General features: G+C 27.9%; 5 long non-coding RNA genes across 6 annotated transcripts; 1 reads left to right on the forward strand and 4 right to left on the reverse strand.

Moving 5' to 3' along the window:
• Positions 1 to 10,682: 10,682 nt before the first annotated feature.
• Positions 10,683 to 24,972, reverse strand: LOC126301656 (uncharacterized). Its single transcript, XR_007553088.1, has 2 exons — positions 24,281 to 24,972; positions 10,683 to 10,812 (listed from the first exon to the last, which is right to left on the reverse strand). It is a non-coding gene; the product is annotated as an uncharacterized LOC126301656 (long non-coding RNA).
• On the forward strand, positions 23,684 to 91,472 carry LOC126301657 (uncharacterized). Of its 2 annotated transcripts, none has more exons than XR_007553090.1 (2): positions 23,684 to 24,083; positions 90,578 to 91,472. It is a non-coding gene; the product is annotated as an uncharacterized LOC126301657 (long non-coding RNA). The 2 variants fall into 2 exon arrangements; XR_007553089.1 differs by lacking the exon at positions 23,684 to 24,083 and adding an exon at positions 53,539 to 53,869.
• LOC126301653 (uncharacterized) lies at positions 44,967 to 54,759 on the reverse strand. Its single transcript, XR_007553086.1, has 2 exons — positions 53,879 to 54,759; positions 44,967 to 45,749 (listed from the first exon to the last, which is right to left on the reverse strand). It is a non-coding gene; the product is annotated as an uncharacterized LOC126301653 (long non-coding RNA).
• LOC126301658 (uncharacterized) lies at positions 63,171 to 79,543 on the reverse strand. The gene is made up of 2 exons (XR_007553091.1): positions 79,343 to 79,543; positions 63,171 to 63,774 (listed from the first exon to the last, which is right to left on the reverse strand). It is a non-coding gene; the product is annotated as an uncharacterized LOC126301658 (long non-coding RNA).
• Positions 80,905 to 90,646, reverse strand: LOC126301655 (uncharacterized). Its single transcript, XR_007553087.1, has 2 exons — positions 90,586 to 90,646; positions 80,905 to 81,687 (listed from the first exon to the last, which is right to left on the reverse strand). It is a non-coding gene; the product is annotated as an uncharacterized LOC126301655 (long non-coding RNA).
• Positions 91,473 to 144,179: the final 52,707 nt, after the last annotated feature.

Here is a 144,179-nt window from a genome sequence, read left to right on the forward strand (position 1 = left end):
GCATCGGGATTAAATACAACAGGCACGATGCTTACTTTTCTCCATGGGAGAAATGTCTCTAAGTGCCTACGTATTTTGTTCGATTCCTCGAAGACCAGTAGTAGTTTCCAAGCACATCTAAAGGCACTCTGTAATCTGTGGGCCTTCCGAGTGTTGATGAAACACAGAAATTGCATCGGGATAGAATACAATAGGCACCATGCGGACTTTTCTCCATGTGAGTAATGTCTCAAACTAACTACGATTCAATCGTTCAGTGGAAGTCCAGTAACAGTTTCCGAAGCACATCTGGAGGCATTCCGTAATCTGTGGACCTTCAGAATGTTGAAGAATCACAGAAATTGCATCGGGATTGAATACAACAGGCACCATGCGGACTTTCTCCATGGGAGTAATGTCTCAAACTGTCTACATTTTCATCGTTCCCTGGAAGACAAGTAGTAGATTAAGAAGCACATCTGGAGGCATTCGGTAATCTGTGGAGCTTCAGAGTGTTGATTTAATACAAAAATTGAATCGGGATTGCATACAACAGGCACCATGAGGACTTTTCTCCATGGGAGATATGTCTCAAACTGTCTACGCTTTCATCATTCCCTGGTAGACCTGTAGTAGTTTCCGAAGCGATCTAGACGCTTTATGTAATCGGTGGATCTTCAGAGTGTTAACGAAACACAGAAATGCATCGGGATTGAATACAACAGGCACCATGCGGACTTTTCTCCATGGGAGTAATGACTCAAACTGTCTACGCTTTGATCGTTCTCTGGGAGACCAGTAGTAGTTTCCGAAGCACATCTTGAGGCATTCTGTGATCTGTGGACCTTCAGAGTGTTTATGAAACACAGAAATTGCATCGGGATTGAATACAACAGGCACCATGCAGTTTTTTCTCAATGGGAGTAATGTCTCAAACTGTCTACACTTTGACAGATTCCTGGGAGACCTGTAGAAGTAACCGAATCTCATCTGGAGAAATTCTGTAATCTGTGGGCCTTCTGAGTGTTGATGAAACACAGAAATTGCATCGGGCTTGAATTCAACAGGCACCATGCCGTTTTTTCTCAATGGGAGTAATGTCTCAAACTGTCTACACTTTACCGATTCCTGGGAGACCTGTAGAAGTAACCGAAGCTCATCTGGAGTCATTCTGTAATCTGTTGGCATTCAGAGTGTTGATGAAACACAGAAATTACATTGGGCTTGAATACAACAGGCAATATGCGGACTTTTCTCCATCTGAGTAATGTCTCAAATTGTCTACGCTTTAATCTTCCATGGAAGACCAGTAGTAGTTTCAGAAGTACATCTGGAGGCATTCGGTAATCTGTAGTACTTCCGCGTGTTGATGAAACACAGAAATTGCATCGGGATTGAATACAACAGGCACCATTATGTTTTTTCTTCATGGGAGTAATTTTTCAAACTGTCTCCGATGTGATTGTTCCCTAGAAGACCAGTAGTTCCCGAAGCACATCTATAGGAATTCTGAAATCTGCGGACCTTCAGAGTGTTGATAAAATACGGAAACTGCATCGGGATTGAATACAACAGGCACCATGCGGACTTTCCTCCATGGCGGTAATGTCTCAAACTGTAAACGGTTTGATCGTTCCATGGAAGACCAGTAGCAGTTGCCGAATCACATCCAGAGGCATTCTGAAATCTGTGGTCCTTCAGAGTGTAGATGAAACACAGAAATTGCATCGGGCTTGAATACAACAGGCACCATGCCGTTTTTTCTCAATGGGAGTAATGTCTCAAACTGTCTACACTTTACCGATTCCTGGGAGACCTGTAGAAGTAACCGAAGCTCATCTGGAGGCATTCTGTAATCTGTGGGCATTCAGAGTGTTGATGAAACACAGAATTTGCATTGGGCTTGAATACAACAGGCAATATGCGGACTTTTCTCCATCTGAGTAATGTCTCAAATTGTCTACGCTTTAATCTTCCATGGAAGACCAGTAGTAGTTTCCGAAGTACATCTGGATGCATTCGGTAATCTGTAGACCTTCCGAGTGTTGATGAAACACAGAAATTGCATTGGGAATGAATACAACAGGCACCATGCGGACTATTCTCCGTGGGAATAATGTCTCAAACTGTCTTCATTTTGATCGTTCCCTGGAAGACCAGTAGTGGATTAAGGACCACATCTGGAGGCATTCCGTAATCTGTGGAGCTTCAGATTGTTGATGGAACACTAAAATTGAATCGGCATTGAATACAACATCCACGATGCGGACTTTTCTCCATGGGAGTAATGTCTCAAACTGTATACGCTTAATCATTCCCTGGAAGACCAGTAGTAGTTTCCGAAGCACATCTGGAGGCATTCCGTAATCTGTGGAGCTTCAGAGTGTTGTTGAAACACAGAAATTGTTACAGGATTGAATACAACAGGCACCATGCGGACTTTTCTCCACGGGAGAAATGTCTCAAACTGTGTACGCTTTAATCGATTCCAGGAACACCATTAGTAATTTCCGACGCACATGTGGAGGCATTCTGTAATCGGTGGACCTTCAGAGTGTTGACGAAACACAGAAATTGCAAAGGGATTTAATACACCAAGCACCATGCGGACTTTTCTCAATGGCGGTAATGTCTCAAACTGTCTACGCTTTAATCATTCCCTGGAAGACCAGTAGTAGTTTCCGAAGCACATCTGGAGGCTTTCTGTAATCGGTATATCTTCAGAGTGTTCACGAAACACAGAAATTGCATCGGGATTGAATACAACAGGCACCACGCAGTTTTTCCTAAATGGGAGTAATGTCTCAAACTGTCTACACTTTGACCGATTCCTGGGAGACCTGTAGAAGTAACCGAAGCTCATCTGGAGGCATTCTGTAATCTGTGGACCTTCAGAATGTTAAAGAAACACAGAAATTGCATCGGGAAAAATACAACAGGCCCCATGCGAACTTTCTCCATGGGAGTAATGTCTCAAACTGTCTACATTTTGATCGTTCCCTGGAAGACAAGTAGTAGATTAAGAAGCACATCTGGAGGCATTCCGTAATCCATGGAGCTTCAGAGTGTTGAAGAAACACAGAAATTGCATCGGGATTGAATACAACAGGCACCATGAGGACTTTTCACCATGGGAGCAATGTCTCATACTGTGTACGCTTTAATCGGTTCCAGGAAGACCAGGAGTAGTTTCCGACGCCTATCTGGAGGCATTCTGTAATCGGTGGACCTTCAGAGTCTTGATGACACACGGAAATTGCATCGGGAATAAATACAACAGGCACGATGCTTAATTTTCTCCATGTGACAAATGTCTCTAACTGCCTACGAATTTTGATAGATTCCTCGAAGACCAGTAGTAGTTTCCAAGCACATCTGGAGGCACTCTGTAATCTGTGGGCCTTCAGAGTGTTGATGAAACACAGAAATTGCATTTTGATAGAATACAATAGGCACCATGCGGACTTTTCTCCATATGAGTAATGTCTCAAACTGTCTACGCTTCAATCGTTCAGTGGAAGTCCAGTAAGAGTTTCCGAAGCACGTCTGGAGGCATTCCGTAATCTCTGGACCTTCAGAATGTTGAAGAAACACAGAAATTGCATCGGGATTGAATACAACAGGCACCATGCGGACTTTCTCCATGGGAGTAATGTCTCAAACTTTCTACATTTTCATCGTTCCCTGGAAGACAAGTAGTAGATTAAGAGCACCTCTGGAGGCATTCGGTAATCTGTGGAGCTTCAGAGTGTTGATGGAACACAAAAATTGAATCGGGATTGCATACAACAGGCACCACGAATACTTTTCTCCATGGGAGTTATGTCTGAAACTGTCTACGCTTTAATCATTCCCTGGAAGACCTGTAGTAGTTTCCGAAGCACATCTGGAGGCATTCTGTAATCTGTGGACCTTCAGAGTGTTTATGAAACACAGGAACTGCATGGGGATTGAATACAACAGGCACCATGCAGTTTTTTCTCAATGGGAGTAAGGTCTCAAACTGTCTACACTTTGACCGATTCCTGGGAGACCTGTAGAAGTAACCGAGGCTCATCTGGAGAAATTCTTTAATCTGTGGGCCTTCAGAGTGTTGATGAAACACAGAAATTGCATCGGGCTTGAATACAACAGGCACCATGCAGTTTTTTCTCAATGGTAGTAATGTCTCAAACTGTCTACACTTTGACCGATTCCTGGGAGACCTGTAGAAGTAACCGAAGCTCATCTGGAGGCATTCTGTAATCTGTGGGCCTTCAGAGTGTTGATGAAACACAGAAATTGCATCGGGATTGAATACAACAGGCGCCATGCAGTTTTTTCTCAATGGGAGTAATGTCACAAACTGTCTACACTTTGACCGATTCCTGGGAGACCTGTAGAAGTAACCGAAGCTCATCTGGAGAAATTCGTTAATCTGTGGGCCTTCAGAGTGTTGATGAAACACAGAAATTGCATCGGGCTTGAATACAACAGGCACCATGCAGTTTTTTCTCAATGGGAGTAATGTCTCAAACTGTCTACACTTTGACCGATTCCTGGGAGACCTGTAGAAGTAACCGAAGCTCATCTGGAGGCATTCTGTAATCTGTGGGCCTTCAGAGTGTTGATGTAACACAGAAATTGCATCGGGATTGAATATAACAGGCACCATGCAGTTTTTTCTCAATGGGAGTAATGTCTCAAACTGTCTACACTTTGACCGATTCCTGGGAGACCTGTAGAAGTAACCGAAGCTCATCTGGAGAAATTCTTTAATCTGTGGGCCTTCAGAGTGTTGATGAAACACAGAAATTGCATCGGGCTTGAATACAACAGGCACCATGCAGTTTTTTCTCAATGGGAGTAATGTCTCAAACTGTCTACACTTTGACCGATTCCTGGGAGACCTGTAGAAGTAACAGAAGCTCATCTGGAGGCATTCTGTAATCTGTGGGCCTTCAGAGTGTTGATGTAACACAGAAATTGCATCGGAATTGAATACAACAGACACCATGCGGACTTTTCTCAATGAGAGTAATGTCTCAAATTGTCTACGCTTTGATCTTCCATGGAAGACCAGTAGTAGTTTCCGAAGTACATCTGGATGAATTCGGTAATCTGTAGACCTTCCGAGTGTTGATGAAACACAGAAATTGCATTGGGATTGAATACAACAGGCACCATGCGGACTATTCTCCGTGGGAATAATGTCTCAAACTGTCTTCATTTTGATCGTTCCCTGGAAGACCAGTGGTAGATTAAGAAGCACATCTGGAGGCATTCCATAATCTGTGGGGCTTCAGATTGTTGATGGAACACTAAAATTGAATCGGCATTGAATACAACATTCACCATGCTGACTTTTCTCCATGGGAGTAAAGTCTCAAACTGTATACGCTTAATCATTCCCTGGAAGACCAGTAGTAGTTTCCGAAGCACATCTGGAGGCATTCTGTAATCAGTGTTCCTTCAGCGTGTTGTTGAGACACAGAAAATGCATCGGGATTGAATATAACAGGCACCATGCGGACTTTTCTCCATGGGAATAATGTCTCAAACTGTCTACGCTTTGATCCTTCCCTGGAAGACCAGTAGTAGTTTCCGAAGCACATCTGGAGGCATTCTGTAATCTGTGGACCATCAGAGTATTGAGAAACACAGAAATTGCATCGGGATTAAATACAACAGGCACTTTGCTGACTTTTCTCCGTGGGAATAATGTCTCAAATTGTCTACGCTTTTATCGTTCCCTGAAAGACAAGTAGTAGTTTCCGAAACTATTCAGGATTCATTCTCTAATCTGTGTAAATTCAGAGTGTTGCTGAAACAGAGAAATTGCATCGGGATTGAATACAAAAGGTACCATGCGGTCTTTTCTCCAAGGGAGTAATGTCTCATACAGTTTACCTTTGATCGTTCCCTGGAAGACCAGTAATGGTTACCAAGGCACATCTGGTGGCATTCTGTAATCTGTGGGGCTCCAGAGTGTTAATGAAACACAGAAATTGCATCGGGATGTAATACAACAGGCACCATAGGGACTTTTCACCATGGGAGTAATTTCTCATACTGTGTACGCTTTAATCGGTTCCAGGAAGACCAGGAGTAGTTTCCAACGCCTATCTGGAACCATTCTGTAATCGGTGGACCTTCAGAGTCTTGATGAAACACAGAAATTGCATCGGGATTAAATACAACAGGCACGATGCTTACTTTTCTCCATGGGAGAAATGTCTCTAAGTGCCTACGTATTTTGTTCGATTCCTCGAAGACCAGTAGTAGTTTCCAAGCACATCTAAAGGCACTCTGTAATCTGTGGGCCTTCCGAGTGTTGATGAAACACAGAAATTGCATCGGGATAGAATACAATAGGCACCATGCGGACTTTTCTCCATGTGAGTAATGTCTCAAACTAACTACGATTCAATCGTTCAGTGGAAGTCCTGTAACAGTTTCCGAAGCACATCTGGAGGCATTCCGTAATCTGTGGACCTTCAGAATGTTGAAGAATCACAGAAATTGCATCGGGATTGAATACAACAGGCACCATGCGGACTTTCTCCATGGGAGTAATGTCTCAAACTGTCTACATATTCATCGTTCCCTGGAAGACAAGTAGTAGATTAAGAAGTACATCTGGAGGCATTCGGTAATATGTGGAGCTTCAGAGTGTTGATTTAATACAAAAATTGAATCGGGATTGCATACAACAGGCACCATGAGGACTTTTCTCCATGGGAGATATGTCTCAAACTGTCTACGCTTTCATCATTCCCTGGTAGACCTGTAGTAGTTTCCGAAGCGATCTAGACGCTTTATGTAATCGGTGGATCTTCAGAGTGTTAACGAAACACAGAAATGCATCGGGATTGAATACAACAGGCACCATGCGGACTTTTCTCCATGGGAGTAATGACTCAAACTGTCTACGCTTTGATCGTTCTCTGGGAGACCAGTAGTAGTTTCCGAAGCACATCTTGAGGCATTCTGTGATCTGTGGACCTTCAGAGTGTTTATGAAACACAGAAATTGCATCGGGATTGAATACAACAGGCACCATGCAGTTTTTTCTCAATGGGAGTAATGTCTCAAACTGTCTACACTTTGACAGATTCCTGGGAGACCTGTAGAAGTAACCGAATCTCATCTGGAGAAATTCTGTAATCTGTGGGCCTTCAGAGTGTTGATGAAACACAGAAATTGCATCGGGCTTGAATTCAACAGGCACCATGCCGTTTTTTCTCAATGGGAGTAATGTCTCAAACTGTCTACACTTTACCGATTCCTGGGAGACCTGTAGAAGTAACCGAAGCTCATCTGGAGTCATTCTGTAATCTGTGGGCATTCAGAGTGTTGATGAAACACAGAAATTACATTGGGCTTGAATACAACAGGCAATATGCGGACTTTTCTCCATCTGAGTAATGTCTCAAATTGTCTACGCTTTAATCTTCCATGGAAGACCAGTAGTAGTTTCAGAAGTACATCTGGAGGCATTCGGTAATCTGTAGTACTTCCGCGTGTTGATGAAACACAGAAATTGCATCGGGATTGAATACAACAGGCACCATTATGTTTTTTCTCCATGGGAGTAATTTTTCAAACTGTCTCCGATGTGATTGTTCCCTAGAAGACCAGTAGTTCCCGAAGCACATCTATAGGAATTCTGAAATCTGCGGACCTTCAGAGTGTTGATAAAATACGGAAACTGCATCGGGATTGAATACAACAGGCACCATGCGGACTTTCCTCCATGGCGGTAATGTCTCAAACTGTAAACGGTTTGATCGTTCCATGGAAGACCAGTAGCAGTTGCCGAATCACATCCAGAGGCATTCTGAAATCTGTGGTCCTTCAGAGTGTAGATGAAACACAGAAATTGCATCGGGCTTGAATACAACAGGCACCATGCCGTTTTTTCTCAATGGGAGTAATGTCTCAAACTGTCTACACTTTTCCGATTCCTGGGAGACCTGTAGAAGTAACAGAAGCTCATCTGGAGGCATTCTGTAATCTGTGGGCATTTAGAGTGTTGATGAAACACAGAATTTGCATTGGGCTTGAATACAACAGGCAATATGCGGACTTTTCTCCATCTGAGTAATGTCTCGAATTGTCTACGCTTTAATCTTCCATGGAAGACCAGTAGTAGTTTCCGAAGTACATCTGGATGCATTCGGTAATCTGTAGACCTTCCGAGTGTTGATGAAACACAGAAATTGCATTGGGATTGAATACAACAGGCACCATGCGGACTATTCTCCGTGGGAATAATGTCTCAAACTGTCTTCATTTTGATCGTTCCCTGGAAGACCAGTAGTGGATTAAGGGCCACATCTGGAGGCATTCCGTAATCTGTGGAGCTTCAGATTGTTGATGGAACACTAAAATTGAATCGGCATTGAATACAACATCCACGATGCGGACTTTTCTCCATGGGAGTAATGTCTCAAACTGTATACGCTTAATCATTCCCTGGAAGACCAGTAGTAGTTTCCGAAGCACATCTGGAGGCATTCCGTAATCTGTGGAGCTTCAGAGTGTTGTTGAAGCACAGAAATTGTTACAGGATTGAATACAACAGGCACCATGCGGACTTTTCTCCACGGGAGAAATGTCTCAAACTGTGTACGCTTTAATCGATTCCAGGAACACCATTAGTAATTTCCGACGCACATGTGGAGGCATTCTGTAATCGGTGGACCTTCAGAGTGTTGACGAAACACAGAAATTGCAAAGGGATTTAATACACCAAGCACCATGCGGACTTTTCTCAATGGCGGTAATGTCTCAAACTGTCTACGCTTTAATCATTCCCTGGAAGACCAGTAGTAGTTTCCGAAGCACATCTGGAGGCTTTCTGTAATCGGTATATCTTCAGAGTGTTCACGAAACACAGAAATTGCATCGGGATTGAATACAACAGGCACCATGCAGTTTTTCCTAAATGGGAGTAATGTCTCAAACTGTCTACACTTTGACCGATTCCTGGGAGACCTGTAGAAGTAACCGAAGCTCATCTGGAGGCATTCTGTAATCTGTGGACCTTCAGAATGTTAAAGAAACACAGAAATTGCATCGGGAAGAATACAACAGGCCCCATGCGGACTTTCTCCATGGGAGTAGTGTCTCAAACTTTCTACATTTTGATCGTTCCCTGGAAGACAAGTAGTAGATTAAGAGCACCTCTGGAGGCATTCGGTAATCTGTGGAGCTTCAGAGTGTTGATGGAACACAAAAATTGAATCGGGATTGCATACAACAGGCACCATGAGGACTTTTCTCCATGGGAGTTATGTCTAAAACTGTCTACGCTTTATTCATTCCCTGGAAGACCTGTAGTAGTTTCCGAAGCACATCTGGAGGCATTCTGTAATCTGTGGACCTTCAGAGTGTTTATGAAACACAGGAACTGCATGGGGATTGAATACAACAGGCACCATGCAGTTTTTTCTCAATGGGAGTAATGTCTCAAACAGTCTACACTTTGACCGATTCCTGGGAGACCTGTAGAAGTAACCGAAGCTCATCTGGAGAAATTCTTTAATCTGTGGGCCTTCAGAGTGTTGATGAAACACAGAAATTGCATCGGGCTTGAATACAACAGGCACCATGCAGTTTTTTCTCAATGGGAGTAATGTCTCAAACTGTCTACACTTTGACCGATTCCTGGGAGAGCTGTAGAAGTAATCGAAGCTCATCTGGAGGCATTCTGTAATCTGTGGGCCTTCAGAGTGTTGATGTAACACAGAAATTGCATCGGGATTGAATACAACAGGCACCATGCAGTTTTTTCTCAATGGGAGTAATGTCTCTAACTGTCTACACTTTCACCGATTCCTGGGAGACCTGTAGAAGTAACCGAAGCTCATCTGGAGGCATTCTGTAATCTGTGGGCCTTCAGAGTGTTGATGTAACACAGAAATTGCATCGGGATTGAATACAACAGGCACCATGCAGTTTTTTCTCAATGGGAGTAATGTCTCAAACTGTCTACACTTTGACCGATTCCTGGGAGACCTGTAGAAGTAACCGAAGCTCATCTGGAGGCATTCTGTAATCTGTGGGCATTCAGAGTGTTGATGAAACACAGAAATTGCATTGGGCTTGAATACAACAGGCAATATGCGGACTTTTCTCCATCTGAGTAATGTCTCAAATTGTCTACGCTTTAATCTTCCATGGAAGACCAGTAGTAGTTTCAGAAGTACATCTGGAGGCATTCGGTAATCTGTAGTCCTTCCGCGTGTTGATGAAACACAGAAATTGCATCGGGATTAAATACAACAGGCACCATTATTTTTTTTCTCCATGGGAGTAATTTTTCAAACTGTCTCCGATGTGATTGTTCCCTAAAGGACCAGTAGTTCCCGAAGCACATCTGGAGGAATTCTGTAATATGCGGACCTTCAGAGTGTTGATAAAATACGGAAACTGCATCGGGATTGAATACAACAGGCACCATGCGGACTTTCCTCCATTGCGGTAATGTCTCAAACTGTAAACGGTTTGATCGTTCCATGGAAGACCAGTAGCAGTTGCCGAATCACATCCAGAGGCATTCTGAAATCTGTGGTCCTTCAGAGTGTAGATGAAACACAGAAATAGCATCGGAATTGAATACAACAGACACCATGCGGACTATTTTCAATGAGAGTAATGTCTCAAATTTAATTTATAGAAATATAATAGTAAGCTTTAAACCAGCTATCTTTAAGATTACGTTTTAGTTCATTATTTTTTATTTTGATTTTATAAATATTTTAGGTTTTTTATTAAGATTATTAATTTAATTTTAAAATTTTTGTTATAATGATAGAATTAGTATATTTATTTGTATGAAATTTTTACCTTGTGAACTTATTATAAGGAACTAGGCAAAATTGATTTCCGGCTGTTTATCAAAAACATGTCCTCTTGTTTATATTTTGAGGTCTGGCCTGCTCACTGAGCGTATTTTTAAAGAGCCGCGGTATTTTGACCGTGCAAAGGTAGCATAATCATTAGTCTCTTAATTAGTGGCTGGAATGAATGGCTTGACGAGAAATCAACTGTCTCTTAATAAATTTTTGAAATCTAACTTTTGAGTCAAAAGGCTTAAATTCTTCTTTAGGACGAGAAGACCCTATAGAGCTTGACATTTTACTTTTATATAGTTTTTTGTTTGTCTTTCTATATTTAATGATGATGTTTTGTTGGGGTGACATGAAGAATAGATAAACTCTTCATTATTATATCATTTATTTATGTTTGTTATTTTGATCCATAATTTATGATCATAAGATTAAGTTACCTTAGGGATAACAGCGTAATTGTTTTTGAGAGCTCATATCGACAAAGCAGATTGCGACCTCGATGTTGGATTAAGAAAAATTTTGGGTGCAGGAGCCCAATGATTAGGTCTGTTCGACCTTTAAATTCTTACATGATCTGAGTTCAGACCGGCGTGAGCCAGGTCGGTTTCTATCCTAAGATTGTTAATCCATATTAGTACGAAAGGACCATATGGTTAAAATATTTTTTGTTATATTGATTAATATTAATTTATTTACTATTTTGACAGATTAATGTGTTGAATTTAGAATTCATTTAAGTAGATTCTTTCTACAAATAGTATTGATACTTTATGATTTATTTATATTTATTTTGAATTTTCTTTTATTGGTTATTTGTGTTTTAATTAGTGTTGCCTTTTTAACTTTATTAGAGCGTAAGGTTTTAGGTTATATTCAGATTCGAAAGGGTCCAAATAAGGTAGGTTTTGTTGGAATTCCTCAGCCATTTAGAGATGCTATTAAGTTAATTTGTAAGGAGCAGCCAATTCCTATTATATCTAATTACCTACTTTATTATTTTTCCCCTGTTTTTAATTTAATGATTTCTTTAGCCGTTTGAGTAATTTTTCCTTATTTAACTTATATGTGTTCTTTTTCTTATGGATTTTTATTTTTATTATGTTGTACTAGATTAGGTGTTTATACTGTTATAATTGCTGGTTGATCTTCTAATTCAAATTATTCATTATTAGGTTCTCTTCGTTCTGTTGCTCAAACAATTTCTTATGAAGTTAGTTTAGCTTTAATTTTATTGTCTTTAATTATTTTAATTGGTAGTTTTAATATGTTTGATTTTATAAACTATCAGCTTTATTGTTGATTTATTATTATTTCTTTTCCTTTAGCTTTAGCTTGTTTTGCTTCTTGCTTAGCTGAAACTAATCGTACTCCTTTTGATTTTGCTGAAGGGGAATCTGATTTAGTTTCAGGATTTAATATTGAGTATGGTGAGGGTGGTTTTACTTTAATTTTTTTAGCTGAATATACTAGAATTGTCTTCATAAGAATGTTATTGGCTTTAATTTTTTTGGGCGGTGATTTTTATTCTTTTATATTTTTTATTAAGCTTGCTATTATATCTTTTGGTTTTATTTGGGTTCGTGGAACATTACCACGGTTCCGTTATGATAAATTAATGTACTTAGCTTGAAAAAGTTTTTTACCTTTATCTTTGAATTTTTTTATTTTCTTTGTTGGTTTAAAGATTTTATTTATCTCATTTGTTTAGTGAAATTTTTTGAGAAAAGTTAATAGAAGAGTTAAACTTCTAATTTTATGTTTTCAAAACATATGCTTTTCCTAAGCTAATTAACTTTATTCCTTAATTAATTTATCTCATGCGTTTGCGACATGGACATTAATTAAGAAATATGTGAAGTAAATAATTGTTAAGATTTGACCTGTTATAATATAAGGTTCTTCAACAGGTCGTTTACCAATTCACGTTAGTAAGCATACAACAACTACTATAATTCAGAATAAAATTTGATTAATAGGGTAAAATTGAATGCCTCGGAATGGTGTTTTATTATAAAATGGTAAAATTATTAAGATTCTAATTGATAAAAATAATGCAATAACACCTCCTAACTTATTAGGGATAGATCGTAGAATGGCATATGCAAATAGGAAATATCATTGTGGTTGAATGTGAACTGGTGTTACTAATGGGTTGGCAGGTACAAAGTTATCTGGATCTCCTAATAGGTAAGGATTAATTAAACATTGTATAATTAATAATGATGTTATTATTACAAATGTAATAGAATCCTTAAAGGTAAAGTATGGATGGAATGGAATTTTTTCAATATCTCCATTTAGTCCAAGAGGATTATTAGATCCTGTTTGGTGAAGAAAAAATAAATGAATTGCTGCTATAGCAGCAATAATAAATGGTAATACAAAATGGAATGTGAGGAATCGATTTAATGTTGCATTATCAACAGCGAATCCTCCTCATACTCATTGGACTAAATCTGTTCCTAAGTATGGGATTGCTGATAATAAATTAGTAATTACTGTTGCACCTCAAAAAGATATTTGGCCTCAGGGTAAGACATATCCTATAAATGCAGTTGCTATAACTAAAAATAAAATCACTGTACCAATTATTCAGGTATGTATATGTATATATATATATATAAGATCCATAGTAAATTCCCCGTCCTACATGTAAGTAAATACAAATAAAAAATATAGATGCTCCATTTGCGTGTAAGGTTCGGATAATTCAACCATTATTTACGTCTCGGCAGATGTGTACTACACTACTGAATGCTATTTCAATATTTGATGTATAATGTATAGCTAAAAGTAGTCCAGTTACGATTTGAATTACCAAACATAACCCTAATAGGGATCCAAAATTTCATCAAAATGAAATATTTGTTGGGGCAGGTAAGTCAATTAAAGAGTTATTAATAATTTTAATTAAAGGATGTCTTAATCGTAAGGGTTTATTCATTAGTAATTATCTTATTTTACGAATAGGTCCCTGATTAATATTGGTGATTTTAACAACTGCTAGTAGTGCTAAAAATAAATAAATTATTATTATTATTGTAATAATGAATGTTGGTCTATTATATAATTTTTCTAAAGATATTGTTATTTCTTGATAATTGATTGAATTATCAATATTTATAGTTTCGGTGTTTTTGAAAAAGTCTATAAATATAGATATATCTAGAATAATTAATATTAATATGATAAATACTCACATTATTAATGTAATAATTGTAGTGATTGATTTAGGCTGAAATATTTCGTTTGATGCAATTCTTGTAATGTAAATAAATAATACTAGTATACCACCAAGAAATGTTAAAAATAAAATATATGATAATCAATATCTTCCTATTATTGTTCCTGTTATTAATCCAACTAGGAAGGTTTGAAGGATAATAAAAAGCATTATTGATATTGGGTGTCTTAATGTAATAAAATTAATATTTATTACATTTGATAATGATATAATTAATATTTTGATCATTTCAGGGGTTAGTTTATTTAAAATACCGGTTTTGGGGACCGATGATGGAAGCTTTTCCACCTCTGAAGTTTTAAAAGTGGGGGCTGGACTTATTTCCGGTTTACAAGACCGGCGTTTTTTTTAAACTATTAAAACTAATGTTTATATTCTCTATTTTTACTTCTTTATTGATTTATTTTGCTGGTGTTTATGTTTTTTCTTCTAAACGTAAACATTTATTAATGGTTCTTTTGAGATTAGAATATATTGTTCTTTCTTTATTTATGTTAGTTATTGTTTTTCTTATTGAGTTTGATTATGATTATTTTTTTCCTGTTATTTTTTTAGTTTTTTCTGTTTGTGAGGGTGCTTTAGGTCTTTCTATTTTAGTTTCAATAATTCGTTCTCATGGTAATGATTTTTTTAATTCTTTTGGTTTATCTTTATGTTAAAGTATTTATTTATAACTATTTTTTTGATCCCTCTTTGTTTATTAAATAATTGTTGATGGTTGGTTCATTCTTTAATGTTTCTGTCGGGTTTTGTTTTTATAATTTGTGTTTATTCATATGCTGATTTGAATATAATTAGATATTATTTTGGTATTGATTATTTTTCTTTTAGTTTAATTTTACTTAGTTTTTGGATTTGTTCTTTAATAATCACTGCTAGAGGTTCAGTTTATTTAAGTTCATATCATTCTAATTTTTTTGTTTCTATGGTTTTGATTTTAATAATTATGCTTTATTGTTCATTTGCTAGATTAAGTCTTCTTTCTTTTTATATTTTTTTGAGGCTAGATTAGTTCCTACTTTACTTTTAATTTTGGGTTGGGGTTATCAAACTGAGCGTTTGCAGGCTGGTGTTTATTTAATTTTTTATACTTTGGTTGCTAGATTACCTTTATTATTAGTTTTATTTAAGGTTTATGATTTTTCTAATACTTTATATTTTCCTTTATTGGTTGATTTTGGTTCTTATTATTTTATGTTTTATGTATTTATAATTTTGGCTTTTTTAGTTAAGATACCTATGTTTTTGGTTCATTTATGACTTCCTAAGGCTCATGTAGAGGCCCCTATTTCAGGTAGAATAATTCTTGCTGGTGTTTTATTAAAGTTAGGTGGTTATGGTATTTTTCGTGTTATAAAGGTTATTTCTTATTTGGGTTTAAAGTTTAATTATTTTTGATTGTCTTTAGGTTTATCTGGGGGTGTTATTGTAAGATTTATTTGTTTTCGTCAGGTTGATTTAAAGTCTTTAATTGCATATTCTTCTGTTGCTCATATAAGAATGGTTATTGGTGGATTGATGACTATGAATTGATGAGGTTGTGTAGGTTCTCTTTCTCTAATGGTTGGTCATGGTTTATGTTCTTCTGGTTTATTTTGTTTATCTAATATTATTTATGAACGTTTAGGTAGACGAAGATTATTAATTAACAAGGGTATAATTAATTTGCTGCCAAGAATGGCTTTATGATGATTTCTTTTAAGATCATCAAATATGGCTGCTCCTCCTTCTTTAAATTTGGTAGGTGAAATTAGATTATTAAATAGAATTATATCTTGATCTTCTTTTAGATTCTTTGCTTTGATTTTTTTATCTTTTTTTAGAGCTGTTTATACTTTGTATATATATTCTTATTCTCAGCATGGGAATTATTATTCTGGTGTTTATACTTGTTCTCTTGGTTATTTTCGTGAATATCATCTTTTACTTTTACATTGATTGCCTTTAAATATTCTCTGTTTAAAGGATGAATATTTCTTTGTTTAGTTTGCTTAAGTATTTTAATTAAAAATATTGTTTTGTGGAATCAATGATATGAAGTTTTTCATCTTAGGCCGTGAATTTATTTTCTATTTGTTCTTTGAGTTTTTTTTCTTTGTTTATTTCGAGAACTATAATTTTTATTTTAGGTATTTATTATTTAATAATTGATTATAGAGTTTTTGTTGAGTGAGAGCTTTTCAATTTAAATGGTTCTATAGTTGTTATAACTTTAATTTTGGATTGAATATCTCTTATTTTTATATCTTTTGTTATATATATTTCTTCTTTGGTTATTTATTATAGAGAGGATTATATATCTGGTGAAAAGAATATTATTGTTTTAATATTTATTCTTTCTATAGGTTTTTTAATTATTAGTCCTAATTTAATTAGAATTTTATTAGGTTGAGATGGTTTAGGTTTAGTTTCTTATTGTTTAGTTATTTATTATCAAAATGTAAAATCTTATAGTGCTGGTATATTAACTGCACTTTCTAATCGTATTGGTGATGTTGCTATTTTAATTTCTATTGCATGAATGTTAAATTTTGGTGGTTGAAATTATATTTATTATTATGATTTTATTTCTAATTCTTTTGAAATAAAGCTCATTACTATATTAATTGTTTTAGCAGCTATAACTAAGAGAGCTCAGATTCCTTTCTCTTCATGACTTCCTGCTGCTATAGCAGCTCCTACTCCTGTTTCTGCTTTAGTTCATTCTTCTACTCTTGTTACTGCTGGTGTTTATTTATTAATTCGTTTTAGACCAATATTGGATACTTATAATTGTGGTTGATTTTTACTTTTAATTGGTTGTATAACTATATTTATGGCTGGATTGGGCGCTAATTTTGAGTTTGATTTAAAGAAGATTATTGCTCTTTCTACTTTAAGACAACTTGGTTTAATAATAAGAATTTTGGCTATAGGTTATCCAAAGCTTGCATTTTTTCATTTATTGGCTCATGCTTTATTTAAGGCATTATTATTTATATGTGCAGGTTCAATAATTCATAATTTGAAGGATTCTCAGGATATTCGTTTTATAGGATCAATTGTTAATTTCATACCTTTAACTTCAGTTTGTTTTAATGTTTCTAGTTTATCTTTGTGTGGAATACCTTTTTAGCGGGATTTTATTCAAAGGATTTAATTCTTGAGATGGTTTGTTTAAGATGAATTAATTGTTTAATTTTTTTTCTTTATTTTTTTTCTACTGGTTGAACTGCTTCTTATTCTTTTCGTTTGTTTTATTATTCAATATCTGGTGATAATAATTTTTATTCTAGATTTTCTTTTGCTGATAAGGGTTATTATATTTCATTTGGAATAATTGGTCTATTGTTTGTTGCTGTTTTTGGTGGTAGTCTTTTATCTTGATTAATTTTTCCAATTCCTCATGTGATTGCTTTACCTTATTATTTAAAGTTTTTAACTATTACAGTTGTTATTTTAGGTGCTTATTTAGGTTATCTTATTTCTAATTTTGATTTTTCTCATAATTTATTTTCTTTAAGTATACTTTCTTTTGTTAGATTTGCTGGTTCTATATGATTTATACCTTTTCTTTCAACTAAGTTTATTAGATATATTCCTTTAAAAATAGGTTATTATTCATCTAAGTCATTTGATTATGGTTGAGGTGTATTACTTGGTGGTCAAGGTTTATATAGATTATTTATTTATTTAATTGGTTATATTCAAGGTTGATATGATTCTAATTTCAAGATTTATCTTTTAACTTTTATTTTTTGAATATTTATTTTGGTAATATTGTTTTTCGTTTACTTAAATAGCTTATAATTAGAGCGTGACACTGAAGATGTTAAGGAAGTATTTTTACTTTTAAGTATTTATAAATATAGATATATTATTTTTACAGTGAAAATGTAATGTTTTATTTAAACTATATAAATTTTAGAAATGTTAACGGAGTTTAACCGCTAATATAAAAAGTTAGCAGCTTTCATATTGGCTTTACATTTCCTTAATTGGAACTATTATAGTTCAATTATATTATTAACAGTAATACGCCTCTTTTTTGCTTCAATTAATAAGAATAAGGGTAGTACATACCAATCTTCCAGGTCGAAACTGACTGCAATATTTCGCTTCTTATTCTATTTAAGGTTGATTGATAATATCAATACTTTTTGAATGCAACCCAAATGTTATATTTAACTACAACCCTTTATTCTGCTCATTGTAATGCTCCTTGGTTTCATTCATGGTATAGTCCTCGTAATAGAACTAGAATAAAAAATATTGTTGATACTGTTCAGATTATAATGTCTGAAGTTTTAAAAATAGTTACAATTGGTAGAATTAGTGCAATTTCTACATCAAAAATTAAAAAGATTACTGCGATTAGGAAGAATCGTATTGAGAATGGTATTCGTGCTGATCTTTTTGGATCAAACCCACATTCAAATGGTGATCTTTTTTCTCGATCATTAATTAATTTTTTTGATAGTGTTGTTGCCAGGATTATAACAATTATTGGAATAATTAATCTAATGAAAACTCTTGTTGATAGAATTAGAATTGTTTTTCTTGATTTATATCAAGCTTTCTGATTGGAAGTCAAATGTACTATTTATACTAGAAAAACAATTATCTACCTCATCAATAAATAGAGATATATAAGAATAATCATACTACGTCTACGAAGTGTCAGTATCATGCTGCTGCTTCAAATCCAAAGTGATGTCTTGGTGAAAATTGATTTATTGAGTGTCGAAGTAGACATGTTGATAAAAAGATTGTTCCAATAATTACGTGTAAACCATGGAATCCTGTTGCAACAAAGAATGTTGATCCATAAACTGCATCTGCAATGGTAAAAGGTGCTTCTCAATATTCATATGCTTGAAGTATTGTAAAGTATAGTCCTAATAACACTGTGAAGAATAATCCTTGTAGTGCTTGAGTATGATTAGATTCCATTAAACTATGATGTGCTCATGTTACTGTTACTCCTGATGCTAAAAGAATAGCTGTATTAAGTAATGGAATTTGTATAGGGTTAAAGGGTTGAATTCCTATTGGAGGTCATAGTATTCCTAGTTCAATTGTTGGTGCTAATCTTCTTCTAAAGAATGCTCAAAAAAAAGAAACGAAAAATAATACCTCTGATGCAATAAATAAAATTATTCCTCATCGTAACCCAATTGATACAAATCCTGTATGTAATCCTTGATATGTTCCTTCTCGTACTACATCTCGTCATCATTGAATTATAGTTAGTAGGGTAATTCCAAATCCAATTATGAATAAGTTAATATTAAATAGGTGGAAACATTTTGCTAGTCCTGATACTAGGACTATTGCTCCAATTGCTCCTGTTAATGGTCAAGGTCTATAGTCTACTAAGTGGAATGGGTGGTTTGAGTGAGTTGTTAACATAGGTTTAATATACTTCACTAGAATATAGAGTTCTTAGAATTGAGAAAACATAGGCTTGAATTATTGCTACTGCTGATTCTAGAATTAATAGAAGTATTTGTCCAATAATTAGTAATGAGATTAAGTTTATTGCTATAGATGGTCCTGTGTTTCCTAATAAGGTTAATAATAAGTGTCCTGCAATTATATTTGCTGCCAACCGTACTGCTAATGTACCTGGTCGAATAACATTACTAATTGTTTCAATTAGTACTATAAATGATATTAATGCAGGCGGTGTACCTTGTGGTACAAGGTGTGTAAATATATGATTAGTATGGTTAATTCATCCAAATAATATAAATCTTAGCCATATAGGTAGGGCAATTGCAAATGTTAATGCTAAATGTCTTGTTCTAGTAAAAATATAAGGGAATAATCCTATGAAATTGTTAAATAATATTATAATAAAAATTGAGATGAAAATGAATGTTGTTCCATTAAATGATTTTGGTCCAAGAAGTGTTTTAAATTCATTATGTAAGGTTAAATTTAGTTTATTTCAGATAATGTTAATTCGTGATGGTGTAAGTCAAAATAGTGATGGGATTAATAATAGTCCTAGAAATGTTCTAGTTCAATTTAATGATAAATTAAAGATGTTAGTTGATGGGTCAAATGTTGAGAATAGATTTGTTATCATTTTCAATTTAAGTTTTTTATTTCAATTGTTCCTTTTTCTGCTCTTTTAATAAGGTTAGGTTTAAATGAGAAGAAGTTTATTTGATTAAACAAGATTAATGTAGCTGAAAATATAATGAATAGTGAGAATCATATAAGAGGGGATATTTGAGGGATTTGGATATAATTTCCCCATCAGAAGTAGTCGTTAATTTACTATTATTTGGTTTAAGAGACCATTACTTACTTTCAGTCATCTGATGAATTTCAAGGTGTACTAATTTTTTTTAGTTACTTTAGACTGACACTCTAATGTTATTTATTTTAACTAACTCCTTAAATTATCTTAGATAATCACTTAATAAATAAATTTACTGAAGTTCTTTCAATTACAATTGGTATAAATCTGTGGTTTGCTCCACAGATTTCTGAGCATTGTCCAAAGAATAATCCAGGTCGATTTATTGTGAATGTTCCTTGATTTAACCGACCTGGCGTTGCATCAATTTTAACCCCTAATGCAGGAACTGCTCATGAGTGTAGAACATCTGATGCTCTTGTTAATACTCGTACTTCTGTATTTATTGGTAGGATTGTTCGGTTATCTACATCTAGTAGTCGGAATCCATCATTTTCTAGGTCTTGTTCTGGTGTTATATAAGTGTCAAATTCTACGTCTAATGTCCTTAGTATAATGAAATTAAGGTTGATGTTGAAATCAATCCTATTGTTGAAATTATTACTGTTATAGGAAGAATGATTCTTGATTTTTGGGACTTTATCTTTATAGATCACGAATTTTCTGTGTATGATATAATTAGAGCTGAGAATCTAATACGTATATAGTAGTAGAGTGTAATTGTAGTTAATACAACTATAATAGTTATAATAGTTGTTATATTGTTTTCTATTAATGATTGTATTACAATTCATTTTGGTAAGAATCCAAGGAATGGTGGTAGTCCACCTAAAGATAATAAAGATAAGAATATTATGAATTTAATTTCGGTTTTTATATTTCTGGCTGAATAAATTTGATTTATGAAAAATAAATTTATTTGCTTAAATAATAAAGCTATAATTAATCTTAATAGTGAGTAAATAATGAAGTATAGTTCTCAGATGTTTTCTCTGACTGTTAATGATCTAATTATTCAACCTAGATGTCTGATTGATGAATATGCTAAAAGTTGTCGTAAGGATGTTTGATTTAAACCTCCTATTGCCCCAATAACGATTCTTAAGATAATAATTGTTCAAATAAAAGTTCTTAATTGAATACAATAAGATAAGACCATTATTGGGGCGATTTTTTGTCATGTTATTAATGTTAAACAATTATTTCATCTTGATGCTCCTATAACTTCTGGAAATCAGAAATGGAAAGGTGCAGCTCCAATCTTTAATAATAGTCTAGAACTAATTATTATTGATGGGATAAATTCTGTTTCCCATCCCATGGGATATTTTATTTGAATCAGCAAAATTGAAAATAATAATATTGTCGATGCTATTGCTTGGACAATAAAATATTTAATTGATGATTCATTTATTATTATATTTTTATTTCTTGTTAGGAGTGGAATAAATGAAAGTAAGTTGATCTCAAGTCCTATTCAAACCCCAAATCAGGAATTTGATGAAATGGACAGGATCGTTCCTATCATTAATGTTGATTGGAAGAGAAGTTTTGTAGAGTTGTTGGTCATTAAAAAGGAGAGGATTGATACCTCTATAAATGGGGTATGAACCCATTAGCTTGTTTAGCTTACCTTTTTACATTAAGGTGTATGATGCACGTTAGTTTTTGATACTAAAGGAGGTAGTTTAATTCCATCTTATGTAATTTTAATGAAGGTAATTTTATTTACTTTATTTACCCTATCAAGGTAACCCTTTAATCAGGCACTTCATTTATTTAATATATAAATCGAAAGTTTTTTTTGAAATTCTTTTATGTATTATTTTGTTTAATTAGGATTAATTTATCCTGCTCATTTTATTTTTTTATATATATATATATAATAAACAATTTATATTAATATATTACATTTAATTGAAATTAAAGTATTATAAGTTCATCTTACCATTATCAATTGATTATTTTAATGCAATTTTTTACCTAGGATTATAGCTACTTATGTTTTTAGCTTAAAATAGGTTATTATAATATAATATATATAATAATATGTAATTTAATATTTAATATTATTATAATTGGATATAATAAATAAAATTATTAATTTATATATAAAATATTATAATTAATATAAATAATTATATTAATTATAATAATATAATTATGTAAATTATTTATAATTAGATTATTTAACTAATATATATGAAAGTTAACTTAATATAAAAAAAAGAATTCATATTAATAACATATTATATTAAATTACATAATTGTATAAAATATATTTATTATATTATTTAATCTTTCTTTATTTATTAGTGAAAAGAAAGATTAAATAAGAAAGAACATAATACATTTATTGCTATACATGTTCCATATTAATCTTTAATCATATATAATAGAGAAGTTGTTGTGGTCATACATAGGGGTGTTTCTTTTTTTTTGTTAATGTTTGTGGTTTTTTTCTTTTTTTTTCTTTAAATATTTGAATCTTTTATTTTTTCCTGAATTAATAGATTTAAAATTTTCTTATTTTTTATTTTTAAAAGTTTTATTCTTGCTTGTTTATTCACTTTTTCGTTGTATTATATGTAAGTTTTGTTAGACTAAATGTTCTTTTTGCAGTAATTTGATTTAATTTTCAAGTGATTTTGGATTTAGCAATTGATTTAGTATCGGCATAATTCGTGCCAGCAGCCGCGGTTATACGATTGATACAAGTGAATATTATTGGTTAAAACAGTTGTTTATATTATTAGGGTTGAAATATAAATTTGTAAGGTGAAATGTTAAACTTTATTTGTGGCCCTTTTTATGAATCTGTGAAATTTAAATATTAAACTAGGATTAGATACCCTATTATTTTAAATGTTAATTATATTTACCAGGGTACTATTAGTTAAGGTCTTTAAACCCAAAGAATTTGGCGGTATCTCATTCCATTCAGAGGAACCTACCCCATGAGTGATAATACACGATTTACTCTACTTAATTTATTTGTTTGTATATCTCCGTTATCAGAGAATCTTTTTAGAGTTATAATTCTCAGGATTTATAATTATAAAATATTTCAGGTCAAGGTGCAGCTTATAGTTAAGAGGAGGTGGGTTACAATAGATTTTTGTTTATAACGGATTTGATAGTGAAATACTGTTAATGAAGGTGGATTTGATAGTAATTTAATTTATTTAATTTAACTGATATTGGCTCTGAGATGTGTACACATCGCCCGTCGCTCTCATTATTGATTATTCTATTTTATTTTAAAGTAGCTTCAATTTAGATGAGATAAGTCGTAACATAGTAGATGTACTGGAAAGTGTATCTAGGAAGAGTTTCAAGATATAACTTATTACTAAAGTGTTTCATTTACACTGAAAATTTTTCTGTGCAAATCAGGATATCTTGATTATTTATTTTATTATATTTATTTTTTGTTTATTTAATTATTTAATATAAATAATTTTATTGTATTTTTGTCTTAGTATATTTTATAGAATTGATTTTTTAAATTATAGTTTATTGGTAATGTAAGTGTTTTATGAAATATTATTTAAATTTTTTTAAGTAGATTTTATTTATTGTACCTTTTGTATCAGGGTTTATCAAAATTTTAGTATTTATTTTACTTGTCTCGATTTGGGTTGATTTATAAATAATTTATAGTTAATGTATCATAATTATTATTAAATTATTTATAGAAATGAGATGTTAATCGTTTCCCAAGATATCTAGTTTCTTCAGAAAAAATTTAATTTTTTAAAGTTATTTGTTTTTATTTAATTTTTTAAGTAAAAATATTAACTTATTTATTCTTTAAGGGATAAGCTTTGAAGTAAATAACCTATAATTTATTTTATAGAAATATAATAGTAAGCTTTAAACCAGCTATCTTTAAGATTAAGTTTTAGTTCATTATTTTTTATTTTGATTTTATAAATATTTTAGGTTTTTTATTAAGATTATTAATTTAATTTTAAAATTTTTGTAATAATGATAGAATTAGTATATTTATTTGTATGAAATTCTTACCTTGTGAACTTATTATAAGGAACTAGGCAAAATTGATTTCCGCCTGTTTATCAAAAACATGTCCTCTTGTTTATATTTTGAGGTCTGGCCTGCTCACTGAGCGTATTTTTAAAGAGCCGCGGTATTTTGACCGTGCAAAGGTAGCATAATCATTAGTCTCTTAATTAGTGGCTGGAATGAATGGCTTGACGAGAAATCAACTGTCTCTTAATAAAGTTTTGAATTTAACTTTTGAGTCAAAAGGCTTAAATTCTTCTTTAGGACGAGAAGACCCTATAGAGCTTGACATTTTACTTTTATATAGTTTTTTGTTTGTCTTTCTATATTTAATGATGATGTTTTGTTGGGGTGACATGAAGAATAGATAAACTCTTCATTATTATATCATTTATTTATGTTTGTTATTTTGATCCATAATTTATGATCATAAGATTAAGTTACCTTAGGGATAACAGCGTAATTGTTTTTGAGAGCTCATATCGACAAAGCAGATTGCGACCTCGATGTTGGATTAAGAAAAATTTTGGGTGCAGGAGCCCAATGATTAGGTCTGTTCGACCTTTAAATTCTTACATGATCTGAGTTCAGACCGGCGTGAGCCAGGTCGGTTTCTATCCTAAGATTGTTAATCCATATTAGTACGAAAGGACCATATGGTTAAAATATTTTTTGTTATATTGATTAATATTAATTTATTTACTATTTTGACAGATTAATGTGTTGAATTTAGAATTCATTTATGTAGATTTTTTCTACAAATAGTATTGATACTTTATGATTTATTTATATTTATTTTGAATTTTCTTTTATTGGTTATTTGTGTTTTAATTAGTGTTGCCTTTTGAACTTTATTAGAGCGTAAGGTTTTAGGTTATATTCAGATTCGAAAGGGTCCAAATAAGGTAGGTTTTATTGGAATTCCTCAGCCATTTAGAGATGCTATTAAGTTAATTTGTAAGGAGCAGCCAATTCCTATTATATCTAATTACCTACTTTATTATTTTTCCCCTGTTTTTAATTTAATGATTTCTTTAGCCGTTTGAGTAATTTTTCCTTATTTAACTTATATGTGTTCTTTTTCTTATGGATTTTTATTTTTTTTATGTTGTACTAGATTAGGTGTTTATACTGTTATAATTGCTGGTTGATCTCCTAATTCAAATTATTCATTATTAGGTTCTCTTCGTTCTGTTGCTCAAACAATTTCTTATGAAGTTAGTTTAGCTTTAATTTTATTGTCTTTAATTATTTTAATTGGTAGTTTTAATATGTTTGATTTTATAAACTATCAGCTTCATTGTTGATTTATTATTATTTCTTTTCCCTTAGCTTTAGCTTGTTTTGCTTCTTGCTTAGCTGAAACTAATCGTACTCCTTTTGATTTTGCTGAAGGGGAATCTGAGTTAGTTTCAGGATTTAATATTGAGTATGGTGCGGGTGGTTTTACTTTAATTTTTTTAGCTGAATATACTAGAATTGTCTTCATAAGAATGTTATTGGCTTTAATTTTTTTGGGCAGTGATTTTTATTCTTTTATATTTTTTATTAAGCTTGCTATTATATCTTTTGGTTTTATTTGGGTTCGTGGAACATTACCACGGTTCCGTTATGATAAATTAATGTACTTAGCTTGAAAAAGTTTTTTACCTTTATCTTTGAATTTTTTTATTTTTTTTGTTGGTTTAAAGATTTTATTTATCTCATTTGTTTAGTGAAATTTTTTGAGAAAAGTTAATAGAAGAGTTAAACTTCTAATTTTATGTTTTCAAAACATATGCTTTTCCTAAGCTAATTAACTTTATTCCTTAATTAATTTATCTCATGCGTTTGCGACATGGACATTAATTAAGAAATATGTGAAGTAAATAATTGTTAAGATTTGACCTGTTATAATATAAGGTTCTTCAACAGGTCGTTTACCAATTCACGTTAGTAAGCATACAACAACTACTATAATTCAGAATAAAATTTGATTAATAGGGTAAAATTGAATGCCTCGGAATGGTGTTTTATTATAAAATGGTAAAATTATTAAGATTCTAATTGATAAAAATAATGCAATAACACCTCCTAACTTATTAGGGATAGATCGTAGAATTGCATATGCAAATAGGAAATATCATTCTGGTTGAATGTGAACTGGTGTTACTAATGGGTTGGCAGGTACAAAGTTATCTGGATCTCCTAATAGGTAAGGATTAATTAAACATAGTATAATTAATAATGATGTTATTATTACAAATGTAATAGAATCCTTAAAGGTAAAGTATGGATGGAATGGAATTTTTTCAATATCTCCATTTAGTCCAAGAGGATTATTAGATCCTGTTTGGTGAAGAAAAAATAAATGAATTGCTGCTATAGCAGCAATAATAAATGGTAATACAAAATGGAATGTGAAGAATCGATTTAATGTTGCATTATCAACAGCGAATCCTCCTCATACTCATTGGACTAAATCTGTTCCTAAGTATGGGATTGCTGATAATAAATTAGTAATTACTGTTGCACCTCAAAAAGATATTTGGCCTCAGGGTAAGACATATCCTATAAATGCAGTTGCTATAACTAAAAATAAAATCACTGTACCAATTATTCAGGTATGTATATATATATAAGATCCATAGTAAATTCCCCGTCCTACATGTAAGTAAATACAAATAAAAAATATAGATGCTCCATTTGCGTGTAAGGTTCGGATAATTCAACCATTATTTACGTCTCGGCAGATGTGTACTACACTACTGAATGCTATTTCAATATTTGATGTATAATGTATAGCTAAAAATAGTCCAGTTACGATTTGAATTACCAAACATAACCCTAATAGGGATCCAAAATTTCATCAAAATGAAATATTTGTTGGGGCAGGTAAGTCAATTAAAGAGTTATTAATAATTTTAATTAAAGGATGTCGTAATCGTAAGGGTTTATTCATTAGTAATTATCTTATTTTACGAATAGGTCCCTGATTAATATTGGTGATTTTAACAACTGCTAGTAGTGCTAAAAATAAATAAATTATTATTATTATTGTAATAATGAATGTTGGTCTATTATATAATTTTTCTAAAGATATTGTTATTTCTTGATAATTGATTGAATTATCAATATTTATAGTTTCGGTGTTTTTGAAAAAGTCTATAAATATAGATATATCTAGAATAATTAATATTAATATGATAAATACTCACATTATTAATGTAATAATTGTAGTGATTGATTTAGGCTGAAATATTTCGTTTGATGCAATTCTTGTAATGTAAATAAATAATACTAGTATACCACCAAGAAATGTTAAAAATAAAATATATGATAATCAATATCTTTCTATTATTGTTCCTGTTATTAATCCAACTAGGAAGGTTTGAAGGATAATAAAAAGCATTATTGATATTGGGTGTCTTAATTTAATAAAATTAATATTTATTACATTTGATAATGATATAATTATTATTTTGATCATTTCAGGGGTTAGTTTATTTAAAATACCGGTTTTGGGGACCGATGATGGAAGCTTTTCCACCTCTGAAGTTTTAAAAGTGGGGGCTGGACTTATTTCCGGTTTACAAAACCGGCGTTTTTTTAAACTATTAAAACTAATGTTTATATTCTCTATTTTTACTTCTTTATTGATTTATTTTGCTGGTGTTTATGTTTTTTCTTCTAAACATAAACATTTATTAATGGTTCTTTTGAGATTAGAATATATTGTTCTTTCTTTATTTATGTTAGTTATTGTTTTTCTTATTGAGTTTGATTATGATTATTTTTTTCCTGTTATTTTTTTAGTTTTTTCTGTTTGTGAGGGTGCTTTAGGTCTTTCTATTTTAGTTTCAATAATTCGTTCTCATGGTAATGATTTTTTTAATTCTTTTGGTTTATCTTTATGTTAAAGTATTTATTTATAACTATTTTTTTGATCCCTCTTTGTTTATTAAATAATTGTTGATGGTTGGTTCATTCTTTAATGTTTCTGTCAGGTTTTGTTTTTATAATTTGTGTTCATTCATATGCTGATTTGAATATAATTAGATATTATTTTGGTATTGATTATTTTTCTTTTAGTTTAATTTTACTTAGTTTTTGGATTTGTTCTTTAATAATCACTGCTAGAGGTTCAGTTTATTTAAGTTCATATCATTCTAATTTTTTTGTTTCTATGGTTTTGATTTTAATAATTATGCTTTATTGTTCATTTGCTAGATTAAGTCTTCTTTCTTTTTATATTTTTTTTGAGGCTAGATTAGTTCCTACTTTACTTTTAATTTTGGGTTGGGGTTATCAACCTGAGCGTTTGCAGGCTGGTGTTTATTTAATTTTTTATACTTTGGTTGCTAGATTACCTTTATTATTAGTTTTATTTAAGGTTTATGATTTTTCTAATACTTTATATTTTCCTTTATTGGTTGATTTTGGTTCTTATTATTTTATGTTTTATGTATTTATAATTTTGGCTTTTTTAGTAAAGATACCTATGTTTTTGGTTCATTTATGACTTCCTAAGGCTCATGTAGAGGCCCCTATTTCAGGTAGAATAATTCTTGCTGGTGTTTTATTAAAGTTAGGTGGTTATGGTATTTTTCGTGTTATAAAGGTTATTTCTTATTTGGGTTTAAAGTTTAGTTATTTTTGATTGTCTTTAGGTTTATCTGGGGGTGTTATTGTAAGATTTATTTGTTTTCGTCAGGTTGATTTAAAGTCTTTAATTGCATATTCTTCTGTTGCTCATATAAGAATGGTTATTGGTGGATTGATGACTATGAATTGATGAGGTTGTGTAGGTTCTCTTTCTCTAATGGTTGGTCATGGTTTATGTTCTTCTGGTTTATTTTGTTTATCTAATATTATTTATGAACGTTTAGGTAGACGAAGATTATTAATTAACAAGGGTATAATTAATTTGATGCCAAGAATGGCTTTATGATGATTTCTTTTAAGATCATCAAATATGGCTGCTCCTCCTTCTTTAAATTTGGTAGGTGAAATTAGATTATTAAATAGAATTATATCTTGATCTTCTTTTAGATTCTTTGCTTTGATTTTTTTATCTTTTTTTAGAGCTGTTTATACTTTGTATATATATTTTTATTCTCAGCATGGGAATTATTATTCTGGTGTTTATACTTGTTCTCTTGGTTATTTTCGTGAATATCATCTTTTACTTTTACATTGATTGCCTTTAAATATTCTCTGTTTAAAGGGTGAATATTTCTTTGTTTAGTTTGCTTAAGTATTTTAATTAAAAATATTGTTTTGTGGAATCAATGATATGAAGTTTTTCATCTTAGGCCGTGAATTTATTTTCTATTTGTTCTTTGAGTTTTTTTCTTTGTTTATTTCGAGAACTATAATTTTTATTTTAGGTATTTATTATTTAATAATTGATTATAAAGTTTTTGTTGAGTGAGAGCTTTTCAATTTAAATGGTTCTATAGTTGTTATAACTTTAATTTTGGATTGAATATCTCTTATTTTTATATCTTTTGTTATATATATTTCTTCTTTGGTTATTTATTATAGAGAGGATTATATATCTGGTGAAAAGAATATAAATCGTTTTATTATTATTGTTTTAATATTTATTCTTTCTATAGGTTTTTTAATTATTAGTCCTAATTTAATTAGAATTTTATTAGGTTGAGATGGTTTAGGTTTAGTTTCTTATTGTTTAGTTATTTATCAATTGTTAATTTCATACCTTTAACTTCAGTTTGTTTTAATGTTTCTAGTTTATCTTTGTGTGGAATACCTTTTTTAGCGGGATTTTATTCAAAGGATTTAATTCTTGAGATGGTTTGTTTAAGATGAATTAATTGTTTAACTTTTTTTCTTTATTTTTTTTCTACTGGTTTAACTGCTTCTTATTCTTTTCGTTTGTTTTTATTATTCAATATCTGGTGATAATAATTTTTATTCTAGATTTTCTTTTGATGATAAGGGTTATTATATTTCATTTGGAATAATTGGTCTATTGTTTGTTGCTGTTTTTGGTGGTAGTCTTTTATCTTGATTAATTTTTCCTATTCCTCATGTGATTGCTTTACCTTATTATTTAAAGTTTTTAACTATTACAGTTGTTATTTTAGGTGCTTATTTAGGTTATCTTATTTCTAATTTTGATTTTTCTCATAATTTATTTTCTTTAAGTATACTTTCTTTTGTTAGATTTGCTGGTTCTATATGATTTATACATTTTCTTTCAACTATGTTTATAAGATATATTCCTTTAAAAATAGGTTATTATTCATCTAAGTCATTTGATTATGGTTGAGGTGAATTACTTGGTGGTCAAGGTTTATATAGATTATTTATTTATTTAATTGGTTATATTCAAGGTTGATATGATTCTAATTTCAAGATTTATCTTTTAACTTTTATTTTTTGAATATTTATTTTGGTAATATTGTTTTTCGTTTACTTAAATAGCTTATAATTAGAGCGTGACACTGAAGATGTTAAGGAAGTATTTTTACTTTTAAGTATTTATAAATATAGATATATTATTTTTACAGTGAAAATGTAATGTTTTATTTAAACTATATAAATTTTAGAAATGTTAACGGAGTTTAACCGCTAATATAAAAAGTTAGCAGCTTTCATATTGGCTTTACATTTCCTTAATTGGAACTATTATAGTTCAATTATATTATTAACAGTAATACGCCTCTTTTTGGCTTCAATTAATAAGAATAAGGGTAGTACATACCAATCTTCCAGGTCGAAACTGACTGCAATATTTCGCTTCTTATTCTATTTAAGGTTGATTGATAATATCAATACTTTTTGAATGCAACCCAAATGTTATATTTAACTACAACCCTTTATTCTGCTCATTGTAATGCTCCTTGGTTTCATTCATGGTATAGTCCTCCTAATAGAACTAGAATAAAAAATATTGTTGATACTGTTCAGATTATAATGTCTGAAGTTTTAAAAATAATTACAATTGGTAGAATTAGTGCAATTTCTACATCAAAAATTAAAAAGATTACTGCGATTAGGAAGAATCGTATTGAGAATGGTATTCGTGCTGATCTTTTTGGATCAAACCCACATTCAAATGGTGATCTTTTTTCTCGATCATTAATTAATTTTTTTGATAGTGTTGTTGCCAGGATTATAACAATTATTGGAATAATAAATCTAATGAAAACTCTTGTTGATAGAATTAGAATTGTTTTTCTTGATTTATATCAAGCTTTCTGATTGGAAGTCAAATGTACTATTTATACTAGAAAAACAATTATCTACCTCATCAATAAATAGAGATATATAAGAATAATCATACTACGTCTACGAAGTGTCAGTATCATGCTGCTGCTTCAAATCCAAAGTGATGTCTTGGTGAAAATTGATTTATTGAGTGTCGAAGTAGACATGTTGATAAAAAGATTGTTCCAATAATTACGTGTAAACCATGGAATCCTGTTGCAACAAAGAATGTTGATCCATAAACTGCATCTGCAATGGTAAAAGGTGCTTCTCAATATTCATATGCTTGATGTATTGTAAAGTATAGTCCTAATAACACTGTGAAGAATAATCCTTGTAGTGCTTGAGTATGATTAGATTCCATTAAACTATGATGTGCTCATGTTACTGTTACTCCTGATGCTAAAAGAATAGCTGTATTAAGTAATGGAATTTGTATAGGGTTAAAGGGTTGAATTCCTATTGGATATAAATAATTATAATAATTATAATAATTTAAATTTAAATTAATAATTTTATTTATTATATCCAATTATAATAATATTAAATATTAAATTACAAATTATTATATATATTATATTATAATAACCTATTTTAAGCTAAAAACACAAGTAGCTATAATCCTAGGTAAATAATTGCATTAAAATAATCAATTGATAATGGTAAGATGAACTTATAATACTTTAATTTCAATTAAATGTAATATATTAATATAAATTATTTATTATATATATATATATAAAAAATAAAATGAGCAGGACAAATTAATCCTAATTAAACAAAATAATACATAAAAGAATTTCAAAAAAAAACTTTCGATTTATATATGAAATAAATGAAGTGCCTGATTAAAGGGTTACCTTGATAGGGTAAATAAAGTAAATAAAATTACCTTCATTAAAATTACATAATATAGAATTAAACTACCTCCTTTAGTATCAAAAACTAACGTGCATCATACACCTTAATGTAAAAAGGTAAGCTAAACAAGCTAATGGGTTCATACCCCATTTATAGAGGTATCAATCCTCTCCTTTTTAATGACCAACAACTCTACAAAACTTCTCTTCCTATCAACATTAATGATAGGAACGATCCTGTCCATTTCATCAAATTCCTGATTTGGGGTTTGAATAGGACTTGAGATCAACTTACTTTCCTAACAAGAAATAAAAATATAATAATAAATGAATCATCAATTAAATATTTTATTGTCCAAGCAATAGCATCGACAATATTATTATTTTCAATTTTGCTGATTCAAATAAAATATCCCATGGGATGGGAAACAGAATTTATCCCATCAATAATAATTAGATCTAGACTATTATTAAAGATTGGAGCTGCACCTTTCCATTTCTGATTTCCAGAAGTTATAGGAGCATCAAGATGAAATAATTGTTTAACATTAATAACATGACAAAAAATTGCCCCAATAATGGTCTTATCTTATTGTATTCAATTAAGAACTTTTATTTGAACAATTATTATCTTAAGAATTATTATTGGGGCAATAGGAGGTTTAAATCAAACATCCTTACGAAAACTTTTAGCATATTCATCAATCAGACATCTAGGTTGAATAATTAGATCATTAACAGTCAGAGAAAACATCTGAGAACTATACTTCATTATTTACTCACTATTAACATTAATTATAGTTTTATTATTTAAGCAAATAAATTTATTTTTCATAAATCAAATTTATTCAGCCAGAAATATAAAAACCGAAATTAAATTCATAATATTCTTATCTTTATTATCTTTAGGTGGACTACCACCATTCCTTGGATTCTTACCAAAATGAATTGTAATACAATCATTAATAGAAAACAATATAACAACTATTATAACTATTATAGTTGTATTAACTACAATTACACTCTACTACTATATACGTATTAGATTCTCAGCTCTAATTATATCATACACAGAAAATTCGTGATCTATAAAGATAAAGTCCCAAAAATCAAGAATCATTCTTCCTATAACAGTAATAATTTCAACAATAGGATTGATTTCAACATCAACCTTAATTTCATTATACTAAGGACTTAAGTTAATCAAACTAATAACCTTCAAAGTTATAATTAGAAGAATAATCTTTTAGGCCTTAGTAAAATTTTACAGCTCTAGAATTGCAGTCTAGAATCATAATTGAATATAAGACCTAAATATGATAAGAGAGAAAACATCTCATAAGTAGATTTACAGTCTACCACCTAAAAGTCAGCCATCTTACCGCAAAAATGATTATTCTCAACAAACCATAAGGACATTGGTACTTTATACTTCATATTTGGAGCATGAGCAGGAATAGTAGGAACATCAATAAGAATACTTATTCGTGCTGAACTTGGCCAACCCGGATCTCTAATTGGGGATGACCAGATTTATAATGTTATTATTACAGCTCACGCATTCGTAATAATTTTCTTTATAGTAATACCTATTATAATTGGTGGATTTGGTAATTGACTTGTTCCACTAATAATTGGTGCACCAGATATAGCATTTCCACGAATAAATAATATAACTTTTTGATTACTACCACCTTCACTAACCCTTCTTCTTACATCTTCTATAGTAGATAATGGTGCTGGTACAGGATGAACAGTTTACCCTCCTCTAGCAGGAGCTATTGCACACGGGGGTGCATCTGTAGATCTAGCTATTTTTTCACTGCACTTAGCAGGTGTATCATCTATTCTTGGTGCAGTGAATTTCATTACAACAGCAATTAATATACGATCAGAAAGTATAACTTTACATCAAACACCTTTATTTGTATGATCTGTAGCTATTACAGCATTACTTCTCCTTCTTTCACTTCCAGTTTTAGCAGGAGCTATTACTATATTATTAACAGATCGAAATTTAAATACATCATTCTTTGACCCTGCAGGAGGGGGTGACCCAATTCTATATCAACATCTATTTTGATTCTTTGGACACCCAGAAGTTTATATTTTAATTCTACCGGGGTTCGGAATTATTTCACATATTGTTTGTCAAGAAAGAGGAAAAATTGAATCATTTGGAACATTAGGTATAATTTATGCTATACTATCAATTGGACTAATAGGATTTATTGTATGAGCACATCATATATTTACAGTAGGAATGGATGTTGACACACGAGCATATTTTACATCAGCAACAATAATTATTGCTGTACCTACAGGAATTAAGGTATTTAGATGACTAGCTACATTATATGGAACTAAATTTAAGTTCAATCCACCATTATTATGAGCTCTAGGATTTATTTTCCTATTTACAATTGGTGGATTAACAGGATTAGTATTAGCAAATTCATCACTTGATATTGTATTACATGATACATATTATGTAGTAGCCCACTTTCATTATGTATTATCTATAGGAGCAGTATTTGCAATTATAGGAGGTGTCATTCAATGATATCCACTATTTACAGGATTAACTATAAATAATACATGATTAAAAATCCAATTTACAATTATATTCATTGGAGTAAATTTAACATTCTTTCCTCAACACTTCCTAGGATTAGCAGGAATACCTCGACGATACTCTGACTACCCAGACGCATATACATCATGAAACGTAGTATCAAGAATTGGGTCTACAATTTCTATTGTAGGAATCATTATATTCATTGTAATTATATGAGAAAGAATGATTACAAACCGAGCAATTATATTTAGAGCTAACATAAGAAGATCAACAGAATGACTACAAAATAACCCTCCTGCAGAACATAGTTACTCAGAATTACCATTAATCTCTAGATTCTAATATGGCAGATTAGTGCAGTAGATTTAAGCTCTACAAATAAAGGTTTGACCTTTTATTAGAAAATATTTATTAATGGCAACATGATCAAATTTATCTCTTCAAGATGGAGCTTCACCATTAATGGAGCAATTATCATTCTTTCATGATCATACTATGGTCGTATTATTATTAATTACAGTAATTGTAGGTTATGCCCTAAGTTATATATTATTTATTGCCTATACTAACCGTAATATACTTCATGGACATTTAATTGAAACAATCTGAACAGCTTTACCAGCAATTACATTAATTTTTATTGCCCTTCCATCATTACGACTATTATATTTACTTGATGATTCAGTAGATGCAATAATTACAATTAAAACCATTGGACGACAATGATATTGAAGATATGAATATTCAGACTTCATAGACGTAGAATTTGACACTTATATAACACCAGAACAAGACCTAGAAAATGATGGATTCCGACTACTAGATGTAGATAACCGAACAATCCTACCAATAAATACAGAAGTACGAGTATTAACAAGAGCATCAGATGTTCTACACTCATGAGCAGTTCCTGCATTAGGGGTTAAAATTGATGCAACGCCAGGTCGGTTAAATCAAGGAACATTCACAATAAATCGACCTGGATTATTCTTTGGACAATGCTCAGAAATCTGTGGAGCAAACCACAGATTTATACCAATTGTAATTGAAAGAACTTCAGTAAATTTATTTATTAAGTGATTATCTAAGATAATTTAAGGAGTTAGTTAAAATAAATAACATTAGAGTGTCAATCTAAAGTAACTAAAAAAAATTAGTACACCTTGAAATTCATCAGATGACTGAAAGTAAGTAATGGTCTCTTAAACCAAATAATAGTAAATTAACGACTACTTCTGATGGGGAAATTATATCCAAATCCCTCAAATATCCCCTCTTATATGATTCTCACTATTCATTATATTTTCAGCTACATTAATCTTGTTTAATCAAATAAACTTCTTCTCATTTAAACCTAACCTTATTAAAAGAGCAGAAAAAGGAACAATTGAAATAAAAAACTTAAATTGAAAATGATAACAAATCTATTCTCAACATTTGACCCATCAACTAACATCTTTAATTTATCATTAAATTGAACTAGAACATTTCTAGGACTATTATTAATCCCATCACTATTTTGACTTACACCATCACGAATTAACATTATCTGAAATAAACTAAATTTAACCTTACATAATGAATTTAAAACACTTCTTGGACCAAAATCATTTAATGGAACAACATTCATTTTCATCTCAATTTTTATTATAATATTATTTAACAATTTCATAGGATTATTCCCTTATATTTTTACTAGAACAAGACATTTAGCATTAACATTTGCAATTGTCCTACCTATATGGCTAAGATTTATATTATTTGGATGAATTAACCATACTAATCATATATTTACACACCTTGTACCACAAGGTACACCGCCTGCATTAATATCATTTATAGTACTAATTGAAACAATTAGTAATGTTATTCGACCAGGTACATTAGCAGTACGGTTGGCAGCAAATATAATTGCAGGACACTTATTATTAACCTTATTAGGAAACACAGGACCATCTATAGCAATAAACTTAATCTCATTACTAATTATTGGACAAATACTTCTATTAATTCTAGAATCAGCAGTAGCAATAATTCAAGCCTATGTTTTCTCAATTCTAAGAACTCTATATTCTAGAGAAGTATATTAAACCTATGTTAACAACTCACTCAAACCACCCATTCCACTTAGTAGACTATAGACCTTGACCATTAACAGGAGCAATTGGAGCAATAGTCCTAGTATCAGGACTAGCAAAATGATTCCACCTATTTAATATTAACTTATTCATAATTGGATATGGAATTACCCTACTAACTATAATTCAATGATGACGAGATGTAGTACGAGAAGGAACATATCAAGGATTACATATAGGATTTGTATCAATTGGATTACGATGAGGAATAATTTTATTTATTGCATCAGAGGTATTATTTTTCGTTTCCTTTTTTTGAGCATTCTTTAGAAGAAGATTAGCACCAACAATTGAACTAGGAATACTATGACCTCCAATAGGAATTCAACCCTTTAACCCTATACAAATTCCATTACTTAATACAGCTATTCTTTTAGCATCAGGAGTAACAGTAACATGAGCACATCATAGTTTAATGGAATCTAATCATACTCAAGCACTACAAGGATTATTCTTCACAGTGTTATTAGGACTATACTTTACAATACTTCAAGCATATGAATATTGAGAAGCACCTTTTACCATTGCAGATGCAGTTTATGGATCAACATTCTTTGTTGCAACAGGATTTAATGGTTTACACGTAATTATTGGAACAATCTTTTTATCAACATGTCTACTTCGACACTCAATAAATCAATTTTCACCAAGACATCACTTTGGATTTGAAGCAGCAGCATGAAACTGACACTTCATAGACGTAGTATGATTATTCTTATATATCTCTATTTATTGATGAGGTAGATAATTGTTTTTCTAGTATAAATAGTACATTTGACTTCCAATCAGAAAGCTTGATATAAATCAAGAAAAACAATTCTAATTCTATCAAAAAGAGTTTTCATTAGATTTATTATTCCAATAATTGTTATAATCCTGGCAACAACACTATCAAAAAAATTAATTAATGATCGAGAAAAAAGATCACCATTTGAATGTGGGTTTGATCCAAAAAGATCAGCACGAATACCATTCTCAATACGATTCTTCCTAATCGCAGTAATCTTTTTAATTTTTGATGTAGAAATTGCACTAATTCTACCAATTGTAATTATTTTTAAAACTTCAGACATTATAATCTGAACAGTATCAACAATATTTTTTATTCTAGTTCTATTAGGAGGACTATACCATGAATGAAACCAAGGAGCATTACAATGAGCAGAATAAAGGGTTGTAGTTAAATATAACATTTGGGTTGCATTCAAAAAGTATTGATATTATCAATCAACCTTAAATAGAATAAGAAGCGAAATATTGCAGTCAGTTTCGACCTGGAAGATTGGTATGTACTACCCTTATTCTTATTAATTGAAGCCAAAAAGAGGCGTATTACTGTTAATAATATAATTGAACTATAATAGTTCCAATTAAGGAAATGTAAAGCCAATATGAAAGCTGCTAACTTTTTATATTAGCGGTTAAACTCCGTTAACATTTCTAAAATTTATATAGTTTAAATAAAACATTACATTTTCACTGTAAAAATAATATATCTATATTTATAAATACTTAAAAGTAAAAATACTTCCTTAACATCTTCAGTGTCACGCTCTAATTATAAGCTATTTAAGTAAACGAAAAACAATATTACCAAAATAAATATTCAAAAAATAAAAGTTAAAAGATAAATCTTGAAATTAGAATCATATCAACCTTGAATATAACCAATTAAATAAATAAATAATCTATATAAACCTTGACCACCAAGTAATTCGTCTCAACCATAATCAAATGACTTAGATGAATAATAACCTATTTTTAAAGGAATATATCTAATAAACTTAGTTGAAAGAAAAGGTATAAATCATATAGAACCAGCAAATCTAACAAAAGAAAGTATACTTAAAGAAAATAAATTATGAGAAAAATCAAAATTAGAAATAAGATAACCTAAATAAGCACCTAAAATAACAACTGTAATAGTTAAAAACTTTAAATAATAAGGTAAAGCAATCACATGAGGAATAGGAAAAATTAATCAAGATAAAAGACTACCACCAAAAACAGCAACAAACAATAGACCAATTATTCCAAATGAAATATAATAACCCTTATCATCAAAAGAAAATCTAGAATAAAAATTATTATCACCAGATATTGAATAATAAAACAAACGAAAAGAATAAGAAGCAGTTAAACCAGTAGAAAAAAAATAAAGAAAAAAAATTAAACAATTAATTCATCTTAAAAAAACCATCTCAAGAATTAAATCCTTTGAATAAAATCCCGCTAAAAAAGGTATTCCACACAAAGATAAACTAGAAACATTAAAACAAACTGAAGTTAAAGGTATGAAATTAACAATTGATCCTATAAAACGAATATCCTGAGAATCCTTCAAATTATGAATTATTGAACCTGCACATATAAATAATAATGCCTTAAATAAAGCATGAGCCAATAAATGAAAAAATGCAAGCTTTGAATAACCTATAGCCAAAATTCTTATTATTAAACCAAGTTGTCTTAAAGTAGAAAGAGCAATAATCTTCTTTAAATCAAACTCAAAATTAGCGCCCAATCCAGCCATAAATATAGTTATACAACCAATTAAAAGTAAAAATCAACCACAATTATAAGTATCCAATATTGGTCTAAAACGAATTAATAAATAAACACCAGCAGTAACAAGAGTAGAAGAATGAACTAAAGCAGAAACAGGAGTAGGAGCTGCTATAGCAGCAGGAAGTCATGAAGAGAAAGGAATCTGAGCTCTCTTAGTTATAGCTGCTAAAACAATTAATATAGTAATGAGCTTTATTTCAAAAGAATTACAAATAAAATCATAATAATAAATATAATTTCAACCACCAAAATTTAACATTCATGCAATAGAAATTAAAATAGCAACATCACCAATACGATTAGAAAGTGCAGTTAATATACCAGCACTATAAGATTTTACATTTTGATAATAAATAACTAAACAATAAGAAACTAAACCTAAACCATCTCAACCTAATAATATTCTAATTAAATTAGGACTAATAATTAAAAAACCTATAGAAAGAATAAATATTAAAACAATAATAATAAAACGATTTATATTCTTTTCACCAGATATATAATCCTCTCTATAATAAATAACCAAAGAAGAAATATATATAACAAAAGATATAAAAATAAGAGATATTCAATCCAAAATTAAAGTTATAACAACTATAGAACCATTTAAATTGAAAAGCTCTCACTCAACAAAAACTCTATAATCAATTATTAAATAATAAATACCTAAAATAAAAATTATAGTTCTCGAAATAAACAAAGAAAAAAAACTCAAAGAACAAATAGAAAATAAATTCACGGCCTAAGATGAAAAACTTCATATCATTGATTCCACAAAACAATATTTTTAATTAAAATACTTAAGCAAACTAAACAAAGAAATATTCACCCTTTAAACAGAGAATATTTAAAGGCAATCAATGTAAAAGTAAAAGATGATATTCACGAAAATAACCAAGAGAACAAGTATAAACACCAGAATAATAATTCCCATGCTGAGAATAAGAATATATATACAAAGTATAAACAGCTCTAAAAAAAGATAAAAAAATCAAAGCAAAGAATCTAAAAGAAGATCAAGATATAATTCTATTTAATAATCTAATTTCACCTACCAAATTTAAAGAAGGAGAAGCAGCCATATTTGATGATCTTAAAAGAAATCATCATAAAGCCATTCTTGGCATCAAATTAATTATACCCTTGTTAATTAATTATCTTCGTCTACCTAAACGTTCATAAATAATATTAGATAAACAAAATAAACCAGAAGAACATAAACCATGACCAACCATTAGAGAAAGAGAACCTACACAACCTCATCAATTCATAGTCATCAATCCACCAATAACCATTCTTATATGAGCAACAGAAGAATATGCAATTAAAGACTTTAAATCAACCTGACGATAACAAATAAATCTTACAATAACACCCCCAGATAAACCTAAAGACAATCAAAAATAATTAAACTTTAAACCCAAATAAGAAATAACCTTTATAACACGAAAAATACCATAACCACCTAACTTTAATAAAACACCAGCAAGAATTATTCTACCTGAAATAGGGGCCTCTACATGAGCCTTAGGAAGTCATAAATGAACCAAAAACATAGGTATCTTAACTAAAAAAGCCAAAATTATAAATACATAAAATAATAAGAACCAAAATCAACCAAGAAAGGAAAATATAAAGTAATAGAAAAATCATAAACCTTAAATAAAACTAATAATAAAGGTAATCTAGCAACCAAAGTATAAAAAATTAAATAAACACCAGCCTGCAAACGCTCAGGTTGATAACCCCAACCCAAAATTAAAAGTAAAGTAGGAACTAATCTAGCCTCAAAAAAAAAATAAAAAGAAAGAAGACTTAATCTAGCAAATGAACAATAAAGCATAATTATTAAAATCAAAACCATAAAAACAAAAAAATTAGAATGATATGAACTTAAATAAACTGAACCTCTAGCAGTGATTATTAAAGAACAAATCCAAAAACTAAGTAAAATTAAACTAAAAGAAAAATAATCAATACCAAAATAATATCTAATTATATTCAAATCAGCATATGAATAAACACAAATTATAAAAACAAAACCCGACAGAAACATTAAAGAATGAACCAACCATCAACAATTATTTAATAAACAAAGAGGGATCAAAAAAATAGTTATAAATAAATACTTTAACATAAAGATAAACCAAAAGAATTAAAAAAATCATTACCATGAGAACGAATTATTGAAACTAAAATAGAAAGACCTAAAGCACCCTCACAAACAGAAAAAACTAAAAAAATAACAGGAAAAAAATAATCATAATCAAACTCAATAAGAAAAACAATAACTAACATAAATAAAGAAAGAACAATATATTCTAATCTCAAAAGAACCATTAATAAATGTTTACGTTTAGAAGAAAAAACATAAACACCAGCAAAATAAATCAATAAAGAAGTAAAAATAGAGAATATAAACATTAGTTTTAATAGTTTAAAAAAAACGCCGGTCTTGTAAACAGGAAATAAGTCCAGCCCCCACTTTAAAACTTCAGAGGTGGAAAAGCTTCCATCATCGGTCCCCAAAACCGGTATTTTAAATAAACTAACCCCTGAAATGATCAAAATAATAATTATATCATTATCAAATGTAATAAATATTAATTTTATTAAATTAAGACACCCAATATCAATAATGCTTTTTATTATCCTTCAAACCTTCCTAGTTGGATTAATAACAGGAACAATAATAGAAAGATATTGATTATCATATATTTTATTTTTAACATTTCTTGGTGGTATACTAGTATTATTTATTTACATTACAAGAATTGCATCAAACGAAATATTTCAGCCTAAATCAATCACTATAATTATTACATTAATAATGTGAGTATTTATCATATTAATATTAATTATTCTAGATATATCTATATTTATAGACTTTTTCAAAAACACCGAAACTATAAATATTGATAATTCAATCAATTATCAAGAAATAACAATATCTTTAGAAAAGTTATATAATAGACCAACATTCATTATTACAATAATAATTATAATTTATTTATTTTTAGCACTACTAGCAGTTGTTAAAATCACCAATATTAATCAGGGACCTATTCGTAAAATAAGATAATTACTAATGAATAAACCCTTACGATTAAGACATCCTTTAATTAAAATTATTAATAACTCTTTAATTGACTTACCTGCCCCAACAAATATTTCATTTTGATGAAATTTTGGATCCCTATTAGGGTTATGTTTGGTAATTCAAATCGTAACTGGACTATTTTTAGCTATACATTATACATCAAATATTGAAATAGCATTCAGTAGTGTAGTACACATCTGCCGAGACGTAAATAATGGTTGAATTATCCGAACCTTACACGCAAATGGAGCATCTATATTTTTTATTTGTATTTACTTACATGTAGGACGGGGAATTTACTATGGATCTTATATATATATACATACCTGAATAATTGGTACAGTGATTTTATTTTTAGTTATAGCAACTGCATTTATAGGATATGTCTTACCCTGAGGCCAAATACCTTTTTGAGGTGCAACAGTAATTACTAATTTATTATCAGCAATCCCATACTTAGGAACAGATTTAGTCCAATGAGTATGAGGAGGATTCGCTGTTGATAATGCAACATTAAATCGATTCTTCACATTCCATTTTGTATTACCATTTATTATTGCTGCTATAGCAGCAATTCATTTATTTTTTCTTCACCAAACAGGATCTAATAATCCTCTTGGACTAAATGGAGATATTGAAAAAATTCCATTCCATCCATACTTTACCTTTAAGGATTCTATTACATTTGTAATAATAACATCATTATTAATTATACTATGTTTAATTAATCCTTACCTATTAGGAGATCCAGATAACTTTGTACCTGCCAACCCATTAGTAACACCAGTTCACATTCAACCAGAATGATATTTCCTATTTGCATATGCAATTCTACGATCTATCCCTAATAAGTTAGGAGGTGTTATTGCATTATTTTTATCAATTAGAATCTTAATAATTTTACCATTTTATAATAAAACACCATTCCGAGGCATTCAATTTTACCCTATTAATCAAATTTTATTCTGAATTATAGTAGTTGTTGTATGCTTACTAACGTGAATTGGTAAACGACCTGTTGAAGAACCTTATATTATAACAGGTCAAATCTTAACAATTATTTACTTCACATATTTCTTAATTAATGTCCATGTCGCAAACGCATGAGATAAATTAATTAAGGAATAAAGTTAATTAGCTTAGGAAAAGCATATGTTTTGAAAACATAAAATTAGAAGTTTAACTCTTCTATTAACTTTTCTCAAAAAATTTCACTAAACAAATGAGATAAATAAAATCTTTAAACCAACAAAGAAAATAAAAAAATTCAAAGATAAAGGTAAAAAACTTTTTCAAGCTAAGTACATTAATTTATCATAACGGAACCGTGGTAATGTTCCACGAACCCAAATAAAACCAAAAGAAATAATAGCAAGCTTAATAAAAAATATAAAAGAATAAAAATCACCGCCCAAGAAAATTAAAGCCAATAACATTCTTATGAAGACAATTCTAGTATATTCAGCTAAAAAAATTAAAGTAAAACCACCCGCACCATACTCAATATTAAATCCTGAAACTAACTCAGATTCCCCTTCAGCAAAATCAAAAGGAGTACGATTAGTTTCAGCTAAGCAAGAAGCAAAACAAGCTAAAGCTAAAGGAAAAGAAATAATAATAAATCAACAATAAAGCTGATAGTTTATAAAATCAAACATATTAAAACTACCAATTAAAATAATTAAAGACAATAAAATTAAAGCTAAACTAACTTCATAAGAAATTGTTTGAGCAACAGAACGAAGAGAACCTAATAATGAATAATTTGAATTAGAAGATCAACCAGCAATTATAACAGTATAAACACCTAATCTAGTACAACATAAAAAAAATAAAAATCCATAAGAAAAAGAACACATATAAGTTAAATAAGGAAAAATTACTCAAACGGCTAAAGAAATCATTAAATTAAAAACAGGGGAAAAATAATAAAGTAGGTAATTAGATATAATAGGAATTGGCTGCTCCTTACAAATTAACTTAATAGCATCTCTAAATGGCTGAGGCATTCCAACAAAACCTACCTTATTTGGACCCTTTCGAATCTGAATATAACCTAAAACCTTACGCTCTAATAAAGTTAAAAAGGCAACACTAATTAAAACACAAATAACCAATAAAAGAAAATTCAAAATTAATATAAATAAATCATAAAGTATCAATACTATTTGTAGAAAAAATCTACATAAATGAATTCTAAATTCAACACATTAATCTGTCAAAATAGTAAATAAATTAATATTAATCAATATAACAAAAAATATTTTAACCATATGGTCCTTTCGTACTAATATGGATTAACAATCTTAGGATAGAAACCGACCTGGCTCACGCCGGTCTGAACTCAGATCATGTAAGAATTTAAAGGTCGAACAGACCTAATCATTGGGCTCCTGCACCCAAAATTTTTCTTAATCCAACATCGAGGTCGCAATCTGCTTTGTCGATATGAGCTCTCAAAAACAATTACGCTGTTATCCCTAAGGTAACTTAATCTTATGATCATAAATTATGGATCAAAATAACAAACATAAATAAATGATATAATAATGAAGAGTTTATCTATTCTTCATGTCACCCCAACAAAACATCATCATTAAATATAGAAAGACAAACAAAAAACTATATAAAAGTAAAATGTCAAGCTCTATAGGGTCTTCTCGTCCTAAAGAAGAATTTAAGCCTTTTGACTCAAAAGTTAAATTCAAAAATTTATTAAGAGACAGTTGATTTCTCGTCAAGCCATTCATTCCAGCCACTAATTAAGAGACTAATGATTATGCTACCTTTGCACGGTCAAAATACCGCGGCTCTTTAAAAATACGCTCAGTGAGCAGGCCAGACCTCAAAATATAAGCAAGAGGACATGTTTTTGATAAACAGGCGGAAATCAATTTTGCCTAGTTCCTTATAATAAGTTCACAAGGTAAAAATTTCATACAAATAAATATACTAATTCTATCATTATTACAAAAATTTTAAAATTAAATTAATAATCTTAATAAAAAACCTAAAATATTTATAAAATCAAAATAAAAAATAATGAACTAAAACGTAATCTTAAAGATAGCTGGTTTAAAGCTTACTATTATATTTCTATAAAATAAATTATAGGTTATTAACTTCAAAGCTTATCCCTTAAAGAATAAATCAGTTAATATTTTTACTTAAAAAATTAAATAAAAACAAATAACTTTAAAAAATTAAATTTTTTCTTAAGAAACTAGATATCTTGGGAAACGATTAACATCTCATTTCTATAAGTAATTTAATAATAATTATGATACATTAACTATAAATTATTTATAAATCAACCCAAATCGAGACAAGTAAAATAAATACTAAAATTTTGATAAACCCTGATACAAAAGGTACAATAAATAAAATCTACTTAAAAAAATTTAAAATAATATTTCATAAAACACTTACATTACCAATTAACTATAATTTAAAAAATCAATTCTATAAAATATACTAAGACAAAAATACAATAAAATTATTTATATTAAATAATTAAATAAACAAAAAATAAATATAATAAAATAAATAATCAAGATATCCTGATTTGCACAGAAAAATTTTCAGTGTAAATGAAACACTTTACTAATAAGTTATATCTTGAAACTCTTCCTAGATACACTTTCCAGTACATCTACTATGTTACGACTTATCTCATCTAAATTGAAGCTACTTTAAAATAAAATAGAATAATCAATAATGAGAGCGACGGGTGATGTGTACACATCTCAGAGCCAATATCAGTTAAATTAAATAAATTAAATTACTATCAAATCCACCTTCATTAACAGTATTTCACTATCAAATCCGTTATAAACAAAAATCTATTGTAACCCACCTCCTCTTAACTATAAGCTTCACCTTGACCTGAAATATTTTATAATTATAAATCTTGAGAATTATAACTCTAAAAAGATTCTCTGATAACGGAGATATACAAACAAATAAATTAAGTAGAGTAAATCGTGTATTATCAATCATGGGGTAGGTTCCTCTGAATGGAATGAGATACCGCCAAATTCTTTGGGTTTAAAGACCTTAACTAATAGTACCCTGGTAAATATAATTAACATTTAAAGTAATAGGGTATCTAATCCTAGTTTATTATTTAAATTTCACAGATTCATAAAAAGGGCCACAAATAAATTTTAACATTTCACCTTACAAATTTATATTTCAACCCTAATAATATAAACAACTGTTTTAACCAATAATATTCACTTGTATCAATCGTATAACTGCGGCTGCTGGCACGAATTATGCCGATACTAAATCAATTGCTAAATCAAAAATCACTTGATAATTAAATCAAATTACTGCAAAAAGAACATTTAGTCTAACAAAACTTACATATAATACAAAGAAAAAGTGAATAAACAAGCAAGAATAAAACTTTTAAAAATAAAAAATAAGAAAATTTTAAATCTATTAATTCAGGAAAAAATAAAAGATTCAAATATTTAAAGAAAAAAAAAGAAAAAAACCACAAACATTAACAAAAAAAAAAAGAAACGCCCCTATGTATGACCACAACAACTTCTCTATTATATATAATTAAAGATTAATATGGAACATGTATAGCAATAAATGTATTATATTCTTTCTTATTTAATCTTTCTTTTCACTAATAAATAAATAAAGATTAAATAATATAATAAATATATTTTATACAATTATGTAATTTAATATAATATGTTATTAATATGAATTCTTTTTTTTATATTAAGTTAACTTTCATATATATTACTTAAATAATCTAATTGTAGATAATTTACATAATTATATTATTATAATTAATATAATTATTTATATTAATTATAATATTTTATATTTAAATTAATAATTTTATTTATTATATCCAATTATAATAATATTAAATATTAAATTATATATTATTATATATATTATATTATAATAACCTATTTTAAGTTAAAAACATAAGTAGCTATAATCCTAGGTAAATAATTGCATTAAAATAATCAATTGATAATGGTAAGATGAACTTATAATACTTTAATTTCAATTAAATGTAATATATTAATATAAGTTATTTATTATATATATATATATATAAAAAAATAAAATGAGCAGGATAAATTAATCCTAATTAAACAAAATAATACATAAAAGAATTTAAAAAAAAAACTTTCGATTTATATATTAAATAAATGAAGTGCCTGATTAAAGGGTTACCTTGATAGGGTAAATAAAGTAAATAAATTTACCTTCATTAAAATTACATAAGATAGAATTAAACTACCTCCTTTAGTATCAAAAACTAACGTGCATCATACACCTTAATGTAAAAAGGTAAGCTAAACAAGCTAATGGGTTCATACCCCATTTATAGAGGTATCAATCCTCTCCTTTTTAATGACCAACAACTCTACAAAACTTCTCTTCCTATCAACATTAATGATAGGAACGATCCTGTCCATTTCATCAAATTCCTGATTTGGGGTTTGAATAGGACTTGAGATCAACTTACTTTCATTTATTCCGCTCCTAACAAGAAATAAAAATATAATAATAAATGAATCATCAATTAAATATTTTATTGTCCAAGCAATAGCATCGACAATATTATTATTTTCAATTTTGCTGATTCAAATAAAATATCCCATGGGATGGGAAACAGAATTTATCCCATCAATAATAATTAGATCTAGACTATTATTAAAGATTGGAGCTGCACCTTTCCATTTCTGATTTCCAGAAGTTATAGGAGCATCAAGATGAAATAATTGTTTAACATTAATAACATGACAAAAAATCGCCCCATGGTCTTATCTTATTGTATTCAATTAAGAACTTTTATTTGAACAATTATTATCTTAAGAATTATTATTGGGGCAATAGGAGGTTTAAATCAAACATCCTTACGACAACTTTTAGCATATTCATCAATCAGACATCTAGGTTGAATAATTAGATCATTAACAGTCAGAGAAAACATCTGAGAACTATACTTCATTATTTACTCACTATTAAGATTGATTATAGTTTTATTATTTAAGCAAATAGATTTATTTTTCATAAATCAAATTTATTCAGCCAGAAATATAAAAACCGAAATTAAATTCATAATATTCTTATCTTTATTATCTTTAGGTGGACTACCACCATTCCTTGGATTCTTACCAAAATGAATTGTAATACAATCATTAATAGAAAACAATATAACAACTATTATAACTATTATAGTTGTATTAACTACAATTACACTCTACTACTATATACGTATTAGATTCTCAGCTCTAATTATATCATACACAGAAAATTCGTGATCTATAAAGATAAAGTCCCAAAAATCAAGAATCATTCTTCCTATAACAGTAATAATTTCAACAATAGGATTGATTTCAACATCAACCTTAATTTCATTATACTAAGGACTTAAGTTAATCAAACTAATAACCTTCAAAGTTATAATTAAAAGAATAATCTTTTAGGCCTTAGTAAAATTTTACACCTCTAGAATTGCAGTCTAGAATCATAATTGAATATAAGACCTAAATATGATAAGAGAGAAAACATCTCATAAGTAGATTTACAGTCTACCACCTAAAATTCAGCCATCTTACCGCAAAAATGATTATTCTCAACAAACCATAAGGACATTGGTACTTTATACTTCATATTTGGAGCATGAGCAGGAATAGTAGGAACATCAATAAGAATACTTATTCGTGCTGAACTTGGCCAACCCGGATCTCTAATTGGGGATGACCAGATTTATAATGTTATTATTACAGCTCACGCATTCGTAATAATTTTCTTTATAGTAATACCTATTATAATTGGTGGATTTGGTAATTGACTTGTTCCACTAATAATTGGTGCACCAGATATAGCATTTCCACGAATAAATAATATAACTTTTTGATTACTACCACCTTCACTAACCCTTCTTCTTACATCTTCTATAGTAGATAATGGTGCTGGTACAGGATGAACAGTTTACCCTCCTCTAGCAGGAGCTATTGCACACGGGGGTGCATCTGTAGATCTAGCTATTTTTTCACTGCACTTAGCAGGTGTATCATCTATTCTTGGTGCAGTGAATTTCATTACAACAGCAATTAATATACGATCAGAAAGTATAACTTTACATCAAACACCTTTATTTGTATGATCTGTAGCTATTACAGCATTACTTCTCCTTCTTTCACTTCCAGTTTTAGCAGGAGCTATTACTATATTATTAACAGATCGAAATTTAAATACATCATTCTTTGACCCTGCAGGAGGGGGTGACCCAATTCTATATCAACATCTATTTTGATTCTTTGGACACCCAGAAGTTTATATTTTAATTCTACTGGGGTTCGGAATTATTTCACATATTGTATGTCAAGAAAGAGGAAAAATTGAATCATTTGGAACATTAGGTATAATTTATGCTATACTATCAATTGGACTAATAGGATTTATTGTATGAGCACATCATATATTTACAGTAGGAATGGATGTTGACACACGAGCATATTTTACATCAGCAACAATAATTATTGCTGTACCTACAGGAATTAAGGTATTTAGATGATTAGCTACATTATATGGAACTAAATTCAAGTTCAATCCACCATTATTATGAGCTCTAGGATTTATTTTCCTATTTACAATTGGTGGATTAACAGGATTAGTATTAGCAAATTCATCACTTGATATTGTATTACATGATACATATTATGTAGTAGCCCACTTTCATTATGTATTATCTATAGGAGCAGTATTTGCAATTATAGGAGGTGTCATTCAATGATATCCACTATTTACAGGATTAACTATAAATAATACATGATTAAAAATCCAATTTACAATTATATTCATTGGAGTAAATTTAACATTCTTTCCTCAACACTTCCTAGGATTAGCAGGAATACCTCGACGATACTCTGACTACCCAGACGCATATACATCATGAAACGTAGTATCAAGAGTTGGGTCTACAATTTCTATTGTAGGAATCATTGTATTCATTGTAATTATATGAGAAAAAATGATTACAAACCGAGCAATTATATTTAGAGCTAACATAAGAAGATCAACAGAATGACTACAAAATAACCCTCCTGCAGAACATAGTTACTCAGAATTACCATTAATCTCTAGATTCTAATATGGCAGATTAGTGCAGTAGATTTAAGCTCTACAAATAAAGGTTTGACCTTTTATTAGAAAATATTTATTAATGGCAACATGATCAAATTTATCTCTTCAAGATGGAGCTTCACCATTAATGGAGCAATTATCATTCTTTCATGATCATACTATGGTCGTATTATTATTAATTACAGTAATTGTAGGTTATGCCCTAAGTTATATATTATTTATTGCCTATACTAACCGTAATATACTTCATGGACATTTAATTGAAACAATCTGAACAGCTTTACCAGCAATTACATTAATTTTTATTGCCCTTCCATCATTACGACTATTATATTTACTTGATGATTCAGTAGATGCAATAATTACAATTAAAACCATTGGACGACAATGATATTGAAGATATGAATATTCAGACTTCATAGACGTAGAATTTGACACTTACATAACACCAGAACAAGACCTAGAAAATGATGGATTCCGACTACTAGATGTAGATAACCGAACAATCCTACCAATAAATACAGAAGTACGAGTATTAACAAGAGCATCAGATGTTCTACACTCATGAGCAGTTCCTGCATTAGGGGTTAAAATTGATGCAACGCCAGGTCGGTTAAATCAAGGAACATTCACAATAAATCGACCTGGATTATTCTTTGGACAATGCTCAGAAATCTGTGGAGCAAACCACAGATTTATACCAATTGTAATTGAAAGAACTTCAGTAAATTTATTTATTAAGTGATTATCTAACATAATTTAAGGAGTTAGTTAAAATAAATAACATTAGAGTGTCAATCTAAAGTAACTAAAAAAAATTAGTACACCTTGAAATTCATCAGATGACTGAAAGTAAGTAATGGTCTCCTAAACCAAATAATAGTAAATTAACGACTACTTCTGATGGGGAAATTATATCCAAATCCCTCAAATATCCCCTCTTATATGATTCTCACAATTCATTATATTTTCAGCTACATTAATCTTGTTTAATCAAATAAACTTCTTCTCATTTAAACCTAACCTTATTAAAAGAGCAGAAAAAGGAACAATTGAAATAAAAAACTTAAATTGAAAATGATAACAAATCTATTCTCAACATTTGACCCATCAACTAACATCTTTAATTTATCATGAAATTGAACTAGAACATTTCTAGGACTATTATTAATCCAATCACTATTTTGACTTACACCATCACGAATTAACATTATCTGAAATAAACTAAATTTAACCTTACATAATGAATTTAAAACACTTCTTGGACCAAAATCATTTAATGGAACAACATTCATTTTCATCTCAATTTTTATTATAACATTATTTAACAATTTCATAGGATTATTCCCTTATATTTTTACTAGAACAAGACATTTAGCATTAACATTTGCAATTGCCCTACCTATATGGCTAAGATTTATATTATTTGGATGAATTAACCATACTAATCATATATTTATTATATTATTTAATCTTTCTTTATTTATTAGTGAAAAGAAAGATTAAATAAGAAAGAATATAATACATTTATTGCTATACATGTTCCATATTAATCTTTAATTATATATAATAGAGAAGTTGTTGTGGTCATACATAGGGGCGTTTCTTTTTTTTTGTTAATGTTTGTGGTTTTTTTTCTTTTTTTTTCTTTAAATATTTTAATCTTTTATTTTTTCCTGAATTAATAGATTTAAAATTTTCTTATTTTTTATTTTTAAAAGTTTTATTCTTGCTTGTTTATTCACTTATTCTTTGTATTATATGTAAGTTTTGTTAGACTAAATGTTCTTTTTGCAGTAATTTAATTTAATTATCAAGTGAATTTGGATTTAGCAATTGATTTAGTATCGGCATAATTCGTGCCAGCAGCCGCGGTTATACGATTGATACAAGTGAATATTATTGGTTAAAACAGTTGTTTATATTATTAGGGTTGAAATATAAATTTGTAAGGTGAAATGTTAAAATTTATTTTTGGCCCTTTTTATGAATCTGTGAAATTTAAATAATAAACTAGGATTAGATACCCTATTATTTTAAATGTTAATTATATTTACCAGGGTACTATTAGTTAAGGTCTTTAAACCCAAAGAATTTGGCGGTATCTCATTCCATTCAGAGGAACCTACCCCATGATTGATAATACACGATTTACTCTACTTAATTTATTTGTTTGTATATCTCCGTTATCAGAGAATCTTTTTAGAGTTATAATTCTCAAGATTTAATTATAAAATATTTCAGGTCAAGGTGCAGCTTATAGTTAAGAGGAGGTGGGTTACAATAGATTTTTGTTTATAACGGATTTGATAGTGAAATACTGTTAATGAAGGTGGATTTAATAGTAATTTAATTTAACTGATATTGGCTCTGAGATGTGTACACATCGCCCGTCGCTCTCATTATTGATTATTCTATTTTATTTTAAAGTAGCTTCAATTTAGATGAGATAAGTCGTAACATAGTAGATGTACTGGAAAGTGTATCTAGGAAGAGTTTCAAGATATAACTTATTAGTAAAGTGTTTCATTTACACTGAAAATTTTTCTGTGCAAATCAGAATATCTTGATTATTTATTTTATTATATTTATTTTATGTTTATTTAATTATTTAATATAAATAATTTTATTGTATTTTTGTCTTAGTATATTTTATAGAAATGATTTTTTAAATTATAGTTTATTGGTAATGTAAGTGTTTTATGAAATATTATTTTAAATTTTTTTAAGTAGATTTTATTTATTGTACCTTTTGTATCAGGGTTTATCAAAATTTTAGTATTTATTTTACTTGTCTCGATTTGGGTTGATTTATAAATAATTTATAGTTAATGTATCATAATTATTATTAAATTATTTATAGAAATAAGATGTTAATCGTTTCCCAAGATATCTAGTTTCTTAAGAAAAAATTTAATTTTTTAAAGTTATTTGTTTTTATTTAATTTTTTAAGTAAAAATATTAACTTATTTATTCTTTAAGGGATAAGCTTTGAAGTTAATAACCTATAATTTATTTTATAGAAATATAATAGTAAGCTTTAAACCAGCTATCTTTAAGATTACGTTTTAGTTCATTATTTTTTATTTTGATTTTATAAATATTTTAGGTTTTTTATTAAGATTATTAATTTAATTTTAAAATTTTTGTAATAATGATAGAATTAGTATATTTATTTGTATGAAATTTTTACCTTGTGAACTTATTATAAGGAACTAGGCAAAATTGATTTCCGCCTGTTTATCAAAAACATGTCCTCTTGTTTATATTTTGAGGTCTGGCCTGCTCACTGAGCGTATTTTTAAAGAGCCGCGGTATTTTGACCGTGCAAAGGTAGCATAATCATTAGTCTCTTAATTAGTGGCTGGAATGAATGGCTTGACGAGAAATCAACTGTCTCTTAATAAATTTTTGAATTTAACTTTTGAGTCAAAAGGCTTAAATTCTTCTTTAGGACGAGAAGACCCTATAGAGCTTGACATTTTACTTTTATATAGTTTTTTGTTTGTCTTTCTATATTTAATGATGATGTTTTGTTGGGGTGACATGAAGAATAGATAAACTCTTCATTATTATATCATTTATTTATGTTTGTTATTTTGATCCATAATTTATGATCATAAGATTAAGTTACCTTAGGGATAACGGCGTAATTGTTTTTGAGAGCTCATATCGACAAAGCAGATTGCGACCTCGATGTTGGATTAAGAAAAATTTTGGGTGCAGGAGCCCAATGATTAGGTCTGTTCGACCTTTCAATTCTTACATGATCTGAGTTCAGACCGGCGTGAGCCAGGTCGGTTTCTATCCTAAGATTGTTAATCCATATTAGTACGAAAGGACCATATGGTTAAAATATTTTTTGTTATATTGATTAATATTAATTTATTTACTATTTTGACAGATTAATGTGTTGAATTTAGAATTCATTTATGTAGATTTTTTCTACAAATAGTATTGATACTTTATGATTTATTTATATTTATTTTGAATTTTCTTTTATTGGTTATTTGTGTTTTAATTAGTGTTGCCTTTTTAACTTTATTAGAGCGTAAGGTTTTAGGTTATATTCAGATTCGAAAGGGTCCAGATAAGGTAGGTTTTGTTGGAATTCCTCAGCCATTTAGAGATGCTATTAAGTTAATTTGTAAGGAGCAGCCAATTCCTATTATATCTAATTACCTACTTTATTATTTTTCCCCTGTTTTTAATTTAATGATTTCTTTAGCCGTTTGAGTAATTTTTCCTTATTTAACTTATATGTGTTCTTTTTCTTATGGATTTTTATTTTTTTTATGTTGTACTAGATTAGGTGTTTATACTGTTATAATTGCTGGTTGATCTTCTAATTCAAATTATTCATTATTAGGTTCTCTTCGTTCTGTTGCTCAAACAATTTCTTATGAAGTTAGTTTAGCTTTAATTTTATTGTCTTTAATTATTTTAATTGGTAGTTTTAATATGTTTGATTTTATAAACTATCAGCTTTATTGTTGATTTATTATTATTTCTTTTCCTTTAGCTTTAGCTTGTTTTGCTTCTTGCTTAGCTGAAACTAATCGTACTCCTTTTGATTTTGCTGAAGGGGAATCTGAGTTAGTTTCAGGATTTAATATTGAGTATGGTGCGGGTGGTTTTACTTTAATTTTTTTAGCTGAATATACTAGAATTGTCTTCATAAGAATGTTATTGGCTTTAATTTTCTTGGGCGGTGATTTTTATTCTTTTATATTTTTTATTAAGCTTGCTATTATATCTTTTGGTTTTATTTGGGTTCGTGGAACATTACCACGGTTCCGTTATGATAAATTAATGTACTTAGCTTGAAAAAGTTTTTTACCTTTATCTTTGAATTTTTTTATTTTCTTTGTTGGTTTAAAGATTTTATTTATCTCATTTGTTTAGTGAAATTTTTTGAGAAAAGTTAATAGAAGAGTTAAACTTCTAATTTTATGTTTTCAAAACATATGCTTTTCCTAAGCTAATTAACTTTATTCCTTAATTAATTTATCTCATGCGTTTGCGACATGGACATTAATTAAGAAATATGTGAAGTAAATAATTGTTAAGATTTGACCTGTTATAATATAAGGTTCTTCAACAGGTCGTTTACCAATTCACGTTAGTAAGCATACAACAACTACTATAATTCAGAATAAAATTTGATTAATAGGGTAAAATTGAATGCCTCGGAATGGTGTTTTATTATAAAATGGTAAAATTATTAAGATTCTAATTGATAAAAATAATGCAATAACACCTCCTAACTTATTAGGGATAGATCGTAGAATTGCATATGCAAATAGGAAATATCATTCTGGTTGAATGTGAACTGGTGTTACTAATGGGTTGGCAGGTACAAAGTTATCTGGATCTCCTAATAGGTAAGGATTAATTAAACATAGTATAATTAATAATGATGTTATTATTACAAATGTAATAGAATCCTTAAAGGTAAAGTATGGATGGAATGGAATTTTTTCAATATCTCCATTTGGTCCAAGAGGATTATTAGATCCTGTTTGGTGAAGAAAAAATAAATGAATTGCTGCTATAGCAGCAATAATAAATGGTAATACAAAATGGAATGTGAAGAATCGATTTAATGTTGCATTATCAACAGCGAATCCTCCTCATACTCATTGGACTAAATCTGTTCCTAAGTATGGGATTGCTGATAATAAATTAGGAATTACTGTTGCACCTCAAAAATATACCTTGATAGGGTAAATAAAGTAAATAAAATTACCTTCATTAAAATTACATAAGATAGAATTACTGCTCCTATAGATAATACATAATGAAAGTGGGCTACTACATAATATGTATCATGTAATACAATATAAAGTGATGAATTTGCTAATACTAATCCTGTTAATCCACCAATTGTAAATAGGAAAATAAATCCTAGAGCTCATAATTATGGTGGATTGAACTTGAATTTAGTTCCATATAATGTAGCTAATCATCTAAATACCTTAATTCCTGTAGGTACAGCATTAATTATTGTTGCTGATGTAAAATATGCTCGTGTGTCAACATCCATTCCTACTGTAAATATATGATGTGCTCATACAATAAATCCTATTAGTCCAATTGATAGTATAGCATAAATTATACCTAATGTTCCAAATGATTCAATTTTTCCTCTTTCTTGACATACAATATGTGAAATAATTCCGAACCCCGGTAGAATTAAATGAAATTAAAGTATTATAAGTTCATCTTACCATTATCAATTGATTATTTTAATGCAATTATTTACCTAGGATTATAGCTACTTATGTTTTTAGCTTAAAATAGGTTATTATAATATAATATATAATAATATGTAATTTAATATTTAATATTATTATAATTGGATATAATAAATAAAATTATTAATTTAAATATAAAATATTATAATTAATATAAAAATTATATTAATTATAATAATATAATTATCAGCAGTAGCAATAATTCAAGCTTATGTTTTCTCAATTCTAAGAACTCTATTTTCTAGAGAAGTATATTAAACCTATGTTAACAACTCACTCAAACCACCCATTCCACTTAGTAGACTATAGACCTTGACCATTAACAGGAGCAATTGGAGCAATAGTCCTAGTATCAGGACTAGCAAAATGATTCCACCTATTTAATATTAACTTATTCATAATTGGATTTGGAATTACCCTACTAACTATAATTCAATGATGACGAGATGTAGTACGAGAAGGAACATATCAAGGATTACATACAGGATTTGTATCAATTGGATTACGATGAGGAATAATTTTATTTATTGCATCAGAGGTATTTTTTTTCGTTTCCTCATTTTGAGCATTCTTTAGAAGAAGATTAGCACCAACAATTGAACTAGGAATACTATGACCTCCAATAGGAATTCAACCCTTTAACCCTATACAAATTCCATTACTTAATACAGCTATTCTTTTAGCATCAGGAGTAACAGTAACATGAGCACATCATAGTTTAATGGAATCTAATCATACTCAAGCACTACAAGGATTATTCTTCACAGTGTTATTAGGACTATACTTTACAATACTTCAAGCATATGAATATTGAGAAGCACCTTTTACCATTGCAGATGCAGTTTATGGATCAACATTCTTTGTTGCAACAGGATTCCATGGTTTACACGTAATTATTGGAACAATCTTTTTATCAACATGTCTACTTCGACACTCAATAAATCAATTTTCACCAAGACATCACTTTGGATTTGAAGCAGCAGCATGATACTGACACTTCGTAGACGTAGTATGATTATTCTTATATATCTCTATTTATTGATGAGGTAGATAATTGTTTTTCTAGTATAAATAGTACATTTGACTTCCAATCAGAAAGCTTGATATAAATCAAGAAAAACAATTCTAATTCTATCAACAAGAGTTTTCATTAGATTTATTATTCCAATAATTGTTATAATCCTGGCAACAACACTATCAAAAAAATTAATTAATGATCGAGAAAAAAGATCACCATTTGAATGTGGGTTTGATCCAAAAAGATCAGCACAAATACCATTCTCAATACGATTCTTCCTAATCGCAGTAATCTTTTTAATTTTTGATGTAGAAATTGCACTAATTCTACCAATTGTAATTATTTTTAAAACTTCAGACATTATAATCTGAACAGTATCAACAATATTTTTTATTCTAGTTCTATTAGGAGGACTATACCATGAATGAAACCAAGGAGCATTACAATGAGCAGAATAAAGGGTTGTAGTTAAATATAACATTTGGGTTGCATTCAAAAAGTATTGATATTATCAATCAACCTTAAATAGAATAAGAAGCGAAATATTGCAGTCAGTTTCGACCTGGAAGATTGGTATGTACTACCCTTATTCTTATTAATTGAAGCCAAAAAGAGGCGTATTACTGTTCATAATATAATTGAACTATAATAGTTCCAATTAAGGAAATGTAAAGCCAATATGAAAGCTGCTAACTTTTTATATTAGCGGTTAAACTCCGTTAACATTTCTAAAATTTATATAGTATAAATAAAACATTACATTTTCACTGTAAAAATAATATATCTATATTTATAAATACTTAAAAGTAAAAATACTTCCTTAACATCTTCAGTGTCACGCTCTATTTATAAGCTATTTAAGTAAACGAAAAACAATATACCAAAATAAATATTCAAAAAATAAAAGTTAAAAGATAAATCTTGAAATTAGAATCATATCAACCTTGAATATAACCAATTAAATAAATAAATAATCTATATAAACCTTGACCACCAAGTAATTCACCTCAACCATAATCAAATGACTTAGATGAATATAACCTATTTTTAAAGGAATATATCTAATAAACTTAGTTGAAAGAAAAGGTATAAATCATATAGAACCAGCAAATCTAACAAAAGAAAGTATACTTAAAGAAAATAAATTATGAGAAAAATCAAAATTAGAAATAAGATAACCTAAATAAGCACCTAAAATAACAACTGTAATAGTTAAAAACTTTAAATAATAAGGTAAAGCAATCACATGAGGAATAGGAAAAATTAATCAAGATAAAAGACTACCACCAAAAACAGCAACAAACAGTAGACCAATTATTCCAAATGAAATATAATAACCCTTATCATCAAAAGAAAATCTAGAATAAAAATTATTATCACCAGATATTGAATAATAAAACAAACGAAAAGAATAAGAAGCAGTTAAACCAGTAGAAAAAAAATAAAGAAAAAAAATTAAACAATTAATTCATCTTAAACAAACCATCTCAAGAATTAAATCCTTTGAATAAAATCCCGCTAAAAAAGGTATTCCACACAAAGATAAACTAGAAACATTAAAACAAACTGAAGTTAAAGGTATGAAATTAACAATTGATCCTATAAAACGAATATCCTGAGAATCCTTCAAATTATGAATTATTGAACCTGCACATATAAATAATAATGCCTTAAATAAAGCATGAGCCAATAAATGAAAAAATGCAAGCTTTGGATAACCTATAGCCAAAATTCTTATTATTAAACCAAGTTGTCTTAAAGTAGAAAGAGCAATAATCTTCTTTAAATCAAACTCAAAATTAGCGCCCAATCCAGCCATAAATATAGTTATACAACCAATTAAAAGTAAAAATCAACCACAATTATAAGTATCCAATATTGGTCTAAAACGAATTAATAAATAAACACCAGCAGTAACAAAGGTAGAAGAATGAACTAAAGCAGAAACAGGAGTAGGAGCTGCTATAGCAGCAGGAAGTCATGAAGAGAAAGGAATCTGAGCTCTCTTAGTTATAGCTGCTAAAACAATTAATATAGTAATGTGCTTTATTTCAAAAGAATTAGAAATAAAATCATAATAATAAATATAATTTCAACCACCAAAATTTAACATTCATGCAATAGAAATTAAAATAGCAGCATCACCAATACGATTAGAAAGTGCAGTTAATATACCAGCACTATAAGATTTTACATTTTGATAATAAATAACTAAACAATAAGAAACTAAACCTAAACCATCTCAACCTAATAAAATTCTAATTAAATTAGGACTAATAATTAAAAAAACCTATAGAAAGAATAAATATTAAAACAATAATAATAAAACGATTTATATTCTTTTCACCAGATATATAATCCTCTCTCTAATAAATAACCAAAGAAGAAATATATATAACAAAAGATATAAAAATAAGATATATTCAATCCAAAATTAAAGTTATAACAACTATAGAATCATTTAAATTGAAAAGCTCTCACTCAACAAAAACTCTATAATCAATTATTAAATAATAAATACCTAAAACAAAAATTATAGTTCTCGAAATAAACAAAGAAAAAAAACTCAAAGAACAAATAGAAAATAAATTCACGGCATAAGATTAAAAACTTCATATCATTGATTCCACAAAACAATATTTTTAATTAAAATACTTAAGCAAACTAAACAAAGAAATATTCACCCTTTAAACAGAGAATATTTAAAGGCAATCAATGTAAAAGTAAAAGATGATATTCACGAAAATAACCAAGAGAACAAGTATAAACACCAGAATAATAATTCCCATGCTGAGAATAAGAATATATATACAAAGTATAAACAGCTCTAAAACAAGATAAAAAAATCAAAGCAAAGAATCTAAAAGAAGATCAAGATATAATTCTATTTAATAATCTAATTTCACCTACCAAATTTAAAGAAGGAGGAGCAGCCATATTTGATGATCTTAAAAGAAATCATCATAAAGCCATTCTTGGCATCAAATTAATTATACCCTTGTTAATTAATAATCTTCGTCTACCTAAACGTTCATAAATAATATTAGATAAACAAAATAAACCAGAAGAACATAAACCATGACCAACCATTAGAGAAAGAGAACCTACACAACCTCATCAATTCATAGTCATCAATCCACCAATAACCATTCTTATATGAGCAACAGAAGAATATGCAATTAAAGACTTTAAATCAACCTGACGAAAACAAATAAATCTTACAATAACACCCCCAGATAAACCTAAAGACAATCAAAAATAATTAAACTTTAAACCCAAATAAGAAATAACCTTTATAACACGAAAAATACCATAACCACCTAACTTTAATAAAACACCAGCAAGAATTATTCTACCTGAAATAGGGGCCTCTACATGAGCCTTAGGAAGTCATAAATGAACCAAAAACATAGGTATCTTAACTAAAAAAGCCAAAATTATAAATACATAAAACATAAAATAATAAGAACCAAAATCAATCAATAAAGGAAAATATAAAGTATTAGAAAAATCATAAACCTTAAATAAAACTAATAATAAAGGTAATCTAGCAACCAAAGTATAAAAAATTAAATAAACACCAGCCTGCAAACGCTCAGGTTGATAACCCCAACCCAAAATTAAAAGTAAAGTAGGAACTAATCTAGCCTCAAAAAAAATATAAAAAGAAAGAAGACTTAATCTAGCAAATGAACAATAAAGCATAATTATTAAAATCAAAACCATAAAAACAAAAAAATTAGAATGATATGAACTTAAATAAACTGAACCTCTAGCAGTGATTATTAAAGAACAAATCCAAAAACTAAGTAAAATTAAACTAAAAGAAAAATAATCAATACCAAAATAATATCTAATTATATTCAAATCAGCATATGAATAAACACAAATTATAAAAACAAAACCCGACAGAAACATTAAAGAATGAACCAACCATCAACAATTATTTAATAAACAAAGAGGGATCAAAAAAATAGTTATAAATAAATACTTTAACATAAAGATAAACCAAAAGAATTAAAAAATCATTACCATGAGAACGAATTATTGAAACTAAAATAGAAAGACCTAAAGCACCCTCACAAACAGAAAAAACTAAAAAAATAACAGGAAAAAAAAATCATAATCAAACTCAATAAGAAAAACAATAACTAACACAAATAAAGAAAGAACAATATATTCTAATCTCAAAAGAACCATTAATAAATGTTTACGTTTAGAAGAAAAAACATAAACACAAGCAAAATAAATCAATAAAAAAGTAAAAATAGAGAATATAAACATTAGTTTTAATAGTTTAAAAAAAACGCCGGTCTTGTAAACCGGAAATAAGTCCAGCCCCCACTTTTAAAACTTCAGAGGTGGAAAAGCATCCATCATCGGTCCCCAAAACCGGTATTTTAAATAAACTAACCCCCGAAATGATCAAAATAATAATTATATCATTATCAAATGTAATAAATATTAATTTTATTAAATTAAGACACCCAATATCAATAATGTTTTTTATTATCCATCAAACCTTCCTAGTTGGATTAATAACAGGAACAATAATAGAAAGATATTGATTATCATATATTTTATTTTTAACATTTCTTGGTGGTATACTAGTATTATTTATTTACATTACAAGAATTGCATCAAACGAAATATTTCAGCCTAAATCAATCACTATAATTATTACATTAATAATGTGAGTATTTATCATATTAATATTAATTATTCTAGATATATCTATATTTATAGACTTTTTCAAAAACACCGAAACTATAAATATTGATAATTAAATCAATTATCAAGAAATAACAATATCTTTAGAAAAATTATATAATAGACCAACATTCATTATTACAATAATAATAATAATTTATTTATTTTTAGCACTACTAGCAGTTGTTAAAATCACCAATATTAATCAGGGACCTATTCATAAAATAAGATAATTACTAATGAATAAACCCTTACGATTAAGACATCCTTTAATTAAAATTATTAATAACTCTTTAATTGACTTACCTGCCCCAACAAATATTTCATTTTGATGAAATTTTGGATCCCTATTAGGGTTATGTTTGGTAATTCAAATCGTAACTGGACTATTTTTAGCTATACATTATACATCAAATATTGAAATAGCATTCAGTAGTGTAGTACACATCTGCCGAGACGTAAATAATGGTTGAATTATCCGAACCTTACACGCAAATGGAGCATCTATATTTTTTATTTGTATTTACTTACATGTAGGACGGGGAATTTACTATGGATCTTATATATATATACATACCTGAATAATTGGTACAGTGATTTTATTTTTAGTTATAGCAACTGCATTTATAGGATATGTCTTACCCTGAGGCCAAATATCTTTTTGAGGTGCAACAGTAATTACTAATTTATTATCAGCAATCCCATACTTAGGAACAGATTTAGTCCAATGAGTATGAGGAGGATTCGCTGTTGATAATGCAACATTAAATCGATTCTTCACATTCCATTTTGTATTACCATTTATTATTGCTGCTATAGCAGCAATTCATTTATTTTTTCTTCACCAAACAGGATCTAATAATCCTCTTGGACTAAATGGAGATATTGAAAAAATTCCATTCCATCCATACTTTACCTTTAGGGATTCTATTACATTTGTAATAATAACATCATTATTAATTATACTATGTTTAATTAATCCTTACCTATTAGGAGATCCAGATAACTTTGTACCTGCCAACCCATTAGTAACACCAGTTCACATTCAACCAGAATGATATTTCCTATTTGCATATGCAATTCTACGATCTATTCCTAATAAGTTAGGAGGTGTTATTGCATTATTTTTATCAATTAGAATCTTAATAATTTTACCATTTTATAATAAAAAACCATTCCGAGGCATTAAATTTTACCCTATTAATCAAATTTTATTCTGAATTATAGTAGTTGTTGTATGCTTACTAACGTGAATTGGTAAACGACCTGTTGAAGAACCTTATATTATAACAAGACAAATCTTAACAATTATTTACTTCACATATTTCTTAATTAATGTCCATGTCGCAAACGCATGAGATAAATTAATTAAGGAATAAAGTTAATTAGCTTAGGAAAAGCATATGTTTTGAAAACATAAAATTAGAAGTTTAACTCTTCTATTAACTTTTCTCAAAAAATTTCACTAAACAAATGAGATAAATAAAATCTTTAAACCAACAAAGAAAATAAAAAAATTCAAAGATAAAGGTAAAAAACTTTTTCAAGCTAAGTACATTAATTTATCATAACGGAACCGTGGTAATGTTCCACGAACCCAAATAAAACCAAAAGATATAATAGCAAGCTTAATAAAAAATATAAAAGAATAAAAATCACCGCCCAAAAAATTAAAGCCAATAACATTCTTATGAAGACAATTCTAGTATATTCAGCTAAAAAAATTAAAGTAAAACCACCCGCACCATACTCAATATTAAATCCTGAAACTAACTCAGATTCCCCTTCAGCAAAATCAAAAGGAGTACGATTAGTTTCAGCTAAGCAAGAAGCAAAACAAGCTAAAGCTAAAGGAAAAGAAATAATAATAAATCAACAATAAAGCTGATAGTTTATAAAATCAAACATATTAAAACTACCAATTAAAATAATTAAAGACAATAAAATTAAAGCTAAACTAACTTCATAAGAAATTGTTTGAGCAACAGAACGAAGAGAACCTAATAATGAATAATTTGAATTAGAAGATCAACCAGCAATTATAACAGTATAAACACCTAATCTAGTACAACATAAAAAAAATTAAAATCCATAAGAAAAAGAACACATATAAGTTAAATAAGGAAAAATTACTCAAACGGCTAAAGAAATCATTAAATTAAAAACAGGGGAAAAATAATAAAGTAGGTAATTAGATATAATAGGAATTGGCTGCTCCTTACAAATTAACTTAATAGCATCTCTAAATGGCTGAGGAATTCCAACAAAACCTACCTTATCTGGAACCTTTCGAATCTGAATATAACCTAAAACCTTACGCTCTAATAAAGTTCAAAAGGCAACACTAATTAAAACACAAATAACCAATAAAAGAAAATTCAAAATAAATATAAATAAATCATAAAGTATCAATACTATTTGTAGAAAAAATCTACATAAATGAATTCTAAATTCAACACATTAATCTGTCAAAATAGTAAATAAATTAATATTAATCAATATAACAAAAAATATTTTAACCATATGGTCCTTTCGTACTAATATGGATTAACAATCTTAGGATAGAAACCGACCTGGCTCACGCCGGTCTGAACTCAGATCATGTAAGAATTTAAAGGTCGAACAGACCTAATCATTGGGCTCCTGCACCCAAAATTTTTCTTAATCCAACATCGAGGTCGCAATCTGCTTTGTCGATATGAGCTCTCAAAAACAATTACGCTGTTATCCCTAAGGTAACTTAATCTTATGATCATAAATTATGGATCAAAATAACAAACATAAATAAATGATATAATAATGAAGAGTTTATCTATTCTTCATGTCACCCCAACAAAACATCATCATTAAATATAGAAAGACAAACAAAAAACTATATAAAAGTAAAATGTCAAGCTCTATAGGGTCTTCTCGTCCTAAAGAAGAATTTAAGCCTTTTGACTCAAAAGTTAAATTCAAAAATTTATTAAGAGACAGTTGATTTCTCGTCAAGCCATTCATTCCAGCCACTAATTAAGAGACTAATGATTATGCTACCTTTGCACGGTCAAAATACCGCGGCTCTTTAAAAATACGCTCAGTGAGCAGGCCAGACCTCAAAATATAAGCAAGAGGACATGTTTTTGATAAACAGGCGGAAATCAATTTTGCCTAGTTCCTTATAATAAGTTCACAAGGTAAAAATTTCATACAAATTAATATACTAATTCTATCATTATTACAAAAATTTTAAAATTAAATTAATAATCTTAATAAAAACCTAAAATATTTATAAAATCAAAATAAAAAATAATGAATTAAAACGTAATCTTAAAGATAGCTGGTTTAAAGCTTACTATTATATTTCTATAAAATAAATTATAGGTTATTAACTTCAAAGCTTATCCCTTAAAGAATAAATAAGTTAATATTTTTACTTAAAAATTTAAATAAAAACAAATAACTTTAAAAAATTAAATTTTTTCTTAAGAAACTAGATATTTTGGGAAACGATTAACATCTCATTTCTATAAATAATTTAATAATAATTATGATACATTAACTATAAATTATTTATAAATCAACCCAAATCGAGACAAGTAAAATAAATACTAAAATTTTGATAAACCCTGATACAAAAGGTACAATAAATAAAATCTACTTAAAAAAATTTAAAATAATATTTCATAAAAGACTTACATTACCAATAAACTATAATTTAAAAAATCAATTCTATAAAATATACTAAGACAAAAATACAATAAAATTATTTATATTAAATAATTAAATAAACAAAAAATAAATATAATAAAATAAATAATCAAGATATCCTGATTTGCACAGAAAAATTTTCAGTGTAAATGAAACACTTTACTAATAAGTTATATCTTGAAACTCTTCCTAGATACACTTTCCAGTACATCTACTATGTTACGACTTATCTCATCTAAATTGAAGCTACTTTAAAATAAAATAGAATAATCAATAATGAGAGCGACGGGCGATGTGTACACATCTCAGAGCCAATATCAGTTAAATTAAATAAATTAAATTACTATCAAATCCACCTTCATTAACAGTATTTCACTATCAAATCAGTTATAAACAAAAATCTATTGTAACCCACCTCCTCTTAACTATAAGCTGCACCTTGACCTGAAATATTTTATAATTATAAATCTTGAGAATTATAACTCTAAAAAGATTCTCTGATAACGGAGATATACAAACAAATAAATTAAGTAGAGTAAATCGTGTATTATCAATCATGGGGTAGGTTCCTCTGAATGGAATGAGATACCGCCAAATTCTTTGGGTTTAAAGACCTTAACTAATAGTACCTGGTAAATATAATTAACATTTAAAATAATAGGGTATCTAATCCTAGTTTATTATTTAAATTTCACAGATTCATAAAAAGGGCCACAAATAAATTTTAACATTTCACCTTACAAATTTATATTTCAACCCTAATAATATAAACAACTGTTTTAACCAATAATATTCACTTGTATCAATCGTATAACCGCGGCTGCTGGCACGAATTATGCCGATACTAAATCAATTGCTAAATCCAAAATCACTTGATAATTAAATCAAATTACTGCAAAAAGAACATTTAGTCTAACAAAACTTACATATAATACAAAGAAAAAGTGAATAAACAAGCAAGAATAAAACTTTTAAAAATAAAAAATAAGAAAATTTTAAATCTATTAATTCAGAAAAAAATAAAAGATTCAAATATTTAAAGAAAAAAAAAGAAAAAACCACAAACATTAACAAAAAAAAAAGAAACGCCCCTATGTATGACCACAACAACTTCTCTATTATATATAATTAAAGATTAATATGGAACATGTATAGCAATAAATGTATTATATTCTTTCTTATTTAATCTTTCTTTTGACTAATAAATAAATAAAGATTAAATAATATAATAAATATATTTTATACAATTATGTAAATTAATATAATATGTTATTAATATGAATTCTTTTTTTTGTATTAAGTTAACTTTCATATATATTAGTTAAATAATCTAATTATAGATAATTTACATAATTATATTATTATAATTAATATAATTATTTATATTAATTATAATATTTTATATTTAACTAAATAATTTTATTTATTATATCCAATTATAATAATATTAAATATTAAATTACATATTATTATATATATTATATTATAATAACCTATTTTAAGCTAAAAACATAAGTAGCTATAATCCTAGGTAAATAATTACATTAAAATAATCAATTGATAATGGTAAGATGAACTTATAATACTTTAATTTCAATTAAATGTAATATATTAATATAAATTATTTATTATACATATATATAAAAAAATAAAATGAGCAGGATAAATTAATCCTAATTAAACAAAATAATACATAAAAGAATTTAAAAAAAAAACTTTCGATTTATATATTAAATAAATGAATTGCCTGATTAAAGGGTTACCTTGATAGTGTAAATAAAGTAAATAAAATTACCTTCATTAAAATTACATAAGATAGAATTAAACTACCTCCTTTAGTATCAAAAACTAACGTGCATCATACACCTTAATGTAAAAAGGTAAGCTAAACAACCTAATGGGTTCATACCCCATTTATAGAGGTATCAATCCTCTCCTTTTTAATGACCAACAACTCTACAAAACTTCTCTTCCTATCAACATAATGATAGGAACGATCCTGTCCATTTCATCAAATTCCTGATTTGGGGTTTGAATAGGACTTGAGATCAACTTACTTTCATTTATTCCGCTCCTAACAAGAAATAAAAATATAATAATAAATGAATCATCAATTAAATATTTTATTGTCCAAGCAATAGCATCGACAATATTATTATTTTCAATTTTGCTGATTCAAATAAAATATCCAATGGGATGGGAAACAGAATTTATCCCATCAATAATAATTAGATGTAGACTATTATTAAAGATTGGAGCTGCACCTTTCCATTTCTGATTTCCAGAAGTTATAGGAGCATCAAGATGAAATAATTGTTTAACATTAATAACATGACAAAAAATCGCCCCAATAATGGTCTTATCTTATTGTATTCAATTAAGAACTTTTATTTGAACAATTATTATCTTAAGAATTATTATTGGGGCAATAGGAGGTTTAAATCAAACATCCTTACGACAACTTTTAGCATATTCATCAATCAGACATCTAGGTTGAATAATTAGATCATTAACAGTCAGAGAAAACATCTGAGAACTATACTTCATTATTTACTCACTATTAAGATTAATTATAGTTTTATTATTTAAGCAAATAAATTTATTTTTCATAAATCAAATTTATTCAGCCAGAAATATAAAAACCGAAATTAAATTCATAATATTCTTATCTTTATTATCTTTAGGTGGACTACCACCGTTCCTTGGATTCTTACCAAAATGAATTGTAATACAATCATTAATAGAAAACAATATAACAACTATTATAACTATTATAGTTGTATTAACTACAATTACACTCTACTACTATATACGTATTAGATTCTCAGCTCTAATTATATCATACACAGAAAATTCGTGATCTATAAAGATAAAGTCCCAAAAATCAAGAATCATTCTTCCTATAACAGTAATAATTTCAACAATAGGATTGATTTCAACATCAACCTTAATTTCATTATACTAAGGACTTAAGTTAATCAAACTAATAACCTTCAAAGTTATAATTAAAAGAATAATCTTTTAGGCCTTAGTAAAATTTTACACCTCTACAATTGCAGTCTAGAATCATAATTGAATATAAGACCTAAATATGATAAGAGAGAAAACATCTCATAAGTAGATTTACAGTCTACCACCTAAAATTCAGCCATCTTACCGCAAAAATGATTATTCTCAACAAACCATAAGGACATTGGTACTTTATACTTCATATTTGGAGCATGAGCAGGAATAGTAGGAACATCAATAAGAATACTTATTCGTGCTGAACTTGGCCAACCCGGATCTCTAATTGGGGATGACCAGATTTATAATGTTATTATTACAGCTCACGCATTCGTAATAATTTTCTTTATAGTAATACCTATTATAATTGGTGGATTTGGTAATTGACTTGTTCCACTAATAATTGGTGCACCTGATATAGCATTTCCACGAATAAATAATATAAGTTTTTGATTACTACCACCTTCACTAACCCTTCTTCTTACATCTTCTATAGTAGATAATGGTGCTGGTACAGGATGAACAGTTTACCCTCCTCTAGCAGGAGCTATTGCACACGGGGGTGCATCTGTAGATCTAGCTATTTTTTCACTGCACTTAGCAGGTGTATCATCTATTCTTGGTGCAGTGAATTTCATTACAACAGCAATTAATATACGATCAGAAAGTATAACTTTACATCAAACACCTTTATTTGTATGATCTGTAGCTATTACAGCATTACTTCTCCTTCTTTCACTTCCAGTTTTAGCAGGAGCTATTACTATATTATTAACAGATCGAAATTTAAATACATCATTCTTTGACCCTGCAGGAGGGGGTGACCCAATTCTATATCAACATCTATTTTGATTCTTTGGACACCCAGAAGTTTATATTTTAATTCTACCGGGGTTCGGAATTATTTCACATATTGTATGTCAAGAAAGAGGAAAAATTGAATCATTTGGAACATTAGGTATAATTTATGCTATACTATCAATTGGACTAATAGGATTTATTGTATGAGCACATCATATATTTACAGTAGGAATGGATGTTGACACACGAGCATATTTTACATCAGCAACAATAATTATTGCTGTACCTACAGGAATTAAGGTATTTAGATGATTAGCTACATTATATGGAACTAAATTCAAGTTCAATCCACCATTATTATGAGCTCTAGGATTTATTTTCCTATTTACAATTGGTGGATTAACAGGATTAGTATTAGCAAATTCATCACTTGATATTGTATTACATGATACATATTATGTAGTAGCCCACTTTCATTATGTATTATCTATAGGAGCAGTATTTGCAATTATAGGAGGTGTCATTCAATGATATCCACTATTTACAGGATTAACTATAAATAATACATGATTAAAAATCCAATTTACAATTATATTCATTGGAGTAAATTTAACATTCTTTCCTCAACACTTCCTAGGATTAGCAGGAATACCTCGACGATACTCTGACTACCCAGACGCATATACATCATGAAACGTAGTATCAAGAATTGGGTCTACAATTTCTATTGTAGGAATCATTATATTCATTGTAATTATATGTGAAAGAATGATTACAAACCGAGCAATTATATTTAGAGCTAACATAAGAAGATCAACAGAATGACTACAAAATAACCCTCCTGCAGAACATAGTTACTCAGAATTACCATTAATCTCTAGATTCTAATATGGCAGATTAGTGCAGTAGATTTAAGCTCTACAAATAAAGGTTTGACCTTTTATTAGAAAATATTTATTAATGGCAACATGATCAAATTTATCTCTTCAAGATGGAACTTCACCATTAATGGAGCAATTATCATTCTTTCATGATCATACTATGGTCGTATTATTATTAATTACAGTAATTGTAGGTTATGCCCTAAGTTATATATTATTTATTGCCTATACTAACCGTAATATACTTCATGGACATTTAATTGAAACAATCTGAACAGCTTTACCAGCAATTACATTAATTTTTATTGCCCTTCCATCATTACGACTATTATATTTACTTGATGATTCAGTAGATGCAATAATTACAATTAAAACCATTGGACGACAATGATATTGAAGATATGAATGTTCAGACTTCATAGACGTAGAATTTGACACTTATATAACACCAGAACAAGACCTAGAAAATGATGGATTCCGACTACTAGATGTAGATAACCGAACAATCCTACCAATAAATACAGAAGTACGAGTATTAACAAGAGCATCAGATGTTCTACACTCATGAGCAGTTCCTGCATTAGGGGTTAAAATTGATGCAACGCCAGGTCGGTTAAATCAAGGAACATTCACAATAAATCGACCTGGATTATTCTTTGGACAATGCTCAGAAATCTGTGGAGCAAACCACAGATTTATACCAATTGTAATTGAAAGAACTTCAGTAAATTTATTTATTAAGTGATTATCTAAGATAATTTAAGGAGTTAGTTAAAATAAATAACATTAGAGTGTCAATCTAAAGTAACTAAAAAAAATTAGTACACCTTGAAATTCATCAGATGACTGAAAGTAAGTAATGGTCTCTTAAACCAAATAATAGTAAATTAACGACTACTTCTGATGGGGAAATTATATCCAAATCCCTCAAATATCCCCTCTTATATGATTCTCACTATTCATTATATTTTCAGCTACATTAATCTTGTTTAATCAAATAAACTTCTTCTCATTTAAACCTAACCTTATTAAAAGAGCAGAAAAAGGAGCAATTGAAATAAAAAACTTAAATTGAAAATGATAACAAATCTATTCTCAACATTTGACCCATCAACTAACATCTTTAATTTATCATTAAATTGAACTAGAACATTTCTAGGACTATTATTAATCCCATCACTATTTTGACTTACACCATCACGAATTAACATTATCTGAAATAAACTAAATTTAACCTTACATAATGAATTTAAAACACTTCTTGGACCAAAATCATTTAATGGAACAACATTCATTTTCATCTCAATTTTTATTATAATATTATTTAACAATTTCATAGGATTATTCCCTTATATTTTTACTAGAACAAGACATTTAGCATTAACATTTGCAATTGCCCTACCTATATGGCTAAGATTTATATTATTTGGATGAACTAACCATACTAATCATATATTTACACACCTTATACCACAAGGTACACCGCCTGCATTAATATCATTTATAGTACTAATTGAAACAATTAGTATTGTTATTCGACCAGGTACATTAGCAGTACGGTTGGCAGCAAATATAATTGCAGGACACTTATTATTAACCTTATTAGGAAACACAGGACCATCTATAGCAATAAACTTAATCTCATTACTAATTATTGGACAAATACTTCTATTAATTCTAGAATCAGCAGTAGCAATAATTCAAGCCTATGTTTTCTCAATTCTAAGAACTCTATATTCTAGAGAAGTATATTAAACCTATGTTAACAACTCACTCAAACCACCCATTCCACTTAGTAGACTATAGACCTTGACCATTAACAGGAGCAATTGGAGCAATAGTCCTAGTATCAGGACTAGCAAAATGATTCCACCTATTTAATATTAACTTATTCATAATTGGATTTGGAATTACCCTACTAACTATAATTCAATGATGACGAGATGTAGTACGAGAAGGAACATATCAAGGATTACATACAGGATTTGTATCAATTGGATTACGATGAGGAATAATTTTATTTATTGCATCAGAGGTATTATTTTTCGTTTCTTTTTTTTGAGCATTCTTTAGAAGAAGATAGGAATTCAACCCTTTAACCCTATACAAATTCCATTACTTAATACAGCTATTCTTTTAGCATCAGGAGTAACAGTAACATGAGCACATCATAGTTTAATGGAATCTAATCATACTCAAGCACTACAAGGATTATTCTTCACAGTGTTATTAGGACTATACTTTACAATACTTCAAGCATATGAATATTGAGAAGCACCTTTTACCATTGCAGATGCAGTTTATGGATCAACATTCTTTGTTGCAACAGGATTCCATGGTTTACACGTAATTATTGGAACAATCTTTTTATCAACATGTCTACTTCGACACTCAATAAATCAATTTTCACCAAGACATCACTTTGGATTTGAAGCAGCAGCATGATACTGACACTTCGTAGACATAGTATGATTATTCTTATATATCTCTATTTATTGATGAGGTAGATAATTGTTTTTCTAGTATAAATAGTACATTTGACTTCCAATCAGAAAGCTTGATATAAATCAAGAAAAACAATTCTAATTCTATCAACAAGAGTTTTCATTAGATTTATTATTCCAATAATTGTTATAATCCTGGCAACAACACTATCAAAAAAATTAATTAATGATCGAGAAAAAAGATCACCATTTGAATGTGGGTTTGATCCAAAAAGATCAGCACGAATACCATTCTCAATACGATTCTTCCTAATCGCAGTAATCTTTTTAATTTTTGATGTAGAAATTGCACTAATTCTACCAATTGTAATTATTTTTAAAACTTCAGACATTATAATCTGAACAGTATCAACAATATTTTTTATTCTAGTTCTATTAGGAGGACTATACCATGAATGAAACCAAGGAGCATTACAATGAGCAGAATAAAGGGTTGTAGTTAAATATAACATTTGGATTGCATTCAAAAAGTATTGATATTATCAATCAACCTTAAATAGAATAAGAAGCGAAATATTGCAGTCAGTTTCGACCTGGAAGATTGGTATGTACTACCCTTATTCTTATTAATTGAAGCCAAAAAGAGGCGTATTACTGTTAATAATATAATTGAACTATAATAGTTCCAATTAAGGAAATGTAAAGCCAATATGAAAGCTGCTAACTTTTTATATTAGCGGTTAAACTCCGTTAACATTTCTAAAATTTATATAGTTTAAATAAAACATTACATTTTCACTGTAAAAATAATATATCTATATTTATAAATACTTAAAAGTAAAAATACTTCCTTAACATCTTCAGTGTCACGCTCTAATTATAAGCTATTTAAGTAAACGAAAAACAATATTACCAAAATAAATATTCAAAAAATAAAAGTTAAAAGATAAATCTTGAAATTAGAATCATATCAACCTTGAATATAACCAATTAAATAAATAAATAATCTATATAATCCTTGACCACCAAGTAATTTGCCTCAACCATAATCAAATGACTTAGATGAATAATAACCTATTTTTAAAGGAATATATCTAATAAACTTAGTTGAAAGAAAAGGTATAAATCATATAGAACCAGCAAATCTAACAAAAGAAAGTATACTTAAAGAAAATAAATTACGAGAAAAATCAAAATTAGAAATAAGATAACCTAAATAAGCACCTAAAATAACAACTGTAATAGTTAAAAACTTTAAATAATAAGGTAAAGCAATCACATGAGGAATAGGAAAAATTAATCAAGATAAAAGACTACCACCAAAAACAGCAACAAACAATAGACCAATTATTCCAAATGAAATATAATAACCCTTATCATCAAAAGAAAATCTAGAATAAAAATTATTATCACCAGATATTGAATAATAAAACAAACGAAAAGAATAAGAAGCAGTTAAACCAGTAGAAAAAAAAATAAAGAAAAAAATTAAACAATTAATTCATCTTAAACAAACCATCTCAAGAATTAAATCCTTTGAATAAAATCCCACTAAAAAAGGTATTCCACACAAAGATAAACTAGAAACATTAAAACAAACTGAAGTTAAAGGTATGAAATTAACTATTGATCCTATAAAACGAATATCCTGAGAATCCTCCAAATTATGAATTATTGAACCTGCACATATAAATAATAATGCCTTAAATAAAGCATGAGCCAATAAATGAAAAAATGCAAGCTTTGGATAACCTATAGCCAAAATTCTTATTATTAAACCAAGTTGTCTTAAAGTAGAAAGAGCAATAATCTTCTTTAAATCAAACTCAAAATTAGCGCCCAATCCAGCCATAAATATAGTTATACAACCAATTAAAAGTAAAAATCAACCACAATTATAAGTATCCAATATTGGTCTAAAACGAATTAATAAATAAACACCAGCAGTAACAAGAGTAGAAGAATGAACTAAAGCAGAAACAGGAGTAGGAGCTGCTATAGCAGCAGGAAGTCATGAAGAGAAAGGAATCTGAGCTCTCTTAGTTATAGCTGCTAAAACAATTAATATAGTAATGAGCTTTATTTCAAAAGAATTAGAAATAAAATCATAATAATAAATATAATTTCAACCACCAAAATTTAACATTCATGCAATAGAAATTAAAATAGCAACATCACCAATACGATTAGAAAGTGCAGTTAATATACCAGCACTATAAGATTTTACATTTTGATAATAAATAACTAAACAATAAGAAACTAAATCTAAACCATCTCAACCTAATAAAATTCTAATTAAATTAGGACTAATAATTAAAAAACCTATAGAAAGAATAAATATTAAAACAATAATAATAAAACGATTTATATTCTTTTCACCAGATATATAATCCTCTCTATAATAAATAACCAAAGAAGAAATATATATAACAAAAGATATAAAAATAAGAGATATTCAATCCAAAATTAAAGTTATAACAACTATAGAACCAATTAAATTGAAAAGCTCTCACTCAACAAAAACTCTATAATCAATTATTAAATAATAAATACCTAAAATAAAAATTATAGTTCTCGAAATAAACAAAGAAAAAAAACTCAAAGAACAAATAGAAAATAAATTCACGGCCTAAGATGAAAAACTTCATATCATTGATTCCACAAAACAATATTTTTAATTAAAATACTTAAGCAAACTAAACAAAGAAATATTCATCCTTTAAACAGAGAATATTTAAAGGCAATCAATGTAAAAGTAAAAGATGATATTCACGAAAGTAACCAAGAGAACAAGTATAAACACCAGAATAATAATTCCCATGCTGAGAATAAGAATATATATACAAAGTATAAACAGCTCTAAAAAAAGATAAAAAAATCAAAGCAAAGAATCTAAAAGAAGATCAAGATATAATTCTATTTAATAATCTAATTTCACCTACCAAATTTAAAGAAGGAGGAGCAGCCATATTTGATGATCTTAAAAGAAATCATCATAAAGCCATTCTTGGCATCAAATTAATTATACCCTTGTTAATTAATAATCTTCGTCTACCTAAACGTTCATAAATAATATTAGATAAACAAAATAAACCAGACGAACATAAACCATGACCAACCATTAGAGAAAGAGAACCTACACAACCTCATCAATTCATAGTCATCAATCCACCAATAACCATTCTTATATGAGCAACAGAAGAATATGCAATTAAAGACTTTAAATCAACCTGACGAAAACAAATAAATCTTACAATAACACCCCCAGATAAACCTAAAGACAATCAAAAATAATTAAACTTTAAACCCAAATAAGAAATAACCTTTATAACACGAAAAATACCATAACCACCTAACTTTAATAAAACACCAGCAAGAATTATTCTACCTGAAATAGGGGCCTCTACATGAGCCTTAGGAAGTCATAAATGAACCAAAAACATAGGTATCTTAACTAAAAAAGCCAAAATTATAAATACATAAAACATAAAATAATAAGAACCAAAATCAACCAATAAAGGAAAATATAAAGTATTAGAAAAATCATAAACCTTAAATAAAACTAATAATAAAGGTAATCTAGCAACCAAAGTAAAAAAAATTAAATAAACACCAGCCTGCAAACGCTCAGGTTGATAACCCCAACCCAAAATTAAAAGTAAAGTAGGAACTAATCTAGCCTCAAAAAAAATATAAAAAGAAAGAAGACTTAATCTAGCAAATGAACAATAAAGCATAATTATTAAAATCAAAACCATAAAAACAAAAAAATTAGAATGATATGAACTTCAATAAACTGAACCTCTAGCAGTGATTATTAAAGAACAAATCCAAAAACTAAGTAAAATTAAACTAAAAGAAAAATAATCAATACCAAAATAATATCTAATTATATTCAAATCAGCATATGAATATACACAAATTATAAAAACAAAACCCGACAGAAACATTAAAGAATGAACCAACCATCAACAATTATTTAATAAACAAAGAGGGATCAAAAAAATAGTTATAAATAAATACTTTAACATAAAGATAAACCAAAAGAATTAAAAAAATCATTACCATGAGAACGAATTATTGAAACTAAAATAGAAAGACCTAAAGCACCCTCACAAACAGAAAAAACTAAAAAAATAACAGGAAAAAAATAATCATAATCAAACTCAATAAGAAAAACAATAACTAACATAAATAAAGAAAGAACAATATATTCTAATCTCAAAAGAACCATTAATAAATGTTTACGTTTAGAAGAAATAACATAAACACCAGCAAAATAAATCAATAAAGAAGTAAAAATAGAGAATATAAACATTAGTTTTAATAGTTTAAAAAAAACGCCGGTCTTGTAAACCGGAAATAAGTCCAGCCCCCACTTTTAAAACTTCAGAGGTGGAAAAGCTTCCATCATCGGTCCCCAAAACCGGTATTTTAAATAAACTAACCCCTGAAATGATCAAAATAATAATTATATCATTATCAAATGTAATAAATATTAATTTTATTAAATTAAGACACCCAATATCAATAATGCTTTTTATTGTCCTTCAAACCTTCCTAGTTGGATTAATAACAGGAACAATAATAGAAAGATATTGATTATCATATATTTTATTTTTAACATTTCTTGGTGGTATACTAGTATTATTTATTTACATTACAAGAATTGCATCAAACGAAATATTTCAGCCTAAATCAATCACTATAATTATTACATTAATAATGTGAGTATTTATCATATTAATATTAATTATTCTAGATATATCTATATTTATAGACTTTTTCAAAAACACCGAAACTATAAATATTGATAATGCAATCAATTATCAAGAAATAACAATATCTTTAGAAAAATTATATAATAGACCAACATTCATTATTACAATAATAATAATAATTTATTTATTTTTAGCACTACTAGCAGTTGTTAAAATCACCAATATTAATCAGGGACCTATTCGTAAAATAAGATAATTACTAATGAATAAACCCTTACGATTAAGACATCCTTTAATTAAAATTATTAATAACTCTTTAATTGACTTACCTGCCCCAACAAATATTTCATTTTGATGAAATTTTGGATCCCTATTAGGGTTATGTTTGGTAATTCAAATCGTAACTGGACTATTTTTAGCTATACATTATACACCAAATATTGAAATAGCATTCAGTAGTGTAGTACACATCTGCCGAGACGTAAATAATGGTTGAATTATCCGAACCTTACACGCATATGGAGCACCTATATTTTTTATTTGTATTTACTTACATGTAGGACGGGGAATTTACTATGGATCTTATATATATATGTACATACCTGAATAATTGGTACAGTGATTTTATTTTTAGTTATAGCAACTGCATTTATAGGATATGTCTTACCCTGAGGCCAAATATCTTTTTGAGGTGCAACAGTAATTACTAATTTATTATCAGCAATCCCATACTTAGGAACAGATTTAGTCCAATGAGTATGAGGAGGATTCGCTGTTGATAATGCAACATTAAATCGATTCTTCACATTCCATTTTGTATTACCATTTATTATTGCTGCTATAGCAGCAATTCATTTATTTTTTCTTCACCAAACAGGATCTAATAATCCTCTTGTACTAAATGGAGATATTGAAAAAATTCCATTCCATCCATACTTTACCTTTAAGGATTCTATTACATTTGTAATAATAACATCATTATTAATTATACTATGTTTAATTAATCCGTACCTATTAGGAGATCCAGATAACTTTGTACCTGCCAACCCATTAGTAACACCAGTTCACATTCAACCAGAATGATATTTCCTATTTGCATATGCAATTCTACGATCTATCCCTAATAAGTTAGGAGGTGTTATTGCATTATTTTTATCAATTAGAATCTTAATAATTTTACCATTTTATAATAAAACACCATTCCGAGGCATTCAATTTTACCCTATTAATCAAATTTTATTCTGAATTATAGTAGTTGTTGTATGCTTACTAACGTGAATTGGTAAACGACCTGTTGAAGAACCTTATATTATAACAGGTCAAATCTTAACAATTATTTACTTCACATATTTCTTAATTAATGTCCATGTCGCAAATGCATGAGATAAATTAATTAAGGAATAAAGTTAATTAGCTTAGGAAAAGCATATGTTTTGAAAACATAAAATTAGAAGTTTAACTCTTCTATTAACTTTTCTCAAAAAATTTCACTAAACAAATGAGATAAATAAAATCTTTAAACCAACAAAGAAAATAAAAAAATTCAAAGATAAAGGTAAAAAACTTTTTCAAGCTAAGTACATTAATTTATCATAACGGAACCGTGGTAATGTTCCACGAACCCAAATAAAACCAAAAGATATAATAGCAAGCTTAATAAAAAATATAAAAGAATAAAAATCACCGCCCAAAAAAATTAAAGCCAATAACATTCTTATGAAGACAATTCTAGTATATTCAGCTAAAAAAATTAAAGTAAAACCACCCGCACCATACTCAATATTAAATCCTGAAACTAACTCAGATTCCCCTTCAGCAAAATCAAAAGGAGTACGATTAGTTTCAGCTAAGCAAGAAGCAAAACAAGCTAAAGCTAAAGGAAAAGAAATAATAATAAATCAACAATAAAGCTGATAGTTTATAAAATCAAACATATTAAAACTACCAATTAAAATAATTAAAGACAATAAAATTAAAGCTAAACTAACTTCATAAGAAATTGTTTGAGCAACAGAACGAAGAGAACCTAATAATGAATAATTTGAATTAGAAGATCAACCAGCAATTATAACAGTATAAACACCTAATCTAGTACAACATAAAAAAAATAAAAATCCATAAGAAAAAGAACACATATAACTTAAATAAGGGAAAATTACTCAAACAGCTAAAGAAATCATGAAATTAAAAACAGGGGAAAAATAATAAAGTAGGTAATTAGATATAATAGGAATTGGCTGCTCCTTACAAATTAACTTAATAGCATCTCTAAATGGCTGAGGAATTCCAACAAAACCTACCTTATCTGGACCCTTCCGAATCTGAATATAACCTAAAACCTTACGCTCTAATGAAGTTAAAAAGGCAACACTAATTAAAACACAAATAACCAATAAAAGAAAATTCAAAATAAATATAAATAAATCATAAAGTATCAATACTATTTGTAGAAAAAATCTACATAAATGAATTCTAAATTTAACACATTAATCTGTCAAAATAGTAAATAAATTAATATTAATCAATATAACAAAAAATATTTTAACCATATGGTCCTTTCGTACTAATATGGATTAACAATCTTACGATAGAAACCGACCTGGCTCACGCCGGTCTGAACTCAGATCATGTAAGAATTTAAAGGTCGAACAGACCTAATCATTGGGCTCCTGCACCCAAAATTTTTCTTAATCCAACATCGAGGTCGCAATCTGCTTTGTCGATATGAGCTCTCAAAAACAATTACGCTGTTATCCCTAAGGTAACTTAATCTTATGATCATAAATTATGGATCAAAATAACAAACATAAATAAATGATATAATAATGAAGAGTTTATCTATTCTTCATGTCACCCCAACAAAACATCATCATTAAATATAGAAAGACAAACAAAAAACTATATAAAAGTAAAATGTCAAGCTCTATAGGGTCTTCTCGTCCTAAAGAAGAATTTAAGCCTTTTGACTCAAAAGTTAAATTCAAAAATTTATTAAGAGACAGTTGATTTCTCGTCAAGCCATTCATTCCAGCCACTAATTAAGAGACTAATGATTATGCTACCTTTGCACGGTCAAAATACCGCGGCTCTTTAATAATACGCTCAGTGAGCAGGCCAGACCTCAAAATATAAACAAGAGGACATGTTTTTGATAAACAGGCGGAAATCAATTTTGCCTAGTTCCTTATAATAAGTTCACAAGGTAAAAATTTCATACAAATAAATATACTAATTCTATCATTATTACAAAAATTTTAAAATTAAATTAATAATCTTAATAAAAAACCTAAAATATTTATAAAATCAAAATAAAAAATAATGAACTAAAACGTAATCTTAAAGATAGCTGGTTTAAAGCTTACTATTATATTACTATAAAATAAATTATAGGTTATTAACTTCAAAGCTTATCCCTTAAAGAATAAATAAGTTAATATTTTTACTTAAAAAATTAAATAAAAACAAATAACTTTAAAAAATTAAATTTTTTCTTAAGAAACTAGATATCTTGGGAAACGATTAACATCTCATTTCTATAAATAATTTAATAATAATTATGATACATTATCTATAAATTATTTATAAATCAACCCAAATCGAGACAAGTAAAATAAATACTACATTACCAATAAACTATAATTTAAAAAATCAATTCTATAAAATATACTAAGACAAAAATACAATAAAATTATTTATATTAAATAATTAAATAAACAAAAAATAAATATAATAAAATAAATAATCAAGATATCCTGATTTGCACAGAAAAATTTTCAGTGTAAATGAAACACTTTACTAATAAGTTATATCTTGAAACTCTTCCTAGATACACTTTCCAGTACATCTACTATGTTACGACTTATCTCATCTAAATTGAAGCTACTTTAAAATAAAATAGAATAATCAATAATGAGAGCGACGGGCGATGTGTACACATCTCAGAGCCAATATCAGTTAAATTAAATAAATTAAATTACTATCAAATCCACCTTCATTAACAGTATTTCACTATCAAATCCGTTATAAACAAAAATCTATTGTAACCCACCTCCTCTTAACTATAAGCTGCACCTTGACCTGAAATATTTTATAATTATAAATCTTGAGAATTATAACTCTAAAAAGATTCTCTGATAACGGAGATATACAAACAAATAAATTAAGTAGAGTAAATCGTGTATTATCAATCATGGGGTAGGTTTCTCTGAATGGAATGAGATACCGCCAAATTCTTTGGGTTTAAAGACCTTAACTAATAGTACCCTGGTAAATATAATTAACATTTAAAATAATAGGGTATCTAATCCTAGTTTATTATTTAAATTTCACAGATTCATAAAAAGGGCCACAAATAAATTATAACATTTCACCTTACAAATTTATATTTCAACCCTAATAATATAAACAACTGTTTTAACCAATAATATTCACTAGTATCAATCGTATAACCGCTGCTGCTGGCACGAATTATGCCGATACTAAATCAATTGCTAAATCCAAAATCACTTGATAATTAAATCAAATTACTGCAAAATGAACATTTAGTCTAACAAAACTTACATATAATACAAAGAAAAAGTGAATAAACAAGCAAGAATAAAACTTTTAAAAATAAAAAATAAGAAAATTTTAAATCTATTAATTCAGGAAAAAATAAAAGATTCAAATATTTAAAGAAAAAAAAAGAAAAAAACCACAAACATTAACAAAAAAAAAGAAACGCCCCTATGTATGACCACAACAACTTTTCTATTATATATAATTAAAGATTAATATGGAACATGTATAGCAATAAATGTATTATATTCTTTCTTATTTAATCTTTCTTTTCACTAATAAATAAAGAAAGATTAAATAATATAATAAATATATTTTATACAATTATGTAATTTAATATAATATGTTATTAATATGAATTCTTTTTTTTATATTAAGTTATCTTTCATATATATTTGTTAAATAATCTAATTATAGATAATTTACATAATTATATTATTATAATTAATATAATTATTTATATTAATTTAATATTTTATATTTAAATTAATAATTTTATTTATTATATCCAATTATAATAATATTAAATATTAAATTACATATTATTATATATATTATATTATAATAACCTATTTTAAGCTAAAAACATAAGTAGCTATAATCCTAGGTAAATAATTGCATTAAAATAATCAATTGATAATGGTAAGATGAACTTATAATACTTTAATTTCAATTAAATGTAATATATTAATATAAATTATTTATTATATATATATATATATAAAAAAATAAAATGAGCAGGATAAATTAATCCTAATTAAACAAAATAATACATAAAAGAATTTCAAAAAAAAACTTTCGATTTATATATTAAATAAATGAAGTGCCTGATTAAAGGGTTACCTTGATAGGGTAAATAAAGTAAATAAAATTACCTTAATTAAAATTACATAAGATAGAATTAAACTACCTCCTTTAGTATCAAAAACTAACGTGCATCATACACCTTAATGTAAAAAGGTAAGCTAAAGAAGCTAATGGGTTCATACCCCATTTATAGAGGTATCAATCCTCTCCTTTTTAATGACCAACAACTCTACAAAACTTCTCTTCCTATCAACATTAATGATAGGAACGATCCTGTCCATTTCATCAAATTCCTGAATGCTATTTCAATATTTGATGTATAATGTATAGCTAAAAATAGTCCAGTTAAAAATAGGTTATTATTCATCTAAGTCATTTGATTATGGTTGAGGTGAATTACTTGGTGGTCAAGGTTTATATAGATTATTTATTTATTTAATTGGTTATATTCAAGGTTGATATGATTCTAATTTCAAGATTTATCTTTTAACTTTTATTTTTTGAATATTTATTTTGGTAATATTGTTTTTCGTTTACTTAAATAGCTTATAATTAGAGCGTGACACTGAAGATGTTAAGGAAGTATTTTTACTTTTAAGTAGTTATAAATATAGATATATTATTTTTACAGTGAAAATGTAATGTTTTATTTAAACTATATAAATTTTAGAAATGTTAACGGAGTTTAACCGCTAATATAAAAAGTTAGCAGCTTTCATATTGGCTTTACATATCCTTAATTGGAACTATTATAGTTCAATTATATTATTAACAGTAATACGCCTCTTTTTGGCTTCAATTAATAAGAATAAGGGTAGTACATACCAATCTTCCAGGTCGAAACTGACTGCAATATTTCGCTTCTTATTCTATTTAAGGTTGATTGATAATATCAATACTTTTTGAATGCAACCCAAATGTTATATTTAACTACAACCCTTTATTCTGCTCATTGTAATGCTCCTTGGTTTCATTCATGGTATAGTCCTCCTAATAGAACTAGAATAAAAAATATTGTTGATACTGTTCAGATTATAATGTCTGAAGTTTTAAAAATAGTTACAATTGGTAGAATTAGTGCAATTTCTACATCAAAAATTAAAAAGATTACTGCGATTAGGAAGAATCGTATTGAGAATGGTATTCGTGCTGATCTTTTTGGATCAAACCCACATTCAAATGGTGATCTTTTTTCTCGATCATTAATTAATTTTTTTGATAGTGTTGTTGCCAGGATTATAACAATTATTGGAATAATAAATCTAATGAAAACTCTTGTTGATAGAATTAGAATTGTTTTTCTTGATTTATATCAAGCTTTCTGATTGGAAGTCAAATGTACTATTTATACTAGAAAAACAATTATCTACCTCATCAATAAATAGAGATATATAAGAATAATCATACTACGTCTACGAAGTGTCAGTATCATGCTGCTGCTTCAAATCCAAAGTGATGTCTTGGTGAAAATTGATTTATTGAGTGTCGAAGTAGACATGTTGATAAAAAGATTGTTCCAATAATTACGTGTAAACCATGGAATCCTGTTGCAACAAAGAATGTTGATCCATAAACTGCATCTGCAATGGTAAAAGGTGCTTCTCAATATTCATATGCTTGAAGTATTGTAAAGTATAGTCCTAATAACACTGTGAAGAATAATCCTTGTAGTGCTTGAGTATGATTAGATTCCATTAAACTATGATGTGCTCATGTTACTGTTACTCCTGATGCTAAAAGAATAGCTGTATTAAGTAATGGAATTTGTATAGGGTTAAAGGGTTGAATTCCTATTGGAGGTCATAGTATTCCTAGGTCAATTGTTGGTGCTAATCTTCTTCTAAAGAATGCTCAAAAAAAAGAAACGAAAAATAATACCTCTGATGCAATAAATAATATTATTCCTCATCGTAATCCAATTGATACAAATCCTGTATGTAATCCTTGATATGTTCCTTCTCGTACTACATCTCGTCATCATTGAATTATAGTTAGTAGGGTAATTCCAAATCCAATTATGAATAAGTTAATATTAAATAGGTGGAATCATTTTGCTAGTCCTGATACTAGGACTATTGCTCCAATTGCTCCTGTTAATGGTCAAGGTCTATAGTCTACTAAGTGGAATGGGTGGTTTGAGTGAGTTGTTAACATAGGTTTAATATACTTCTCTAGAATATAGAGTTCTTAGAATTGAGAAAACATAGGCTTGAATTATTGCTACTGCTGATTCTAGAATTAATAGAAGTATTTGTCCAATAATTAGTAATGAGATTAAGTTTATTGCTATAGATGGTCCTGTGTTTCCTAATAAGGTTAATAATAAGTGTCCTGCAATTATATGTGCTGCCAACCGTACTGCTAATGTACCTGGTCGAATAACATTACTAATTGTTTCAATTAGTACTATAAATGATATTAATGCAGGCGGTGTACCTTGTGGTACAAGGTGTGTAAATATATGATTAGTATGGTTAATTCATCCAAATAATATAAATCTTAGCCATATAGGTAGGGCAATTGCAAATGTTAATGCTAAATGTCTTGTTCTAGTAAAAATATAAGGGAATAATCCTATGAAATTGTTAAATAATATTATAATAAAAATTGAGATGAAAATGAATGTTGTTCCATTAAATGATTTTGGTCCAAGAAGTGTTTTAAATTCATTATGTAAGGTTAAATTTAGTTTATTTCAGATAATGTTAATTCGTGATGGTGTAAGTCAAAATAGTGATGGGATTAATAATAGTCCTAGAAATGTTCTAGTTCAATTTAATGATAAATTAAAGATGTTAGTTGATGGGTCAAATGTTGAGAATAGATTTGTTATCATTTTCAATTTAAGTTTTTTATTTCAATTGTTCCTTTTTCTGCTCTTTTAATAAGGTTAGGTTTAAATGAGAAGAAGTTTATTTGATTAAACAAGATTAATGTAGCTGAAAATATAATGAATAGTGAGAATCATATAAGAGGGGATATTTGAGGGATTTGGATATAATTTCCCCATCAGAAGTAGTCGTTAATTTACTATTATTTGGTTTAAGAGACCATTACTTACTTTCAGTCATCTGATGAATTTCAAGGTGTACTAATTTTTTTTAGTTACTTTAGATTGACACTCTAATGTTATTTATTTTAACTAACTCCTTAAATTATCTTAGATAATCACTTAATAAATAAATTTACTGAAGTTCTTTCAATTACAATTGGTATAAATCTGTGGTTTGCTCCACAGATTTCTGAGCATTGTCCAAAGAATAATCCAGGTCGATTTATTGTGAATGTTCCTTGATTTAACCGACCTGGCGTTGCATCAATTTTAACCCCTAATGCAGGAACTGCTCATGAGTGTAGAACATCTGATGCTCTTGTTAATACTCGTACTTCTGTATTTATTGGTAGGATTGTTCGGTTATCTACATCTAGTAGTCGGAATCCATCATTTTCTAGGTCTTGTTCTGGTGTTATATAAGTGTCAAATTCTACGTCTATGAAGTCTGAATATTCATATCTTCAATATCATTGTCGTCCAATGGTTTTAATTGTAATTATTGCATCTACTGAATCATCAAGTAAATATAATAGTCGTAATGATGGAAGGGCAATAAAAATTAATGTAATTGCTGGTAAAGCTGTTCAGATTGTTTCAATTAAATGTCCATGAAGTATATTACGGTTAGTATAGGGAATAAATAATATATAACTTAGGGCATAACCTACAATTACTGTAATTAATAATAATATGACCATAGTATGATCATGAAAGAATGATAATTGCTCCATTAATGGTGAAGCTCCATCTTGAAGAGATAAATTTGATCATGTTGCCATTAATAAATATTTTCTAATAAAAGGTCAAACCTTTATTTGTAGAGCTTAAATCTACTGCACTAATCTGCCATATTAGAATCTAGAGATTAATGGTAATTCTGAGTAACTATGTTCTGCAGGAGGGTTATTTTGTAGTCATTCTGTTGATCTTCTTATGTTTGCTCTAAATATAATTGCTCGGTTTGTAATCATTCTTTCTCATATAATTACAATGAATATAATGATTCCTACAATAGAAATTGTAGACCCAATTCTTGATACTACATTTCATGATGTATATGCGTCTGGGTAGTCAGAGTATCGTCGAGGTATTCCTGCTAATCCTAGGAAGTGTTGAGGAAAGAATGTTAAATTTACTCCAATGAATATAATTGTAAATTGGATTTTTAATCATGTATTATTTATAGTTAATCCTGTAAATAGTGGATATCATTGAATGACACCTCCTATAATTGCAAATACTGCTCCTATAGATAATACATAATGAAAGTGGGCTACTACATAATATGTATCATGTAATACAATATCAAGTGATGAATTTGCTAATACTAATCCTGTTAATCCACCAATTGTAAATAGGAAAATAAATCCTAGAGCTCATAATAATGGTGGATTGAACTTGAATTTAGTTCCATATAATGTAGCTAATCATCTAAATACCTTAATTCCTGTAGGTACAGCAATAATTATTGTTGCTGATGTAAAATATGCTCGTGTGTCAACATCCATTCCTACTGTAAATATATGATGTGCTCATACAATAAATCCTATTAGTCCAATTGATAGTATAGCATAAATTATACCTAATGTTCCAAATGATTCAATTTTTCCTCTTTCTTGACATACAATATGTGAAATAATTCCGAACCCCGGTAGAATTAAAATATAAACTTCTGGGTGTCCAAAGAATCAAAATAGATGTTGATATAGAATTGGGTCACCCCCTCCTGCAGGGTCAAAGAATGATGTATTTAAATTTCGATCTGTTAATAATATAGTAATAGCTCCTGCTAAAACTGGAAGTGAAAGAAGGAGAAGTAATGCTGTAATAGCTACAGATCATACAAATAAAGGTGTTTGATCTAAAGTTATACTTTCTGATCGTATATTAATTGCTGTTGTAATGAAATTCACTGCACCAAGAATAGATGATACACCTGCTAAGTGCAGTGAAAAAATAGCTAGATCTACAGATGCACCCCCGTGTGCAATAGCTCCTGCTAGAGGAGGGTAAACTGTTCATCCTGTACCAGCACCATTATCTACTATAGAAGATGTAAGAGGAAGGGTTAGTGAAGGTGGTAGTAATCAAAAACTTATATTATTTATTCGTGGAAATGCTATATCTGGTGCACCAATTATTAGTGGAACAAGTCAATTACCAAATCCACCAATTATAATAGGTATATAATAGGTATATAATTATAATTTGTATCAATTGGATTACGATTATTTATTAGTGAAAAGAAAGATTAAATAAGAAAGAATATAATACATTTATTGCTATACATGTTCCATATTAATCTTTAATTATATATAATAGAGAAGTTGTTGTGGTCATACATAGGGGTGTTTCTTTTTTTTTTGTTAATGTTTGTGGTTTTTTTCTTTTTTTTCTTTAAATATTTGAATCTTTTATTTTTTCCTGAATTAGTAGATTTAAAATTTTCTTATTTTTTATTTTTAAAAGTTTTATTCTTGCTTGTTTATTCACTTTTTCTTTGTATTATATGTAAGTTTTGTTAGGCTAAATGTTCTTTTTGCAGTAATTTGATTTAATTATCAAGTGATTTTGGATTTAGCAATTGATTTAGTATCGGCATAATTCGTGCCAGCAGCCGCGGTTATACGATTGATACAAGTGAATATTATTGGTTAAAACAGTTGTTTATATTATTAGGGTTGAAATATAAATTTGTAAGGTGAAATGTTAAAATGTATTTGTGGCACTTTTTATGAATCTGTGAAATTTAAATAATAAACTAGGATTAGATACCCTATTATTTTAAATGTTAATTATATTTACCAGGGTACTATTAGTTAAGGTCTTTAAACCCAAAGAATTTGGCGGTATCTCATTCCATTCAGAGGAACCTACCCCATGATTGATAATACACGATTTACTCTACTTAATTTATTTGTTTGTATATCTCCGTTATCAGAGAATCTTTTTAGGGTTATAATTCTCAAGATTTATAATTATAAAATATTTCAGGTCAAGGTGCAGCTTATAGTTAAGAGGAGGTGGGTTACAATAGATTTTTGTTTATAACGGATTTGATAGTGAAATACTGTTAATGAAGGTGGATTTGATAGTAATTTAATTTATTTAATTTAACTGATATTGGCTCTGAGATGTGTACACATCGCCCGTCGCTCTCATTATTGATTATTCTATTTTATTTTAAAGTAGCTTCAATTTAGATGAGATAAGTCGTAACATAGTAGATGTACTGGAAAGTGTATCTAGGAAGAGTTTCAAGATATAACTTATTAGTAAAGTGTTTCATTTACACTGAAAATTTTTCTGTGCAAATCAGGATATGTTGATTATTTATTTTATTATATTTATTTTTTGTTTATTTAATTATTTAATATAAATAATTTTATTGTATTTTTGTCTTAGTATATTTTATAGAATTGATTTTTTAAATTATACTTTATTGGTAATGTAAGTGTTTTATGAAATATTATTTTAAATTTTTTTAAGTAGATTTTATTTATTGTACCTTTTGTATCAGGGTTTATCAAAATTTTAGTATTTATTTTACTTGTCTCGATTTGGGTTGATTTATAAATAATTTATAGTTAATGTATCATAATTATTATTAAATTATTTATAGAAATGAGATGTTAATCGTTTCCCAAGATATCTAGTTTCTTAAGAAAAAATTTAATTTTTTAAAGTTATTTGTTTTTATTTAATTTTTTAAGAAAAAATATTAACTTATTTATTCTTTAAGGGATAAGCTTTGAAGTTAATAACCTATAATTTATTTTATAGAAATATAATAGTAAGCTTTAAACCAGCTATCTTTAAGATTACGTTTTAGTTCATTATTTTTTATTTTGATTTTATAAATATTTTAGGTTTTTTATTAAGATTATTAATTTAATTTTAAAATTTTTGTAATAATGATAGAATTAGTATATTTATTTGTATGAAATTTTTACCTTGTGAACTTATTATAAGGAACTAGGCAAAATTGATTTCCGCCTGTTTATCAAAAACATGTCCTCTTGTTTATATTTTGAGGTCTGGCCTGCTCACTGAGCGTATTTTTAAAGAGCCGCGGTATTTTGACCGTGCAAAGGTAGCATAATCATTAGTCTCTTAATTAGTGGCTGGAATGAATGGCTTGACGAGAAATCAACTGTCTCTTAATAAATTTTTGAATTTAACTTTTGAGTCAAAAGGCTTAAATTCTTCTTTAGGACGAGAAGACCCTATAGAGCTTGACATTTTACTTTTATATAGTTTTTTGTTTGTCTTTCTATATTTAATGATGATGTTTTGTTGGGGTGACATGAAGAATAGATAAACTCTTCATTATTATATCATTTATTTATGTTTGTTATTTTGATCCATAATTTATGATCATAAGATTAAGTTACCTTAGGGATAACAGCGTAATTGTTTTTGAGAGCTCATATCGACATAGCAGATTGCGACATCGATGTTGGATTAAGAAAAATTTTGGGTGCAGGAGCCCAATGATTAGGTCTGTTCGACCTTTAAATTCTTACATGATCTGAGTTCAGACCGGCGTGAGCCAGGTCGATTTCTATCCTAAGATTGTTAATCCATATTAGTACGAAAGGACCATATGGTTAAAATATTTTTTGTTATATTGATTAATATTAATTTATTTACTATTTTGACAGATTAATGTGTTGAATTTAGAATTCATTTATGTAGATTTTTTCTACAAATAGTATTGATACTTTATATTTTATTTATATTTATTTTGAAATTTTCTTTTATTGGTTATTTGTGTTTTAATTAGTGTTGCCTTTTGAACTTTATTAGAGCGTAAGGATTTAGGTTATATTCAGATTCGAAAGGGTCCAAATAAGGTAGGTTTTGTTGGAATTCCTCAGCCATTGAGATGCTATTAAGTTAATATGTAAGGAGCAGCCAATTCCTATTATATCTAATTACCTACTTTATTATTTTTCCCCTGTTTTTAATTTAATGATTTCTTTAGCCGTTTGAGTAATTTTTCCTTATTTAACTTATATGTGTTCTTTTTCTTATGGATTTTTATTTTTTTATGTTGTACTAGATTAGGTGTTTATACTGTTATAATTGCTGGTTGATCTTCTAATTCAAATTATTCATTATTAGGTTCTCTTCGTTCTGTTGCTCAAACAATTTCTTATGAAGTTAGTTTAGCTTTAATTTTATTGTCTTTAATTATTTTAATTGGTAGTTTTAATATGTTTGATTTTATAAACTATCAGCTTTATTGTTGATTTATTATTATTTCTTTTCCTTTAGCTTTAGCTTGTTTTGCTTCTTGCTTAGCTGAAACTAATCGTACTCCTTTTGATTTTGCTGAAGGGGAATCTGAGTTAGTTTCAGGATTTAATATTGAGTATGGTGCAGGTGGTTTTACTTTAATTTTTTTAGCTGAATATACTAGAATTGTCTTCATAAGAATGTTATTGGCTTTAATTTTTTTGGGCGGTGATTTTTATTCTTTTATATTTTTTATTAAGCTTGCTATTATATCTTTTGGTTTTATTTGGGTTCGTGGAACATTACCACGGTTCCGTTATGATAAATTAATGTACTTAGCTTGAAAAAGTTTTTTACCTTTATCTTTGAATTTTTTTATTTTCTTTGTAGGTTTAAAGATTTTATTTATCTCATTTGTATAGTGAAATTTTTTGAGAAAAGTTAATAGAAGAGTTAAACTTCTAATTTTATGTTTTCAAAACATATGCTTTTCCTAAGCTAATTAAGTTTATTCCTTAATTAATTTATCTCATGCGTTTGCGACATGGACATTAATTAAGAAATATGTGAAGTAAATAATTGTTAAGATTTGACCCGTTATAATATAAGGTTCTTCAACAGGTCGTTTACCAATTCACGTTAGTAAGCATACAACAACTACTATAATTCAGAATAAAATTTGATTAATAGGGTAAAATTGAATGCCTCAGAATGGTGTTTTATTATAAAATGGTAAAATTATTAAGATTCTAATTAATAAAAATAATGCAATAACACCTCCTAACTTATTAGGGATAGATCGTAGAATTGCATATGCAAATAGGAAATATCATTCTGGTTGAATGTGAACTGGTGTTACTAATGGGTTGGCAGGTACAAAATTATCTGGATCTCCTAATAGGTAAGGATTAATTAAACATAGTATAATTAATAATGATGTTATTATTACAAATGTAATAGAATCCTTAAAGGTAAAGTATGGATGGAATGGAATTTTTTCAATATCTCCATTTAGTCCAAGAGGATTATTAGATCCTGTTTGGTGAAGAAAAAATAAATGAATTACTGCTATAGCAACAATAATAAATGGTAATACAAAATGGAATGTGAAGAATCGATTTAATGTTGCATTATCAACAGCGAATCCTCCTCATACTCATTGGACTAAATCTGTTCCTAAGTATGGGATTGCTGATAATAAATTAGTATTTACTGTTGTACCTCAAAAAGATATTTGGCCTCAGGGTAAGACATATCCTATAAATGCAGTTGCTATAACTAAAAATAAAATCACTGTACCAATTATTCAGGTATGTATATATATATATAAGATCCATAGTAAATTCCCCGTCCTACATGTAAGTAAATACAAATAAAAAAAAAAGATGCTCCATTTGCGTGTAAGGTTCGGATAATTCAACCATTATTTACGTCTCGGCAGATGTGTACTACACTACTGAATGCTATTTCAATATTTGATGTGTAATGTATAGCTAAAAATAGTCCAGTTACGATTTGAATTACCAAACAAAATGAAATATTTGTTGGGGCAGGTAAGTCAATTAAAGAGTTATTAATAATTTTAATTAAAGGATGTCTTAATCGTAAGGGTTTATTCATTAGTAATTATCTTATTTTACGAATAGGTCCCTGATTAATATTGGTGATTTTAACAACTGCTAGTAGTGCTAAAAATAAATAAAATATTATTATTATTGTAATAATGAATGTTGGTCTATTATATAATTTTTCTAAAGATATTGTTATTTCTTGGTAATTGATTGAATTATCAATATTTATAGTTTCGGTGTTTTTGAAAAAGTCTATAAATATAGATATATCTAGAATAATTAATATTAATATGATAAATACTCACATTATTAATGTAATAATTATAGTGATTGATTTAGGCTGAAATATTTCGTTTGATGCAATTCTTGTAATGTAAATAAATAATACTAGTATACCACCAAGAAATGTTAAAAATAAAATATATGATAATCAATATCTTTCTATTATTGTTCCTGTTATTAATCCAACTAGGAAGGTTTGAAGGATAATAAAAAGCATTATTGATATTGGGTGTCTTAATTTAATAAAATTAATATTTATTACATTTGATAATGATATAATTATTATTTTGATCATTTCAGGGGTTAGTTTATTTAAAATACCGGTTTTGGGGACCGATGATGGAAGCTTTTCCACCTCTGAAGTTTTAAAAGTGGGGGCTGGACTTATTTCCGGTTTACAAGACCGGCGTTTTTTTTTAAACTATTAAAACTAATGTTTATATTCTCTATTTTTACTTCTTTATTGATTTATTTTGCTGGTGTTTATGTTTTTTCTTCTAAACATAAACATTTATTAATGGTTCTTTTGAGATTAGAATATATTGTTCTTTCTTTATTTATGTTAGTTATTGTTTTTCTTATTGAGTTTGATTATGATAATTTTTTTCCTGTTATTTTTTTAGTTTTTTCTGTTTGTGAGGGTGCTTTAGGTCTTTCTATTTTAGTTTCAATAATTCGTTCTCATGGTAATGATTTTTTTAATTCTTTTGGTTTATCTTTATGTTAAAGTATTTAATTATAACTATTTTTTTGACCCTCTTTGTTTATTAAATAATTGTTGATGGTTGGTTCATTCTTTAATGTTTCTGTCGGGTTTTGTTTTTATAATTTGTGTTTATTCATATGCTGATTTGAATATAATTAGATATTATTTTGGTATTGATTATTTTTCTTTTAGTTTAATTTTACTTAGTTTTTGGATTTGTTCTTTAATAATCACTGCTAGAGGTTCAGTTTATTTAAGTTCATATCATTCTAATTTTTTTGTTTTTATGGTTTTGATTTTAATAATTATGCTTTATTGTTCATTTGCTAGATTAAGTCTTCTTTCTTTTTATATTTTTTTTGAGGCTAGATTAGTTCCTACTTTACTTTTAATTTTGGGTTGGGGTTATCAACCTGGCGTTTGCAGGCTGGTGTTTATTTAATTTTTTATACTTTGGTTGCTAGATTACCTTTATTATTAGTTTTATTTAAGGTTTCTGATTTTTCTAATACTTTATATTTTCCTTTATTGGTTGATTTTGGTTCTTATTATTTTATGTTTTATGTATTTATAATTTTGGCTTTTTTAGTTAAGATACCTATGTTTTTGGTTCATTTATGACTTCCTAAGGCTCATGTAGAGGCCCCTATTTCAGGTAGAATAATTCTTGCTGGTGTTTTATTAAAGTTAGGTGGTTATGGTGTTTTTCGTGTTATAAAGGTTATTTCTTATTTGGGTTTAAAGTTTAATTATTTTTGATTGTCTTTAGGTTTATCTGGGGGTGTTATTGTAAGATTTATTTGTTTTCGTCAGGTTGATTTAAAGTCTTTAATTGCATATTCTTCTGTTGCTCATATAAGAATGGTTATTGGTGGATTGATGACTATGAATTGATGAGGTTGTGTAGGTTCTCTTTCTCTAATGGTTGGTCATGGTTTATGTTCTTCTGGTTTATTTTGTTTATCTAATATTATTTATGAACGTTTAGGTAGACGAAGATTATTAATTAACAAGGGTATAATTAATTTGATGCCAAGAATGGCTTTATGATGATTTCTTTTAAGATCATCAAATATGGCTGCTCCTCCTTCTTTAAATTTGGTAGGTGAAATTAGATTATTAAATAGAATTATATCTTGATCTTCTTTTAGATTCTTTGCTTTGATTTTTTTATCTTTTTTTAGAGCTGTTTATACTTTGTATATATATTCTTATTCTCAGCATGGGAATTATTATTCTGGTGTTTATACTTGTTCTCTTGGTTATTTTCGTGAGTATCATCTTTTACTTTTACATTGATTGCCTTTAAATATTCTCTGTTTAAAGGGTGAATATTTCTTTGTTTAGTTTGCTTAAGTATTTTAATTAAAAATATTGTTTTGTGGAATCAATGATATGAAGTTTTTCATCTTAGGCCGTGAATTTATTTTCTATTTGTTCTTTGAGTTTTTTTTCTTTGTTTATTTCGAGAACTATAATTTTTATTTTAGGTACTTATTATTTAATAATTGATTATAGAGTTTTTGTTGAGTGAGAGCTTTTCAATTTAAATGGTTCTATAGTTGTTATAACTTTAATTTTGGATTGAATATCTCTTATTTTTATATCTTTTGTTATATATATTTCTTCTTTGGTTATTTATTATAGAGAGGATTATATATCTGGTGAAAAGAATATAAATCGTTTTATTATTATTGTTTTAATATTTATTCTTTCTATAGGTTTTTTAATTATTAGTCCTAATTTAATTAGAATTTTATTAGGTTGAGATGGTTTAGGTTTAGTTTCTTATTGTTTAGTTATTTATTATCAAAATGTAAAATCTTATAGTGCTGGTATATTAACTGCACTTTCTAATCGTATTGGTGATGTTGCTATTTTAATTTCTATTGCATGAATGTTAAATTTTGGTGGTTGAAATTATATTTATTATTATGATTTTATTTCTAATTCTTTTGAAATAAAGCTCATTACTATATTAATTGTTTTAGCAGCTATAACTAAGAGAGCTCAGATTCCTTTCTCTTCATGACTTCCTGCTGCTATAGCAGCTCCTACTCCTGTTTCTGCTTTAGTTCATTCTTCTACTCTTGTTACTGCTGGTGTTTATTTATTAATTCGTTTTAGACCAATATTGGATACTTATAATTGTGGTTGATTTTTACTTTTAATTGGTTGTATAACTATATTTATGGCTGGATTGGGCGCTAATTTTGAGTTTGATTTAAAGAAGATTATTGCTCTTTCTACTTTAAGACAACTTGGTTTAATAATAAGAATTTTGGCTATAGGTTATCCAAAGCTTGCATTTTTTCATTTATTGGCTCATGCTTTATTTAAGACATTATTATTTATATGTGCAGGTTCAATAATTCATAATTTGAAGGATTCTCAGGATATTCGTTTTATAGGATCAATTGTTAATTTCATACCTTTAACTTCAGTTTGTTTTAATGTTTCTAGTTTATCTTTGTGTGGAATACCTTTTTTAGCGGGATTTTATTCAAAGGATTTAATTCTTGAGATGGTTTGTTTAAGATGAATTAATTGTTTAATTTTTTTTCTTTATTTTTTTTCTACTGGTTTAACTGCTTCTTATTCTTTTCGTTTGTTTTATTATTCAATATCTGGTGATAATAATTTTTATTCTAGATTTTCTTTTGATGATAAGGGTTATTATATTTCATTTGGAATAATTGGTCTACTGTTTGTTGCTGTTTTTGGTGGTAGTCTTTTATCTTGATTAATTTTTCCTATTCCTCATGTGATTGCTTTACCTTATTATTTAAAGTTTTTAACTATTACAGTTGTTATTTTAGGTGCTTATTTAGGTTATCTTATTTCTAATTTTGATTTTTCTCATAATTTATTTTCTTTAAGTATACTTTCTTTTGTTAGATTTGCTGGTTCTATATGATTTATACCTTTTCTTTCAACTAAGTTTATTAGATATATTCCTTTAAAAATAGGTTATTATTCATCTAAGTCATTTGATTATGGTTGAGGTGAATTACTTGGTGGTCAAGGTTTTTATAGATTATTTATTTATTTAATTGGTTATATTCAAGGTTGATATGATTCTAATTTCAAGATTTATCTTTTAACTTTTATTTTTTGAATATTTATTTTGGTAATATTGTTTTTCGTTTACTTAAATAGCTTATAATTAGAGCGTGACACTGAAGATGTTAAGGAAGTATTTTTACTTTTAAGTATTTATAAATATAGATATATTATTTTTACAGTGAAAATGTAATGTTTTATTTAAACTATATAAATTTTAGAAATGTTAACGGAGTTTAACCGCTAATATAAAAAGTTAGCAGCTTTCATATTGGCTTTACATTTCCTTAATTGGAACTATTATAGTTCAATTATATTATTAACAGTAATACGCCTCTTTTTGGCTTCAATTAATAAGAATAAGGGTAGTACATACCAATCTTCCAGGTCGAAACTGACTGCAATATTTCGCTTCTTATTCTATTTAAGGTTGATTGATAATATCAATACTTTTTGAATGCAACCCAAATGTTATATTAAACTACAACCCTTTATTCTGCTCATTGTAATGCTCCTTGGTTTCATTCATGGTATAGTCCTACTAATAGAACTAGAATAAAAAATATTGTTGATACTGTTCAGATTATAATGTCTGAAGTTTTAAAAATAATTACAATTGGTAGAATTAGTGCAATTTCTACATCAAAAATTAAAAAGATTACTGCGATTAGGAAGAATCGTATTGAGAATGGTATTCGTGCTGATCTTTTTGGATCAAACCCACATTCAAATGATGATCTTTTTTCTCGATCATTAATTAATTTTTTTGATAGTGTTGTTGCCAGGATTATAACAATTATTGGAATAATAAATCTAATGAAAACTCTTGTTGATAGAATTAGAATTGTTTTTCTTGATTTATATCAAGCTTTCTGATTGGAAGTCAAATGTACTATTTATACTAGAAAAACAAATATCTACCTCATCAATAAATAGAGATATATAAGAATAATCATACTACGTCTACGAAGTGTCAGTATCATGCTGCTGCTTCAAATCCAAAGTGATGTCTTGGTGAAAATTGATTTATTAGGTGTCGAAGTAGACATGTTGATAAAAAGATTGTTCCAATAATTACGTGTAAACCATGGAATCCTGTTGCAACAAAGAATGTTGATCCATAAACTGCATCTGCAATGGTAAAAGGTGCTTCTCAATATTCATATTCTTGAAGTATTGTAAAGTATAGTCCTAATAACACTGTGAAGAATAATCCTTGTAGTGCTTGAGTATGATTAGATTCCATTAAACTATGATGTGCTCATGTTACTGTTACTTCTGATGCTAAAAGAATAGCTGTATTAAGTAATGGAATTTGTATAGGGTTAAAGGGTTGAATTCCTATTGGAGGTCATAGTATTCCTAGTTCAATTGTTGGTGCTAATCTTCTTCTAAAGAATGCTCAAAAAAAAGAAACGAAAAATAATACCTCTGATGCAATAAATAAAATTATTCCTCATCGTAATCCAATTGATACAAATCCTGTATGTAATCCTTGATATGTTCCTTCTCGTACTACATCTCGTCATCATTGAATTATAGTTAGTAGGGTAATTCCAAATCCAATTATGAATAAGTTAATATTAAATAGGTGGAAACATTTTGCTAGTCCTGATACTAGGACTATTGCTCCAATTGCTCCTGTTAATGGTCAAGGTCTATAGTCTACTAAGTGGAATGGGTGGTTTGAGTGAGTTGTTAACATAGGTTTAATATACTTCTCTAGAATATAGAGTTCTTAGAATTGAGAAAACATAGGCTTGAATTATTGCTACTGCTGATTCTAGAATTAATAGAAGTATTTGTCCAATAATTAGTAATGAGATTAAGTTTATTGCTATAGATGGTCCTGTGTTTCCTAATAAGGTTAATAATAAGTGTCCTGCAATTATATTTGCTGCCAACCGTACTGCTAATGTACCTGGTCGAATAACATTACTAATTGTTTCAATTAGTACTATAAATATAATAGTCGTAATGATGGAAGGGCAATAAAAATTAATGTAATTGCTGGTAAAGCTGTTCAGATTGTTTCAATTAAATGTCCATGAAGTATATTACGGTTAGTATAGGGAATAAATAATATATAACTTAGGGCATAACCTACAATTACTGTAATTAATAATAATACGACCATAGTATGATCATGAAAGAATGATAATTGCTCCATTAATGGTGAAGCTCCATCTTGAAGAGATAAATTTGATCATGTTGCCATTAATAAATATTTTCTAATAAAAGGTCAAACCTTTATTTGTAGAGCTTAAATCTACTGCACTAATCTGCCATATTAGAATCTAGAGATTAATGGTAATTCTGAGTAACTATGTTCTGCAGGAGGGTTATTTTGTAGTCATTCTGTTGATCTTCTTATGTTAGCTCTAAATATAATTGCTCGGTTTGTAATCATTCTTTCTCATATAATTACAATGAATATAATGATTCCTACAATAGAAATTGTAGACCCAATTCTTGATACTACGTTTCATGATGTATATGCGTCTGGGTAGTCAGAGTATCGTCGAGGTATTCCTGCTAATCCTAGGAAGTGTTGAGGAAAGAATGTTAAATTTACTCCAATGAATATAATTGTAAATTGGATTTTTAATCATGTTTTATTTATAGTTAATCCTGTAAATAGTGGATATCATTGAATGACACCTCCTATAATTGCAAATACTGCTCCTATAGATAATACATAATGAAAGTGGGCTACTACATAATATGTATCATGTAATACAATATCAAGTGATGAATTTGCTAATACTAATCCTGTTAATCCACCAATTGTAAATAGGAAAATAAATCCTAGAGCTCATAATAATGGTTGATTGAACTTGAATTTAGTTCCATATAATGTAGCTAATCATCTAAATACCTTAATTCCTGTAGGTACAGCAATAATTATTGTTGCTGATGTAAAATATGCTCGTGTGTCAACATCCATTCCTACTGTAAATATATGATGTGCTCATACAATAAATCCTATTAGTCCAATTGATAGTATAGCATAAATTATACCTAATGTTCCAAATGATTCAATTTTTCCTCTTTCTTGACATACAATATGTGAAATAATTCCGAACCCCGGTAGAATTAAAATATAAACTTCTGGGTGTCCAAAGAATCAAAATAGATGTTGATATAGAATTGGGTCACCCCCTCCTGCAGGGTCAAAGAATGATGTATTTAAATTTCGATCTGTTAATAATATAGTAATAGCTCCTGCTAAAACTGGAAGTGAAAGAAGGAGAAGTAATGCTGTAATAGCTACAGATCATACAAATAAAGGTGTTTGATCTAAAGTTATACTTTCTGATCGTATATTAATTGCTGTTGTAATGAAATTCACTGCACCAAGAATAGATGATACACCTGCTAAGTGCAGTGAAAAAATAGCTAGATCTACAGATGCACCCCCGTGTGCAATAGCTCCTGCTAGAGGAGGGTAAACTCTTCATCCTGTACCAGCACCATTATCTACTATAGAAGATGTAAGAAGAAGGGTTAGTGAAGGTGGTAGTAATCAAAAACTTATATTATTTATTCGTGGAAATGCTATATCTGGTGCACCAATTATTAGTGGAACAAGTCAATTACCAAATCCACCAATTATAATAGGTATTACTATAAAGAAAATTATTACGAATGCGTGAGCTGTAATAATAACATTATAAATCTGGTCATCCCCAATTAGAGATCCGGGTTGGCCAAGTTCAGCACGAATAAGTATTCTTATTGATGTTCCTACTATTCCTGCTCATGCTCCAAATATGAAGTATAAAGTACCAATGTCCTTATGGTTTGTTGAGAATAATCATTTTTGCGGTAAGATGGCTGAATTTTAGGTGGTAGACTGTAAATCTACTTATGAGATGTTTTCTCTCTTATCATATTTAGGTCTTATATTCAATTATGATTCTAGACTGCAATTCTAGAGGTGTAAAATTTTACTAAGGCCTAAAAGATTATTCTTTTAATTATAACTTTGAAGGTTATTAGTTTGATTAACTTAAGTCCTTAGTATAATGAAATTAAGGTTGATGTTGAAATCAATCCTATTGTTGAAATTATTACTGTTATAGGAGGAATGATTCTTGATTTTTGGGACTTTATCTTTATAGATCACGAATTTTCTGTGTATGATATAATTAGAGCTGAGAATCTAATACGTATATAGTAGTAGAGTGTAATTGTAGTTAATACAACTATAATAGTTATAATAGTTGTTATATTGTTTTCTATTAATGATTGTATTACAATTCATTTTGGTAAGAATCCAAGGAATGGTGGTAGTCCACCTAAAGATAATAAAGATAAGAATATTATGAATTAATTTCGGTTTTTATATTTCTGGCTGAATAAATTTGATTTATGAAAAATAAATTTATTTGCTTAAATAATAAAACTATAATTAATCTTAATAGTGAGTAAATAATGAAGTATAGTTCTCAGATGTTTTCTCTGACTGTTAATGATCTAATTATTCAACCTAGATGTCTGATTGATGAATATGCTAAAAGTTGTCGTAAGGATGTTTGATTTAAACCTCCTATTGCCCCAATAATAATTCTTAAGATAATAATTGTTCAAATAAAAGTTCTTAATTGAATACAATAAGATAAGACCATTATTGGGGCGATTTTTTGTCATGTTATTAATGTTAAACAATTATTTCATCTTGATGCTCCTATAACTTCTGGAAATCAGAAATGGAAAGGTGCAGCTCCAATCTTTAATAATAGTCTAGATCTAATTATTATTGATGGGATAAATTCTGTTTCCCATCCCATTGGATATTTTATTTGAATCAGCAAAATTGAAAATAATAATATTGTCGATGCTATTGCTTGGACAATAAAATATTTAATTGATGATTCATTTATTATTATATTTTTATTTCTTGTTAGGAGCGGAATAAATGAAAGTAAGTTGATCTCAAGTCCTATTCAAACCCCAAATCAGGAATTTGATGAAATGGACAGGATCGTTCCTATCATTAATGTTGATAGGAAGAGAAGTTTTGTAGAGTTGTTGGTCATTAAAAAGGAGAGGATTGATACCTCTATAAATGGTGTATGAACCCATTAGCTTGTTTAGCTTACCTTTTTACATTAAGGTGTATGATGCACGTTACTTTTTGATACTAAAGGAGGTAGTTTAATTCTATCTTATGTAATTTTAATGAAGGTAATTTTATTTATTTTATTTACCCTATCAAGGTAACCCTTTAATCAGGCACTTCATTTATTTAATATATAAATCGAAAGTTTTTTTTTGAAATTCTTTTATGTATTATTTTGTTTAATTAGGATTAATTTATCCTGCTCATTTTATTTTTTATATATATATATATAATAAATAATTTATATTAATATATTACATTTAATGGAAATTAAAGTATTATAAGTTCATCTTACCATTATCAATTGATTATTTTAATGCAATTATTTACCTAGGATTATAGCTACTTATGTTTTTAGCTTAAAATATAAAATTATTAATTTAAATATAAAATATTATAATTAATATAAATAATTATATTAATTATAATAATATAATTATGTAAATTATCTATAATTAGATTATTTAACTAATATATATGAAAGTTAACTTAATATAAAAAAAGAATTCATATTAATAACATATTATATTAAATTACATAATTGTATAAAATATATTTATTATATTATTTAATCTTTATTTATTTATTAGTGAAAAGAGAAGTTGTTGTGGTCATACATAGGGGCGTTTCTTTTTTTTTGTTAATGTTTGTAGTTTTTTCTTTTTTTTTCTTTAAATATTTGAATCTTTTATTTTTTCCTGAATTAATAGATTTAAAATTTTCTTATTTTTTATTTTTAAAAGTTTTATTCTTGCTTGTTTATTCACTTTTTCTTTGTATTATATGTAAGTTTTGTTAGACTAAATGTTCTTTTTGCAGTAATTTGATTTAATTATCAAGTGATTTTGGATTTAGCAATTGATTTAGTATCGGCATAATTCGTGCCAGCAGCCGCGGTTATACGATTGATACAAGTGAATATTATTGGTTAAAACAGTTGTTTATATTATTAGGGTTGAAATATAAATTTGTAAGGTGAAATGTTAAAATTTATTTGTGGCCCTTTTTATGAATCTGTGAAATTTAAATAAAAAACTAGGATTAGATACCCTATTATTTTAAATGTTAATTATATTTACCAGGGTACTATTAGTTAAGGTCTTTAAACCCAAAGAATTTGGCGGTATCTCATTCCATTCAGAGGAACCTACCCCATGATTGATAATACACGATTTACTCTACTTAATTTATTTGTTTGTATATCTCCGTTATCAGAGAATCTTTTTAGAGTTATAATTCTCAAGATTTATAATTATAAAATATTTCAGGTCAAGGTGCAGCTTATAGTTAAGAGGAGGTGGGTTACAATAGATTTTTGTTTATAACGGATTTGATAGTGAAATACTGTTAATGAAGGTGGATTTGATAGTAATTTAATTTATTTAATTTAACTGATATTGGCTCTGAGATGTGTACACATCGCCCGTCACTCTCATTATTGATTATTCAATTTTATTTTAAAGTAGCTTCAATTTAGATGAGATAAGTCGTAACATAGTAGATGTACTGGAAAGTGTATCTAGGAAGAGTTTCAAGATATAACTTATTAGTAAAGTGTTTCATTTACACTGAAAATTTTTCTGTGCAAATCAGGATATCTTGATTATTTATTTTATTATATTTATTTTTTGTTTATTTAATTATTTAATATAAATAATTTTATTGGATTTTTGTCTTAGTATATTTTATAGAATTGATTTTTTAAATTATAGTTTATTGGTAATGTAAGTGTTTTATGAAATATTATTTTAAATTTTTTTAAGTAGATTTTATTTATTGTACCTTTTGTATCAGGGTTTATCAAAATTTTAGTATTTATTTTACTTGTCTCGATTTGGGTTGATTTATAAATAATTTATAGTTAATGTATCATAATTATTATTAAATTATTTATAGAAATGAGGTGTTAATCGTTTCCCAAGATATCTAGTTTCTTAAGAAAAAATTTAATTTTTTAAAGTTATTTGTTTTAATTTAATTTTTTAAGTAAAAATATTAACTTATTTATTCTTTAAGGGATAAGCTTTGAAGTTAATAACCTACAATTTATTTTATAGAAATATAATAGTAAGCTTTAAACCAGCTATCTTTAAGATTACGTTTTAGTTCATTATTTTTTATTTTGATTTTATAAATATTTTAGGTTTTTTATTAAGAGTATTAATTTAATTTTAAAATTTTTGTAATAATGATAGAATTAGTATATTTATTTGTATGAAATTTTTACCTTGTGAACTTATTATAAGGAACTAGGCAAAATTGATTTCCGCCTGTTTATCAAAAACATGTCCTCTTGTTTATATTTTGAGGTCTGGCCTGCTCACTGAGCGTATTTTTAAAGAGCCGCGGTATTTTGACCGTGCAAAGGTAGCATAATCATTAGTCTCTTAATTAGTGGCTGGAATGAATGGCTTGACGAGAAATCAACTGTGTCTTAATAAATTTTTGAATTTAACTTTTGAGTCAAAAGGCTTAAATTCTTCTTTAGGACGAGAAGACCCTATAGAGCTTGACATTTTACTTTTATATAGTTTTTTGTTTGTCTTTCTATATTTAATGATGATGTTTTGTTGGGGTGACATGAAGAATAGATAAACTCTTCATTATTATATCATTTATTTATGTTTGTTATTTTGATCCATAATTTATGATCATAAGATTAAGTTACCTTAGGGATAACAGCGTAATTGTTTTTGAGAGCTCATATCGACAAAGCAGATTGCGACCTCGATGTTGGATTAAGAAAAATTTTGGGTGCAGGAGCCCAATGATTAGGTCTGTTCGACCTTTAAATTCTTACATGATCTGAGTTCAGACCGGCGTGAGCCAGGTCGGTTTCTATCCTAAGATTGTTAATCCATATTAGTACGAAAGGACCATATGGTTAAAATATTTTTTGTTATATTGATTAATATTAATTTATTTACTATTTTGACAGATTAATGTGTTGAATTTAGAATTCATTTATGTAGATTTTTTCTACAAATAGTATTGATACTTTATGATTTATTTATATTTATTTTGAATTTTCTTTTATTGGTTATTTGTGTTTTAATTAGTGTTGCCTTTTTAACTTTATTAGAGCGTAAGGTTTTCGGTTATATTCAGATTCGAAAGGGTCCAAATAAGGTAGGTTTTGTTGGAATTCCCCAGCCATTTAGAGATGCTATTAAGTTAATTTGTAAGGAGCAGCCAATTCCTATTATATCTAATTACCTACTTTATTATTTTTCCCCTGTTTTTAATTTAATGATTTCTTTAGCCGTTTGAGTAATTTTTCCTTATTTAACTTATATGTGTTCTTTTTCTTATGGATTTTTATTTTTTTTATGTTGTACTAGATTAGGTGTTTATACTGTTATAATTGCTGGTTGATCTTCTAATTCAAATTATTCATTATTAGGTTCTATTCGTTCTGTTGCTCAAACAATTTCTTATGAAGTTAGTTTAGCTTTAATTTTATTGTCATTAATTATTTTAATTGGTAGTTTTAATATGTTTGATTTTATAAACTATCAGCTTTATTGTTGATTTATTATTATTTCTTTTCCTTTAGCTTTAGCTTGTTTTGCTTCTTGCTTAGCTGAAACTAATCGTACTCCTTTTGATTTTGCTGAAGGGGAATCTGAGTTAGTTTCAGGATTTAATATTGAGTATGGTGCGGGTGGTTTTACTTTAATTTTTTTAGCTGAATATACTAGAATTGTCTTCATAAGAATGTTATTGGCTTTAATTTTTTTGGGCGGTGATTTTTATTCTTTTATATTTTTTATTAAGCTTGCTATTATATCTTTTGGTTTTATTTGGGTTCGTGGAACATTACCACGGTTCCGTTATGATAAATTAATGTACTTAGCTTGAAAAAGTTTTTTACCTTTATCTTTGAATTTTTTTATTTTCTTTGTTGGTTTAAAGATTTTATTTATCTCATTTGTTTAGTGAAATTTTTTGAGAAAAGTTAATAGAAGAGTTAAACTTCTAATTTTATGTTTTCAAAACATATGCTTTTCCTAAGCTAATTAACTTTATTCCTTAATTAATTTATCTCATGTGTTTGCGACATGGACATTAATTAAGAAATATGTGAAGTAAATAATTGTTAAGATTTGACCTGTTATAATATAAGGTTCTTCAACAGGTCGTTTACCAATTCACGTTAGTAAGCATACAACAACTACTATAATTCAGAATAAAATTTGATTAATAGGGTAAAATTGAATGCCTCGGAATGGTGTTTTATTATAAAATGGTAAAATTATTAAGATTCTAATTGATAAAAATAATGCAATAACACCTCCTAACTTATTAGGGATAGATCGTAGAATTGCATATGCAAATAGGAAATATCATTCTGGTTGAATGTGAACTGGTGTTACTAATGGGTTGGCAGGTACAAAGTTATCTGGATCTCCTAAAAGGTAAGGATTAATTAAACATAGTATAATTAATAATGATGTTATTATTACAAATGTAATAGAATCCTTAAAGGTAAAGTATGGATGGAATGGAATTTTTTCAATATCTCCATTTAGTCCAAGAGGATTATTAGATGCTGTTTGGTGAAGAAAAAATAAATGAATTGCTGCTATAGCAGCAATAATAAATGGTAATACAAAATGGAATGTGAAGAATCGATTTAATGTTGCATTATCAACAGCGAATCCTCCTCATACTCATTGGACTAAATCTGTTCCTAAGTATGGGATTGCTGATAATAAATTAGTAATTACTGTTGCACCTCAAAAAGATATTTGGCCTCAGGGTAAGACATATCCTATAAATGCAGTTGCTATAACTAAAAATAAAATCACTGTACCAATTATTCAGGTATGTATATATATATAAGATCCATAGTAAATTCCCCGTCCTACATGTAAGTAAATACAAATAAAAAATATACATGCTCCATTTGTGTGTAAGGTTCGGATAATTCAACCATTATTTACGTCTCGGCAGATGTGTACTACACTACTGAATGCTATTTCAATATTTGATGTATAATGTATAGCTAAAAATAGTCCAGTTACGATTTGAATTACCAAACATAACCCTAATAGGGATCCAAAATTTCATCAAAATGAAATATTTGTTGGGGCAGGTAAGTCAATTAAAGAGTTATTAATAATTTTAATTAAAGGATGTCTTAATCGTAAGGGTTTATTCATTAGTAATTATCATATTTTACGAATAGGTCCCTGATTAATATTGGTGATTTTAACAACTGCTAGTAGTGCTAAAAATAAATAAATTATTATTATTATTGTAATAATGAATGTTGGTCTATTATATAATTTTTCTAAAGATATTGTTATTTCTTGATAATTGATTGAATTATCAATATTTATAGTTTCGGTGTTTTTGAAAAAGTCTATAAATATAGATATATCTAGAATAATTAATATTAATATGATAAATACTCACATTATTAATGTAATAATTATAGTGATTGATTTAGGCTGAAATATTTCGTTTGATGCAATTCTTGTAATGTAAATAAATAATATTAGTATACCACCAAGAAATGTTAAAAATAAAATATATGATAATCAATATCTTTCTATTATTGTTCCTGTTATTAATCCAACTAGGAAGGTTTGAAGGATAATAAAAAGCATTATTGATATTGGGTGTCTTAATTTAATAAAATTAATATTTATTACATTTGATAATGATATAATTATTATTTTTATCATTTCAGGGGTTAGTTTATTTAAAATACCGGTTTTGGGGACCGATGATGGAAGCTTTTCCACCTCTGAAGTTTTAAAAGTGGGGGCTGGACTTATTTCCGGTTTACAAGACCGGCGTTTTTTTTTAAACTATTAAAACTAATGTTTATATTCTCTATTTTTACTTCTTTATTGATTTATTTTGCTGGTGTTTATGTTTTTTCTTCTAAACATAAACATTTATTAATGGTTCTTTTGAGATTAAAATATATTGTTCTTTCTTTATTTATGTTAGTTATTGTTTTTCTTAATGAGTTTGATTATGATAATTTTTTTCCTGTTATTTTTTTAGTTTTTTCTGTTTGTGAGGGTGCTTTAGGTCTTTCTATTTTAGTTTCAATAATTCGTTCTCATGGTAATGATTTTTTTAATTCTTTTGGTTTATCTTTATGTTAAAGTATTTATTTATAACTATTTTTTTGATCCCTCTTTGTTTATTAAATAATTGTTGATGGTTGGTTCATTCTTTAATGTTTCTGTTGGGTTTTGTTTTTATAATTTGTGTTTATTCATATGCTGATTTGAATATAATTAGATATTATTTTGGTATTGATTATTTTTCTTTTAGTTTAATTTTACTTAGTTTATGGATTTGTTCTTTAATAATCACTGCTAGAGGTTCAGTTTATTTAAGTTCATATCATTCTAATTTTTTGTTTTTATGGTTTTGATTTTAATAATTATGCTTTATTGTTCATTTGCTAGATTAAGTCTTCTTTCTTTTTATATTTTTTTTGAGGCTAGATTAGTTCCTACTTTACTTTTAATTTTGGGTTGGGGTTATCAACCTGAGCGTTTGCAGGCTGGTGTTTATTTAATTTTTTATACTTTGGTTGCTAGATTACCTTTATTATTAGTTTTATTTAAGGTTTATGATTTTTCTAATACTTTATATTTTCCTTTATTGATTGATTTTGGTTCTTATTATTTTATGTTTTATGTATTTATAATTTTGGCTTTTTTAGTTAAGATAACTATGTTTTTGGTTCATTTATGACTTCCTAAGGCTCATGTAGAGGCCCCTATTTCAGGTAGAATAATTCTTGCTGGTGTTTTATTAAAGTTAGGTGGTTATGGTATTTTTCGTGTTATAAAGGTTATTTCTTATTTGGGTTTAAAGTTTAGTTATTTTTGATTGTCTTTAGGTTTATCTGGGGGTGTTATTGTAAGATTTATTTGTTTTCGTCAGGTTGATTTAAAGTCTTTAATTGCATATTCTTCTGTTGCTCATATAAGAATGGTTATTGGTGGATTGATGACTATGAATTGATGAGGTTGTGTAGGTTCTCTTTCTCTAATGGTTGGTCATGGTTTATGTTCTTCTGGTTTATTTTGTTTATCTAATATTATTTATGAACGTTTAGGTAGACGAAGATTATTAATTAACAAGGGTATAATTAATTTGATGCCAATAATGGCTTTATGATGATTTCTTTTAAGATCATCAAATATGGCTGCTCCTCCTTCTTTAAATTTGGTAGGTGAAATTAGATTATTAAATAGAATTATATCTTGATCTTCTTTTAGATTCTTTGCTTTGATTTTTTTATCTTTTTTTAGAGCTGTTTATACTTTGTATATATATTCTTATTCTCAGCATGGGAATTATTATTCTGGTGTTTATACTTGTTCTCTTGGTTATTTTCGTGAATATCATCTTTTACTTTTACATTGATTGCCTTTAAATATTCTCTGTTTAAAGGGTGAATATTTCTTTGTTTAGTTTGCTTAAGTATTTTAATTAAAAATATTGTTTTGTGGAATCAATGATATGAAGTTTTTCATCTTAGGCCGTGAATTTATTTTCTATTTGTTCTTTGAGTTTTTTTTCTTTGTTTATTTCGAGAACTATAATTTTTATTTTAGGTATTTATTATTTAATAATTGATTATAGAGTTTTTGTTGAGTGAGAGCTTTTCAATTTAAATGGTTCTATAGTTGTTATAACTTTAATTTTGGATTGAATATCTCTTATTTTTATATCTATTGTTATATATATTTCTTCTTTGGTTATTTATTATAGAGAGGATTATATATCTGGTGAAAAAAATATAAATCGTTTTATTATTATTGTTTTAATATTTATTCTTTCTATAGGTTTTTTAATTATTAGTCCTAATTTAATTAGAATTTTATTAGGTTGAGATGGTTTAGGTTTAGTTTCTTATTGTTTAGTTATTTATTATCAAAATGTAAAATCTTATAGTGCTGGTATATTAACTGCACTTTCTAATCGTATTGGTGATGTTGCTATTTTAATTTCTATTGCATGAATGTTAAATTTTGGTGGTTGAAATTATATTTATTATTATGATTTTATTTCTAATTCTTTTGAAATAAAGCTCATTACTATATTAATTGTTTTAGCAGCTATAACTAAGAGAGCTCAGATTCCTTTCTCTTCATGACTTCCTGCTGCTATAGCAGCTCCTACTCCTGTTTCTGCTTTAGTTCATTCTTCTACTCTTGTTACTGCTGGTGTTTATTTATTAATTCGTTTTAGACCAATATTGGATACTTATAATTGTGGTTGATTTTTACTTTTAATTGGTTGTATAACTATATTTATGGCTGGATTGGGCGCTAATTTTGAGTTTGATTTAAAGAAGATTTTGCTCTTTCTACTTTAAGACAACTTGGTTTAATAATAAGAATTTTGGCTATAGGTTATCCAAAGCTTGCATTTTTTCATTTATTGGCTCATGCTTTATTTAAGGCATTATTATTTATATGTGCAGGTTCAATAATTCATAATTTGAAGGATTCTCAGGATATTCGTTTTATAGGATCAATTGTTAATTTCATACCTTTAACTTCAGTTTGTTTTAATGTTTCTAGTTTATCTTTGTGTGGAATACCTTTTTTAGCGGGATTTTATTCAAAGGATTTAATTCTTGAGATGGTTTGTTTAAGATGAATTAATTGTTTAATTTTTTTCTTTATTTTTTTTCTACTGGTTTAACTGCTTCTTATTCTTTTCGTTTGTTTTATTATTCAATATCTGGTGATAATAATTTTTATTCTAGATTTTCTTTTGATGATAAGGGTTATTATATTTCATTTGGAATAATTGGTCTATTGTTTGTTGCTGTTTTTGGTGGTAGTCTTTTATCTTGATTAATTTTTCCTATTCCTCATGTGATTGCTTTACCTTATTATTTAAAGTTTTTAACTATTACTATTTTTAACTATTACAATATTGGATACTTATAATTGTGGTTGATTTTTACTTTTAATTGGTTGTATAACTATATTTATGGCTGGATTTGGCGCTAATTTTGAGTTTGATTTAAAGAAGATTATTGCTCTTTCTACTTTAAGATAACTTGGTTTAATAATAAGAATTTTGGCTATAGGTTATCCAAAGCTTGCATTTTTTCATTTATTGGCTCATGCTTTATTTAAGGCATTATTATTTATATGTGCAGGTTCAATAATTCATAATTTGAAGGATTCTCAGGATATTCGTTTTATAGGATCAATTGTTAATTTAATACCTTTAACTTCAGTTTGTTTTAATGTTTCTAGTTTATCTTTGTGTGGAATACCTTTTTTAGCGGGATTTTATTCAAAGGATTTAATTCTTGAGATGGTTTGTTTAAGATGAATTAATTGTTTAATTTTTTTTCTTTATTTTTTTTCTACTGGTTTAACTGCTTCTTATTCTTTTCGTTTGTTTTATTATTCAATATCTGGTGATAATAATTTTTATTCTAGATTTTCTTTTGATGATAAGGGTTATTATATTTCATTTGGAATAATTGGTCTATTGTTTGTTGCTGTTTTTGGTGGTAGTCTTTTATCTTGATTAATTTTTCCTATTCCTCATGTGATTGCTTTACCTTATTATTTAAAGTTTTTAACTATTACAGTTGTTATTTTAGGTGCTTATTTAGGTTATCTTATTTCTAATTTTGATTTTTCTCATAATTTATTTTCTTTAAGTATACTTTCTTTTGTTAGATTTGCTGGTTCTATATGATTTATACCTTTTCTTTCAACTAAGTTTATTAGATATATTCCTTTAAAAATAGGTTATTATTCATCTAAGTCATTTGATTATGGTTGAGGTGAATTACTTGGTGGTCAAGGTTTATATAGATTATTTATTTATTTAATTGGTTATATTCAAGGTTGATATGATTCTAATTTCAAGATTTATCTTTTAACTTTTATTTTTTGAATATTTAATTTGGTAATATTGTTTTTCGTTTACTTAAATAGCTTATAATTAGAGCGTGACACTGAAGATATTAAGGAAGTATTTTTACTTTTAAGTATTTATAAATATAGATATATTATTTTTACAGTGAAAATGTAATGTTTTATTTAAACTATATAAATTTTAGAAATGTTAACGGAGTTTAACCGCTAATATAAAAAGTTAGCAGCTTTCATATTGGCTTTACATTTCCTTAATTGGAACTATTATAGTTCAATTATATTATGAACAGTAATACGCCTCTTTTTGGCTTCAATTAATAAGAAGAAGGGTAGTACATACCAATCTTCCAGGTCGAAACTGACTGCAATATTTCGCTTCTTATTCTATTTAAGGTTGATTGATAATATCAATACTTTTTGAATGCAACCCAAATGTTATATTTAACTACAACCCTTTATTCTGCTCATTGTAATGCTCCTTGGTTTCATTCATGGTATAGTCCTCCTAATAGAACTAGAATAAAAAATATTGTTGATACTGTTCAGATTATAATGTCTGAAGTTTTAAAAATAATTACAATTGGTAGAATTAGTGCAATTTCTACATCAAAAATTAAAAAGATTACTGCGATTAGGAAGAATCGTATTGAGAATGGTATTCGTGCTGATCTTTTTGGATCAAACCCACATTCAAATGGTGATCTTTTTTCTCGATCATTAATTAATTTTTTTGATAGTGTTGTTGCCAGGATTATAACAATTATTGGAATAATAAATCTAATGAAAACTCTTGTTGATAGAATTAGAATTGTTTTTCTTGATTTATATCAAGCTTTCTGATTGGAAGTCAAATGTACTATTTATACTAGAGAAACAATTATCTACCTCATCAATAAATAGAGATATATAAGAATAATCATACTATGTCTACGAAGTGTCAGTATCATGCTGCTGCTTCAAATCCAAAGTGATGTCTTGGTGAAAATTGATTTATTGAGTGTCGAAGTAGACATGTTGATAAAAAGATTGTTCCAATAATTACGTGTAAACCATGGAATCCTGTTGCAACAAAGAATGTTGATCCATAAACTGCATCTGCAATGGTAAAAGGTGCTTCTCAATATTCATATGCTTGAAGTATTGTAAAGTATAGTCCTAATAACACTGTGAAGAATAATCCTTGTAGTGCTTGAGTATGATTAGATTCCATTAAACTATGATGTGCTCATGTTACTGTTACTCCTGATGCTAAAAGAATAGCTGTATTAAGTAATGGAATTTGTATAGGGTTAAAGGGTTGAATTCCTATTGGAGGTCATAGTATTCCTAGTTCAATTGTTGGTGCTAATCTTCTTCTAAAGAATGCTCAAAAAAAAGAAACGAAAAATAATACCTCTGATGCAATAAATAAAATTATTCCTCATCGTAATCCAATTGATACAAATCCTGTATGTAATCCTTGATATGTTCCTTCTCGTACTACATCTCGTCATCATTGAATTATAGTTAGTAGGGTAATTCCAAATCCAATTATGAATAAGTTAATATTAAATAGGTGGAATCATTTTGCTAGTCCTGATACTAGGACTATTGCTCCAATTGCTCCTGTTAATGGTCAAGGTCTATAGTCTACTAAGTGGAATGGGTGGTTTGAGTGAGTTGTTAACATAGGTTTAATATACTTCTCTAGAATATAGAGTTCTTAGAATTGGGAAAACATAGGCTTGAATTATTGCTACTGCTGATTCTAGAATTAATAGAAGTATTTGTCCAATAATTAGTAATGAGATTAAGTTTATTGCTATAGATGGTCCTGTGTTTCCTAATAAGGTTAATAATAAGTGTCCTGCAATTATATTTGCTGCCAACCGTACTGCTAATGTACCTGGTCGAATAACATTACTAATTGTTTCAGTTAGTACTATAAATGATATTAATGCAGGCGGTGTACCTTGTGGTACAAGGTGTGTAAATATATGATTAGTATGGTTAATTCATCCAAATAATATAAATCTTAGCCATATAGGTAGGGCAATTGCAAATGTTAATGCTAAATGTCTTGTTCTAGTAAAAATATAAGGGAATAATCCTATGAAATTGTTAAATAATATTATAATAAAAATTGAGATGAAAATGAATGTTGTTCCATTAAATGATTTTGGTCCAAGAAGTGTTTTAAATTCATTATGTAAGGTTAAATTTAGTTTATTTCAGATAATGTTAATTCGTGATGGTGTAAGACAAAATAGTGATGGGATTAATAATAGTCCTAGAAATGTTGTAGTTCAATTTAATGATAAATTAAAGATGTTAGTTGATGGGTCAAATGTTGAGAATAGATTTGTTATCATTTTCAATTTAAGTTTTTTATTTCAATTGTTCCTTTTTCTGCTCTTTTAATAAGGTTAGGTTTAAATGAGAAGAAGTTTATTTGATTAAACAAGATTAATGTAGCTGAAAATATAATGAATAGTGAGAATCATATAAGAGGGGATATTTGAGGGATTTGGATATAATTTCCCCATCAGAAGTAGTCGTTAATTTACTATTATTTGGTTTAAGAGACCATTACTTACTTTCAGTCATCTGATGAATTTCAAGGTGTACTAATTTTTTTTAGTTACTTTAGATTGATACTCTAATGTTATTTATTTTAACTAACTCCTTAAATTATGTTAGATAATCACTTAATAAATAAATTTACTGAAGTTCTTTCAATTACAATTGGTATAAATCTGTGGTTTGCTCCACAGATTTCTGAGCATTGTCCAAAGAATAATCCAGGTCGATTTATTGTGAATGTTCCTTGATTTAACCGACCTGGCGTTGCATCAATTTTAACCCCTAATGCAGGAACTGCTCATGAGTGTAGAACATCTGATGCTCTTGTTAATACTCATACTTCTGTATTTATTGGTAGGATTGTTCGGTTATCTACATCTAGTAGTCGGAATCCATCATTTTCTAGGTCTTGTTTTGGTGTTATATAAGTGTCAAATTCTACGTCTATGAAGTCTGAATATTCATATCTTCAATATCATTGTCGTCCAATGGTTTTAATTGTAATTATTGCATCTACTGAATCATCAAGTAAATATAATAGTCGTAATGATGGAAGGGCAATAAAAATTAATGTAATTGCTGGTAAAGCTGTTCAGATTGTTTCAATTAAATGTCCATGAAGTATATTACGGTTAGTATAGGCAATAAATAATATATAACTTAGGGCATAACCTACAATTACTGTAATTAATAATAATACGACCATAGTATGATCATGAAAGAATGATAATTGCTCCATTAATGGTGAAGCTCCATCTTGAAGAGATAAATTTGATCATGTTGCCATTCATAAATATTTTCTAATAAAAGGTCAAACCATTATTTGTAGAGCTTAAATCTACTGCACTAATCTGCCATATTAGAATCTAGAGATTAATGGTAATTCTGAGTAACTATGTTCTGCAGGAGGGTTATTTTGTAGTCATTCTGTTGATCTTCTTATGTTAGCTCTAAATATAATTGCTCGGTTTGTAATCATTCTTTCTCATATAATTACAATGGATATAATGATTCCTACAATAGAAATTGTAGACCCAATTCTTGATACTACGTTTCATGATGTATATGCGTCTGGGTAGTCAGAGTATCGTCGAGGTATTCCTGCTAATCCTAGGAAGTGTTGAGGAAAGAATGTTAAATTTACTCCAATGAATATAATTGTAAATTGGATTTTTAATCATGTATTATTTATAGTTAATCCTGTAAATAGTGGATATCATTGAATGACACCTCCTATAATTGCAAATACTGCTCCTATAGATAATACATAATGAAAGTGGGCTACTACATAATATGTATCATGTAATACAATATCAAGTGAAGAATTTGCTAATACTAATCCTGTTAATCCACCAATTGTAAATAGGAAAATAAATCCTAGAGCTCATAATAATGGTGGATTGAACTTGAATTTAGTTCCATATAATGTAGCTAATCATCTAAATACCTTAATTCCTGTAGGTACAGCAATAATTATTGTTGCTGATGTAAAATATGCTCGTGTGTCAACATCCATTCCTACTGTAAATATATGATGTGCTCATACAATAAATCCTATTAGTCCAATTGATAGTATAGCATAAATTATACCTAATGTTCCAAATGATTCAATTTTTCCTCTTTCTTGACATACAATATGTGAAATAATTCCGAACCCCGGTAGAATTAAAATATAAACTTCTGGGTGTCCAAAGAATCAAAATAGATGTTGATATAGAATTGGGTCACCCCCTCCTGCAGGGTCAAAGAATGATGTATTTAAATTTCGATCTGTTAATAATATAGTAATAGCTCCTGCTAAAACTGGAAGTGAAAGAAGGAGAAGTAATGCTGTAATAGCTACAGATCATACAAATAAAGGTGTTTGATGTAAAGTTATACTTTCTGATCGTATATTAATTGCTGTTGTAATGAAATTCACTGCACCAAGAATAGATGATACACCTGCTAAGTGCAGTGAAAAAATAGCTAGATCTACAGATGCACCCCCATGTGCAATAGCTCCTGCTAGAGGAGGGTAAACTGTTCATCCTGTACCAGCACCATTATCTACTATAGAAGATGTAAGAAGAAGGGTTAGTGAAGGTGGTAGTAATCAAAAACATATATTATTTATTCGTGGAAATGCTATATCTGGTGCACCAATTATTAGTGGAACAAGTCAATTACCAAATCCACCAATTATAATAGGTATTACTATAAAGAAAATTATTACGAATGCGTGAGCTGTAATAATAACATTATAAATCTGGTCATCCCCAATTAGAGATCCGGGTTGGCCAAGTTCAGCACGAATAAGTATTCTTATTGATGTTCCTACTATTCCTGCTCATGCTCCAAATATGAAGTATAAAGTACCAATGTCCTTATGGTTTGTTGAGAATAATCATTTTTGCGGTAAGATGGCTGAATTTTAGGTGGTAGACTGTAAATCTACTTATGAGATGTTTTCTCTCTTATCATATTTAGGTCTTATATTCAATTATGATTCTAGACTGCAATTCTAGAGGTGTAAAATTTTACTAAGGCCTAAAAGATTATTCTTTTAATTATAACTTTGAAGGTTATTAGTTTGATTAACTTAAGTCCTTAGTATAATGAAATTAAGGTTGATGTTGAAATCAATCCTATTGTTGAAATTATTACTGTTATAGGAAGAATGATTCTTGATTTTTGGGACTTTATGTTTATAGATCACGAATTTTCTGTGTATGATATAATTAGAGCTGAGAATCTAATACGTATATAGTAGTAGAGTGTAATTGTAGTTAATACAACTATAATAGTTATAATAGTTGTTATATTGTTTTCTATTAATGATTGTATTACAATTCATTTTGGTAAGAATCCAAGGAATGGTGGTAGTCCACCTAAAGATAATAAAGATAAGAATATTATGAATTTAATTTCGGTTTTTATATTTCTGGCTGAATAAATTTGATTTATGAAAAATAAATTTATTTGCTTAAATAATAAAACTATAATTAATCTTAATAGTGAGTAAATAATGAAGTATAGTTCTCAGATGTTTTCTCTGACTGTTAATGATCTAATTATTCAACCTAGATGTCTGATTGATGAATATGCTAAAAGTTGTCGTAAGGATGTTTGATTTAAACCTCCTATTGCCCCAATAATAATTCTTAAGATAATAATTGTTCAAATAAAAGTTCTTAATTGAATACAATAAGATAAGACCATTATTGGGGCGATTTTTTGTCATGTTATTAATGTTAAACAATTATTTCATCTTGATGCTCCTATAACTTCTGGAAATCAGAAATGGAAAGGTGCAGCTCCAATCTTTAATAATAGTCTAGATCTAATTATTATTGATGGGATAAATTCTGTTTCCCATCCCATGGGATATTTTATTTGAATCAGCAAAATTGAAAATAATAATATTGTCGATGCTATTGCTTGGACAATAAAATATTTAATTGATGATTCCTTTATTATTATATTTTTATTTCTTGTTAGGAGCGGAATAAATGAAAGTAAGTTGATCTCAAGTCCTATTCAAACCCCAAATCAGGAATTTGATGAAATGGACAGGATCGTTCCTATCATTAATGTTGATAGGAAGAGAAGTTTTGTACAGTTGTTGGTCATTAAAAAGGAGAGGATTGATACCTCTATAAATGGGGTATGAACCCATTAGCTTGTTTAGCTTACCTTATTACATTAAGGTGTATGATGCACGTTAGTTTTTGATACTAAAGGAGGTAGTTTAATTCTATCTTATGTAATTTTAATGAAGGTAATTTTATTTACTTTATTTACCCTATCAAGGTAACCCTTTAATCAGGCACTTCATTTATTTAATATATAAATCGAAAGTTTTTTTTTGAAATTCTTTTATGTATTATTTTGTTTAATTAGGATTAATTTATCCTGCTCATTTTTTATATATATATATATATATATATATATATATATATATATATAATAAATAATTTATATTAATATATTACATTTAATTGAAATTAAAGTATTATAAGTTCATCTTACCATTATCAATTGATTATTTTAATGCAATTATTTACCTAGGATTATAGCTACTTATGTTTTTAGCTTAAAATAGGTTATTATAATATAATATATATAATAATATGTAATTTAATATTTAATATTATTACAATTGGGAATAATAAATAAAATTATTAATTCAAATATAAAATATTATAATTAATATAAATAATTATATTAATTATAATAATATAATTATGTATATTATATATAATTAGATTATTTAACTAATATATATGAAAGTTAACTTAACATAAAAAAAAGAATTCATATTAATAACATATTATATTAAATTACATAATTGTATAAAATATATTTATTATATTATTTAATCTTTCTTTATTTATTAGTGAAAAGAAAGATTAAATAAGAAAGAATATAATACATTTATTGCTATACATGTTCCATATTAATCTTTAATTACATATAATAGAGAAGTTGTTGTGGTCATACATAGGGGCGTTTCTTTTTTTTTTGTTAATGTTTGTGTTTTTTTTCTTTTTTTTTCTTTAAATATTTGAATCTTTTATTTTTTCCTGAATTAATAGATTTAAAATTTTCTTATTTTTTATTTTTAAAAGTTTTATTCTAGCTTGTTTATTCACTTTTTCTTTGTATTATATGTAAGTTTTGTTAGACTAAATGTTCTTTTTGCAGTAATTTCATTTAATTATCAAGTGATTTTGGATTTAGCAATTGATTTAGTATCGGCATAATTTGTGCCAGCAGCCGCGGTTATACGATTGATACAAGTGAATATTATTGGTTAAAACAGTTGTTTATATTATTAGGGTTGAAATATAAATTTGTAAGGTGAAATGTTAAAATTTATTTGTGGCCCTTTTTATGAATCTGTGAAATTTAAATAAAAAACTAGGATTAGATACCCTATTATTTTAAATGTTAATTATATTTACCAGGGTACTATTAGTTAAGGTCTTTAAACCCAAAGAATTTGGCGGTATCTCATTCCATTCAGAGGAACCTACCCCATGATTGATAATACACGATTTACTCAACTTACTTTATTTGTTTGTATATCTCCGTTATCAGAGAATCTTTTTAGAGTTATAATTCTCAAGATTTATAATTATAAAATATTTCAGGTTAAGGTGCAGCTTATAGTTAAGAGGAGGTGGGTTACAATAGAGTTTTGTTTATAACGGATTTGATAGTGAAATACTGTTAGTGAAGGTGGATTTGATAGTAATTTAATTTATTTAATTTAACTGATATTGGCTCTGAGATGTGTACACATCGCCCGTCGCTCTCATTATTGATTATTCTATTTTATTTTAAAGTAGCTTCAATTTAGACGAGATAAGTCGTAACATAGTAGATGTACTGGAAAGTGTATCTAGGAAGAGTTTCAAGATATAACTTATTAGTAAAGTGTTTCATTTACACTGAAAATTTTTCTGTGCAAATCAGGATATCTTGATTATTTATTTTATTATATTTATTTTTTGTTTATTTAATTATTTAATATAAATAATTTTATTGTATTTTTGTCTTAGTATATTTTATAGAATTGATTTTTTAAATTATAGTTTATTGGTAATGTAAGTGTTTTATGAAATATTATTTTAAATTTTTTTAAGTAGATTTTATTTATTGTACCTTTTGTATCAGGGTTTATCAAAATTTTAGTATTTATTTTACTTGTCTCGATTTGGGTTGATTTATAAATAATTTATAGTTAATGTTTCATAATTATTATTAAATTATTTATAGAAATGAGATGTTAATCGTTTCCCAAGATATCTAGTTTCTTAAGAAAAAATTTAATTTTTTAAAGTTATTTGTTTTTATTTAATTTTTTAAGTAAAAATATTAACTTATTTATTCTTTAAGGGATAAGCTTTGAAGTTAATAACCTATAATTTATTTTATAGAAATATAATAGTAGGCTTTAAACCAGCTATCTTTAAGATTACGTTTTAGTTCATTATTTTTTATTTTGATTTTATAAATATTTTAGGTTTTTTATTAAGATTATTAATTTAATTTTAAAATTTTTGTAATAATGATAGAATTAGTATATTTATTTGTATGAAATTTTTACCTTGTGAACTTATTATAAGGAACTAGGCAAAATTGATTTCCGCCTGTTTATCAAAAACATGTCCTCTTGTTTATATTTTGAGGTCTGGCCTGCTCACTGAGCGTATTTTTAAAGAGCCGCGGTATTTTGACCGTGCAAAGGTAGCATAATCATTAGTCTCTTAATTAGTGGCTGGAATGAATGGCTTGACGAGAAATCAACTGTCTCTTAATAAAGTTTTGAATTTAACTTTTGAGTCAAAAGGCTTAAATTCTTCTTTAGGACGAGAAGACCCTATAGAGCTTGACATTTTACTTTTATATAGTTTTTTGTTTGTCTTTCTATATTTAATGATGATGTTTTGTTGGGGTGACATGAAGAATAGATAAACTCTTCATTATTATATCATTTATTTATGTTTGTTATTTTGATCCATAATTTATGATCATAAGATTAAGTTACCTTAGGGATAACAGCGTAATTGTTTTTGAGAGCTCATATCGACAAAGCAGATTGCGACCTTGATGTTGGATTAAGAAAAATTTTGGGTGCAGGAGCCCAATGATTAGGTCTGTTCGACCTTTAAATTCTTACATGATCTGAGTTCAGACCGGCGTGAGCCAGGTCGGTTTCTATCCTAAGATTGTTAATCCATATTAGTACGAAAGGACCATATGGTTAAAATATTTTTTGTTATATCGATTAATATTAATTTATTTACTATTTTGACAGATTAATGTGTTGAATTTAGAATTCATTTATGTAGATTTTTTCTACAAATAGTATTGATACTTTATGATTTATTTATATTTATTTTGAATTTTCTTTTATTGGTTATTTGTGTTTTAATTAGTGTTGCCTTTTGAACTTTATTAGAGCGTAAGGTTTTAGGTTATATTCAGATTCGAAAGGGTCCAAATAAGGTAGGTTTTGTTGGAATTCCTCAGCCATTTAGAGATGCTATTAAGTTAATTTGTAAGGAGCAGCCAATTCCTATTATATCTAATTACCTACTTTATTATTTTTCCCCTGTTTTTAATTTAATGATTTCTTTAGCCGTTTGAGTAATTTTTCCTTATTTAACTTATATGCGTTCTCTTTCTTATGGATTTTTATTTTTTTTATGTTGTACTAGATTAGGTGTTTATACTGTTATAATTGCTGGTTGATCTTCTAATTCAAATTATTCATTATTAGGTTCTATTCGTTCTGTTGCTCAAACAATTTCTTATGAAGTTAGTTTAGCTTTAATTTTATTGTCATTAATTATTTTAATTGGTAGTTTTAATATGTTTGATTTTATAAACTATCAGCTTTATTGTTGATTTATTATTATTTCTTTTCCTTTAGCTTTAGCTTGTTTTGCTTCTTGCTTAGCTGAAACTAATCGTACTCCTTTTGATTTTGCTGAAGGGGAATCTGAGTTAGTTTCAGGATTTAATATTGAGTATGGTGCGGGTGGTTTTACTTTAATTTTTTTAGCTGAATATACTAGAATTGTCTTCATAAGAATGTTATTGGCTTTAATTTTTTTGGGCGGTGATTTTTATTCTTTTATATTTTTTATTAAGCTTGCTATTATATCTTTTGGTTTTATTTGGGTTCGTGGAACATTACCACGGTTCCGTTATGATAAATTAATGTACTTAGCTTGAAAAAGTTTTTTACCTTTATCTTTGAATTTTTTTATTTTCTTTGTTGGTTTAAAGATTTTATTTATCTCATTTGTTTAGTGAAATTTTTTGAGAAAAGTTAATAGAAGAGGTAAACTTCTAATTTTATGTTTTCAAAACATATGCTTTTCCTAAGCTAATTAACTTTATTCCTTAATTAATTTATCTCATGTGTTTGCGACATGGACATTAATTAAGAAATATGTGAAGTAAATAATTGTTAAGATTTGACCTGTTATAATATAAGGTTCTTCAACAGGTCGTTTACCAATTCACGTTAGTAAGCATACAACAACTACTGTAATTCAGAATAAAATTTGATTAATAGGGTAAAATTGAATGCCTCGGAATGGTGTTTTATTATAAAATGGTAAAATTATTAAGATTCTAATTGATAAAAATAATGCAATAACACCTCCTAACTTATTAGGGATGGATCGTAGAATTGCATATGCAAATAGGAAATATCATTCTGGTTGAATGTGAACTGGTGTTACTAATGGGTTGGCAGGTACAAAGTTATCTGGATCTCCTAATAGGTAAGGATTAATTAAACATAGTATAATTAATAATGATTTTATTATTACAAATGTAATAGAATCCTTAAAGGTAAAGTATGGATGGAATGGAATTTTTTCAATATCTCCATTTACTCCAAGAGGATTATTAGATCCTGTTTGGTGAAGAAAAAATAAATGAATTGCTGCTATAGCAGCAATAATAAATGGTAATACAAAATGGAATGTGAAGAATCGATTTAATGTTGCATTATCAACAGCGAATCCTCCTCATACTCATTGGACTAAATCTGTTCCTAAGTATGGGATTGCTGATAATAAATTAGTAATTACTGTTGCACCTCAAAAAGATATTTGGCCTCAGGGTAAGACATATCCTATAAATGCAGTTGCTATAACTAAAAATAAAATCACTGTACCAATTATTCAGGTATGTATATATATATAAGATCCATAGTAAATTCCCCGTCCTACATGTAAGTAAATACAAATAAAAAATATAGATGCTCCATTTGCGTGTAAGGTTCGGATAATTCAACCATTATTTACGTCTCGGCAGATGTGTACTACACTACTGAATGCTATTTCAATATTTGATGTATAATGTATAGCTAAAAATAGTCCAGTTACGATTTGAATTACCAAACATAACCCTAATAGGGATCCAAAATTTCATCAAAATGAAATATTTGTTGGGGCAGGTAAGTCAATTAAAGAGTTATTAATAATTTTAATTAAAGGATGTCTTAATCGTAAGGGTTTATTCATTAGTAATTATCTTATTTTACGAATAGGTCCCTGATTAATATTGGTGATTTTAACAACTGCTAGTAGTGCTAAAAATAAATAAATTATTATTATTATTGTAATAATGAATGTTGGTCTATTATATAATTTTTCTAAAGATATTGTTATTTCTTGATAATTGATTGAATTATCAATATTTATAGTTTCGGTGTTTTTGAAAAAGTCTATAAATATAGATATAACTAGAATAATTAATATTAATATGATAAATACTCACATTATTAATGTAATAATTATAGTGATTGATTTAGGCTGAAATATTTCGTTTGATGCAATTCTTGTAATGTAAATAAATAATACTAGTATACCACCAAGAAATGTTAAAAATAAAATATATGATAATCAATATCTTTCTATTATTGTTCCTGTTATTAATCCAACTAGGAAGGTTTGAAGTATAATAAAAAGCATTATTGATATTGGGTGTCTTAATTTAATAAAATTAATATTTATTACATTTGATAATGATATAATTATTATTTTGATCATTTCAGGGGTTAGTTTATTTAAAATACCGATTTTGGGGACCGATGATGGAAGCTTTTCCACCTCTGAAGTTTTAAAAGTGGGGGCTGGACTTATTTCCGGTTTACAAGACCGGCGTTTTTTTTAAACTATTAAAACTAATGTTTATATTCTCTATTTTTACTTCTTTATTGATTTATTTTGCTGGTGTTTATGTTTTTTCTTCTAAACGTAAACATTTATTAATGGTTCTTTTGAGATTAGAATATATTGTTCTTTCTTTATTTATGTTAGTTATTGTTTTTCTTATTGAGTTTGATTATGATTATTTTTTTCCTGTTATTTTTTTAGTTTTTTCTGTTTGTGAGGGTGCTTTAGGTCTTTCTATTTTAGTTTCAATAATTCGTTCTCATGGTAATGATTTTTTTAATTCTTTTGGTTTATCTTTATGTTAAAGTATTTATTTATAACTATTTTTTTGATCCCTCTTTGTTTATTAAATAATTGTTGATGGTTGGTTCATTCTTTAATGTTTCTGTCGGGTTTTGTTTTTATAATTTGTGTTTATTCATATGCTGATTTGAATATAATTAGATATTATTTTGGTATTGATTATTTTTCTTTTAGTTTAATTTTACTTAGTTTTTGGATTTGTTCTTTAATAATCACTGCTAGAGGTTCAGTTTATTTAAGTTCATATCATTCTAATTTTTTTGTTTTTATGGTTTTGATTTTAATAATTATGCTTTATTGTTCATTTGCTAGATTAAGTCTTCTTTCTTTTTATATTTTTTTTGAGGCTAGATTAGTTCCTACTTTACTTTTAATTTTGGGTTGGGGTTATCAACCTGAGCGTTTGCAGGCTGGTGTTTATTTAATTTTTTATACTTTGGTTGCTAGATTACCTTTATTATTAGTTTTATTTAAGGTTTATGATTTTTCTAATACTTTATATTTTCCTTTATTGGTTGATTTTGGTTCTTATTATTTTATGTTGTATGTATTTATAATTTTGGCTTTTTTAGTTAAGATACCTATGTTTTTGGTTCATTTATGACTTCCTAAGGCTCATGTAGAGGCCCCTATTTCAGGTAGAATAATTCTTGCTGGTGTTTTATTAAAGTTAGGTGGTTATGGTATTTTTCGTGTTATAAAGGTTATTTCTTATTTGGGTTTAAAGTTTAATTATTTTTGATTGTCTTTAGGTTTATCTGGGGGTGTTATTGTAAGATTTATTTGTTTTCGTCAGGTTGATTTAAAGTCTTTAATTGCATATTCTTCTGTTGCACATATAAGAATGGTTATTGGTGGATTGATGACTATGAATTGATGAGGTTGTGTAGGTTCTCTTTCTCTAATGGTTGGTCATGGTTTATGTTCTTCTGGTTTATTTTGTTTATCTAATATTATTTATGAACGTTTAGGTAGACGAAGATTATTAATTAACAAGGGTATAATTAATTTGATGCCAAGAATGGCTTTATGATGATTTCTTTTAAGATCATCAAATATGGCTGCTCCTCCTTCATTAAATTTGGTAGGTGAAATTAGATTATTAAATAGAATTATATCTTGATCTTCTTTTAGATTCTTATCAAAATGAATTGTAATACAATCATTAATAGAAAACAATATAACAACTATTATAACTATTATAGTTGTATTAACTACAATTACACTCTACTACTATATACGTATTAGATTCTCAGCTCTAATTATATCATACACAGAAAATTCGTGATCTATAAAGATAAAGTCCCAAAAATCAAGAATCATTCTTCCTATAACAGTAATAATTTCAACAATAGGATTGATTTCAACATCAACCTTAATTTCATTATACTAAGGACTTAAGTTAATCAAACTAATAACCTTCAAAGTTATAATTAAAAGAATAATCTTTTAGGCCTTAGTAAAATTTTACACCTCTAGAATTGCAGTCTAGAATCATAATTGAATATAAGACCTAAATATGATAAGAGAGAAAACATCTCATAAGTAGATTTACAGTCTACCACCTAAAATTCAGCCATCTTACCGCAAAAATGATTATTCTCAACAAACCATAAGGACATTGGTACTTTATACTTCATATTTGGAGCATGAGCAGGAATAGTAGGAACATCAATAAGAATACTTATTCGTGCTGAACTTGGCCAACCCGGATCTCTAATTGGGGATGACCAGATTTATAATGTTATTATTACAGCTCACGCATTCGTAATAATTTTCTTTATAGTAATACCTATTATAATTGGTGGATTTGGTAATTGACTTGTTCCACTAATAATTGGTGCACCAGATATAGCATTTCCACGAATAAATAATATAACTTTTTGATTACTACCACCTTCACTAACCCTTCTTCTTACATCTTCTATAGTAGATAATGGTGCTGGTACAGGATGAACAGTTTACCCTCCTCTAGCAGGAGCTATTGCACACGGGGGTGCATCTGTAGATCTAGCTATTTTTTCACTGCACTTAGCAGGTGTATCATCTATTCTTGGTGCAGTGAATTTCATTACAACAGCAATTAATATACGATCAGAAAGTATAACTTTAGATCAAACACCTTTATTTGTATGATCTGTAGCTATTACAGCATTACTTCTCCTTCTTTCACTTCCAGTTTTAGCAGGAGCTATTACTATATTATTAACAGATCGAAATTTAAATACATCATTCTTTGACCCTGCAGGAGGGGGTGACCCAATTCTATATCAACATCTATTTTGATTCTTTGGACACCCAGAAGTTTATATTTTAATTCTACCGGGGTTTGGAATTATTTCACATATTGTATGTCAAGAAAGAGGAAAAATTGAATCATTTGGAACATTAGGTATAATTTATGCTATACTATCAATTGGACTAATAGGATTTATTGTATGAGCACATCATATATTTACAGTAGGAATGGATGTTGACACACGAGCATATTTTACATCAGCAACAATAATTATTGCTGTACCTACAGGAATTAAGGTATTTAGATGATTAGCTACATTATATGGAACTAAATTCAAGTTCAATCCACCATTATTATGAGCTCTAGGATTTATTTTCCTATTTACAATTGTTGGATTAACAGGATTAGTATTAGCAAATTCATCACTTGATATTGTATTACATGATACATATTATGTAGTAGCCCACTTTCATTATGTATTATCTATAGGAGCAGTATTTGCAATTATAGGAGGTGTCATTCAATGATATCCACTATTTACAGGATTAACTATAAATAATACATGATTAAAAATCCAATTTACAATTATATTCATTGGAGTAAATTTAACATTCTTTCCTCAACACTTCCTAGGATTAGCAGGAATACCTCGACGATACTCTGACTACCCAGACGCATATACATCATGAAACGTAGTATCAAGAATTGGGTCTACAATTTCTATTGTAGGAATCATTATATTCATTGTAATTATATGAGAAAGAATGATTACAAACCGAGCAATTATATTTAGAGCTAACATAAGAAGATCAACAGAATGACTACAAAATAACCCTCCTGCAGAACATAGTTACTCAGAATTACCATTAATCTCTAGATTCTAATATGGCAGATTAGTGCAGTAGATTTAAGCTCTACAAATAAAGGTTTGACCTTTTATTAGAAAATATTTATTAATGGCAACATGATCAAATTTATCTCTTCACGATGGAGCTTCACCATTAATGGAGCAATTATCATTCTTTCATGATCATACTATGGTCGTATTATTATTAATTACAGTAATTGTAGGTTATGCCCTAAGTTATATATTATTTATTGCCTATACTAACCGTAATATACTTCTTGGACATTTAATTGAAACAATCTGAACAGCTTTACCAGCAATTACATTAATTTTTATTGCCCTTCCATCATTACGACTATTATATTTACTTGATGATTCAGTAGATGCAATAATTACAATTAAAACCATTGGACGACAATGATATTGAAGATATGAATATTCAGACTTCATAGACGTAGAATTTGACACTTATATAACACCAGAACAAGACCTAGAAAATGATGGATTCCGACTACTAGATGTAGATAACCGAACAATCCTACCAATAAATACAGAAGTACGAGTATTAACAAGAGCATCAGATGTTCTACACTCATGAGCAGTTCCTGCATTAGGGGTTAAAATTGATGCAACGCCAGGTCGGTTAAATCAAGGAACATTCACAATAAATCGACCTGGATTATTCTTTGGACAATGCTCAGAAATCTATGGAGCAAACCACAGATTTATACCAATTGTAATTGACAGAACTTCAGTAAATTTATTTATTAAGTGATTATCTAAGATAATTTAAGGAGTTAGTTAAAATAAATAACATTAGAGTGTCAATCTAAAGTAACTAAAAAAAATTAGTACACCTTGAAATTCATCAGATGACTGAAAGTAAGTAATGGTCTCTTAAACCAAATCATAGTAAATTAACGACTACTTCTGATGGGGAAATTATATCCAAATCCCTCAAATATCCCCTCTTATATGATTCTCACTATTCATTATATTTTCAGCTACATTAATCTTGTTTAATCAAATAAACTTCTTCTCATTTAAACCTAACGTTATTAAAAGAGCAGAAAAAGGAACAATTGAAATAAAAAACTTAAATTGAAAATGATAACAAATCTATTCTCAACATTTGACCCATCAACTAACATCTTTAATTTATCATTAAATTGAACTAGAACATTTCTAGGACTATTATTAATCCCATCACTATTTTGACTTACACCATCACGAATTAACATTATCTGAAATAAACTAAATTTAACCTTACATAATGAATTTAAAACACTTCTTGGACCAAAATCATTTAATGGAACAACATTCATTTTCATCTCAATTTTTATTATAATATTATTTAACAATTTTATAGGATTATTCCCTTATATTTTTACTAGAACAAGACATTTAGCATTAACATTTGCAATTGCCCTACCTATATGGCTAAGATTTATATTATTTGGATGAATTAACCATACTAATCATATATTTACACACCTTGTACCACAAGGTACACCGCCTGCATTAATATCATTTATAGTACTAATTGAAACAATTAGTAATGTTATTCGACCAGGTACATTAGCAGTACGGTTGGCAGCAAATATAATTGCAGGACACTTATTATTAACCTTATTAGGAAACACAGGACCATCTATAGCAATAAACTTAATCTCATTACTAATTATTGGACAAATACTTCTATTAATTCTAGAATCAGCAGTAGCAATAATTGAAGCCTATGTTTTCTCAATTCTAAGAACTCTATATTCTAGAGAAGTATATTAAACCTATGTTAACAACTCACTCAAACCACCCATTCCACTTAGTAGACTATAGACCTTGACCATTAACAGGTGCAATTGGAGCAATAGTCCTAGTATCAGGACTAGCAAAATGATTCCACCTATTTAATATTAACTTATTCATAATTGGATTTGGAATTACCCTACTAACTATAATTCAATGATGACGAGATGTAGTACGAGAAGGAACATATCAAGGATTACATACAGGATTTGTATCAATTGGATTACGATGGGAATAATTTTATTTATTGCATCAGAGGTATTATTTTTCGTTTCTTTTTTTGAGCATTCTTTAGAAGAAGATTAGCACCAACAATTGAACTAGGAATACTATGACCTCCAATAGGAATTCAACCCTTTAACCCTATACAAATTCCATTACTTAATACAGCTATTCTTTTAGCATCAGGAGTAACAGTAACATGATAACATCATAGTTTAATGGAATCTAATCATACTCAAGCACTACAAGGATTATTCTTCACAGTGTTATTAGGACTATACTTTACAATACTTCAAGCATATGAATATTGAGAAGCACCTTTTACCATTGCAGATGCAGTTTATGGATCAACATTCTTTGTTGCAACAGGATTCCATGGTTTACACGTAATTATTGGAACAATCTTTTTATCAACATGTCTACTTCGACACTCAATAAATCAATTTTCACCAAGACATCACTTTGGATTTGAAGCAGCAGCATGATACTGACTTCGTAGACGTAGTATGATTATTCTTATATATCTCTATTTATTGATGAGGTAGATAATTGTTTTTCTAGTATAAATAGTACATTTGACTTCCAATCAGAAAGCTTGATATAAATCAAGAAAAACAATTCTAATTCTATCAACAAGAGTTTTCATTAGATTTATTATTCCAATAATTGTTATAATCCTGGCAACAACACTATCAAAAAAATTAATTAATGATCGAGAAAAAAGATCACCATTTGAATGTGGGTTTGATCCAAAAAGATCAGCACGAATACCATTCTCAATACGATTCTTCCTAATCGCAGTAATCTTTTTAATTTTTGATGTAGAAATTGCACTAATTCTACCAATTGTAATTATTTTTAAAACTTCAGACATTATAATCTGAACAGTATCAACAATATTTTTTATTCTAGTTCTATTAGGAGGACTATACCATGAATGAAACCAAGGAGCATTACAATGAGCAGAATAAAGGGTTGTAGTTAAATATAACATTTGGGTTGCATTCAAAAAGTATTGATATTATCAATCAACCTTAAATAGAATAAGAAGCGAAATATTGCAGTCAGTTTCGACCTGGAAGATTGGTATGTACTACCCTTCTTCTTATTAATTGAAGCCAAAAAGAGGCGTATTACTGTTCATAATATAATTGAACTATAATAGTTCCAATTAAGGAAATGTAAAGCCAATATGAAAGCTGCTAACTTTTTATATTAGCGGTTAAACTCCGTTAACATTTCTAAAATTTATATAGTTTAAATAAAACATTACATTTTCACTGTAAAAATAATATATCTATATTTATAAATACTTAAAAGCAAAAATACTTCCTTAACATCTTCAGTGTCACGCTCTAATTATAAGCTATTTAAGTAAACGAAAAACAATATTACCAAAATAAATATTCAAAAAATAAAAGTTAAAAGATAAATCTTGAAATTAGAATCATATCAACCTTGAATATAACCAATTAAATAAATAAAGAATCTATATAAACCTTGACCACCAAGTAATTCACCTCAACCATAATCAAATGACTTAGATGAATAATAACCTATTTTTAAAGGAATATATCTAATAAACTTAGTTGAAAGAAAAGGTATAAATCATATAGAACCAGCAAATCTAACAAAAGAAAGTATACTTAAAGAAAATAGATTATGAGAAAAATCAAAATTAGAAATAAGATAACCTAAATAAGCACCTAAAATAACAACTGTAATAGTTAAAAACTTTAAATAATAAGGTAAAGCAATCACATGAGGAATAGGAAAAATTAATCAAGATGAAAGACTACCACCAAAAACAGCAACAAACAATAGACCAATTATTCCAAATGAAATATAATAACCCTTATCATCAAAAGAAAATCTAGAATAAAAATTATTATCACCAGATATTGAATAATAAAACAAACGAAAAGAATAAGAAGCAGTTAAACCAGTAGAAAAAAAATAAAGAAAAAAAATTAAACAATTAATTCATCTTAAACAAACCATCTCAAGAATTAAATCCTTTGAATAAAATCCCGCTAAAAAAGGTATTCCACACAAAGATAAACTAGAAACATTAAAACAAACTGAAGTTAAAGGTATTAAATTAACAATTGATCCTATAAAACGAATATCCTGAGAATCCTTCAAATTATGAATTATTGAACCTGCACATATAAATAATAATGCCTTAAATAAAGCATGAGCCAATAAATGAAAAAATGCAAGCTTTGGATAACCTATAGCCAAAATTCTTATTATTAAACCAAGTTGTCTTAAAGTAGAAAGAGCAATAATCTTCTTTAAATCAAACTCAAAATTAGCGCCCAATCCAGCCATAAATATAGTTATACAACCAATTAAAAGTAAAAATCAACCACAATTATAAGTATCCAATATTGGTCTAAAACGAATTAATAAATAAACACCAGCAGTAACAAGAGCAGAAGAATGAACTAAAGCAGAAACAGGAGTAGGAGCTGCTATAGCAGCAGGAAGTCATGAAGAGAAAGGAATCTGAGCTCTCTTAGTTATAGCTGCTATTTCAAAAGAATTAGAAATAAAATCATAATAATAAATATAATTTCAACCACCAAAATTTAACATTCATGCAATAGAAATTAAAATAGCAACATCACCAATACGATTAGAAAGTGCAGTTAATATACCAGCACTATAAGATTTTACATTTTGATAATAAATAACTAAACAATAAGAAACTAAACCTAAACCATCTCAACCTAATAAAATTCTAATTAAATTAGGACTAATAATTAAAAAACCTATAGAAAGAATAAATATTAAAACAATAATAATAAAACGATTTATATTCTTTTCACCAGATATATAATCCTCTCTATAATAAATAACCAAAGAAGAAATATATATAACAAAAGATATAAAAATAAGAGATATTCAATCCAAAATTAAAGTTATAACAACTATAGAACCATTTAAATTGAAAAGCTCTCACTCAACAAAAACTCTATAATCAATTATTAAATAATAAATACCTAAAATAAAAATTATAGTTCTCGAAATAAACAAAGAAAAAAAACTCAAAGAACAAATAGAAAATAAATTCACGGCCTAAGATGAAAAACTTCATATCATTGATTCCACAAAACAATATTTTTAATTAAAATACTTAAGCAAACTAAACAAAGAAATATTCACCCTTTAAACAGAGAATATTTAAAGGCAATCAATGTAAAAGTAAAAGATGATATTCACGAAAATAACCAAGAGAACAAGTATAAACACCAGAATAATAATTCCCATGCTGAGAATAAGAATATATATACAAAGTATAAACAGCTCTAAAAAAAGATAAAAAAATCAAAGCAAAGAATCTAAAAGAAGATCAAGATATAATTCTATTTAATAATCTAATTTCACCTACCAAATTTAAAGAAGGAGGAGCAGCCATATTTGATGATCTTAAAAGAAATCATCATAAAGCCATTCTTGGCATCAAATTAATTATACCCTTGTTAATTAATAATCTTCGTCTACCTAAACGTTCATAAATAATATTAGATAAACAAAATAAACCAGAAGAACATAAACCATGACCAACCATTAGAGAAAGAGAACCTACACAACCTCATCAATTCATAGTCATCAATCCACCAATAACCATTCTTATATGAGCAACAGAAGAATATGCAATTAAAGACTTTAAATCAACCTGACGAAAACAAATAAATCTTACAATAACACCCCCAGATAAACCTAAAGACAATCAAAAATAACTAAACTTTAAACCCAAATAAGAAATAACCTTTATAACACGAAAAATACCATAACCACCTAACTTTAATAAAACACCAGCAAGAATTATTCTACCTGAAATAGGGGCCTCTACATGAGCCTTAGGAAGTCATAAATGAACCAAAAACTTAGGTATCTTTACTAAAAAAGCCAAAATTATAAATACATAAAACATAAAATAATAAGAACCAAAATCAACCAATAAAGGAAAATATAAAGTATTAGAAAAATCATAAACCTTAAATAAAACTAATAATAAAGGTAATCTAGCAACCAAAGTATAAAAAATTAAATAAACACCAGCCTGCAAACGCTCAGGTTGATAACCCCAACCCAAAATTAAAAGTAAAGTAGGAACTAATCTAGCCTCAAAAAAAATATAAAAAGAAAGAAGACTTAATCTAGCAAATGAACAATAAAGCATAATTATTAAAATCAAAACCATAAAAACAAAAAAATTAGAATGATATGAACTTAAATAAACTGAACCTCTAGCAGTGATTATTAAAGAACAAATCCAAAAACTAAGTAAAATTAAACTAAAAGAAAAATAATCAATACCAAAATAATATCTAATTATATTCAAATCAGCATATGAATAAACACAAATTATAAAAACAACACCCGACAGAAACATTAAAGAATGAACCAACCATCAACAATTATTTAATAAACAAAGAGGGATCAAAAAAATATTTATAAATAAATACTTTAACATAAAGATAAACCAAAAGAATTAAAAAAATCATTACCATGAGAACGAATTATTGAAACTAAAATAGAAAGACCTAAAGCACCCTCACAAACAGAAAAAACTAAAAAAATAACAGGAAAAAAATAATCATAATCAAACTCAATAAGAAAAACAATAACTAACATAAATAAAGAAAGAACAATATATTCTAATCTCAAAAGAACCATTAATAAATGTTTACGTTTAGAAGGAAAAACATAAACACCAGCAAAATAAATCAATAAAGAAGTAAAAATAGAGAATATAAACATTAGTTTTAATAGTTTAAAAAAAACGCCGGTCTTGTAAACCGGAAATAAGTCCAGCCCCCACTTTTAAAACTTCAGAGGTGGAAAAGCTTCCAACATCGGTCCCCAAAACCGGTATTTTAAGTAAACTAACCCCTGAAATGATCAAAATAATAATTATATCATTATCAAATGTAATAAATATTAATTTTATTAAATTAAGACACCCAATATCAATAATGCTTTTTATTATCCTTCAAACCTTCCTAGTTGGATTAATAACAGGAACAATAATAGAAAGATATTGATTATCATATATTTTATTTTTAACATTTCTTGGTGGTACACTAGTATTATTTATTTACATTACAAGAATTGCATCAAACGAAATATTTCAGCCTAAATCAATCACTATATTTATTACATTAATAATGTGAGTATTTATCATATTAATATTAATTATTCTAGATATATCTATATTTATAGACTTTTTCAAAAACACCAAAACTATAAATATTGATAATTCAATCAATTATCAAGAAATAACAATATCTTTAGAAAAATTATATAATAGACCATCATTCATTATTACAATAATAATAATAATTTATTTATTTTTAGCACTACTAGCAGTTGTTAAAATCACCAATATTAATCAGGGACCTATTCGTAAAATAAGATAATTACTAATGAATAAACCCTTACGATTAAGACATCCTTTAATTAAAATTATTAATAACTCTTTAATTGACTTACCTGCCCCAACAAATATTTCATTTTGATGAAATTTTGGATCCCTATTAGGGTTATGTTTGGTAATTCAAATCGTAACTGGACTATTTTTAGCTATACATTATACATCAAATATTGAAATAGCATTCAGTAGTGTAGTACACATCTGCCGAGACGTAAATAATGGTTGAATTATCCGAACCTTACACGCAAATGGAGCATCTATATTTTTTATTTGTATTTACTTACAAGTAGGACGGGGAATTTACTATGGATCTTATATATATATATACATACCTGAATAATTGGTACAGTGATTTTATTTTTAGTTATAGCAACTGCATTTATAGGATATGTCTTACCCTGAGGCCAAATATCTTTTTGAGGTACAACAGTAATTACTAATTTATTATCAGCAATCCCATACTTAGGAACAGATTTAGTCCAATGAGTATGAGGAGGATTCGCTGTTGATAATGCAACATTAAATCGATTCTTCATATTCCATTTTGTATTACCATTTATTATTGCTGCTATAGCAGCAATTCATTTATTTTTTCTTCACCAAACAGGATCTAATAATCCTCTTGGACTAAATGGAGATATTGAAAAAATTCCATTCCATCCATACTTTACCTTTAAGGATTCTATTACATTTGTAATAATAACATCATTATTAATTATACTATGTTTAATTAATCCTTACCTATTAGGAGATCCAGATAACTTTGTACCTGCCAACCCATTAGTAACACCAGTTCACATTCAACCAGAATGATATTTCCTATTTGCATATGCAATTCTACGATCTATCCCTAATAAGTTAGGAGGTGTTATTGCATTATTTTTATCAATTAGAATCTTAATAATTTTACCATTTTATAATAAAACACCATTCCGAGGCATTCAATTTTACCCTATTAATCAAATTTTATTCTGAATTATAGTAGTTGTTGTATGCTTACTAACGTGAATTGGTAAACGACCTGTTGAAGAACCTTATATTATAACAGGTCAAATCTTAACAATTATTTACTTCACATATTTCTTAATTAATGTCCATGTCGCAAACGCATGAGATAAATTAATTAAGGAATAAAGTTAATTAGCTTAGGAAAAGCATATGTTTTGAAAACATAAAATTAGAAGTTTAACTCTTCTATTAACTTTTCTCAAAAAATTTCACTAAACAAATGAGATAAATAAAATCTTTAAACCAACAAAGAAAATAAAAAAATTCAAAGATAAAGGTAAAAAACTTTTTCAAGCTAAGTACATTAATTTATCATAACGGAACCATGGTAATGTTCCACGAACCCAAATAAAACCAAAAGATATAATAGCAAGCTTAATAAAAAATATAAAAGAATAAAAATCACCGCCCAAAAAAATTAAAGCCAATAACATTCTTATGAAGACAATTCTAGTATATTCAGCTAAAAAAATTAAAGTAAAACCACCCGCACCATACTCAATATTAAATCCTGAAACTAACTCAGATTCCCCTTCAGCAAAATCAAAAGTAGTACGATTAGTTTCAGCTAAGCAAGAAGCAAAACAAGCTAAAGCTAAAGGAAAAGAAATAATAATAAATCAACAATAAAGCTGATAGTTTATAAAATCAAACATATTAAAACTACCAATTAAAATAATTAAAGACAATAAAATTAAAGCTAAACTAACTTCATAAGAAATTGTTTGAGCAACAGAACGAAGAGAACCTAATAATGAATAATTTGAATTAGAAGATCAACCAGCAATTATAACAGTATAAACACCTAATCTAGTACAACATAAAAAAAATAAAAATCCATAAGAAAAAGAACACATATAAGTTAAATAAGGAAAAATTACGCAAACGGCTAAAGAAATCATTAAATTAAAAACAGGGGAAAATAATAAAGTAGGTAATTAGATATAATAGGAATTGGCTGCTCCTTACAAATTAACTTAATAGCATCTCTAAATGGCTGAGGAATTCCAACAAAACCTACCTTATTTGGACCCTTTCGAATCTGAATATAACCTAAAACCTTACGCTCTAATAAAGTTAAAAAGGCAACACTAATTAAAACACAAATAACCAATAAAAGAAAATTCAAAATAAATATAAATAAATCATAAAGTATCAATACTATTTGTAGAAAAAATCTACATAAATGAATTCTAAATTCAACACATTAATCTGTCAAAATAGTAAATAAATTAATATTAATCAATATAACAAAAAATATTTTCACCATATGGTCCTTTCGTACTAATATGGATTAACAATCTTAGGATAGAAACCGACCTGGCTCACGCCGGTCTGAACTCAGATCATGTAAGAATTTAAAGGTCGAACAGACCTAATCATTGGGCTCCTGCACCCAAAATTTTTCTTAATCCAACATCGAGGTCGCAATCTGCTTTGTCGATATGAGCTCTCAAAAACAATTACGCTGTTATCCCTAAGGTAACTTAATCTTATGATCATAAATTATGGATCAAAATAACAAACATAAATAAATGATATAATAATGAAGAGTTTATCTATTCTTCATGTCACCCCAACAAAACATCATCATTAAATATAGAAAGACAAACAAAAAACTATATAAAAGTAAAATGTCAAGCTCTATAGGGTCTTCTCGTCCTAAAGAAGAATTTAAGCCTTTTGACTCAAAAGTTAAATTCAAAAATTTATTAAGAGACAGTTGATTTCTCGTCAAGCCATTCATTCCAGCCACTAATTAAGAGACTAATGATTATGCTACCTTTGCACGGTCAAAATACCGCGGCTCTTTAAAAATACGCTCAGTGAGCAGGCCAGACCTCAAAATATAAACAAGAGGACATGTTTTTGATAAACAGGCGGAAATCAATTTTGCCTAGTTCCTTATAATATGTTCACAAGGTAAAAATTTCATACAAATAAATATACTAATTCTATCATTATTACAAAAATTTTAAAATTAAATTAATAATCTTAATAAAAAACCTAAAATATTTATAAAATCAAAATAAAAAATAATGAACTAAAACGTAATCTTAAAGATAGCTTGTTTAAAGCTTACTATTATATTTCTATAAAATAAATTATAGGTTATTAACTTCAAAGCTTATCCCTTAAAGAATAAATAAGTTAATATTTTTACTTAAAAAATTAAATGAAAACAAATAACTTTAAAAAGTTAAATTTTTTCTTAAGAAACTAGATATCTTGGGAAACGATTAACATCTCATTTCTATAAATAATTTAATAATAATTATGATACATTAACTATAAATTATTTATAAATCAACCCAAATCGAGACAAGTAAAATAAATACTAAAATTTTGATAAACCCTGATACAAAAGGTACAATAAATAAAATCTACTTAAAAAAATTTAAAATAATATTTCATAAAACACTTACATTACCAATAAACTATAATTTAAAAAATCAATTCTATAAAATATACTAAGACAAAAATACAATAAAATTATTTATATTAAATAATTAAATAAACAAAAAATAATTATAATAAAATAAATAATCAAGATATCCTGATTTGCACAGAAAAAATTTCAGTGTAAATGAAACACTTTACTAATAAGTTATATCTTGAAACTCTTCCTAGATACACTTTCCAGTACATCTACTATGTTACGACTTATCTCATCTAAATTGAAGCTACTTTAAAATAAAATAGAATAATCAATAATGAGAGCGACGGGCGATGTGTACACATCTCAGAGCCAATATCAGTTAAATTAAATAAATTAAATTACTATCAAATCCACCTTCATTAACAGTATTTCACTATCAAATCCGTTATAAACAAAAATCTATTGTAACCCACCTCCTCTTAACTATAAGCTGCACCTTGACCTGAAATATTTTATAATTATAAATCTTGAGAATTATAACTCTAAAAAGATTCTCTGATAACGGAGATATACAAACAAATAAATTAAGTAGAGTAAATCGTGTATTATCAATCATGGGGTAGGTTCCTCTGAATGGAATGAGATACCGCCAAATTCTTTGGGTTTAAAGACCTTAACTAATAGTACCCTGGTAAATATAATTAACATTTAAAATAATAGGGTATCTAATCCTAGTTTTTTATTTAAATTTCACAGATTCATAAAAAGGGCCACAAATAAATTTTAACATTTCACCTTACAAATTTATATTTCAACCCTAATAATATAAACAACTGTTTTAACCAATAATATTCACTTGTATCAATCGTATAACCGCGGCTGCTGGCACGAATTATGCCGATACTAAATCAATTGCTAAATCCAAAATCACTTGATAATTAAATCAAATTACTGCAAAAAGAACATTTAGTCTAACAAAACTTACATATAATACAAAGAAAAAGTGAATAAACAAGCTAGAATAAAACTTTTAAAAATAAAAAATAAGAAAATTTTAAATCTATTAATTCAGGAAAAAATAAAAGATTCAAATATTTAAAGAAAAAAAAGAAAAAAACCACAAACATTAACAAAAAAAAAGAAACGCACCTATGTATGACCACAACAACTTCTCTATTATATATAATTACAGATTAATATGGAACATGTATAGCAATAAATGTATTATATTCTTTCTTATTTAATCTTTCTTTTCACTAATAAATAAAGAAAGATTAAATAATATAATAAATATATTTTATACAATTATGTAATTTAATATAATATGTTATTAATATGAATTCTTTTTTTATATTAAGTTAACTTTCATATATGTTAGTTAAATAATCTAATTATAGATAATTTACATAATTATATTATTATAATTAATATAATTATTTACATTAATTATAATATTTTATATTTAAATTAATAATTTTATTTATTATATCCAATTATAATAATATTAAATATTACATTACATATTATTATATATATTATATTATAATAACCTATTTTAAGCTAAAAACATAAGTAGCTATAATCCTAGGTAAATAATTGCATTAAAATAATCAATTGATTATGGTAAGATGAACTTATAATACTTTAATTTCAATTAAATGTAATATATTAATATAAATTATTTATTATATATATATATATAAAAATAAAATGAGCAGGATAAATTAATCCTAATTAAACAAAATAATACATAAAAGAATTTCAAAAAAAACTTTCGATTTATATATTAAATAAATGAAGTGCCTGATTAAAGGGTTACCTTGATAGGGTAAATAAAGTAAATAAAATTACCTTCATTAAAATTACATAAGATAGAATTAAACTACCTCCTTTAGTATCAAAAACTAACGTGCATCATACACCTTAATGTAAAAAGGTAAGCTAAACAAGCTAATGGGTTCATACCCCATTTATAGAGGTATCAATCCTCTCCTTTTTAATGACCAACAACTCTACAAAACTTCTCTTCCTATCAACATTAATGATAGGAACGATCCTGTCCATTTCATCAAATTCCTGAATTGGGGTTTGAATAGGACTTGAGATCAACTTACTTTCATTTATTCCGCTCCTAACAAGAAATAAAAATATAATAATAAATGAATCATCAGTTAAATATTTTATTGTCCAAGCAATAGCATCGACAATATTATTATTTTCAATTTTGCTGATTCAAATAAAATATCCCATGGGATGGGAAACAGAATTTATCCCATCAATAATAATTAGATCTAGACTATTATTAAAGATTGGAGCTGCACCTTTCCATTTCTGATTTCCAGAAGTTATAGGAGCATCAAGATGAAATAATTGTTTAACATTAATAACATGACAAAAAATCGCCCCAATAATGGTCTTATCTTATTGTATTCAATTAAGAACTTTTATTTGAACAATTATTATCTTAAGAATTATTATTGGGGCAATAGGAGGTTTAAATCAAACATCCTTACGACAACTTTTAGCATATTCATCAATCAGACATCTAGGTTGAATAATTAGATCATTAACAGTCAGAGAAAACATCTGAGAACTATACTTCATTATTTACTCACTATTAAGATTAATTATAGTTTTATTATTTAAGCAAATAAATTTATTTTTCATAAATCAAATTTATTCAGCCAGAAATATAAAAACCGAAATTAAATTCATAATATTCTTATCTTTATTATCTTTAGGTTGACTACCACCATTCCTTGGATTCTTACCAAAATGAATTGTAATACAATCATTAATAGAAAACAATATAACAACTATTATAACTATTAGAGTTGTATTAACTACAATTACACTCTACTACTATATACGTATTAGATTCTCAGCTCTAATTATATCATACACAGAAAATTCGTGATCTATAAAGATAAAGTCCCAAAAATCAAGAATCATTCTTCCTATAACAGTAATAATTTCAACAATAGGATTGATTTCAACATCAACCTTAATTTCATTATACTAAGGACTTAAGTTAATCAAACTAATAACCTTCAAAGTTATAATTAAAAGAATAATCTTTTAGGCCTTAGTAAAATTTTACACCTCTAGAATTGCAGTCTAGAATCATAATTGAATATAAGACCTAAATATGATAAGAGAGAAAACATCTCATAAGTAGATTTACAGTCTACCACCTAAAATTCAGCCATCTTACCGCAAAAATGATTATTCTCAACAAACCATAAGGACATTGGTACTTTATACTTCATATTTGGAGCATGAGCAGGAATAGTAGGAACATCAATAAGAATACTTATTCGTGCTGAACTTGGCCAACCCGGATCTCTAATTGGGGATGACCAGATTTATAATGTTATTATTACAGCTCACGCATTCGTAATAATTTTCTTTATAGTAATACCTATTATAATTGGTGGATTTGGTAATTGACTTGTTCCACTAATAATTGGTGCACCAGATATAGCATTTCCACGAATAAATAATATATGTTTTTGATTACTACCACCTTCACTAACCCTTCTTCTTACATCTTCTATAGTAGATAATGGTGCTGGTACAGGATGAACAGTTTACCCTCCTCTAGCAGGAGCTATTGCACACGGGGGTGCATCTGTAGATCTAGCTATTTTTTCACTGCACTTAGCAGGTGTATCATCTATTCTTGGTGCAGTGAATTTCATTACAACAGCAATTAATATACGATCAGAAAGTATAACTTTACATCAAACACCTTTATTTGTATGATCTGTAGCTATTACAGCATTACTTCTCCTTCTTTCACTTCCAGTTTTAGCAGGAGCTATTACTATATTATTAACAGATCGAAATTTAAATACATCATTCTTTGACCCTGCAGGAGGGGGTGACCCAATTCTATATCAACATCTATTTTGATTCTTTGGACACCCAGAAGTTTATATTTTAATTCTACCGGGGTTCGGAATTATTTCACATATTGTATGTCAAGAAAGAGGAAAAATTGAATCATTTGGAACATTAGGTATAATTTATGCTATACTATCAATTGGACTAATAGGATTTATTGTATGAGCACATCATATATTTACAGTAGGAATGGATGTTGACACACGAGCATATTTTACATCAGCAACAATAATTATTGCTGTACCTACAGGACTTAAGGTATTTAGATGATTAGCTACATTATATGGAACTAAATTCAAGTTCAATCCACCATTATTATGAGCTCTAGGATTTATTTTCCTATTTACAATTGGTGGATTAACAGGATTAGTATTAGCAAATTCATCACTTGATATTGTATTACATGATACATATTATGTAGTAGCCCACTTTCATTATGTATTATCTATAGGAGCAGTATTTGCAATTATAGGAGGTGTCATTCAATGATATCCACTATTTACAGGATTAACTATAAATAATACATGATTAAAAATCCAATTTACAATTATATTCATTGGAGTAAATTTAACATTCTTTCCTCAACACTTCCTAGGATTAGCAGGAATACCTCGACGATACTCTGACTACCCAGATGCATATACACCATGAAACGTAGTATCAAGAATTGGGTCTACAATTTCTATTGTAGGAATCATTATATTCATTGTAATTATATGAGAAAAAATGATTACAAACCGAGCAATTATATTTAGAGCTAACATAAGAAGATCAACAGAATGACTACAAAATAACCCTCCTGCAGAACATAGTTACTCAGAATTACCATTAATCTCTAGATTCTAATATGGCAGATTAGTGCAGTAGATTTAAGCTCTACAAATAAAGGTTTGACCTTTTATTAGAAAATATTTATTAATGGCAACATGATCAAATTTATCTCTTCAAGATGGAGCTTCACCATTAATGGAGCAATTATCATTCTTTCATGATCATACTATGGTCGTATTATTATTAATTACAGTAATTGTAGGTTATGCCCTAAGTTATATATTATTTATTGCCTATACTAA

Source organism: Schistocerca gregaria, unplaced genomic scaffold (assembly GCF_023897955.1).
Source record: "Schistocerca gregaria isolate iqSchGreg1 unplaced genomic scaffold, iqSchGreg1.2 ptg000077l, whole genome shotgun sequence".
In the NCBI taxonomy this organism is placed as follows: domain Eukaryota; kingdom Metazoa; phylum Arthropoda; class Insecta; order Orthoptera; family Acrididae; genus Schistocerca; species Schistocerca gregaria.